General features: G+C 39.6%; 10 protein-coding genes and 1 pseudogene across 11 annotated transcripts; 7 read left to right on the top strand and 4 right to left on the bottom strand.

Moving 5' to 3' along the window:
- Window positions 1-16,619: 16,619 nt before the first annotated feature.
- LOC130140545 (uncharacterized) lies at window positions 16,620-17,696 on the top strand. Its single transcript, XM_056320178.1, has one exon. The coding sequence runs from the start codon at window positions 16,620-16,622 to the stop codon at window positions 17,694-17,696; it is 1,077 nt and encodes a 358-aa protein (XP_056176153.1).
- Window positions 17,697-30,990: 13,294 nt separating this feature from the next.
- On the bottom strand, window positions 30,991-31,396 carry LOC130140544 (uncharacterized; annotated as a pseudogene).
- Window positions 31,397-40,189: 8,793 nt separating this feature from the next.
- Window positions 40,190-40,771, bottom strand: LOC115670535 (splicing factor Cactin-like). Its single transcript, XM_030591848.2, has 2 exons — window positions 40,389-40,771; window positions 40,190-40,290 (listed from the first exon to the last, which is right to left on the bottom strand). Exons 1-2 carry the CDS (start codon window positions 40,707-40,709, stop codon window positions 40,195-40,197), a joined length of 417 nt encoding a protein of 138 aa, XP_030447708.1. The 5' UTR covers window positions 40,710-40,771; the 3' UTR covers window positions 40,190-40,194.
- Window positions 40,772-48,645: 7,874 nt separating this feature from the next.
- Window positions 48,646-56,508, top strand: LOC130134463 (DEAD-box ATP-dependent RNA helicase 38-like). Of its 2 annotated transcripts, XM_056320048.1 has the most exons (8): window positions 48,646-49,016; window positions 49,125-49,418; window positions 49,720-49,953; window positions 50,968-51,033; window positions 53,611-54,012; window positions 54,135-54,246; window positions 55,421-55,506; window positions 56,089-56,508. In XM_056320048.1, the coding sequence occupies exons 1-8, from the start codon at window positions 48,738-48,740 to the stop codon at window positions 56,149-56,151; spliced, it is 1,536 nt and encodes a 511-aa protein (XP_056176023.1). In that variant the 5' UTR covers window positions 48,646-48,737; the 3' UTR covers window positions 56,152-56,508. The 2 variants fall into 2 exon arrangements, with proteins under 2 accessions (XP_056176023.1, XP_056176022.1); XM_056320047.1 differs by lacking the exons at window positions 55,421-55,506; window positions 56,089-56,508 and adding an exon at window positions 54,785-54,963.
- Window positions 56,509-56,776: 268 nt separating this feature from the next.
- LOC115669320 (non-classical arabinogalactan protein 31-like) lies at window positions 56,777-58,326 on the top strand. The gene is made up of 2 exons (XM_030590553.2): window positions 56,777-57,320; window positions 57,945-58,326. Exons 1-2 carry the CDS (start codon window positions 57,143-57,145, stop codon window positions 58,259-58,261), a joined length of 495 nt encoding a protein of 164 aa, XP_030446413.1. The 5' UTR covers window positions 56,777-57,142; the 3' UTR covers window positions 58,262-58,326.
- A 1,880-nt stretch (window positions 58,327-60,206) lies between these two features.
- LOC130140461 (uncharacterized) lies at window positions 60,207-62,010 on the top strand. Its single transcript, XM_056319849.1, has 3 exons — window positions 60,207-60,612; window positions 61,370-61,700; window positions 61,835-62,010. Exons 1-3 carry the CDS (start codon window positions 60,323-60,325, stop codon window positions 61,922-61,924), a joined length of 711 nt encoding a protein of 236 aa, XP_056175824.1. The 5' UTR covers window positions 60,207-60,322; the 3' UTR covers window positions 61,925-62,010.
- A 667-nt stretch (window positions 62,011-62,677) lies between these two features.
- On the bottom strand, window positions 62,678-67,284 carry LOC130140543 (serine carboxypeptidase-like 51). Its single transcript, XM_056320176.1, has 12 exons — window positions 67,267-67,284; window positions 66,922-67,029; window positions 66,559-66,799; window positions 66,387-66,430; window positions 66,211-66,278; window positions 66,017-66,122; window positions 65,775-65,956; window positions 65,594-65,663; window positions 65,441-65,491; window positions 65,289-65,341; window positions 65,058-65,193; window positions 62,678-62,815 (listed from the first exon to the last, which is right to left on the bottom strand). The coding sequence occupies exons 1-12, from the start codon at window positions 67,282-67,284 to the stop codon at window positions 62,744-62,746; spliced, it is 1,149 nt and encodes a 382-aa protein (XP_056176151.1). The 3' UTR covers window positions 62,678-62,743.
- A 10,970-nt stretch (window positions 67,285-78,254) lies between these two features.
- Window positions 78,255-80,072, top strand: LOC130140556 (uncharacterized). The gene is made up of 3 exons (XM_056320199.1): window positions 78,255-78,636; window positions 79,396-79,726; window positions 79,861-80,072. The coding sequence occupies exons 1-3, from the start codon at window positions 78,353-78,355 to the stop codon at window positions 79,948-79,950; spliced, it is 705 nt and encodes a 234-aa protein (XP_056176174.1). The 5' UTR covers window positions 78,255-78,352; the 3' UTR covers window positions 79,951-80,072.
- Window positions 80,073-81,546: 1,474 nt separating this feature from the next.
- LOC115665194 (serine carboxypeptidase-like 51) lies at window positions 81,547-84,347 on the bottom strand. The gene is made up of 12 exons (XM_056320175.1): window positions 84,215-84,347; window positions 83,967-84,061; window positions 83,778-83,885; window positions 83,416-83,656; window positions 83,244-83,287; window positions 83,068-83,135; window positions 82,874-82,979; window positions 82,598-82,779; window positions 82,417-82,486; window positions 82,264-82,314; window positions 82,112-82,164; window positions 81,547-82,016 (listed from the first exon to the last, which is right to left on the bottom strand). The coding sequence occupies exons 1-12, from the start codon at window positions 84,345-84,347 to the stop codon at window positions 81,827-81,829; spliced, it is 1,341 nt and encodes a 446-aa protein (XP_056176150.1). The 3' UTR covers window positions 81,547-81,826.
- A 13,289-nt stretch (window positions 84,348-97,636) lies between these two features.
- LOC115665197 (protein APEM9-like) lies at window positions 97,637-113,107 on the top strand. Its single transcript, XM_056319846.1, has 5 exons — window positions 97,637-97,854; window positions 104,223-104,399; window positions 105,201-105,278; window positions 107,125-107,407; window positions 112,583-113,107. The coding sequence occupies exons 1-5, from the start codon at window positions 97,784-97,786 to the stop codon at window positions 112,937-112,939; spliced, it is 966 nt and encodes a 321-aa protein (XP_056175821.1). The 5' UTR covers window positions 97,637-97,783; the 3' UTR covers window positions 112,940-113,107.
- A 7,087-nt stretch (window positions 113,108-120,194) lies between these two features.
- On the top strand, window positions 120,195-121,271 carry LOC115670335 (uncharacterized). The gene has a single exon (XM_030591594.1). It carries the CDS (start codon window positions 120,195-120,197, stop codon window positions 121,269-121,271), a length of 1,077 nt encoding a protein of 358 aa, XP_030447454.1.
- Window positions 121,272-143,332: the final 22,061 nt, after the last annotated feature.

Below are 143,332 nucleotides of genomic sequence, written 5' to 3'. Positions count from 1 at the left end.
AATTTGATAGGTTAGGGATAACATCACCTTCATGTCATTTCAAGTTAGCGTAAAGATAGTTTTTCTCTCAGATAATCCGTAAGATCTCTTTTGGATAGTCTAGAGACAGGGTTGATTAGCTTCTTCAGGATTAGGCTAGATTTAAATTTCGAAAATCAAGTTCATGGAGGATCATGTCTTGGGGCTTAAAATAAAGCCATGTATATTCTCTACTTGACTTATATCAGGTGTAACATCCTGAATTTCGACCTATTTCCAGAATCAATGAAATAGATGTTATTTCTTATTTCATTTTAGTAAGTCTCGCCCGGAACTGATCATTCTCGGGATACTAACCTTTAGGGAATGGCCACCTAGGGAAATGTACGTGGACCTAAGAACTCGATCATGAGTCAACCTTCGGTGACGATCGAGGTCGCCATGACTGGAATAACCCTAGGTCGATACGCGTAATCCCTAAACAGCCGCCCATTAGTGAGAGACTCTAAAATTGAGATTGGGCGATTTTGATCGCGAAATTGGATCCGGACTTGGATGTCGATTTTCGGGATCGTGCGCGACTATTTTTACGAGGATGACGTCATTTTAGTGTGGCCAATGATATTTGGGGTTGGTATGGTCGAAAAATGGAAATTCGGCCCGGGACCGGAAAATTACGACTTTGCCCCTAGGCTTATTTTTGGGTATTCCGAATTTTAGGGGGAATTATTGAAAAATTATTTTGGGAAATTAAGAGGATAAGATCAGCCCAATAATGCAAGGATGAAAAGACTAGAATGCCCTTGGATATTTTGGCTTGGATTAATGTAGACCAAGTGAGAGAGGGGCAAAATGGGCATTTTGGAAAAGTTGGTCAAAATTTGACTATTTAAGTCAAATCTCTCTCTCTCTCTCTCTCTCTCTCTCTCTCTCTCTCTCTCTCTCTCTCCTCACTCATTTCCCCTCCCCCACGGGCAGCCCCCTCCCCACCAAATTCTTCCTCTCTCTCCCTCCCGAACTCTCCCCCACCGTGAAGCCCCCATCGCCGGACCGCCGCCGTCGCCGCTTGCCTTCGCCACCGCCAAGCCGCGCCGCCGTCCACCGCCGTCCCCGCCGTTCGCCGCCGCGCTACGTTCTAGCCGCTTTAGTCTAGAACCAAGTAAGTCGCGATCTAATCCCTATTTAGGACGTCGGGTATTTTCGGACTCGTTCGGGTATGGTTTAGAGGATTTAGAGGTTGATTAAGGTGTCGATAATGGTTTTTGGTGGTTGATCGTGGTTATTGGTGGCTAATCGTGGTTGTTGATGGCTGATCATGACTGTTAGCGGTTGTTGCGGGTTGGATTAGACGTCGAGAAATGAGTTTAGGCGGTTGGAATTCGGTAGAAATCGGTTCGGGTTTGAATCCGTGAGGTTCGGGGTGAATCGCGGATTCGCGGTTACTGTACCCGCCCGGTTTGCTATTTTTGTAGAGAATTTTGTGGGCCGAATTTGAGAAAGTTTTCTTCATGAAAGTTGTTCCGAACATCTTGAGGTATAACATAATTTAATTTGGGAATTTTTGGAAATCATTTGAGGCCATTCGGAAGTCCATCTTTGGACCGAAATGGGTCTGCCCGATTTACTGTTCACCCGACCTTCGGGTCTGTTCGAATTTTTATAAATTTTTCCAGGCCTATTTTCAAAATACTTCCTTCACAAAAATTGTTGGGGACATTTGTGGCTATAACATATAAAAATTTAAAATCTTTTCAAGGTGATTTGGATGTTGAAAGAAATGTATTTTGAGGACAAAACAGTCTGTTAGAGCGAACAGATTTTGGTCTGACTTCGAGGGACAAAAAGGCATGGTTGCAGATTGAACCGGATTTTGTGTTCTTCATAAGAAATGTTGATCAAGATGTTTTTTATGACATATCCAAAATTATTCAACAGAGGATGTCACGCCTCGAACCCCATCGAGCCTGCGACATCCCTCTCCTCGGTCGGAAGAGTGCGACGTCCCAGGAATAACGTCGCCGACCCAACGATCCATCAGAGTTAAATCGCGGCGGAAGTAATAAAAAATCGCGGACATTAAAATTGGAGAACACCAGGAAGGAACAAATCGTCAAACCACCAAGCATATATTACACTTCCAAATATTTACATCATCCACCAATACAAACCACAAAATAATTTATAAGCACACCGAACTATAAACTCCAAACCACCAAAATATCAAGATCGCTCTCTAGGTCAAGACTATCCAAAAATGGGGCGCATCCTCCTCCCGTAACTATCCCCTACGCCCTCTCGAAGGCGTCCACTCGACTCACCGTCCTCGGCATCACCACCCGAATCCTCCGCAGCCTGTCCCCGCTCACCCGACGACTCCGAGTCGACCTCAATCTCGACATTCAAAGCGGGGCTCAAATGGTTTGGTTGAAACAACCATGAGATCACATCTCAATAAGTCACAACCTAAGCCCCACCTAGGCTATCACGTAATTCCAGACACATCCAAACGCGCAACCAAACAACCACACAACCAGCAATCAAACATTCACACATACATGGACTCTCTGCATACGCACCATGCTAACGATCCCAACATACAATTCTTACACACATGCCATCACACACTTTCCGCATATCGATACACACGCCAATCATACCACAGCAATACATCACAGCCGCACGCGTGCCTCGATTATAAGGCAAAACCTACTTGGGCACGTCCCATACCATGCCTAGCAGATTTTACCCCATAATCGCGCACTGCATCACGCGATACAAACACACTCGCACACTAACTCACACCATGCATCACTTTCACAATCCTCACATGTCAAGCCAAATCCCGCTCGTTCTCAACCTTTCCACCACTACCGCGCCCGCGTAAAACGCATCAGGCCAACGGTCTTCTTATGAAGAACACAAAATCTGGTTCAATCTGCAACCATGCCTTTTTGTCCCTCGAAGTCAGACCAAAATCAGTTCGCTCTAACAGATTGTTTTGTCCTCAAAATACATTTCTTTCAACATCCAAATCACCTTGAAAAGATTTGAAATTTTTATATGTTATAGCCACAAATGTCCCCAACAATTTTTGTGAGGAAGTATTTTGAAAATAGGCCTGGAAAAATTTATAAAAATTCGAACAGACCCGAAGGTCGAGTGAACAGTAAATCGGGCAGACCCATTTCGGTCCAAAGACGGACTTCCGAATGGCCTCAAATGATTTCCAAAAATTCCCAAATTAAATTATGTTATATCTCAAGATGTTGGGAACAACTTTCATGAAGAAAACTTTCTCAAATTCGGCCCACAAAATTCTCTACAAAAATAGCAAATCGGGCGGGTACAGTAACCGCGAATCCGCGATTCACCCCGAACCTCACGGATTCAAACCCGAACCGATTTCTACCGAATTCCAACAGCCTAAACTCATTTCCCGACGTCTAATCCAACCCGCAACAACCGCTAATAGTCATGATCAGCCATCAACAACCACGATTAGCCACCAATAACCACGATCAACCACCAAAAACCATTATCGACACACCTCTAAATCCTCTAAACCATACCCGAACGAGTCCGAAAATACCCGACGTCCGAAATAGGGATTAGATCGCGACTTACTTGGTTCTAGACTAAAGAGGCTAGAACGTAGCGCGGCGGTGAACGGCGGGGACGGCGGTGGACGGCGGCGCGGCTTGGCGGTGGTGAAGGCAAGCGGCGACGGCGGCTTCACGGTGGGGGAGAGTTCGGGAGGGAGAGAGAGGAAGAGTTTGGTGGGGAGGGGGCTGCCATGGGGGAGGGGAAATGAGTGAGGAGAGAGAGAGATTTGACTTAAATAGTCAAATTTTGACCAACTTTTCGAAAATGCCCATTTTGCCCCTCTCTCACTTGGTTTACATTAATCCAAGCCAAAATATCCATGGGCATTCTAGTCTTTTCATCCTTGCATTATTGGGTTGATCTTATCCTCTTAATTTCCCAAAATAATTTTTCAATAATTCCCCCTAAAATTCGGAATACCCAAAAATAGGCCTAGGGGCAAAGTCGTAATTTTCTGGTCCCGGGCCGAATTTCCATTTTTCGACCATACCAACCCCAAATATCATTGGCCACACTAAAATGACGTCATCCTCGTAAAAATAGTCGCGCACGATCCCGAAAATCGACATCCAAGTCCGGATCCAATTTCGCGATCAAAATCGCCCAATCTTAATTTTAGGGTCTCTCACTAACGGGCGGCTGTTTAGGGATTACGCGTATCGACCTAGGGTTATTCGAGTCATGGCGACCTCGATCGTCACCAAAGGTCGACTCATGATCGAGTTCTTAGGTCCACGTACATTTCCCTAGGTAGCCATTCCCTAAAGGTTAGTATCCCGAGAATGATCAGTTCCGGGCGAGACTTACTAAAATGAAATAAGAAATAACATCTATTTCATTGATTCCGGAAATAGGTCGAAATTCAGGATGTTACATCGGGTTTACTTTCTCGCATTTCATTTTGCAATCTTTTATTACTTTCTTTCGACATATTGCGTTAGATTCTTCTTAATCGTTGGGCGCTTTGATTTCATTTGATAAGTAGATCACACCTCAGGGTCACTCTGAATGCAACAACATTTGTGGACACATAGTGGAAGATAGCTAAGGATTCATAACTTGAAAAGACCGCATGAATGGCTGTGTAGATAAATAAAATGAGTTTGCTAATTAGACAATTAGTGTAAACAAGTCCCTGAATTTAAAATCTCTGATTTATAGGAAGTGGTGTGTCCTCTCGCGTTCCACTTGGCTCTTAGTTGGCCCTAATAGGGTAGTGGCGACTCCAAATAGGATAGTGCTTAATGGTTCAAATCAATGGAAATTTCACAACGTCACTCGAGCTAAGGATTTTGGAAAACTTGTGTCAAACGAGGGTAAGCATCTCAAGTATAAAGATTGTTCGTCCCCACTCGACATTGCTTCTAAACCCGTTCCCCCACCGTAGGGAGGGTCGAGGCAAAATACAGCTGACAATCCAAGAATTTAAAATTAGCTTTAAAAAAATTGAATAACATAACTATTGACTGTGAAAAAGAAGTGTGACGCCGGAGTGGGTTATGCCGCATTGAAATGGATAATTGGGGTGAGTGGAAGATTAAATTGGTTTATAAGCAATCCATTGAGCCAATTATCAGCAAGAAATAATAAAACATAATCCGCCACAATGAACGCGCAGATCAAAATGCTATGGAGAAAATTTAGATTTGATTAACCTTAGAGAAGTTCATTTGACAACTCGACAAAATTTAAGTAGCGACTGACTATTATTTAAGAACCCAAGTGGTAATTAAACATTAGGAACTATTTTCATTCCTAAGTTTACAACGTACATGGATCTTAAATTTAAGGGATAAGTGCACTGGAAGTTTAATAATTTGTCACGAAAATGCAATTGAGTCTTAAAACATTTACAAAAGTGCAATTAAATTTTAAAACTTGTCAAATTAGTACAATCAAATCCTTCCGTTAATTCCCTCCAACTTAGGTAACGAAAAATGTTGACGTGGTTTTTTAATTATTTTCTCTCTCCTACGTGGCGTTGGTGTCACGCCCCGAACCCTACGAGCGCGCGATCATCCCTTCGTGGTCGTAATGTACGCGACATCCCAGGACTTGTCGCCGACCCAATCGAAACACTAACGAGTAACGCATGCGGAAGCAACCTCGAACTCTCCGTACAACATATAAACAACGGGATAGTAGAGAGACAAAGAATACACATCAACAAGACACTTTTATAAACAAACGTCGATTACAACACATACATTTGCAAGCCTTCTACGAGGCCACTATCTACGAACCACGCACAACAACAAGGATCGGGTGGTTGGTAAGCTTAACTCCTCTGCAAAAAGGTGCACTTAAAAGACGGGGTAACTCGACCTATCCTCAATCCCCGTAGTATCCTGGCAACGTCTCCGGATCAATCACGGTCGCTGGTCTGAAATGGTTTGGTTATACAACCATGAGAACACTTCTCAATAAGCAACTACCTAAGCCTCGCTTAGGCCAAAGCGTACTTCCGAACAATTCTAAACATGCGATTCAAACAATCGACGTGCCATAAACAATCACAGGCGTCCTTACCTCGCCTTGGCGCATACACAAGCCCTGCACGTTAGAATATCGCCATAACATGGCCAATTGCCTATCAAGCACACGCAAAGCAATTCATGGCATGATCAAGCATAACATGGTTAATAATCCAGACGTGCTCATCAATTAACTCAGGCAAAGCATTCCCCAATGCAAATCGCACTCATTAAGTCCAGATTATTAACGACCCCTCGGGCCACCGAACTCCCGCCGGTCTTCTGGCGTAACCAGGCATCGTCCCGCTACTTCGGCGACGGTAACGTCCGGAACCCCCGCCCAGACGGCATTCCACAAAGGAGCATCGATCTGGCTTCTACCGCAATCGGCAACGTCTAGAACCCCCGCCTAGACGGCATCCGAACTCCCGCCGGGCATCGTCTAGAACTCCCGCCTAGACGGAACGTGTCGTGACCATGCACACACCTCAACAATCATTACCAATTCTTATCTTTGTAAATTAGCCCAATGTCAACTAAATCCACCAAAATGTCATGGTAACACCGATCAGTTCCCGAGAGAGAGAAAAACCGAGTATGCACAGAATCGGGGCCAAACTGGGCAGTAACATAGTCACCGAATTTCCTTTAAAATAAATAGTAAATCAACTCCAAAAATTCTGAAATTTGGATATGTCGCATAAAACGTCTTGATAAACATTTTCCGTGAAGAACTCGAAACCCAGTTCCTACTGTAAACACCTCTTTTTGTCACTTGAAGTCAGACAAAATTCAACCCGTTCGGTCAGGCCGCCTGACCATCAAAATGCATTTCATCCAGTACCCAAATCATTTTGGAAAGCCTTCAAAATTTTATATGTCATAGAAACAAATGTTCTTAACAATTTTTGTGAAGGAAGTTTGTTGAAAAGAGGTCTGGAAAAATTTGTAGAAAATCGGAGAGACCAGATGGTCGGATAAACAGTAAATCCGGCAGACTGAATCCGGTCCAAAAATGGACTTACGAATGGAACTAAATGATCTCCAAAAATTCCAGATTTAATATATGTCAAACATCAAGATGTTATGAACAACTTTCATGAAGAACACTTCCTCAAATTCGGCTCACACAAGTCACAGTAAAAATAGCAAAATGCAGCGACGCAGCAGCAACCTTACCGGAAATTAACCAACAAGCACCACCAAGCAAACCAAGCACAACCAGCCACTAAACCAACTATCCACAGCCCTTAAACCATCCCTAACATGTCCATTAGTCACCCCTTAGCCTAGTCAAGGGTTAGGAAGCCACTTACAAGAGAGCCTAAGCAAGACAACCTAGCAAGGGAGCAAACAAGAGCCTTGGCACGGCAACGGCTACTCCGGCAAAGCAACGGCGAGGGCGGACAGCGGATGGCAGCTCAGGTGGTCGGTGATGGTGTGAGGGTGATTGTGGGTGGTGGTGATGGCCGAGGGGTGGTGATGGCGAGAGGGAAAAAGGGGAAGAAAGCGTCTCGGTGGGGTGTTTGGCGCGAGGAGCAAGCAGCTGCGGTCTACGGCTCCGCATGTCTCCAGCTGGCCGGGAAGGCGAGGCCGTGGTGGTTGACGAGCAGCTGGTATGGTCGACTGGAATGGGAAGCAGCAAAAGCCAGAGGAAGCGAAGCCGAAGAAGCAAGCAGCAGCAGCAACAAAACAGCAAAGAAAAGAAGAGAAGGAAGAAGAAGGCAAGCAGAAGGAAGCAAAGCCAGCCACGTGAAGCATCATGGGCAGCAAAGCATGGGTCAACAAATAAAGCAAAGCAACACGTGAAGATGCAGCAAGAAGTCATCAGCGAGAGCAGAAACAACGTGAGGGAGTCAGCGGGCGTGAAGGAAGAGAGGAAGTCACGGCAGCAAGCAAAACAGTAAGTCAAGCTAATAAGCAAGACGTGAAGAAGTCGCCAGGCGAAAGAAACAAAGTAGAACAGTAAACGTGGGGTCATCAGCTAACAAAACAGGAGCAACGTGAAGATCATCATGGGAGTGGGTGGAAGAAGACAGCAGCAGAGGGAGTCATCAGAAAGGTCAGCAACGGCGTGGGGTTCAACCGGGGAGGAGGAGAGGAGAGAGAGAAAGTCAAACGCACTTGAGTGCGATCCGACGATCCTCGTTCAATTCCGAAAACGATCCAACGGCCCACGAAATACCCTAATTATAAATTAGGAAAAAGGCCAAAAGATAATAACTAAAACACACTACGAGGGAGGTCTACTAGTCCAAATTCCCACCCGGTATTTTTTTTTTTTTTTAAAAAAAAAAAATAATTAAATTAAATAAAAAAAAAAAAAAAAAAAAAAAATTTTTTTTAAAAACATATTATAATTTTAATAAAATTTAAATATAAAAATAAAAAAATCCCGGGGAAATTTTTTTTAAAACCAAATAAACTTTTTTTAAAACCCAAAAAGGAAAATTAAAATTCAAAATTGGCATGGCTAAAACATGAAGCATAAGAAATATGATAGAGAGGGAGCGCGCACTGAAACGGCCATGCCGAAGATGCCATCAAAGATTTTCTTTGCCGTAGAACACAACAAAGTGGAGGTGATACCTGAGATTGAATGCAAGCAAAAGGGTGTAGTAGTTGTTATGTACCGAAATAAAGCAAAATGAAAGGAGATTGAATCATTGCAGTAAAAATCGTAGGTAATAGAGATTATGAACGATAATGATGATGACTCGTATATGCAGGTTTACATGAATTAGTGGATGAGACGGGATTCACATAATAACATGGCATGTTTATTAGATTCACATGCATCCGGATCTTGCAATAATATGTTACCCATACTAGATAATACTATCGATAATAATATCAGTTGCGTGCACTGCTGTTGGTTTTGCTACTACAAGTCAAATAAAAGAAAAGTTTACTGAAAAATAAATAAATAAATGAAGGAAAGTTTAGTTGAAAAATAAATGGCAAGTATATCTTAAACCGCTTTCTAGATATGAGGAGGTCAGTAAAGCATGAAACGGAACACTTTATTTGACCACGTCTCATAATTACTTTCCAAGAAGTCTTGCATCAACTAATAACGCTTTGGATTTTCTTCCATAATCACATTTTTCTTGCACTCCTAGGAGAAAACGCACGCCGTATATGACCCGCCCGTCACCGGAGTCATATCTTCACCCTTCCACACTTCGCCAGGGGAAGCGTCTGTGTCCACATCTCGATGAGTTTTCTTGGGGTGACCATCTCCACGCGATCGAGTCTGCGGTGGCTTTTTCCGTGCCCTTGCTTGAACTTGCTAGCCCTCTTTTCCTTATCCCAAGTACTGTCTGTAATAACCCATTCACCCCCTCCCTCAATCGGTCCGCTCCCTCCGACATCGCCACGGTCTCCTTCTCCAGCCCAATCACTGCCTCCCTGAACCTCCCCACCCTCTCTCCGCCACCTCCCAACGTCGCCATCTCATTGATTGCCTCAAGAACGTGCCTCCCGCACGCCTCCATGTCGTCGAGCTCCTTCAAGACTTGTGTCTTCCTGTCTCTTTCCTTGCTGCATCCTGACTCTACGATAACCACTAACTCAATTGGGTGTAGTCACCCTAGGGCGGTGAGGAAAGAGACCGGAAGATGCAAGTCTTGAAGGAGCTTGATGACATGGAGGCGCGTGTGAGTGGCGTGGTTGAAGTGATCGACGAGATGGCGGCATTGATAGGCGACGGAGAGAAGGTTGGGAGGCTGAGGGAGGCGGCAATTGGGTTGGAGAAGGCGACCGAGGGGATATCGTGGGGGTGGACCGATTTGGGGAGGGGTGAACAGGTTGTTTGTAACAGTGATTGGGATGAGGAAAAAGATAACGGGTGAGTTCAGGGCAAGGGCACAAAAAAGGTCATTAATAAAGAAGCCATCGAAGCAAGCAAGAATACATGTTCAATTTCATCCTCAACCCACGGTCCAAAGCTGAAAAGTCTTTTTCTCTCCCTCTATCTCGTCTCTCTCCATCGTCTTCTTCAACCTGCAGCCATAAGGGGAGGGTGCCCTCCCTCTCTTGTTGATTTTGTTCGCGTTTTATATTTCTTTTCTCCTGATGTAGGTCTAGGAGCTCTTTTATCTCAGTCTAGTTCTAGATTTGAGAGTTTAAACTCTTTCGATTTAGTTCTAGATATGTAAATCATCCCCTCCCAATCTAGATCTAGGAGTTTAATGAATATAATTTTAGAGATTTGATACCCCTATGCTCTGTCTGTCTACAGGTCTTCAACCTCAAGTTTCAATGGTGATCGCAGGAGCTTTGGTGTCTCACTAAACCATGACGATTTGCTCTTCCGAATGTTAGATTTGTGTTTGTTCAACTTGTTTTGGTTGTCTCCGTACGGTGATGGCGTAGAAGAAGCCGATTATAGGCGTGCACCGCTAATTGGCAACGCCATAGATATTAGAGAAGGAATTTCTGGTGTGTACACATCACTAACAAAGATACGGGATCTAATGATCAGTTGCCGATTATTTTGCTTAACAAATTCGTCCTAGTGGAATGATTGTGTACTCAACCCTGCTAGTGCTTCGTTAATCCTCCTATTTTTTGAATTTGGCTTTGTTTTGCAGTATTTTAGACTTTGCTCTGTTTCGATTTGCTTTGCCATGAAGTTTAGGTACTTCTTATTTATCATTTTGAGCAATATATACATTTTTCTTTTGAAAAAAAAAAAAACTAGGCAAGACCACCAAAGCGAATAAACACAACAATGTGAGGGTGATGCTTGTGATTTGAGCTTGAGCAAAAATATGTAGTTGTTAGAGATTATTGCACTACAATTCCTAAACCTTATGTATGGAATGCAATTGAGTCCTAAACCTTTCGATTGGTTCAATCAAGTACTACACTTATACCAAAAGTCTCAAGGGGGGCTAGGGGTGGGACGTGTAGTTTCAGATGTGGGTTTCGACTCCCACGCCCTGCAAGGAGGCAGGATAAAAGTCTGAAAGCAAGTTGAGAGTTAGAGTAGAACATACCAAAAAAAAAAAAAACAAAGCTAACTAACCATGATAATTGACACCAACAAATGGAGCAAAAGGCATGCCATATTTATTTGTCAAATAAGTGGTATCAAATGTGACTACATCTCCAAAGTATTCGTATGCGTCTCTTGATCGGGCATCAAGAAACATTGTTGGGCGGAATTAGAGTTAGCATGGGTTTCCTCTTAAAAATATGGGCCAATTATATATTTAATTTAATCATTAAAAACTGGGATATGAAAATAATCCGAGAATTTAGAGTCAGCATGAGTTTCCTCTTAAAAAAATGTGAATAACATAGTTATTAACCGGAAAATGTGAAGACGAGAGTGCGTTTTTGTAACATCCTGAATTTTGACCCGTTATCGGAACCAGTAAAGCGTATATTAATTCTCGTGTGATTTTAGTGAGTCTCGCCCGGACTTGATCAATCACGGGATACAAACCAAATGGGAAAGGCTAAATAGGAACATGTACGTGGACCGAGAAAACGATCGCGATTGGACACTGATTTCGAGAAACGTCGAGGGAATATCTTGAGCCAATATGGGCCGATCTTAGGAAGATAATGGATTTGATATAGTTAGTAACGTGCGATTGGATCGCGGGTGATTCCGCACGACCGAAAGTACGCCTGACAAACAAATCCCAAATTTTATCCGAACGATCGCGACCCCCGGTACTAGTGATAATCTCTCACCTTCTCTCGAGATTTGAGACTATCGAGACTCGGACAGTCTTAGGTCGATACACGTAACACCTAAATAGCCACCCGTTAGTGAGAGATCCTAATATTTCAAAACGAGCTATTTTGATCGCGATATTGAGCCGAACTCCGATATCAAAATTTCAAGGGTAATTATGACTATTTTGTAGGACGGACGTCATTTTATAGTGGCCAAGTAAGTTTGGGACAAGAACGGCTGAAAATACGAATTTCGACAAAAATTGGAAAAATAATATTATTTTATTCCCGGGACTTCGCAGGCGATTTTCGAAGGCGTAGAAAGTGAATTTCGCGAATCCGACACCGTATTATGTCTCCCATGAACATATAGGACCGGTATGGACAAAAATTGAAATTTCGGTCCGGGATCGGAAAATTACGAAAATGCCCCTAGGCCATTTTAATTTATTCCGAAATTTGGATAAAATTTGGGGACTAACTAAGGTTAAGTAGACCAAACCAGACCTGGTCAGCCTTGGTTAGGGGCATTTGTCCATTATACCCTTGAATTATTGGAGAGGAGTGAACCTAAGCCATTGGATTCAAGGGCAAATTGCTCCCAGGCAGCCTCACGATCGTCTTCTTCACGCCGCTCCTCGGTCCATTCGCTCCGCCGCCACTTTGTTCACGTCGGGTCAGCGCGCCGGGGGCTGCGACTCGGCCGCCGCACAAGACCCCCACCGCCCCGCCTCCGTTGTCCCTCCGCAGCCCACCCTTCGCATTGTCCGCCCCACTTCCAGTGGTATTTCAGTGAGAGAGGAGAGAAACACCGCTTGATCTTCACCTCGCCCATGGCACCGCGCCGCAGTCCACCGCTGCGCATCTCCTCGTCGACCACCTCACCCTCACCGTCTCTCTCTCACCATCCTCGGCCGTACACCCAGCGCGGCCTCCCTGTTCCGGTTGGGTGGGTGGCCGTGAATCACACCGGCGCGCCGTGACCGCGGCTTGCCCCCGAGCGCCGTCGTCGATTCTCACCGCGTGTCGGTAATCGACCGCCCGCTCCCGTCGCCTCGAGTCGATTTTAGGCGAGTATAAACCCCTAAGCCCCTAATTAGTTTAATTGTGCATTTTTAGGGGTTAATTAGGCCTAATTAAGGTGTTAATTAGGCTCATTTGAGGCTTAATTAGGTGTATTTGGTGGCTGGATGTTTAGGGTAAGTGATTAGGCCCTAATGAGATGGTTTAAAGGTGGTTTAGTACCTAAATGTGAATCTTTCCTGGTACTGTTCATGGGGCTCCGAAATTGTGTAAAATTGTCTAAGTGTGGCACTAATTAAGCTCAAGTACTAATGACTTGGAAGTGGACATTTTGGGGATTATTTAGGCTTATTTGAACCTTAATTAAGTGGATTTGGTTGTTGGGTGATTGGGGTTTGAGATTAGAGCCTAATGAGGGTGTTTAATTGTGGTTTAGTGGACAAAATGTGTCCTCCCCTGATACTGTTCATTGAGTACCGAATTTGTGCAATTTATCCAAGTTGAATACTTAGTTGAGTCATTGGTTGATGGCAAGGAATTAGGCATTTTTAGAGGTTACTTAGGACTTATATAAATCCTATCTTGTGACCCCGTACCAATGAGAATGAGGACTAAGTTTGATTTACCCAAGGCGGGCCTTAGGTGCATTACATTGAATTGTAATAAAGGTGCGAATCATTGTCGAGTGGATTGGGTGAGAACGGAAGTATATTGATTGTCTTGAGGATGAGTTGAATGCGTCTAAGTCGAGAATGAGTATGCTTGGTATATTAGTGTGGGCGATTAACCTTGAGTGCATTGGCTTGTATTCATCTCTCGTGACGTTGATTGATCAATATTGGACGCATTGATGTACATGGTTGTAGTGAGATAAATTGTGGCCTTCGGGTCGGGCCTTCGGGTCGAGATAATTTGTGGCCTTCGGGTCGGGCCTTCGGGTCGAGATAAATCGTGGCCTTCGGGTCGGGCCTTCGGGTCGAGATAAATTGTGGCCTTCGGGTCGGGCCTTCGGGTCGTGGCCTTCGGGTCGATTTAAGTGAATATGTTTTATATTGATATTAAAAGTCTAACCTGCAGGGCAGAGTAGTGAATTGGGCTGTGGGCCCGGGTGAGCTTATATTGATTGTTATACTGGTTTATTTATCTATTTAGGTGTTTTATTTACCCTCTGGAGGTGCACATTAGCCTAGTTTAGGATTAGTGGTTTTTACTTGCTGAGTTTTCTCACGGTTGTGGTAAAACCGACTTTTCGAGATCTCCGCCATGAACTTCGACGATGCACCGTTACGCTTTGGGATTCCCCACCATATAGAGCGTGCGGCGAGTGCGCACCGGTGAGGAAGGGGGAGAAGTACTATAGACACTATGCTTTAGTATGGGTAGACGTAGGCTTAGCTCACTTTGAGACTCACGAGTACCTAGCCTGGTGTTTCCGGGATCATTTTGGAGTAGAATTCGGTCCCATCAGGTCCGCCGACGTCCCGTTTGTGGGAGAGGGTCTGCTAGATATTCAATGTCTAGACGGTGATATAGCGATGTTGATATGGAGGGCAATCCCGATTCCGAGGTTGAGTACGAGATTGTGGAAGAAGAGGAAGAGCACGAGGAGCTTGGTGGATTAGCTTTCGAGCGGAGATAGTCGATCCACTCCGGAAGCGAGTGGACGCAGAAGCCCACGAGCCTATGGACATAGGCAGTACGAAGAACAAGACCACGAGCCGGAGATAGAGTTGGAGGCCATGAGTTCAAGAGGAGGATCAAGAGCGACTCGAGAGTTCTTCGGAGTCGTCGGGTTCCGATCCTGACTGGGTACCGTAGGTTAGATATCGCATAGGAGTGAGGGTCGACACTTTTTGACCGTACCCCTCCGGTAGTTAGTTTGACACCCCTAGGTCACCGATCCCTTTTGTTCGTGGCCTTTTGATGTACCTTTTGTTTATAGATGGATAATGTATTTGGGGTTTAATCAATCGTAATTTGTTTTCTCTTGCCACTCGTGGTTGCTTTTAAATTGTCACAGGTGTATATATATATATTTATTATTTATACGTTGTTTCGCATGTGGCGTGTTTTCTCGATTTGGGTTTCGGGTCGGTGCCGTAACACGGGAGCGTCGCGCTACTATTTCGACCTATAAGCGGGATGCTCATGCTTCGTGGGGTACGGGGCGTGACAGTTTTGCCACAGTAAAATCAATAATCATGGTGAATGAAGATTATATTGGGTTATAAGTTATGCATTCAGCTAAATCGCAACAAGAAATTAAAAATTAAGGCTTCGTTGATATGAGAATATTTCGCCATAATGAATCCGTAGATCAAAATGCCAACTAAGATGCTACTAAGAATTTCATAATTTAAATGGCAGTAGCTAACCTTATAATAGTGAATAGATTAGTTTGGAAAACAGTCTTTTCCATTTGCCAACTCAGACAAATTTTAAGAAGCAACCAAGCATGATATAAGGACACAAATGGTAAGTTTATTAAATAGATCGGTCTATATTCTAGATACAAGAACTTAATCTTACCAGCATTACTTGACGGAAATTTTCTCTCATTTGTAGCGTCGCGTGGATATTTCTTACTAAAGCAAAAATATCATATTAAAAAAAAAAAAGGAAAGCGTATTGACGGAAGGCTTATTTACAACAACTGCAAAAGGGCCAGAAAGAGTATATGGAGAAACCTTCCTACTTGAGCCAGCTTCTAATTGTGGAGAAATCTTCCCACTTGACCCAGCTTTTAATTACCTCCCAAATGGTAATTGGCCATTGTGATTTATTACCTAATATAACCAAAATGCCTCACTATAAAGTAAAAATATCCTTGAAAATAGTAAATAAGCACAAACTCATCTTTATCTATATCTCACTTATAGCGCTTAGTTAAATTCATCAAAATCTTTGTTGTAAACATTAAGGTTGGACGGTAGAAAAACTTCAAAAAAGGGATTAATGAACTATAACAAATGTACATCGGCTGTCAACTAAGATGCTGACTAGAATTCCATAATTTAGGGGTAGTTAACTAGTCTAAGCCAAATTAATAGATTAGTTTACAGATGGAAATCTTCCCATGCGGTTACTCGCAACTTAATAAGTTGCCAACCAAGCATATCAAGCAAGATGTAACAATCCAAATAATAAGTGCTATTTTCGTCACTTAAACTTGGTAGGCACGTCAATATAGATACTAAACAAATCGATATGCGCCGCCACGCTACTTAGTAGGCATGTCACTATTATCTCTTTTCCTAATTCGGTCATTGTTGACACCTATTTTCTCGGGGAGGGTGCGATAGTCATCAAAAAACTTTCTCTCGCTTACGCCACCAAGCCACCGCGCAAAGCGAGTGGAAATAATTGTTCCAAAAATATATAAGAAAATGTGTTTGTAGCGTCACATTCAATTACTGCATTCGTCAAAATGTAACTTATTCGGATCATTTCAATTACCGATACTTGTTATTATCCACAGTGACGCACCGCTGCAATGAACGGAAAGTTTAGAAGGAAATAAAAGGCAAGTTGGTCTTAAACCGCGCATGTAGAAATATGAGGAGGCCAGAAAAGCATGAAGAGATAAAAGGCAAGTTTGTCTTAAACCGCGTATGTAGAATATGAGGAGGCCAGAAAAGCATGAAGAGAGACTCCTTATTTGGCTGTGTCTTTAAATTACATTCCAATAAATTTTGGATTTTTTTCCATAATCACATTTTCTTGCATTCCTAGGACAAAACACGCCCTATATAATTACTGCTAGTGCTTACAGCCCGTACTCATCAGAACTTTCCGACACTTTCTCGTCTCAGTTTTCCCGGAAAAGGAGAACAAATTTCTTCCAAAATGTATTCGCGCCTCCTCTTACCCGGTGACAAGAAGGGAGCGAAGCTCACCGCCAAGGAGCTAGATCCTATCTCCGATTCCTTCGATGAGTCACTCCTCTCTCGCCTTCGGGGCCTGAACCCTGCCTCTGTCAGCTTGCCCTGGCTCTGCTCCGCCGTTGCCGTGCTCACCTTCGCTCACTGCTCCGTGAAATCCTTGATCCACGAGCTGAAAGTGAACGGTGGTGGTGATAGCCTCTCGTCATGGTATTTGGACAACAGCCTGAAGGTCCTGGATGTCTGCAACTGCATCTCCTCAGAGATCGAGCGACTGTATCTCCGCCCCCTGAACCTGAGGATCGCGATTGAGCTCCTTGGTTTGGACGGTAACCCATCGGAGGAGGAGATTCACCAAGCGAGGGGTTTGCTTGCAGATTCAGAGGGCAAGGGTGGCAGCGGGTATGTGAAGTCTGCGGGCGACATTGAGGAGCTGATCAGAGACTTGGCCGCGAGCATCGGAATGTCAACACCGTGGTGGAAGGTCTCCCCGGTTGAGAGAGTTGTTCGCCGTGCTATCCAAGCGGTCAGCTTTGTGACGGCGTTCGTTGCTGGAGTCATATCTTCGGCCTTGCGCATTACCTCGGGAGTCGTCGTTTCCTCCCGCATCCCAAAGGAGTTCTCCTGGGTCGACTCTGTTCGCGCAATCGAGTCGGCAGTTATCACGGAGTCGTCGGGATGCGGCGAGGCAAGAGCCAGGCAGACGCGGCTCTTGAAGGAGCTCGAAGATATGGAGGCACAAGCGAGGCATGCGCTTGAGGTGATGGACGAGGTGTCGACATCCGGAGGCAGCGAAGAAATCATGGGGAGGCTGAGGATTAAGGCAATTGAACTGGAGAAGGCGACCAAGGTAATGTCAGAGGGGTTGCGCCGGCTGAGTGAGGAGGTGAACGAGCTGTTCCGGACCGTGACGGGGATAAGGAAGGAGATGGCAGATGAGTTCACAACTAGCATGGGGAAACCACCATTGCCGAAAAAGCCATGGAAGCCGGGCAAGAACGACGAATCGAAGGCGTTTTTGCTGGAAACAAAGAATAAATGAGTGTATTGGCTACTATACGGAAGCTTCCTAAATTCATATTTTCGAACCATTAGCTCTATTTGTTTAGCTCTATTTGTAATGCTGGGGAATGCCTCTATGTTGCTGTACTTCATTTGATTTATAATACTTATATTTACACCAAAAAAAGTAGAAGAATAAATGAGTAGACAGATATAATATAATTGCAGAGAGATAGACATGATGACGACGATGATGTTGAATAATAATGTAATGGATTGGAAAATTATGGCATGGCCCGGATGCATATGAGTCAAGTTGAAGTCTCTTGGGAAGTCATTACTGAATAATATTCGAGCACTCTGTCAGACTATTACTGAACGTTAGGGAGTGAAAGATAGTTAAATTTCGTTCAAATTTATAGATAAGAGTTAAATGCCAAAAGATAAGTTTCAAACTTATGAAAGAATCGTTGGGCCAAACAAAATAACGCATTTGACTTGTTGTTGGGTCGGACTTACATTTCATGTAAATTTAAACTTTAAATGAGTCTGGATACCATTTTGCCAAATAACATTTGAGACAAGCATTTTGCAATAAATCACAAAACCAAATAAACATTTTTACAACCAAAATACAGCATTCCGTTTACACTTCTCTTTGCTATGTTTGAGAAAGTTCAAGACATGGGAGATTGAAAGTTTAGATACAACATGTAGAAAAATTTAAAATGTTTATGGATGAGCTGGAACATTTAATGGTATCTTCCCATTTTATCGTTACCGCTTCTCTCAAACACCACAACGTCAGCGATTTCTGGCGAAAATGACCAGATTTATTACATTGAAATTTAGCTTAAAGATTTTCTTATTCGTGGAAACATGTGGCTATTTCTTATTAGAGCAATAAATATTTTAAAATATGAAAGGAAAGTGTATTGGAGAAAGCTTGGCAAAACATCTAGTAGATAAGCAAGTTCTTCACTCATAGAGATTAGTCAGATTCATCAAAATATTTCTTCTAAGATTAAGGTTAACGGTAGATTAAAATTTAAAAAAAATTAATGAATTACAACGAAAGTGAATTGATTATTATCTAAGATGCTAACAAGAATTCTGTAAATTAAAGGTCATTGACTAACCTTGGCGGAGTTAATAGATTAGTTTAAAGATAAAATCTTCCCATGCGGTTGACTCCTCAACTTAATAAGTAGACAACCAACCATAACCTAAGATTAGACCTGTCAAACGGGTGGGTCACGCATTTGGGTTGAGTCATAAATGTTCCGATCCAAGTTGATCCATTAACCCTTTTATGACATATTTATTTGTAATGTAAAAATATCTCGACCCATACCCGACCTGACTTGATTCATATTGCTAAAACACTTCTATATTTAACGCAATTAAGGAAAACTTGTTTCTTATGATATTTTAAAAAATTATATTGCTAAAACATTTATATGCAATACAAATCTAGTGGACAATTTTTATAATTTTTTTTTAAAATTGAGGCTCCATTTATTTCGAGGAAAATGTGACATTTCAAAAAATCTTTTCCGTGATGTAGAGAAAATAACACAATTTTCCAGTATTTGGTTGAAACCTGAAAATGAAATAGAAAATATTTTTCGGCGTTTGGTATATAAAATTTGATTTAATTTTACTTCGTGCACTCATTTTAATAGTTTTTATTATTTTATTTTATTTTTTGTCCTTTATTTTTGGCCGGTGATGGTTGGCCACGACGACGGTTGGCGACCGGCCACAAGCAAGGGACGAGCTCGCCTGATTCCGGCGAGCCGAGCCTCACCCGCTTCGATGAGATCGAGCTTGCCCGAGGCCAACAAGCTCGAGTCTCGCTAGATCGGCGAGGCTGGAGCTTCATCGATCGGTCGAGCCTTGTCTAAGATCGGCGAGCTCGAGCATTGCCGACCTTTGGTGAGGTCGTCCCTCCCCTATGGTTGGTCGCCGGCTGTTGCCATGGCCGGCCATTGGCTAAAAATAAAGGAAAAAGAAAAAGAAAGAAAAGTGAAGAGAAGAAAAAAGAAAAAAAAAATTATGATTTTGATTTTAAAAAAAAATATTTTTATAAGAGTGTGTGTGGGCCTAGTGGGTTGGAAATGGGTTCTAAACTCAACCCATTTATCTTAAGTTTTAAAGTTTAAAAGCCATTTAAGCTGGGCTTTTTAATATTGAAATATAAGGGTCATATGTGGGTTTAAAACTAATTTTGATAGGTCTACCCAAGATGTAATAATTCAAATAATAATTAGCCGCTATTTTCATTGCCTAACTTACTAGGCACATCAATATAAATACTTAACACGACATATTTATCTATAAACATGTCGCTAGATCTATTTCCAATTCCCTCATCAACAATTTTTCTCTCGTTTACGCCGCCGTGCAATTGGGCAGGAGAAAATTGATCCAGAAATTTTCTCATCATCTTCTTCACTATTTGCTTGAACGCCCATCACATTATCTTCAAACTTGATATTGATGGATTCTTCCACTTCCTGCGATACTTTTTTAAAAACGTAATATGCTCTGCTGGTAATAGAGTACCTAATAAATATACCTTCATTCGATTATGGTTCAAACTTACCAATGTTGTCATTTATATTTTTGAGAATCTAACATTTGTCATTGAAGACATGAAAGCATGATATGCTTGGTTTTCTACCTTTGAATAGTTCATATGGTGTTTTCTCCAACAATCTAATAATTGTCTTGTTTATAATATAAGAAGCAGTGTATACTGCTTCAGCTTAGAAGTAAGTAGGAGTGCTGTTTTCGATCGTCATTGTTTTTTCCATCTCTTGAAGGGACCGTTTCTTCTTTTCCACAATGCCATTTTGTTGGGGAGTGTAGGTTGAGGAGATGTAATGCTCTAAACCATTTTCTTCATAGTAATTTGAGATGCTTTGGTTCTGAAACTCTCGACTGTAATATGTGTGTGTGGATGTAATGTTGTATCCGTTTTCATTTTGGACTTATTTCACAAAAGATTGGAAGGCTTCGTCCTTATGGGCTAAGAACATCACTTAAGTGAGTCTTAAGTAATCATCCACAATTACCAGATAGTTTCTCTTACCACCAAGGCTTGTACTTCTTATTGGTCCAAACAGATCCATGTGAAGTAGCTGCAATGCTCTGTTGGTGGCAACCATATTTATGGATTTGAAGATACTCTTTACTTGTTTACCTAAGCAACAGGCATTACATAGCTCAGTCTTCTTATACTTGATATCAACAAGACCACGCACCAGGTCTTTGGCTGTTAATTTCGAGATCTGCCAAGCTTGTGTGACCTAGCTTCCTATGCCAAAGCTCTTGTTTTTCTTTAATAGAGATTATGTAGCAAGCAGTGTCATAACCAATGTCAAGCAAATAACTGCTGCCATGTCTCTTACCTGTGAATGACTGGGATTAGTCTTTACATACCCCGATACATTCACCATCTTTGAAGCTAATTTTGTTACCTTTGTCACAAAGTGGTTGATGTTGATTAGATTGTGACTTAGTCCTTTGACCAATCCAATATCTTCAATGATGAAGTTTCCCAACTTGATGTTGCCTTTTTCAACGATTCTTCTGTTGTTTTTTCTTTTGAAAGTGATTGTTCCACCATATACTTGGGTTAAGGACATGAATTTGTCGGCATCACCAGTCATGTGCCGTAAGCATCTGCTGACCAAATACGATTTGCTACTCTTCTTCTTTTTCTACATTAAAGAAAATTTTCATTGTTTCTTTGGTACCTAGATAAATTTGGGTTCTTTTTTTTGTTAGTAGAATAGTGGATCTTCTTTGGTTTGGCTTGCTCATTGGACATTCATTTCTGAAATGACCATTTTCATTGCAGCCGCAATAGTTGAAGAACTTTCTACCGACAGATCCAATGAAGTTTCTAGCATAATGATTCTTGTAAACATGAACATGCAGTTTCCACCTAATACTTTCCTTTGTGGTTGGAAATGCAATTCTTTCTTCTTCATTTTCCACATATTCCAAACTTGATTTCTTATAACGAGGAATTTGAATGAATAGAATGTGCTTGAGTGTCTTCGAACCGGGAGAGAATCTTGTGGAGACTTTTGACAAGTTCTCCTCAAGAGAAGCACATTATTCTGGGAAAGTTCATATTCACTTTTGGGGAGAAGAACACTAGAAGTGTCAAAACTTATGTATGCGCTCACTTTAGTGCTAAAAGTTTTCGCCGGCTCACTTAAATGCCAAATCGGAGGAAAAACAATCACTTAAGTGCCAACAGCAAGAAATTCCGGTCAAATTAATACGTGGCTTTTATAATTAAAATTTTAATTTGAGTAGGTTTTTTTTTTTAAAAAAATCAGTCTACGTAGCATTTCCATGTGTATATTTTGATTTTTTAAATATTTTTTCCTTCTTTTCTTTTCTTTCTTCTTCTTCTACCTTTGGTCGGTGATCGGACACCGGCCACTGGCCATGGTCGGCCGCCTAGGCTTGCCCGGACGAGGCAGTCGTTGCCTGGGCAAGGGCGGGCGAGCCCCAAAGAGGGTCAGCCTCGCCTAGGCAAGGGTGAGCCCGGCGAGGGCTCCCCTCGCCCGGTCGGCGAGGCCAACCTTCGCCCGGGCCACGATGGCCTCGCGGGATCCGCGGCGAGCCTCGCTAGGGCTCTCCCTTGCCCGGCGAGGCGAGGTCGACCCTCACTGGGGCTCACCCGCCCTCGCCCAGGCGAGGGTCGGCCAGGCCTCGCCTGTGGCGAGCACAAAGGCCTTGTCTGAGCGAGGCCAGGTGGCCGGTGTTCAGTCACCGGCCAAAGGTAGAAAAAGAAGAAAGAAAAGAAAAAATGAAAAGAAGAAAAAAAATCAGAAAAATATATTTAAAAAATCGAAAAAATATTACTAAATATTGTCCCCGTCAGTGCCGACGTACCACATAGGACTGAGATATTAATAAAATATGACCACGTCAAATTTCCGGCGATCCAAATCAGAGTTGGCACTTAAGTGATCGTTTTTTTTTTAAAAAGTGGCACTTCAATGATCCGAAATTTTTTTTTTGGCACTAAAGTGAGTTTCGTATACAAGTTTTGATACTTTTAGTGTTCTTCCCCCTTCACTTTTGATAGTGTCAACTTCCCTTCGCAGAAATATGAGTTCCTCTTTTTGCTTATAGTCTTGGTCTGTGAGTTTTGAAATCTCTCTTTAACTTGGAAAATTTTCTTGAAGCCTTCTTCTGCTCCTCGAAAATCTATTTTACAATATCCTGCATTTTCTCATAAGTAAGTTTAGGAGTATTTACCTCAATTTCTTCATCGGCTTTGGAATCAGCCATAAGGCATATGTTTGCTTGCCTGGCATCTTCATCGCTAGTTTCACATTCCATATCACTTCAGGTTTCGGCATTCGGAGCGCACGTTTCTTCTTTCTACCTTTTGCTTTCTCTTCTTGAGAAGTGCACGCTCAAGTTTCACGAGACTAGGTTTTTTCCATTCATAGCAAACAATATCATTTCCTTTGTTTTCATTTTTTGCTTTGGACAATCTCTTCTCTTCCTAAGATTCTCATTTGTCATTTACCTTTGAAACTTTTCCCTTTTCTCACCAGGCTTTTAAATCTTCTTGTTAGGATTGCCATGTCTTCATAATCTTCATCTTCAGATGACGTTGGTTCACCTGCATCATTATAATCAGTTTTGAAAGCAATGACTATCTTACCTTTGTTGCTGGTTTCTTCGTTCAAGTGCTCTGCTTCATAGGATACCAGAGTTCCTATTAGCTCATCCATGGAGATGGGTTGAATTCTCATTGTTTCGTGGACTAATGCCTTCATGTGACTTTGGAATGCCCTTTGGAGCTTGTTTATCTTTTCAGCATCGGTGAAGATTTTTCCCTGATTGGCAAGACCATTCACGATTTTTGTGAATCTCGTGAACATTTGCATAATGGTCTCGTCAGATTTCATCTTGAAAATCTCATAGTTTCCAAGAAGTATGTTCATATGCTCTCTTGTACACGATCCCTTCCTTCAAATGTGACTAAGAGTCTGTCCCATATTTCTTTCGCTGTAACACATGAATTCTGTTAAATTTAGATGGAGAAAGAGCACAATACAATAAATGCGCCTCTTGTTTCCGTGATCCAATCCAATTCTTGCGTCTCACAGCCCCTCCGGCGTTCATTATCTCCTCCGGTGTTTCCGTGATCCAAATGCGCCTCTTGTTCATCACCTATCACCTATTTTCCACGATCTTTGTCCAGTTTTAGCTAGCTTGCTTCCAATTTCAGCGAGTCCTTCAAGTTTAAGGTAGGTTCTTTCATCTATTTTTGATCTCATGCGGATGACCAAAAATTCCAACTTGATTCATAGTATAAATTGAAGTTAAACTTCAATCTGCGCACCAAACATCTCGGATTGGACATGATGAGCGTGATCCGTGAATTGATTTGATTCATTAAGACTTGTGATGTTAAAAAATTGCATTAAATTAGTCATGGCCGAAAAACCTCTATCTGTGAAATTGATCCATTGTAGGTGTTAGAAATTTGTAGAATCTTGCCAGAAATTCATTGAAGCATGCTGGAAATTCGATTAGGCTTGATAGAAATTGATTATGCTAGAAATTCATTGAATTTGCTTTGATCATGCTTAGAAATTGCTGGATATATAAATTGCGTGCTATCTGTGAGTCTATATTTTAGATTTGATGTCAATTTGAGTTTAATTGGATGAGGAATTGATGATACAAACATGTATGTTGATGTGAAAGTGAATAAGTTGGATTCTATGTCATCGTTTTGCAAGTTGATCGTACCTTTGTCCATGATTGCTTAATGTTGTCAATTGTTGTAAAATTTGTGTTGAATTGAGATGTTTAACCTTGATTTAGAAGCAGATTAGTTGGATCTTGAGCTTAGGATACTCAATACTTGATGAAATGCTTGATTAGATTTTTTTTATTCGGAGTACTGGGAGCATGTTGTAGTAATTGGGAAATTCCAATTAGTAATGACTTGATTAGAGAATATCATCAACTAATGAAATGTGGAGGACATTCAGGGCTTTAATTTGATAGGTTGTGGGTCAAAATGATTAGATTGGTATAACATCTCCTTCATGTCATTTCAAGTTAGCTTAAAGATAGCTTTTCTCTCCAATAATCGATAAGATCTCTTTTGGATAGTCTACGGACAGGGTTGATTAGCCTCTTCATTGGATGAGATCGGATTCACATAATAACATTTCATGTGTATTAGATTCACATGCATTGGGATCATACAATAATATGTTACCCATACTCAAATAAATAATACCCATTGCGTTGCGTGGTTGTGCTACTACAAATAAAATGGAAGAAAAATTGACCGACCAAAAAATAAATAAATAAAAGAAAAGTTTAGTCAGGAAATAAATGACAAGTATATCTTAAACCGTGTCCTAGATACACGAAGATCGGAAAAGTATGAAACGAGACGCTTTATTTGATCGTGTCTCATAATTACTTTCCAAGAAGTCTCTCACTAATTAATAATGCTTTGGATTTTCTTCCATAGTCACATTTTTCTTGCACTCCTAGGAGAAAAACATAATCCTATATGAATACTGCCTGCCCGTCGCGGGAGTCATACCTTCGCCCTTCCACTCTTCCTCAGGGGCGGCCGTCCATGTCTGCATCCTAAAGAGTTTTCCGAGGGCGACCATCGCTATGCGATCGAGTTACGGTGGCCCTTTCCGTGCCCTTGCTTTGAACTCGCTCACCCTCTTTTCCTTATCCCAAGTACTGTTTGTAATAACCCATTCACCTCCTCGCTCAATCGGTCCACTCCCTTCGACATCACTTTGATTGCCTTCTCCAGCCCAATCGCCACCTCCTTTAGCCTCCCCACCCTCTCTCTGCCGCCTCCAAATGTCGCCATCTCATCAATCGCCGCAAGCACATGCCTCGCACACGCCTCCATGTCATCGAGCTCCTTCAAGAGTTTCATCTTCCTGTCTCTTTCCGTGCCGCGTCCCGACTCTACGATAACTGCTGACTCAATTGGATATAGTCACCCCAAGGGATGGGACGAGGAAGGAGACTGGAAGATGCAAGTCTTGAAGGAGCTCGATGACGTGGAGGCAAGCGTGAGGGGCGGGCTTGAGAAGGTTGGGAGGCGGCAATTGGGCTGGAGAAGGCAATCGAGGGGATATTGGAGGGGTAGACCGATTTGAGGAGGGGTGAATATGTTGTTTGTAACAGTGATTGGGATGAGGAAAAAGATAATGGTTGAGTTCTGAGCAAGGGCACGAAAAAGGCCATCGATAAAGATGCCATCGAAGCGAGGCAAGAACACATATTCAATTCCGTCCTCAACCCACCGTCCAAAGCCGAAAAGACTTTTTCTCTCCCTCTCTCTCTTCTCTCTCCGTTGTCTTCTTCAACCTTCAGCCATAAGGGGAGGGTGCCCTCCCTCTCTTGTTGATTTTGTTTGTGTTTCATTTTTCTTTTCTTGTTATTTCTTTTCTCCTAATTTAGATCTAAGAGCTCTCTTCTCCCATTCTAGCTCTAAATATGAGAGTTTGAATTCTTCCGATCTAGTTCTAGATTTGAGAATTATCCTCTCCTATCTGGATCTAAGAGTTTAATAAGTATGCTTTTAGGGATTTGATACCCTATGCTTTGTTTGTCTATAGGTCTTCTGCCTTTAATTTCAATGGTGATCGCAGGATCTCTGGCATCTCGCTAAACCGCGACGATTTGCTCTTCGAAATGTTAGATCTGTGTTTGTTCAACGGGTTTTGGTTGTCTCCTTACAGCTATGGTGTAGAAGAAGCTGAACCTAGGTGCGCACCGCTAACTGGCAATATCAAAGATATTTGGAGAAGGAATTTTAGGTGTGATTGGCCACCGATTATTTTGCTTAATAAATTCGTTCTTGTGGAACGAGTGTGTACTCAACCTTATTGGTGCTTTATTAGTCATCCTTGTTTTTTGGATTTAGCTTTGTTTTGCTATATTCTGGATTTTGCTCTGTTTCGATTTGTTTTGCCATGAAGTCTCTATACTTCACATGTATCATTTTGAGCAATGAATATAATTTTCTTTCGAAAAAAAAAACCAGGCAAGAACAACAATGTAACATCCTGAATTTTGACCCGTTACCGGGACCAATGAAGTGTATGTTAATGCTCGTTTGATTTTAGTAAGTCGCGCTCTAAACCCAATTTAGGACTTCGGGTATCAACGGGCGAAATCTGTATAAAGTTAGGTGCGGAATGGTATGAATTGGTAGTGGAAATTTTATGGCGGGCCTTGGGATTTAATTCGGGCATTAATTATTGGAAATTAGAAAATAACAGTGGCTGTGATCTTTTGTTCATGGGGTCGTGATGGGCCGATCAGGACACAAGTTGGGTTTTTAGAACCGGTATTTTATGGCGAGAAAGTTCCGTGAAGGATCAGAATTAATCCGACGCCGTTTGGTGGGAGAAAAATGAGAATTTACGGTTTTACCCCTCAAAATTTCCGGACTGATTTTCGAGGGCTTAAAGAATGATTTTTTTTAAGGATCCGACACCATATTATGCTGGTCATGCATATATAGGACCGGTATTGACAAAAATTGGAATTTCGGTTCGGGATCGAAAAATTACGAAAATGCCCCTAGGGCCATTTTGGCTAATTCCGAAAATTGGACAAATTTGGGGGATTAACCAAGGTTAATTAGGCTAAATCAGGTCTGGTCAGCCTTTGGTTAGGGGCAAATGACCATTCTACCCTTGAATTATTGGATGAGTATGAATCATGACCATTGGATCAAGGGCAAAAGTGTCCAAAGGCCTAGGATCTTGACATGTGGAATCCACTAGCTCAAATTTGACCCATTTTGACCAGCCCTTTCTCTCTCTCTTCAGTCACTCACGCCAGCTTTCTCTCTCTCTCCCGTCCCCCCCCTTGAATGCCGTTCTTCCTCCTCCGTTCCTCTTCCGTTTCTGCTCAGCCGGCTACTGTTCACGCCGGAGCAAGCCACACCGCCGGAGCCGCCGGCCGCCCCGACCACCACCGTCGCCCACAGTGACCACCACCGCCTCACACTTCCTTTCTCTTCCCTTTTCTCGTTCAGCCCGAGTAACATCGCTACCGCTGCCGCCGCCCGTGACCGCCGGCTTGCCCCTAACGCCGCCGTCGATTTTTACCGCGTGTTGGTGATCGACCGCCTGTTCTCGTCGTCCCGAATCGGAATTAGGCGAGTATAAACCCCTAAACCCTTAATTAGTTTATTTGTGCATTTTAGAGGGTAATTAGGGGGTTGATTAGGCTTAATCATGGTCTAATCATGTCTAATGTTGTGTGGGGTGATTAGGGGACCTAATTAGTGCCTAATGAAGTGAGTTAGAGGTGGATTATGGCCTAATTGGTGTGTCGTCCTAGTCTTGTTCACTCGTACCGAATTTGCATTAAAATGGCTTAAGTTGTACATTAAATGGGTTCATGGATTAAGGCCTTGAATTAAGCATTTTAGAGGCTAATTAGGCTTGGACAATGCTTAATTAGGTGTACTTGGCTATTGGGTGAATAGAGTGTGAGATTAGAGTCTAATGAGGTTGTCTAATTGTGGTTTAATGGGCTAAGTATGTTACCCCACATTCATACATCATCGAAATTGTGTAATTTGCCTAAGTGTTTCACTAATTGGGTTCAATTGCTAAGGACTTTGAATTGGACATTTTGGGGACTAATTAGGCTTAATTGAGGCTTAATTAGGTGTATTTGGTGGTTGGATGATTAGGGTATATGATTGGGCCCTAATGAGATTGTTTAAGTGTGGTATAGTGCCTAATGGATATTCTATTCTGGTACTGTTCACCAGAACCGAATTGCACTATATGGCTTAAATTGGGACTTAGTTGGTTCATTGACTATTGGCTTGAGTTTGGCCATTTTTAGGGGTTGATTAGGACTTGTATAAATTCCTATTGAATGACCCCGAAATAGTGAGAATGACTATCGAGATTGATTTGCCCAAGGCGGGCCTTTAGCGCATTGAGTTACTTTGGAAAGAATGCGTGGAAATGAGTGTTGAACTTATTGAACTAGAGGAGTGATAAATTGATGGTGCCGAGGGTGTGTTAAATTCATTGACTTGGTAAATAAGTGTGTTCGGCATGTTGGCTTGGGTATTGGCATGAATTTCTGAGTATATGATTTGTATGCCATGTTGTGATTGAATGGGAATTGAGTGCAACAATGTGCATACCTGAGATTTATTTAATCGGGCCTACGGGTCGTTATAATCAATTGTGGCCTTCGGGTCGGGCCTACGGGTCGATTTATCAATTGTGGCCTTCGGGTCGGGCCTACGGGTCGTTATAATCAATTGTGGCCTTCGGGTCGGGCCTACGGGTCGATTTATCAATTGTGGCCTTCGGGTCGGGCCTACGGGTTGTTATAATCAATTGTGGCCTTCGGGTCGGGCCTACGGGTCGATTTATCAATTGTGGCCTTCGGGTCGGGCCTACGGGTCGTTATAATCAATTGTGGCCTTCGGGTCGGGCCTACGGGTCGATTTATCAATTGTGGCCTTCGGGTCGGGCCTACGGGTCGATTTATCAAGCTGTTGGCCTTCGGGTCGGGCCTACGGGTCGTTTTATCAATGTGGCCTTCGGGTCGGGCCTACGGGTCGTTATCTCCAACTATGGGCCTTCGGGTCGGTATAACCTGCACGTGATTTGCGTTAATGTCAAATGCCTAACTGCGGGGCTATGAGACAATGTATTGGGTGTGAGCCGGGTGAAATTATGTTGATGTGCTGGTTCATTGGTTGATGCGTTTTATTTACCCTTCTGGAGGTGCACATTAGCCTAGTTTAGGATTAGTGGTTTGTACTTGCTGAGCTTTCTCACGGTTGTGGTAAAATCGACATTTCGATCCCCGCCATGAGTAGACCGAGCCCGAGACAGCAGTTTAAGGCTGCGAGTTCGTGAGGAGGAGTCGAGCACCCGAGAGTTCTTCCGAGACGTCCGGATCCGACCCCAACCGGATACCTAGTGGCGCACTCCCCGCTTTTAGGAGCGAGGCCGATACCTTTGACCGTAGCCCTCTAGTCTTTAGCCGATCTCCCTAAGCCACCGATCTCTTTTGGTACTCGTGGCCCTTTTGTTGTATCTCTGGTTTTAATGAATGTATATATCGTTTTAATCATTTGTACATTGTTGTTCGTTGCTATTCATGGTTGCTTTTAAATTGTCTGGGTGTATATATATATATATATATATATATATATATATATATATATATATATATATATATATATATATTATATATACGTCGTTTCCGCATGTGGCGTGTTTTCTCTGATTTGGGTTTTCGGGTCAGTGACGTAACCTGGGAGCGTCGCATCTTATTTCAACCTATACGCGGATGTTCATCCTTCGTGGGGTACGGGGCGTGACAAACAACATGAAGGAACACAAAATGTGATTCATAAACAAGCAAAAATATGTAGGAGTTGCTCGAGAAAATTTCACCACAATTACTAAACCTTATGCACGGAGTGCAATTAAGTCCTAAACCTTTCGATTGGTTCAATCAAGTATTAAACTTAAACCAAAACTGCAATCGAGTTCTAAACCTTTCGGTTGGTTCAATCATGTCCTCTATCATCTTCAAAAAGTGCAATCAAGCCCTAAAATTGTGTTGAAAAGTTCAATTCAAGGATGCCACATAATTGATTTTTTAATGTAAAATCAACAAATCTTCCTTGGTTGATGCTTTTCGATAGGGTTTTTCCAATTGGATTCTTGAATTGATTTTCTCTGGGTCGACCATGCCTTTTTCCTTGGATTGGATTCATTATTTGGATGCTTTGAGTATCATTCGGATAGAAATTGATTGGGTGCTCTACAGCCTGATCGAAGTCCGCAATCTGAATCTTTTTATTTGATTCCTCCAATACTTGCATAACAAATTTGAACTGCTCTATGGATTTTCTACCTTCTTCTACAATCTGAATAGCACGATTCAATAAGTTATCATGCCATTCGTTTGGATTATCAAAATTGACACCCTTAGATATGGAGTAAATGGTACGAATGCTTGAGATCCTTTCTTCGTCAAGACAATATGTAATTGCTCAATATCTCGTTTACCCCAATATGATGAAGAACCCAAAGTGCATGTCTACAAAGATAGTTAACTATGAAATCTAAACATTTAATTGACCACACTGTGAAATTTAGAGCAATTAATTTTTTCATCAAAATAAATAATCTCCAATTTAGTTAACTACAGTTTAATGCCTAATAAATATACGTATTCAGCGAAGATTAAATTGGACAAACGAATCCACACTTCCTATTTAATTAAGTTCACGTGTCCATAACCCACGAGTGATTCTTGTTTAACTGGATCAGCAGCCTCAGCAAGTAAGGCACGAAGCCAGCGAAGAGCAGCCATCGCAACAGCTCGGGCGACACAGGAGTGACGGCGAAGACCACCAAGCAGTACATGATGGCCATCGACACGGTGGCCACCACGACCTTAAGGAAGAACAGGACGCCTAGGTGAGGGAGATGATGAGGTTGATGGACGACAAGAGTGTGAGTGTGTTGCACATCAAGAACATGTAGAACGGTATCGTGGAGGCGCAGATGGCCTGGCCTGCGATGCTGCCGTCGGAGCTGTCCTGCCAGACGCCACTCGGGGCCTGATCCCAGCCTGGAAGCTGACGACAGCGATGAGAGTGGCGATGAGGAGGAGGAAAATGCACGGCATTAGGGGTGATCGGTTCCTGGTCCGGTCCGGTTCCAAGGTGGAACCGGGAACCGGACCGAGAGAACTGGTTCCCAATTTTGGGAACCGCGGACCGGACCGGTTGGTTCTAGGACCGGGAACCGGTCACTTAGAGTTTAGTTTTTTTTTGGTTAAACACTTAAGGTTCGGTTCACATTTTACTAATTTTTGTCAATGAATTTATGTCAATGAAGTTCACTTAGGGTTTAATTCACATTTTACTAATTTTTATCAATGAATTTATGATAATGAAGTTCACGTAGAGTTTAGTCACATTTTATTAATTTTTTTAAAGAAAAAAATAACAAAAATATATATTAAATAGTTGGTTCGGTCCGGTCCGGTCCGGTTCCCCCTTGGAATCGGGAACCAGACCGCCCGGAAACCGATTCCGCTTTTAGGAACTGAGAACCGGACTGATAGTCCCAAGAACCGGACCAAACCCGTCGGTCCAGTTCGGTCCGATCTTGATTTGGGCGGTCCAAGTTGCTCACCCCTACACGGCATGGTCTTGTTCCATCTGGGCCAAATACATCGTTTTGGTCTCGGCTAGTGAATCAGGCTCTAATGTCCTAGGCCCCAAATATTTTTGGATAAAACCACTTTTTCTATTTTTTTAAATGTCATACTTAGTTTTTCTTTAATTTTCTATTCGAAGAGACAAATTTGGATTTCTTCAAAATTTTAAAATATTTTATTGTTTTGGAGTTTTTTTAGGTTTATTTATTTTTTTATTTTAGATTTAAATTATCATTCTACATAAGTTCCCTATTTACTGAACATAATATAGTATAGTCCAAGTCAATAAGCCAAATTTCTTTTCTTATATCACAATCTTACATAACTGGCACCTAACGATATATTATGTAAAATGGATTAGTTATTAAACTATACATCGTGATTAAATAAATCGAAGGTTATTTAATTTTATGAAAAAAGCAATTGCTCTAAATTTTGCGGTGTGATTAATTGAATGTTTAGATTTCCCTCTCCAATTTGCCCTTACATGAATGGCTTTAGCTGGATCGCCATGTTCACGGCTTGATTTTGACCAAAGGATTTGGCTTAATTACAGCATGAAAAGTACATCCAACTTTGAATTTCACGTTCAAATGAAGATGCGATGAGGACAGAACAAGCGTCGAAACATAACACTTGAACGGAAAGCTCGGAAAACGTAAGAAGATAAAAAGTAACGTATCTATACATTAGAAGTTATACATTATAATGGATCTTATTCTTATATCTGTTTGTTCGCTTTTAAACTCTCAACAACTCACTCCACCGGGTCCCCCAAACAGTAAGGTATAGCCCGTGATATTTACAGCATCCCCGATGGTGGTAGCGCGGTAGCACTGTTTTGAATCTGTGTGAGCCGATGCTCGGCTATCTTCAACCGCTATCCAATCGTACGAGCCACTCATGTAATGGATTTGCCTTAAATAGCAGGCGTGTGTGAACGACTCGTCAGGAAAGTATCCGCTTTCCATTGGTGGGCTGGTCATGTTTTGGGTCGAGTAAGCGGCACCTCCGTAATACAATCTTGTGGCGCCGGGTGCGAACTGAGGGAACAAGTCAGCCGGCCAATAGCCCACGGCACCTTCTAGTTCTTCGTATACCACCAGTTCTTTGTGATTGGATCCTGATATGAAACTATTTATGTGCTCTTGAAGGACTGTTCCGGTCGTGGACAGATCAATCAATGCACTCAAAATGATTTGATTGGAAGATTGGGACCATCGTGCTTCGAAAGCCCAAAAGATTTTCTCCTCCATCACAAATATATTTAGAATAAGGATTAATATCATGAAAAACTCTAAACTGATACACATGTAATTTTTTGACAATCAAAAAACTCAAAATTAGTACATCTATGATAAATTTACTAAAAAATAATTTTTTGACAATCAAAAACCCCAAATTGGTATATTTATGACAAATGTACCTTCCGTTAAATTGAATAAATATTAGGAAAAATCACAAACCGATACACACGTGACAAATGGAGGGTAAAACTCCAAACTGGTACACCTGTCAGCTGCAACGTGTCATTCAACTTAGAAATTTGATGGTAAAATTTAACGGAGACTAATGGAGAGTAAAATTGTCACAAATGTACCAGTTTGGGGTTTTTGGTGGTCAAAAAATTAGTTTGGGGTAAATTTGTCACAGGTATATCAGTTTGGGGTTTTTCACAGTATTAACCCCTCGACTAAAAGGGGAAAATAACAATCAACTTACACTTTTTGGTCATGGGAGTTTCATACCTTTTGAAGGTGAGGTCGACTGAAATTTAATTTATTTTGGACTTTGCATTTGCTACTCATTCTCATGTCGGGCCGCTATGTGTGTCACACTGTCATGCCCCGTACCCTACGAACACGTAACATCCCGCCGCTGTCGTTAAGAATGTGACTCCCAGGATTTGTTGCCGACCCGTTACCATTGAATAAGAGAATATACGCGGAAGCCAAATGAACACTCCATTCAACAAACATTCAAACGGGATAATAGAGAGAGACAATTTAAACAAACCAACAAACCATTTTATAAACTTAACGTCACATACAATGATAACATATACAAGCCTTCCTAAAGGCCACAAACTCAGACCACGTATACTCAAAAAGGGATAGGGTGGTTGATCTGCTCCACTACTCAAAAGAGGAGCTCCAAAAAGATAGGGATTTCTAACCCTATCAAAAACCTTCACGGCATCCTGGCGGTGCTCCTGGCGAAGTCGGGTCAGATACCTCGCTATAAGAACCAGGCGACGAAGGCCCCGGTTCAGGGTCCGACTCCTCGGACCATGCCGGGGGTTCCGTAACCATCGGTTCGAATTCAAGATTAACTACAGCTACATCAGGGGGATCAATCTCCATAAGATCCCACACTCCTAAACCATCGTCAAGGGGAATATCAAATCCCCAGAGAGGACCAAAAGTCTGAGCTTCATCCCTCAGAAACCATGCCATATACTTGTGAGCTGTCAAGTACTACTCACCATCATCGACCCAAACTGTACTCTCATACTTTCGATACTCCCTATCCTCACCAACTGGGTACTCAGTCACCTAATGCTCCGTCTCTGTTGGTAACCCGAAACGTAGCGGAGGCTCAGTCATAGTCAAGGTCGAGGGACTGAATTGTTTAATAACGGGGAATGAGATAAAATCTCAATAAGTAAACTACCTAAGCCTCGACTAGGGCAATACGTACCTTCGGCACCCTAATCATGCAATTCCAACCAATAGGGTAAGTTCCTATCAAACGAACAATGGTACTACATGATGTAGCTAGCAAGGATCACCTAGAGGGGGTTGAATAGGTGATCTTAAACAATTTTTATCAGATTATGCGGAAATGAAAGGACACAGATGAGTCTGAAAAAATTTCAGATTCAAGACCGTGCTTTTGATGTGCAGAATGTAAATTAAGAGATAAGGGATAGAAAAACTGTATACAAGTTTATAGTGGTTCGGCTTATAGCAAGCCTACGTCCACTCTCCCACGTTAACAACCTACCGGCTGGATTTCACTATGTAATCAAGAGGAATTTACAGCTTCTGAGTGACAACACTCTTGTGTATGATAGGACTCTCTATCTTACACAATCACTCTTACAAAGTGTTCCTCAAGATCTTAATGTTTCGCTCAAGAAAGACAAGAGGAAGGATCAGAGTATGCTCAGACTTTGGACTTGTTGATTCTTGATTCTATTCTTCCTTCTGCTGCTCGTTGATCTCCTTAAATACTCATCTACTTCCAAACTAGACGTTGGACAGCTTTCAGAGGATCATTTTCCAATCTTCACCTTGGACAGAATTGTATAATAAGGATTGAGTAGCCTTTGGATGACAGATTCTGAATCCCGCTGATTCTGGTCGCCCATACAATCAGAATCTTGGTTTCCATAAGTAGAGCTTTGTCCGTTGTAATGCATTCTTATCGTAATGTTTGATTGTCAATCAATTTGATTGAGATTGAGACAATCATAATATTCCTTCTGCGAAATCCATGCCAGATCACTAGCTGTTGTGTTTCGTTCTGAATTCTACGTCTGAAGAAATTCTGCGTTTGAATAATTTCTGCGTCTGCGTCTGCATCTGAATAACTTCTGCGTCTGAATCTCAGAACCTAGATTATGTGGGTCTTCAAAGAACTTATTATTTTTTCAGCTTGTAAAGTCAGAAAAACTTCCTTCTGAGCTTCCAGAATGTACATACATACCTGGAATAAGATAGTTCAGAATAAGTATCAGATTTACAATAACATGAAAGGTTTTGTCAACTTCAAAATCAATAGGAGTTTTCCTCAACAATCTCCCCCTTTTTGATGGTGACAAAACTTCCTTGCAGATTGAATCAATTTGAAATTAATTTGAATTAAATAAGCATATTAAGCGCATGAATCACAGATTGAAGAGTAAACTCTATTGATATCTATGTCTTTGCTTCCTTTGTATATAACCTGTATATGATCTGCATGTTAGTGGCAAATCTGCATATAATTTCTCCCCCTTTTTGTCATCAGAAAAATAATTATAGAGAGAAGAAAGCACTCATATTAAGTAATCAATCAGTCTAACAAGAAGAATCGTTAGTGATATTATAGACCAATTGAAAGAAAGATGATTTGGAGAGAAATGTTAAAGAGCAGGCTATTTTTTAGAAGGAGTACGAATCAGTTGAAAATTTTCCAATATTAACACAGCCTCCTCAATCTTCAAACTGCATTGACCTATAGCCTTATCCATGTTGGATGAGCACATAGCAATGGCTTCCTCAAGTTCTGCTTTGTCTGCTGCTGCTTGAAGTTGTTGAGTTTTGTTGTTTTCCTCAACAATTCTCTGTAGATTCTTCATGTCTTGTTCTAGTGCAGCTTGCTTATCCTTTATCTCGAGCAGAATAGAGAGGATGTTCTGATTTTCTGAAGGCTGTTCTTGGACATTAGGTTGCTCAGACTAATTGAACCCGGTGGCTGCTTCTGGTTGAGTCTCCCCCTGAACATATGCTTGATCTTCAGAAACATGTTCTTCATGAATTGGTTCTGAAACCTTTAAAGTTGGTTCAGAAACATGTTCTGGACCATCAGTGTGTCCTGTTTCAAAGTGCTCTGCTTCTGCTTCATCACTTTCATCATGCAGAAGAATTTTTCGTTTCTTTCTATACACTTTGAGTGGGGTAGGAGAGTCAGTTTTCTTGCTGGCTAGACTAGTTCTTTTCCTTTGCCCTTTTTCTCTTTCACTTGTCTTTCCAACAGATTTTGCCTCCGACTGTTGAGCCTCTTTTCCTTTTATTCTTTCACTTACATCATCAAACTGCTTCATTTTGGAGAGCATTCTTTCTCCAACAAACATACAGGGAACAAGGTTCTTGCGCATATCATCAGGAATAGATATTTTTAAGAACATGAAGATACGAGAGATTATAGCACCATATGGCAATTGTCTCTTGTCCTTCTGCAATGCTCTGTACATATGGAAGATAATGATATGAGGAAGAGAAAAAGGTTGACCTTTCAAGATAGCTCGAATGAGCTTGATTTCTGATTTGGATAGGTCAGTTTTGGAGGCTGCCTTAGGCTTCAAGCATTTGATTATGATCTTATGCAAGATCACAGACCGTCTGGATAAGTCAAAGTAGGAAAGATGTCGCTTAGATCCTTGAGCAAAGTTTGGATTTTCAGAAGCCACCTTGGAAGCATCTTCAAGGTTTACTGCCAATGGAGTAAACTTGGAATGTTTTGCTCCAATTATTAATGCCAACTCTTCTGCTTTTAAATCGAACTTTTTGTCACCAACAGTGAATTGGATCCAGTTGGTTGACAAAATGGAGAGATTGGAATAAAAGTAGGCAGTCAATTCAGCATAAACATTTGCAGATTGAAGGCAAAATTTATAAATGCCTAACTTCTCAAACAGGTGCTTTACTGAAATGCCAGCCTTCTCTAGGTAGTCGAAATCCACAGTTCTGTGGTTCATGACCCCTCGAGCAAGCAACAACTTATAACAGACATTATGTTCTTTACTTCTGAACAATCCTCCTATACCTGGCACACCAGATGCTATTCCCACTTTCATTTCAAAAATTTCAAAAAATCGAGCATCATCATCAGGAATAACAAATTTTGAGGCACTTGTGGACTTAGGGCTTAGAGGAACAAATTTCTTTTCAGAAGGAGTGGATGTTTCTCCGACTTTTTCCTTGCCCTTTCTGGAAGAAGGCTCTTTTGGTGTAGAGTTGGCCGGAACATTTTCAGTGGTAGGACAAACCTTAGAGTAGTTTTCCGTAAGATGTTCTTCGGAGAAGAATCCATTGTCTCTTAGACAGTCACGCAGAGTCGATGCAGAGGCATTGCTTCTCTTTAACCTCTGATAAGCATTCCATACAAGCTTGATGCTCTTAAACCGAAAATTTATTTTATCAGAAGTTTTGGGTGGCGACGATCGAGGAGGTGGAGTCGCTTCAGAAAGGTCTTCATGATGGTCGGACTCTGTGTCTGAAATCTCCATATACTCCGCCGGTGCTGTAGATTTGGAGTCTTGGTTGAGAATACGTGAAGATCTTCTTTTGAACGGCATTTTGATCACTTCTGGAGCAGAAAGTTTCGATCTTTGGAGGAAAAAGAGGAGAGTCTCTGAATATCGGAAAGTTTTGGAGAGTAAAAAATCGTACTGATAGGGTTTTGAAAAGTGACGGACAGGTTTATAAATGAGAAGGACGGGTTTTGGAAAGAAAAAGTCATTTTTAGAAATTATAATAAGTGAACCCAGATAGGAAGGAAATAAACTTTTTGAAGCACAAACAATCACGACAATATATTATAACAATATTTTAAGCACAAATAATCAGATAAATTAGAATACATACCTGATTTGTTTCCAAAAGTAACAAATGTGAAAATTTTCTGCCAAAAATATTCCCGCCAAAATTTAAACTAAGTACGTACCTTTCTTTGTGAGTCTGAAAAGGATATTCAGACTCAGAACATTTGAGTCTGAAAAATTCCTGTCTATCAAACACTTCAGGAAAAAGAATAAGTAATGCACAATTTGTTTCTAATTTACTCAACTGAAGATTTATCAAGAGGTTTTGTGAATATATCAGCTAATTGATAGAATCAATTAATTGAATATTCACATCTCCATTTTGAACATGATCTCGAATAAAATGATGCTTTATTTCAATATGCTTCGCACGTGAATGAAGAATTGGATTCTTAGTCAGATTAATAGCACTTGTGTTGTCACATTTGATTACAACACTTGAATCTTCAATGGCAAAGTCTCGCAACTGCTGCTTCATCCACAGAATTTGTGCACAGCAACTTCCCAGGACTATATATTCTGCTTCTGCTGTTGAAAGTGCAACTGTATTTTGCTTCTTTGAATACCAGGATACCAACATATTCCCAAGCAGTTGACATGTACCTGTAGTACTTTTCCTGTCCACTTTACATCCAGCTAAATCATCATCAGAATACCCAGTAAGAGTAAAATCTGAATCTTTGGAATACCAAAGACCTAACATTGGATAAGTTCCAATGTATTTGATTATCCTCTTTACTGCAGAAAAATGTGATTCCCTTGGATCTGATTGAAATCTAGCGCACATACAGACACTAAAAATTATTTTAGGTCTAGATGTAGTAAGATACAAAAATGAACCATCATGCTTCTGTATATCTTATGATCTACCTTTTTACCACGTTCATCCTTGTCCAGTTTGGATGTATGGGACATTGGAGTGTCTATTTTCTTGCTCTTCTGTAATCCAAACTTCTTGACAATCTCCTTAGCATACTTCTCTTGGCAAATGAATGTACCATCTTTGGTTTGTTTCACTTGTAGGCCAAGAAAGAATGTTAGCTCGCCCATCATACTCATCTCGAATTCATTCTGCATATTCTTTGAAAATTCTTTACAAAGCAGTTCGTTAGAGGAACCAAAAATGATATCATCAACATAAATCTGAACCAGTAAAAAGTCCTTACCTTTTCTCTTAATAAATAGGGCTGTATCAACCTTACCTTTTGTGAAGTTATTTTGCAGAAGGAAGGTACTTAACCTTTCGTACCAAGCTCTGGGTGCTTGTTTCAGACCGTAAAGGGCTTTTTTGAGTCTGTAGACATAGTCAGTCTTCCTTGGTTCTTCGAAACCAGGTGGTTGTTCCACATATACTTGTTCTTTGATATATCCATTTAGGAAGGCACTTTTCACGTCCATCTGAAACAATTTAAAGTTATGGAAACAAGCATAAGCTAATAATAGCCTAATGGCTTCTAACTTGGCAACTGGTGCATATGTTTCATTATAATCTATGCCATCTTCTTGAGAATAGCCTTTCGCTATCAGTCTTGCTTTGTTTCTTGTGACTTTCCCTTTGTCATCCAGTTTATTTCTGAATACCCATTTTGTTTTAATTACTGGATGATTTTTGGGTCTCGGCACAAGCTCCCATACTTTATTGATCTGAACTGCTGAAGTTCCTCCTGCATGGTTTCGATCCAGCTTTCATTTCATCAACTTCTTTTGGTTCTATTTCTGATAAGGGCAAAATCAGCATTCACCTTCAGAAGCAGCAGCCAAATTATTCCTGCCCAGCCCTTTCCAGTGTGATATAAAGATTGAAATCAAGAAAATGGAATTGGGACATGATTTTCTCTCGGACACAATTTAGGTACGCTAGAAAATCCTATATCTTGATTATAATAAAGCATTATCTCAGAGCTACTAAGCTCGAACCGACAATAACGATCTTCAAATCAGAATCGAAAACTCACTTCTCGTTGAGGTTTGAATCACCGAAAGGATTTGAAGCATTGGAATAACCAGCGACTGATTGTGACTTCAACTTCTTCGCAACACGCATCGCCTGAATAATTACACCGAGAAAAGGCTGATGATCAATTACAGAGCAAAACAACGAAAATCGAATCGATCAAAGACCAATACTGCTCGCAAAGCACGTACCTTTTTCTGAGCCCTCTTCGCTTTGTACGCCTCGATTTCTTCCCCTGTAATAACCCTCGAGCTGCGCTTGCCCTCGCTTCCCCTGCCGCCGCTGCCATCTGAGTCATCACGACGACTAGAGCTCCTGCGGCGGCTACGGCGACTGCTCCTGCTGCTGCCGCTCCTCTCTCGGCGCTTGCCGGAGCTCCGCGACGGCGACGAGTGATCGCTTTCGGGCTGCGAGGGCTCCGAATCGTCGGATCTTGCCCTTCTTCTATTTCGATTCGGGTTCCTCTCCGCAGAAGAAGAAGATGCATCTTTCTTGCTTCTATCCGACCCCATCGCTACTTCCCGCGAACAGACCCGCGGTAGAGTTTTAGGGGTTCAGGCGTACGGCAGAGAGGCGACTAAGATTAGAATTTGGAGATGGGAAGGCGACAGAAACGTAATTTTGTATCTCTAGCTGATTTCATTTTGGGGAAAATTCCGAATAACGTATGAATTGCCTTTATTTTCTCAAATAAAGGATCTAAAGTAAATATTTTTTTAAATAAAAAATCTAAAATGCCCTCATTTTTTCCGAATAAAGGTATGAAGTGACTATAATAATTTCAAATAAGGACCTAATCTCGTTAGTCGACCAAATATTGCAGCCAGTCAAGATATTTTCGTCCAATAATAATTTTAACATAAATTTTAGTTAAATTAAATTTTAAAAAAAATTAAAAAAATAAGAAATACAAGCAACCCCCAGCCTATGTTTGCTACCCCATTGCCGATGTGGCGGTGACAATGGCTAGTAGGGTCGCCGCGCCTCAGCGGAGCAAGGGTCGTCGCCCTCTCCCAATTCTAACAACGCTCTCGCCTCTAGTGGGTGAGGATCGTTAGCTCAGTGGTCGTTAGCCCTCTCTAAGGTGCCGGCGACCCCATCGGTGATAGGGCGGCGGCCACAAGCCGAGCTTGAGTGTTTCCTTTTTGTAAGTATAGCCTTTTTATCTTTTTGGAGTTTGTTTTTTTTTATGAAAAGAAAAAAACATAAAAGGAAAAAGAAAGAAAAAATAAAAAAAATAAATGACGAAAATGCCCTTGACCCCGGTGAGGTTAGCCCTTTTTTGAGACTCAAAGTTCACTTCAAGCCCTTTTTTAAGAAAACGATAGCACTTTAGGCCTTTATTTGAAAACAAGGTCCACTTCATACACTTATTTGAGAAAATGATAACACTTCATGCCCTTATTTAGAATTTTACCTAAATATCACCAAAAAACTTTAAATTATATCCAAGGAGACACAAATATCCTAACCTTTTTTCATGTCATCAAAAACCCTAAAGTTGTTGATTATGATACGAATACCCTTAACATTTTTTGGTGTCTCGAAAAAATTCAAATTGATACATGTATGACATATATACATTCTATTACAGTTCTATCTAGAGTATTTGTCAAACTAATATAAATTCAGGATTTTTTATGATATAATTTTTTTTGGTTATTTACGTCACTATGTACAAGTTTAGGAAATTCATGGTATTTGTGACAGAAGTTAGGATATTTTGTGGGATTGACCTTGAATTACAAAATGCAAAAGGGAAAAGGATTCATTAGTGTCACAAGCGTCAACAAATTTTTCATTTTCGTTGCCCTGTCACTTTTGTCGTCCGTATATTATTATTTTTATATGGTTTTGTGAAAAATAAAATCAATTCAATTATTACACTAAAAGTGGAAAGGACCGGGGAATTGCAGAAAAAAATCATAATTCCTTTGATATAGAAATAACACCAATATAATTTATCTTAACTTACACAAGTTGAAATTATTTTATACAGAGTTAATATTATGGAAAACCCAAAAATGGTACACGTGCAACAAATTTACCCAAAATTAATTTTTTAACCACTAAAAATCCCAAATTACCATACACTAATTTTTTTACTACAAAAAATCCTAAACTGGTCAATTTGTAACAAATTTACCATTCGTTAAAATAGATTAATAAAAAAAATCCAAACTAATACATATGTGACAAACGGAGAATAAGACCTCAAACGGGTACATCCGTCAACTAACACGTGTCATTTAACCAAACAATTTGACAGTAAAATTTAACAGAAACTAACGAAAGATAAATTTGTCAAAGGTGTACCGGTTTAGGATTTTTTGTGGTAAAAAAAATTAATTTGGGGTAAATTTATCATATGTGTATCAGTTTGAGATTTTTTGTGATATTAACCATTTTATATAAATAAAATTAATAGAGCTTGTGGATCTATGAAAGATCGTGAAGTAAAGGATATAAGCCACGTAACTCCTATCCGAATGAGAGCAAAATGTTGTTCATCATGGAAAACCAATATAATTTATCATAATTCCTTTGATATAGAAATAACACCAATATAATTTATCTTAACTTACACAAGTTGAAATTATTTTATATAGAGTTAATATCACGAAAAACCCCAAAATGATACACTTGTGACAAATTTACCCCAAATTAATTTTTTAACCACTAAAAATCTCAAATTGATATACATGTGATAAATTTACCACACACTAATTTTTTTACTACCAAAAATCCTAAACTAGTACATTTGTAACAAATTTACCATCCGTTAAAATAGATTAATAAAAAAAAATCCAAACTAGTACACATGTGACAAACGGAGGATAAGACCTCAAACGAGTATATCTGTCAACTAACACGTGTCATTTAACCAAGCAATTTGACAGTAAAATTTAACAGAAACTAGCGAAAGATAAATTTGTCAAAGGTGTACTAGTTTAGGCTTTTTGTGGTAAAAAAATTAGTTTGGGGTAAATTTCACACATGTGTATTAGTTTGGGGTTTTTGATGATATTAGCCATTTTATATAAATAAAATTAATAGAGCTTGTGGATCTATGAAAGATCGTGAAGTAAAGGATATAAGCCATGTAACTCCCATCCGAATGAGAGCCAAATGTTGTTCATCATGCATCCAAGTCAATTATATATAAAATAAATTGCCGAAAGATTTTTCCATTTTCTTCCAAAAAGACACATATTCATAAAAAGCTAATAATAAGTGATCAATGGAATGGACTTACTGATTAAGAAATTTATTTTCTTTGATAAAAACTACTAAACTCATTGGAGAGTTCGCATCATTATCATTCAATTACCATTTCTTTGATATGGATCAACTTTGACTTCATATTAAGAAAAGATCGAGATATGAGAAAAGGAAGAGCGTAAGGCAAGGAGTTTGACAATTTTGTTTTGGGTTAATATCACAAAAAAAAACTCCAAATTGGTACACTCATAACAAATTTATCCGAAACTAATTTTTTGACAACAAAAAACCCCAAACTAGTACACCTGTGACAAATTTACCTAAAACTAATTTTTTAGCCAACAAAAATCAAAAAATGGTACACCCGTGATAAATTTACCTAAAACTAATTTTTTAGCCACAAAAAACCCAAAAATGGTACACCCGTGACAAATTTATCCTAAACTAATTTTTTGACCATAAAAAATCCCAAATTGGTATACATGTCACAAATTTACCAAAACTAATTTCTTTTATCATAAAAAACCCAAAACTGATAATTCTATGAGAAATTTACTCTCTGTTAGTGGACCAATTTGGGTTTTTCGTGGTATTTACCCTATGGATTTTCACGTGGACTTGCCACGTCGCCATATGTTATCGACATCTGCAAATTTAACGGTAAAAATTGAAAAAAGCTAACGCATGATAAATTTGTCATAGATGCACCAATTTGGGGCTTTTGATGGTCAGAAAATTAATTTTAGATAAAATTGTCACAGGTGTATCGATTTGAAATTTTTTATAGTCGAAAAATTAGTTTTGATAAATTTATCACATGTGTACCAGTTTGTCATTTTTCGTGGTCAAAAAATTAGTTTGGAGCAAATTTTTCATAAGTGTACAAGTTTTGGATGTTTCGTGGTATTAACCCTTTTGTTTAAGAACGAAGAAAGCTCTAAAAGGTTGTCTTCATTTTGAGAGGGAACTATAAGTCGGTGAATATCAATATGTTCGAATTTAATTTTTCCATATTGAAAAGAAAATAGTTCATGTGTTAATTTTACTTTGGGTTAATACCACGAAAAATCTAAACGATACACTTGTGACAAATTTACCCAAACAAATTTTTTAACTACAAAAAACTCAAAACTTGTACATATGTGACAAATTTACCCTCCGTTAAATTGGATTAATACAACAAAAACTATAAATTGGTAAATCTGTGACAAATAGAGAGGTAAACCCTAACCTGGTACACCTGTCAACTGCCATGTATTATTCAACTCGGCAATTTGGTAGTAAAATTTAATGAAAACTGATAGGAAGTAAATTCGTTATAAATATACCAATTTGAGATTTTTCGTGATATTAACACTTTTACTTTTAACCCACTTTCTCAACCTTTGCTCAACCTTCACCCTTTTCTTTATATTTTCTATTTTTGCCGGGTCCAGCCACTTTCTTTTCCCTTTGGTGGGCCCATCCGCCACCACCTTTTGGAGAAAAGTCACTTGTGGATACGTAGACTTAGTCTTGATGTCTCAGGGCTCGAATAATAATATTTTTTCCGAGAAATTAATTTTTGACCATTCCTTGGGCAAATTTATGAGTAAAAATACGTATTTAATAACGACACAAAATTTCTATTTTCGAAATAGAAACTCGTTTGTTAATAATACAAAATTTCTCCCTCCACGGTAGCCAGCCAGTGAGAGGTGATCGGCGTTGGGTGATAGTGGGCAAGTGAAGGGAGTGAGCGGCAGCGGAGGATGGCGTCGAGAGGCAGTTGGTGTTGGGCGGCGATAGTAGACGGTAGAGGGTGGCGGCGGAGGACGGCAGGTGGTCGATGAGCGGGGGGTGAAGAACTACGGCTGGCGGCGGGAGGCGGTCGGCAAGTTGCGAGCGGCGGGCGGCGGCAGGCGGGCGGCCAGCCAGCTAGTAGCCAGGGCAAGCGATAAGAAATTTTTTTATTTCTCATTTTTTTCTAGAAATAGAAAAGGAGAAAATTTTTATTTATCATTTCTATTCCAAATCTATTTTTGAAATGAAAATGTGTTCTAGAAATGGATTTGTGTTCCGGACCTATTTCGGAAACAAAAAAAATAAAAAAATAGAGAAATAGAATGCTTATCATACGCACCTTAAAATAATCCATAATCACTTATTTACTTCTTCTTTTTTCTTTTGGTATTTGACCGTAGTTGTTTGGGGCCGGTCGGTCTGCCTTGCACCTATGCGTAGTTTGGATAGAATGATATGTTGGTAGAGAAATGATTTAAATAATAAAGAATAACAAAATTGAAGATAAAGCAAACGAAATGAGAAAATAACAATTAAAAAAAGATGTTGTGTCAGTGCCTCCATTATATCAAAGAAGTTCAGAGAGAAAAAAAAAAACATAATTATCTCTTGAAACCACGCTAATCCTCTCCCGTTTTGAGCAATTTGGATAAGAATCGGATTCTCCTTTGTTCGACGTAAAAACTCACTAAAATTAAGCCATAGAAAGGAAAGAGACACCACTCTAGATCCACTTTTATTTCTTGTCGATAAGCAATATAACTCGACAAGATTTCTCATAAATTACTCGTTCAAATCTCTTTAAATCTCTTTGATGAAAAAAAGGTTAACCAGTAGTATGCATATAAAGAAAACGGGCAAGTTGTTTGATAAAGTAACGGAGAGTATGGAATGGGAATAGACAGTTAATTGATACTTGAGATTGGAAAGAATGGAGTAGTGTATTGTTAGGGATTACACCCACCTAAATTATAGTGAATTCTTTAATATATAATAATATTAATTCGAACAGACATAACATAATCAAAATCCATTATCATATCCGCAGAATTAGAATTTGTAAAAGTGCAATATGATCTTTTAATAATTAATGAATATTTAACGAATTTCTAAAATAAAATCCACGAGAAGAATTTAGTATGGATGAGCAAGAGCGCTAGCGAAAGGTGATTGGTGTGGCCTATCTCTTTTGTTTTCGCAAAATAATAAAATGTCCCATAAAATAAAATATTTAGCAATACGGAGGTTGACTTTGTTGACTCTCGTTTGAGAAAATTTTTAATCTAAATATTAAGGATAATTATACAAACAGTTCATAAATTTTGACCTAATATGTAACATAGCCTCTGAACTTTAACCTAATATTTAATGTGATTTATGAACTTTCAATTTATTCAATGTGGTCATGTTCAATGTAGTTTCTGAACTATATAAAAATGTTTTATTTGAATTAATGAAAGGACTATATTAAACATTTTCATATAGTTCAGAAACTAAATTGAACATGTAGCAAAAATTTAGGGACTATATTGAATAAATTAAAAATTTAGGGATCATATTATATATTGAGTTAAAGGTCAGAGATCATATTGAACACATTAGAAGTTTAGGGACCGCATTACATATTGGGTCAAAGTTCATAAATTATATTGAATAAATGGTTAATATCACGAAAAATCCTAAACTGGTACAATTGTGACAATTTTACTCCAAACTATTTTTTTGACCACAAAAAATCCCAAACTGGTACATTTATGACAAATTTACCCCGAACTATTTTTTCGACCACAAAAAACCCCGAACTGGTATACTTGTGACAATTTTACCCTAACTAATTTTTTAATATTATTTTTAGGGTTAATACCATGAAAAACTCTAAATTGGTACACTTGTGACAATTTACCCCGAACTTTTTTTTAGCATAAAAAACCCCAAACTGATATATTTGTGATAATTTTACCCCGAACTGGTACACTTGTGATAATTTTACCCCGAACATACCATAAAAAACCCCAAACTGTACACCTGTGATAATTTTACCCCGAACTATTTTTTTTTTACCACCAAAAATCCCAAACTGGTACACCCGTGACAATTTTACCCCGAACTAATTTTTTAATGTTATTTTTATTTTTTTGAAATTTTTTATTAATTTTTTATTTTATTTTATGTTTCTTTTTTTTCCTTCACCTTCAACCTCTGGCCGGTCTCCGAATCGGCGACCGGCGATTGGCCAAAGGCAGAAGCCGGCGAGGTCGGCCCTGTCGACCGCTGGCGAGGCTCGACCTCGCCGTTGTGGGGCGAGGCCAACCTCTCCAGTTGCCGGCGAGTTCAAGCCTTGCCAGATCTGAAGATGAAGATGAAGGAAAAAAAAGAATAAATAAATAAAAAATTTCGAAAAAAAAAAAATTCGAAAAAATATTAAAAAATTAGTTCGGGGTAAAATTGTCATAGATGTACCAGTTTGGGGATTTTGGTGGTAAAAAAAATAGTTTGGGGTAAATTTATCATAGGTGTACCAGTTTGGGGTTTTTTGTCATTAGTTCAGGGTAAAATTGTCACAGGTGTACCAGTTTGGGGTGAAATTATCACAGGTGTACCAGTTTGGGATTTTTTATGGTATGCTCAGGATAAAATTATCAAAGGTATACCAGTTCGAGGTTAAATTGTCACGGGTGTACCAATTTGGGATTTTTTATGGTAAAAAAGAAATTCAGGGTAAAATTGTCACTAGTGTACCAGTTTGGGGTTTTTTCTCATGTTAACCCTTATTTTTATTATTTCGAATTTTTTATTAATTTTTTTCTTTTCTTTTTTTCCTTAATATTCTTCATCTTCAACCTCTGGCCGGTCGCCGGTCCGGCGACCGGCCAGAGGCGGAAGCCGGCGAGGGCTCGTCCCCGTCGGCCACTGACGAGGTCGGCCTCGCCCAGCACCGGCGAGGTCGAGCCTTGCCAGCGGCCGGCAGGGCCGACCTCTCCGTTGGCGAGGCCGACCTCGCCGTTCTGCAGGCGAGCCCGGCCTCGCCGGCGTTAGGCGGGCCGACCTCGTAGCGGCGGCGGGGCCGACCTCGCGCAGATTGCGGCGCGGCGGCCTCACCGGCCGTCGGCGGGGCCGACCTCGCCGGCTTCCGCCTATGGCCGGTTGCCGGTTGCCGGTTCGGCGATAGGCCAGTGGTTGAAAATGAAGAATATTAAAGAAAAAAATAAAAAAAAAATTAATAAAAAATTCGAAATAATAAAAATAATATTAAAAAATTAGTTAGGGTAAAATTGTCACAAATATACCGGTTCGGGATTTTTTGTTATCAAAAAAATAATTCGAGATAAATTTATCATAAATATACCAATTTGAAGTTTTTTGTGATTAAAAAAATAATTTAGGGTAAAATTATTACAACTATACCAGTTTAGGGTTTTTCCTTATATTAACCCTATATTTAATTCCTCGCTTTTGCGGATGCCGCACGCGGAGCCCTCTCTACTGTCCCCAACTCGATACATTAACGGCCTCGACGCCGATCCCAGCTAGCTGCAATGGCCGACGCAAACTCCGTTCCTACCGCGGCGGCCGAGAGCAAGCCTCCGGCGACCGAGAGCAAGCCGCCGGCGACCGACAGCAAGCCTCCGGCAACCGAGACGAGGCGGTCGTGGGGCGACGAGGTGGACGACGAGGCGGAGGAGGAGCAGAGTGCGGCGGCCACGACATCGGCGGATAAAGCGGGAGCGGATCTGGATTTCGCCTCCCTGACCATCGACGAGAGCAAGAAGATCAACAAGTTCCTCGACGAACCCGAGGATTCCAACATCAGAGCGGTGATCTGTCCATCCTGCGCTAGGGTTTCCTAGGAGCTAGAAAATCCAAACTCGTTTTGCTGTCTCGTTAGGTTTCCATACGCTCTGAATCGATCTTAATCGGTGCAGGTTACATCTGGCGATACGCCATATACATCAGCAAGTAGTTTCGAGGATTTGAATCTGTCGCCGGAGCTCCTGAAGGGTTTATACGTTGATATGAAATTTCAGAAGCCCAGTAAAATCCAGGCTATCAGCCTGCCTATGATTTTGATCCCTCCGTACAAAAATCTCATTGCTCAGGCACATAATGGTTCCGGCAAGACCACTTGTTTCGTGCTTGGAATGTTGAGCCGAGTTGATCCAAAATTGGAAGCTCCTCAAGCTCTCTGTATTTGCCCCACGCGAGAACTGGCAATTCAGGTTAGATTGATGGGATCACCACATTTTCTGACTGGCTCTGCATATGAACTCTTAACAAATTTGACCGATCCGTCGTGAGAAAGATATTGACTATTTTTTCAGTCATTTGACCGATCTCTCAGACAAGACGTTTCTTTTACTGGCCTTTAAGAATCCGGATGATATTTTCAGTGCGTTCTATATGACTAGCATAGCAAATAGAATTTGAGGTTTCAGCCGACTTTCTGATCGCATTTTGTCAGTTCAATGAAGTTATGTATCTTTTGTATGTACTGACACAAGCTGTGATCAATTCTTGCAGAACATGGAAGTCTTGCAGAAAATGGGAAAGTACACAGGAATACTTGCAGAGGCTGCAGTGCCTGTGCTGATGGATAGCACTAACTGTATGCGGATTACCAAACGGGCACCTGTTACTGCACAAATTGTTGTAGGCACCCCTGGAACAATCAAGAGATGGATGTCATCAAAGAAACTGGGTGCACGTTACATAAAGATTCTTGTATTTGATGAGGCCGATCATATGTTGGCAGAGGTAGTCAGCCTCCAAAACTAGCTTGTTGCATTGCAGTTGGCTTCTTTTCCTTTTTATTCTTGTCTCTGGTAGCTATTCTCGCTCCCTTGGTAGCTATTCTGCTCATTTCATTTGGAGTCTACTGAACTAGTGGAGTTCCGGCGGAGTAATTGATGTATTTGTGCCCTAATGGTATTGGCCTGCATTTCTGTCATTCCTCGTTGCTGATAAATGAACAGAATTTTGTTCTCTTCTATCAGCATTAGCTGAGCGGCATAATGTTCTCTCTTTTTCCCCCCTAGTTTCTTTTCTTTTGTGTGTGTCAGCCCAAGCGTGGGGGTGGTGGTTGTGAAAGCAAGCGTTGGGAAACTAATCAGCTTGTTCCACCCCCAGCATGCGACATACGAAATCTCAAATAGAATGAAGAGAGGAGACGGCATGGCCAAACTAGGTTGGACAGAATGTATTCTATTAACAGTGCCATCTTGTGTCCTCTTAGTTTCTTGTAGGATAGAAAATCTTCTTAGGCTAATTTTATTTTTCATGCACATTTTTGTTCTCTTGTTCAAAGATTACGTTGAGCTTGATCCTGTGGTAATAACATGATGCCTTGTCTTATACTCTCTTCTAAAGCATTACGATTCCTGTACTGGAAATCTTTAATTTCACAATGCCGCATTAGATTCTTATTTCAGATCCATATTTTCCCCACAAGATTTAGTGGAAAATTTTACTCTGTGGAAAATGTCTTTTTTTATTTTATTTTCCCTGTATAGTTTTTCTTTCTGGTTTGTTGGTTTGTGATCCTGTTTTAAGCTATCATGCTCTTTCAATTTATCATTGGCTCAAAGTTCTATCCATCAGCTGCTAATCAATAAAGTCATGGCGATTCTTGTGCTAATATCATCCAACGTTTTCTTATACCTTCCCATGTAGTTTTAGCTGTAACTTTTATGAACTTATCATTTAATAGTCATGTTAGTGTTCCTCTTTTACTGGAGATCAGGTTTATATTTAATCTGTGGTTGAATGCAGGATGGGTTTAGGGATAACTCTTTGAGGATAATGAAGGACATCGAAAGGGCCAATGCCAGCTTCCAGGTATATTCCTGAGTTTAATTTGTAAAATCATTCATAGACTTTATCTAGGGGTGGTATTCCTGGAAGTTAGTTGCTAATATCATATGAAGGTGAAGTCACATATACATTTGGACGATCAGTTTGATTTTGAAGTACAAGTGTGGAATAATAGTTCCCCAAGGTTTATCAAGTTTTTCAAATTGTAGTTAGAAGCATATGAAAACATACTTGCATCAATGAGGAAATCTTTTGGCAGTTTCTGTTGTCTTATTCTCTAATGCATGTCCTTTGGGGCAACTGGGACGAAATAGATGGAAGGAAGAGCCAATGCATTATATCTGACCGTACGGCAGAGCTAATTCTCTCAGTGCTCAGTCTCAGACAGACTCGGTTATTCGTTTCTTTTTCCATTCTTGGTTTTTACTGTCTGCCATTATGAATCCATGTGGGCTCTAATTTTACTCTCTCTCTCCCTCCCTCTCTCTCCATCCCCCTAAGCAAAAACAAAAAATCTATTCTTTTGAAGATTCTATTTCCTGGTGAAGTTTTTCGGTATTAAGAACATGATGAGGCTGTTAATTAATATGTTATATCCTTTCACCAAATGACATGAAATGGAATTGCTTTTTGATAATTTAAAAAAGGGAGGATAGATATAATAGTTTTGGTAAGACTAGTGTGCAAGACACTTTTCACTGGCTTGCTTTGTAATGTCCGCTACTAGACTATGAAATAAATATGGGAACTTAAAAGACCTCTCCAAACTAGGTAAGGAAAAGCTATCATGTCTGTTTTAGTAATAATGCTACCATCCCATTTCTGATTATTCAAGCTTCAACCAGATTGTCCTCTCCTTCGATTTGAATAGGTCCCACTTCTTGTCTTCATTTCCTTTCTTCGCCAAGCTGTAAGCCTGTAATGTCAAATTCCTTTACCACTCACTTGATTTTCTCCATAGTTATAGTGTTATTTGTAATTTTACCTTATCGGATGGTAATGCGTTACTTGACTATCCATTACATACCTTGCTAAGTATGACTTGTCTACATAAAGGATAAGGATTCAAGGATCAGGTTGTTCGATACTGGTATAAAGGGCACAACATAATGCTTTAGAAGAGATGAAGGATTTCTTACAAACTTTTCTACTATCATTACAAATACAAAGCTGTGTTTTTTCCTTCATCTGTTTTCTTTTTATTGTTCTCCTATATTGTTTTGCTTGTTTTTTTGTTTTGGGGGGGGTAAGTTAATTAATTTATAGACAAAGCACAACTACAGTGAAGCGAAGCATTATTTGACTAGAACCATTACCTTCTCTTTTTCTTGTTCTGATTGATGTTTATTAGTTGTAAAGTTGTGATACCCATGCGAGTTAGGCTCTGAGAGTAGAAGAAAGGAGGGGATGGAGAAAGGTGGGTCGTCATGATACAAGGTCACATTAGTAGTCGGTTATAATAATATATAACTTCTAAAGTTATACTTCTCTAGCAATGTTTGTTGGATGCTATTTCTTGTGATCACTACTGTTACAGTGTCTTGTTTCTGTTAAAGAAATGAACTTCATGAGTTGTCTAAATGAGTTAACATGGGTGCATTTTCTAATCAACTATTAGTGCGTGAAATTTAATAGATCTGCTTCCTTGTGTTCCTAGCAATGTGAAAATATTAATGATCTTGTTTTTTGTATACAAGGATTGTAAGATTATATCCAAAAATCTGTCTGAGGAGTAGAAAGGAGTTACTTTGCTTTTTTGGGCATTATCTTTTAGTTATATTTGGACATAGTCAAGAGAATAACTGAGCTAAACAGAGAAACATAAGTCGGAGCTGAGAAAATAAAAAGTTTCATGTTTTCTGATGGTGTGGGGCTTGCTTTTCGTTGGGACAGGCGATACAGAGAAAATTGTTGAAGGAGTTGATGCGCTTTTGCATATACAATTTTCTTTTCTTTTTGTTTTTTTAGAAACCGCATCAACCTGTCCTCTGTTTTTGGGTTTCTAGACACCTGCTAATGTCAGGAAAATGCGCTACTACCTCATTTTGTACTCTGTTGCACTCATTTTGAGCTCTACATTGTAAAACACGCATTATTCATTTTTTTCAGTCTTGGTTCTTTGAAGAATAAATTAGGGGTGTCAAAAAAGCCCGAACTGCCCAACTCGAACTAAATATATTGGGTCTTTTGAGGCCGGGTCTCTTTCTGGTTTGGGTGATATGTATAGAATCGGGTAACGTAAACCGTTCGGTTCGCGAAACACATTAAAATACCCTACAGTCTCTCGGTTCCAGATCGTGAAGCTCTCTACTTTTGCTTCCAAATCCATCTAATCCAAGATCTCAAAATCTTGATCTAAGCAGAAGCAAACAACACAACTTGTTGCTCTTTCAAATTTTCCTTCCAGCTAAATCACACTCATGCCCTCAAAATCCGAATTCTATCAGAGTAGCTAAATCATAATGTTTCAATGTTATGCAGAATTGGCTTAGAAAGTAGTATGGGAAGGAATAATTTTCTCTTGAATTGCCATGCTTTTCTTCTTTTCTTTTTCTCATTCTGGTTATATTGATTACTCAAAGGTTGGTTATTTTGTTCCAGGTCCTTTTGTTTTCTGCCACATTCGATGACAAGGCGAAGAATTTTGTAACAAGAGTAGTGAAAGATTACAATCAGCTTTTCGTGAAGAAAGAAGAACTATCCTTAGAGTCAGTAAAGCAGTACAAGGTGCATTGCCCTGATGAACCTTCCAAGGTTTTAGTGATCAGAGATAGAATTTTTGAATTAGGAGAGAATCTGGGACAGACAATAATATTTGTTCGCACCAGACATAGTGCAAGAAATTTGCATGAGACACTTGTTAGTTTTGGCTATGAAGTTACCACTATCCAAGGTGCTCTTAGGCAGGAAGACAGAGACAAGATTGTCAAAGAATTTAGAGATGGTTTGACACAGGTTCTCATATCAACTGACCTTCTGGCTCGAGGCTTTGATCAACAGCAGGTACTGCTTTCATTATACTTTTCCATTATCCGAAGTTCATTGGTCTCATCTTAGCTTAAGGGAATGCTACTTTATCTTTGTTATTTTGTAATATGTAGACATGGTGTGATGGCTACCTGTAGGTCAATTTGGTGATCAATTATGATCTTCCTGTAAAGCATAATAATCCGTCGGATCCTGATTGTGAGGTATACTTGCACAGAATTGGAAGGGCGGGGCGTTTTGGGCGCAAAGGTTTGTTTCCTGATTTAAGATTTGCTCCAACTTTTACATGTTTCTTTGGTGGTTGTTTTTCTCATGAAGACTATATGTATAGTATTACGTTGAATAGATTGGTAGGCCTAGTATTTCACATTCTTATGTTGTCTATCCTCTCTAAGCCTAGTTAAGGTTGATTTCCTCTTTTCATAAAATGAGGGTTTAAGAGAAATCTTATGATTTTCTTTTCTTATCCTCATAACATACCATTTAATCCAGATTGCCACGTGGACAGTGTGTCCCTCTAATTTTGACCAAAGAAAAAGTTTTCCTCTGATCAAAACTTGGATCCCCTACTTGTTTTCCAAAACTCAATGCAGTGAAGTTGCTCTTTAACTGCATGCTATGAGCTAACTATTTAGCAAGATTTGACCCTTGAATTGGTTTGAAATCCTTTGAAACTTACTCTGTCGTAGCAGCTCTCATTGGTAAAGTGCCCATACTTTCCCGCATTGACAAGACAGTTTTCAAGTACAAAAAGAACATACTATCGACTTTGACATGGTAGATGCAGGTTGTAGGTTTTCTTACCTTTCTTGCTCATCTTGGAGCCAAACTTGCAAGGATGACTGTGGTATCGACTTCAATGTAACTTTCCTGCTCCTAATAAAGAACAAAATTGACTCAACCTTAGAAAGAGAAAGAAAGAGCAAGTCTCAGGTTCTCTTTGGGTATTGACCTTGATGGGGTAATCATCCCCTATCAATACTAAGCTTCTTATGTATCTACTTATTCATTGAGATAACACTTGCCTGAGCCAAGAGTTGTTGAAGTGGGCGAGCTTTGTCCAAATCGCACAGACAATGTGCTCTATTTCTAAATAATATCTACTGCATTCTGGACCACTTTATCCATTCTCTGTATTTCTTGAACTGAGATGTTGATATATACAGCGATGATGTTGCAAAGCAGGGTGTTTTTTCCCCTCCAACCACTGGTGTTGGTTGATGATTTCTGTTATTTGTGATATAAGTTGTGGCTGTTGGAAATCGCATTTCCTCATTATGTCTGATGCATGCATACAAATCGTTTGTACTCTGCTTTCTGTGCATGCACTCTGCTCATAAAGAGTGCTTTTGGCATATATTATTGTTGCCTAGTTCGCCATACAAAAGTGTCCTGATGACAAGTAGTGTTGCTTTATCATCAGGAGCAGTGTTCAACTTGCTATGCAGTGAAAGGGACATGGCACTCATGGCTAAGATTGAAAATCATTTTGCCTCTAGAGTTCCTGAGGTGAGTAATTTGACAAATCTTACAATCTTTACTCGTTTTATTGATCATTTTGCATTATCATTAAGGGTTATTTGTGGTGTGTTTCACAGAACTAAATTTACTCGTTTAATGGAAATTCTGCTAATCTTTTACTCATCTCTGGGTTTTTAGTTTCAGAAGGAAAATTGGTCGCTGGAAATTGTTATTATGGTCAACTAAAAATGGACAATATATCTGTGTTCATCTAAAGAAAAGGAAATGGTTTAAAGGAACTCGTTGACACTGTCTGCCACTATCATCAACCACCCTGAGTACCTCGTATTTGCCATGTTCAACCACTGTCACTACCAGTTGATCACCGCCAGCATGGCACTGCTATGACTGTTGCCGACTACCACATATTTCAGTTGTCCTGTCCATCATCACCACTGTTACGCTGTCAACTTATGGAAATCAATTGTCAAGATTGCAAAAAATTGTGTTGTGAATTTCTTTAGAAGCAATATCAGGGAAAACCTCCCTCTGACTGCAAAACCAATTTACACGAAGCGAAACAGAACTTGCATATTATTGACTGCTTCTGCTATGTTGTTTTCCTTGCAGGTTACACCATGGAATAGCGAGGAGGCATTTAAGAAGGCACTTCAGGCAGCTGGTTTGCTGTGACGATGATGCTATTTTTGTGTCGTGTGACGATGTTAAGCGAGTTCTATGAGCTGGTGTCGTCAAGGTGTCTGCTGTTCTATGAGAAGATGTAGTGTTCGGTCAGCTGCTACTATCATGGCGGTTTTTAGTTGGGATAATTACTTTGAAGAAGTTGTAGTCGGGATTAATTATTTCCAGTGAATGTGCAGCCATACGAGTCAGATTTTTTGTGGGCATCGGGGCATTTTCCGCAATGGCTCTGTGGATGCATTGTTTTGAATTTGGAGCTTGAAGCCAAGTGGAGTTTGCTGTGACCTCTATGTAAGGAGTTGGCTAAGTGAATTGCAAATGGTAAAGAAACTATCGATGTTTTAGATATGATTATAAGAGAGATTGTGTGGGACCTCGAACCTCCATGTTACCCAACGAAGCACTGAAAGTGACGGTCATTCGGATGAGTATCGTATACCGTAATAATGTTGCAAAAGCAATTCTTGTTTTGTTACACTGATTTTCGGGGTGTGGATATCGATGGTGAATATAACTTCAGAAAAGTCAAAGCTTTACCATCAGGAACTTAGAACGTCGATGTGCTGTTGTAATAAAAAAAATGTTCTTACCCATATAAATTCCCAAAAGCTGATACACCAATCTTGTTGAGAGAGTTAAATCTGCATTTATCCAAAAAGAAAGTATCGTCCGAACAATGGTTCATCTAAATGGTTGCGTTAGTTAGTATCGTTGAACGTTGGTTCTTTCTTTATGAAGACTGATGTCATTTGACTGGGTCATATGGCAGAGGGGTTTTCCCCAACGCCAATCGTCAGTAGTAATTTAAACATAAAGGAGATGAGAGAAGAATGGTTTTGTTATGTGAGAATGGAGTGCACGTTCAAGTAGTAGTGGTCCTCCATGAATTAATCGTTCTGTGGAAAATGGCCCTGTGTCTGCCATCTATATCTCTCTATGCACACTTCGAGGGTTTCATCAGGTCTCTTGCGGAGAGAGAGAGATGGGGATGGGAACGGCGGTGTTGGTGATTATGGCACTGCTTGTGGTGAGGATGGGAGGCGCCGATTCAGTTTCGGCTTGGGAGGACGGTAAGGTGATTCACGTCGGTGGAAGAGTGCTCTGCCAGGATTGCACCAAGGGCTACGATGAATGGGTTCGGGGTGGACATCCTATTAAAGGTGTGTCTCTCTCTCGATCTCGACATTGAATTAAGCTATTCGCTTGTAGCTCGAACTTTCGAGTTTGATAACTAGCTCTGCCTTTTTTCGGGTCGAGCTCGAGCTCGACAATACTCAACCCGACAAGCTTGCAAGACAAATTGAGTTTTTATATTTTTTAAAAAAATTCAATAATTGGCAAAATAGACACGAAAATCCGTAAGCTTTACTTAGTATGAACTTATAATGTTCGAGGTCGAGCTCGGCTTGAGTTTATTTACAAATTGACCGTAATCGAGTCGAGTAGAGCATCTTGATTTGGTAGTCGAGTCGAGCTCAAGCACTTGCACAGGTTAATAGTCGTTCAAGTTTCAAACCCCAAGTATGCTCGAGTCGAGCTTGAGCTTAGAAATGGGGCAGCTCGACGGGGCCAATTACACCCCTATGCACTCCTGTTCTCTATCAATTTTCTTCTTTCTTTCCCTCTTGCGGTGGAACGAGCGTATTCAATGTAATTGAAGGCACCAAAGAAGAGAATCACTTACTATGATGTCACTCTCGCACCGTCATGACAAAATGTCCAATGAGATTTAATCACATTTCAATTCAGCGATGTAAAAGGGGGGGAAGTAATGTGAATTGCAGGAGCCAAGGTCTCACTCACTTGCATGGACCAAAGGCACAGAGTGATATTCTATGGAAGCGATGACACCGATGGAGCCGGCCAATTCTACATGATCGTGAACAAGTACATCAACGGAAAGCAACTCAATGAGAAACTGTGCTCCGTGAGGCTCGTGTCGTCCCCGGACCCGACGTGCGCCGTTGCCACCGACTTTGCCGGCGGATGCCGAGGAGTCGAACTCAGCCGCCCCAGCTCCGTGTACCGCAAAGTCATTAAGTACACTGTTGGACCGCTGTATTACACATCTCCCATGTGTGAGAAACCTGAAATTGAATGAGAATGGAGTTGCCAAGTGACATCGGGCGAAGAAGTTGCCCATGTTTCTTCCTCCTCGTGTTCCGACGTCTTGTAACATCAGATCAATTGCTACTGCTTCATCTATCCTGATATTCCTGAAAACTGGTGACACTTTTTCTTTCTCGTTCATTTTCTCCTTGTACTAGCGATGGAGGAACCAACAAAGACAGAGAACACTCGAATCTCGGGTAAATTATGTCATTTGACAAAATAACACTCATTGTTATTTGACAAAATAATTATCTCTGAAATCCTTTTTTTCCTTATAAAAGTACACATAAATTCTTAAATGTCTTTGCACGAAACGCAATCAAGTTCTAAATAATTTGGAATTTGTGCAAGGGTTTGCCGCTAGCGGCAAGGATATCAGGTGATATGACTTTCGGACCATTTGAATTTCTGACTACTAATTGAAACTAAAACTCAATTTTTATGCAAAGTCGAGTAAAAATCCAATATAAATAAAAAAAACCTAAATTTTGATTTCCAATCTCAATTTGAACCAAAAAAAGAAAATCAATCAAAGCTTTTTCGCATACACCGCAATTCGTTTGAGCAATAAAAACCATGAGTTTAATTTCTACAAGATAATCACAACAATCAACAAATTTGAAATACTAATTTCTCGTTGTTGAAACCCTATAGATTCTAAATTCCAATTCTCATTAATCACAAAAAAAAATGATTGAAAAACTAAATCAAACGTTGAACAATGACACGTGCATAATTGCAAGCAGCTTTAATTGCTTAATTGTCATTTGATTGATTTAAGATGATTTAATTCACAATTTGACTGTGAGATTTAATGTTTGACTTGAAACTCGATTTCTCCTTAATTTTATATGAGGCTGTAATTCCGATGATCAGGTGACACCACCTACACACTTAAGACTTGATTGTTCATATTTTAAAATGTCTACAATCTGATTGCATCTTATAAAATTTTTAGAATTTGTTCATACAGTCAAATGGTTTCTCTAATTTGCCCTTTTCTTCTTAAGAATGTCGGTCATTGTTTGCACACTAACTACAATGACAAGTGGGTACGATAAACGTGATAAATAAAAGATGACACGGAAATATGTGAGCAAAGTATTGCACGAATTTAATCCATATATAAAATTGAATTTACAACGTTATATCCTACAAACTTAAGACCTGATTGTTCATATTTTAAAATGTTTACATTTTGATTGCATCTTTTAAAATTTTTAGAATTTGATTATATTGTCAAATGTTTTGCTATAATTTTCTCTTTTCTTCTTAAGAATGTTGTCCTCATTTGCACATTAACTACGATGACAAGTGGAAATATGTGAGCAAGTATTGCACGAATCTAATACGTATATAAAATTGAATTTGCAATAATATATTCGATTGCAATATCTATTTACGTGTCATAATTACATTTGGAAATCGCGTCAATTTGTGTTATTAGAAAATTCTATATTTTCGTTTTTTATTTTATAAGATATTCGTATATTCAATGCTTATCAATTAGTGTTACTTTGGGTTTATCACACATTCGAATTAAAACGTGTAAATTCGTCTCGAAATTACAAACCTGAATTCTCATTATTTTCGATGATCTAAATTTGTGTATATATATATATATATATATATATATATATATATATATATATATATATATTCACATAATAGTTTTTTATACAGAGCATGGTTTATGACCAGTTCGTTTCAAAATTCGACAAAATTAAAAATTACTTTCTACTAGTTTTGCCAAAATAAATTTAAAAAATTATGAAGAGATATATATATATATATATATATATATATATATATATGATTTATGTGTTAATATTTACATGTCATGAAAATCTTAAATGCTTTAAATTTTAAAAAGAATCGAAATGCGTAAGAACTAAATTAGTCTAGAGAAAAGATTGAAAAACAACACAAACACGTCGCCCATGGTGACGTGGCGTCGCTCATCTCCACCCACGTAAACTACTGTAAGATTTGACGGTGTTCCAATTTCTATAGGCTCCGACGTCGGCGGAGCTCGTGGTCCCGCTCGGATATGGCGGGTCGACTCGCGAGGAGGCTCTCGTCCTCGCCGGAACCCTCCTTCCTCGTCTATAGATGCCCGATCGTCGCTTGGTCGGGTCGCGATCCGTGTGGGCCCAGGCGGGCTGCTTCGTCGTCGTCGCCGTCGTCGTCATCGTCTTCGTCTTCGTCTTCACCTCCGTCGCCGGATGGAGCGGCCTCGAAGCCCCAGAAGAAGATTACGGACCGTCTATCGGCCGTGATCGACGCCGTCAATGACCGCAAGCTTCCTCCCGAACTCCGTGGCCGTCGCAACTCCGTCAGGTACGCACGAGATGATCTGAGCGGACGTGGGTCTTTGCGTGAGCGTGTGCAGGGGTTGCTATTAAGCTGTTCCTTTGTTGATTTTGGAGTTGTTTCATTGGGTTGTATGATTTGTATGGTGAATTTTCCGGTTTTTGGGGATGATTGCTTACTGCTTCTTCGGATTGAGCTAGCGTACAATTTCTGCTTTTCTATATCTCTCTCGAGATGTCCATGCGTGCTGGAGTTTGGGCTTTAGTTTGCACGATCTTTCTCTTTTAAGGGAGTAGAAATATGGGTTATCGGTGGCTGAGTTTGGCTGTCACCGGGCATTGCGTTCTATGCATAAGCACTCTGTTTTATCATAATGTGCCTACTCAAATAGGCTTAGTTAGATGCTGCAAAGTAAAAAGCAATTGACTCAGAAGATCAAGCACATGATTGTTCTCCTATAATAATGCTTATACTGAACGATCCGCGGGACGTAATGCTTTTAAGAGAGATTTTTCATTGTTCGTTCCTGTGATTTGGATTGTAACTGCTTATTTGTTGCTGCAGTTGAAGTAGGTAACTGTAAGGAATCCTCGGTGCAGAATTGTAGTCAGGTCGGTTTCCGGATTGGGACTTATGTTGTCTTGACGGTTGCATTGAAGAAGAGAATAGGACGTGTTCCTTGATTTTTGTTTAGCATCTTGATGCACACTCTGTTGCTTGAATAGAAAAAAATTCAAGCTTTTTTAGGGTCGGTTGATGATGTTTTGCGTTACCCTCTTGGCAGATCTGAGACTGATATTGTGAACATAGTGGAGCAAAGAATATGGCATTCGATGGAGGAAGGACATTTTGAGAACTTACCTGGAAAAGGGAAACCCCTTGACCTCAGCATAAATCCGCATGCAGATCCAGCAGAAGACACCTTGTATCGGATTCTTAATAAGAATGGCTGTGCTCCAGAGTGGGTAGAACTTAACAAGGAAATAAGGAGTGCGATGTCCGAGTGGCGGAGAGTGCTAAAGAAAGCATGGATGAGCAGAAGCAATGGGAGTCGATCCGAGTGGGACGACCGCTCGGAGGCTTTGAAAGTGCAAATGCGCGGTATTAATGACAAGGTGAGTCCTTGGGTTGGTGTATTCAATTTGATGGATGCTTTCTTCTGCTTCTAGTATACTACTACTTTTATGGAGCGGAGAAAGTTGGTTGGTGCTGATTTTGTTAACAAGATGGATTTGTTGCGGTTGTGTAGGTCTTTCGGTATAATCTCATTGTGCCCTTTGGACGCCAAATGTTTGGGATGAAGTGGGAGAAAGAATTAGATCGTTTGAACGACGAATGACCTCTCATACAGTTGTAGTATTATAACAATTTTGGAGTCGTACTTTGGAGGTGATGTTATATTTATGAAATGTTATAGTTGTAAAATGGTTTAGTGGAATGCGCTCATCGTATAATTTTGAATTGTTTCTTGATTCCCCGATACGTTTTTTCGCAATACTTGTGTTTTTATTTGGCAAGTGTGATTGTCCTTGGTTAAGCTTTTCATTAAAAGCTTTAAAAGCTGGTGCCATCTTTTGCTTCTGTGTTCTCTACTGATAGAATGGAGGAAATCAAGGAGTGGAAAGATTGGTGAGAGGTGCTTTGGAAAAAGTTTCTGAGACATTTACTTTGAGTGAGAATGAACTTTTCTCAATCCAGGGGTCATACGTTGCAAGTATGTAGCACAAGCTGTGGGAATCGATAGATTACATACACAATTGATATCCAATCAATTAATTGACACTTCTTCACTTCATTGAACAGTGCAAGCTAAAGGACCATTTCAGCTTCTAGTTTTCAGTTACATGAGAATATATTGTTTTGCAATTTTGGCATAGTTTGTAGTAAAGCCTGAGGATAGTCTCACGCTTAAACTTTGCAATGTTGGTGAAGACGCTTTTTGTTGCGGTTGTCAACCCTCATAGTCGCTTTCAGGGTCGTAACACAGTTGTGGTGTGGAATCATCTTTCTTTTTGTTAAGTTATTTCTTTGTATGCAAGAAACATGAATAGACTATTCTCTGGAGTTTGTTATCTTTTCACCATTACCATGTGTTGTTCTTGAGACGGAAAAGTCTACTATTGACGATAGACTCCTTTGAGCTTGCTTGATTTTCAAACTAAGATTTGCTTGGTGACTGGGTGATGCTGCCCACCATTTGTAAGGAAATGCACGGCTGGTCGCTGGGTACCTGCGGAAGAATGGCAAAACCAAGCTGAAAAACTACAGATATCTTCTTGCAGGTTCAGCATCTTGTGTTTTCAAATTTCCCTGTTCTGAGTTCCTATGTATCGAACTGCTTAGGTGGGGGAATGGAGTTTTTGGAAAGTGATAGAAAAAGGAAAAAAATAGTGTCGACTGTCCAGGCTTGTGGAGAACATCCTGTTACAATGCCAAAGTATGTTTTTCTTATTTTGTGGAGCTCAATGTACATCGGTGGCCACGTGGTTTGCTCAGCCCTTTCACGAGAGGTCCCGGGCTCAAACTCGCCCATCGCTGATTTAAGTGGGGACGCTTACGGCGGGATGCCGCGCTAGCCCCCTTCGAGGACTAGTCGGGCATCACCGCCGGTTTGAGCCCTAGCTCGCCGGCCGCGCGGACACCTCGATTATCAAAAAAAAAATGTACATCTAATTATCAGGTATAACTATGTATTTTCTCGCTCGAGTTGGCAGCATTTCGTTTGACGATCACGATGTCCTCGAAAATGGGAACACAGATTTTTTGGCGAAATGATTTCGATTGTTTTTTGTTTTCATAGAGAAGTAAGAAATCATTTAAAAAAAAGATTTTAGAGTTTTCTTAATTAACAAATTTTCAACAAGCTAAAAGCAACTTTAATGTTTCACTATTTTCAAACTGTATTAAGAATTACGACAAGAAAAAAGGAATACTAGAACAAGAAATTTGTGAATATTTTTTTTTATGGAATAGTGGTCTGAGCTACAGTAAGTAAAAGTAACGCTTCTGTTTCTCTATTTTTCTATTCTTCTGTTCCCTGGAACAAAAAAAGAACAAAAATCCGTTTGGTAACGCATTTTATTTTTCTATTTCCTAATAAAAAAGAATGCCAAGAAATAGATTTGGATGCAAATAAGAAGTAAAAAATATACTTCTTTGTTCCCAAAAATAGAAATAGAAATAGAAAGGTCCTGGCCCTCAAGCCGCGACCTCACCTCCTCCTCCATCCTCCATCGTCTGCAAACCGTCTCAAAGCACCGGTCCGGTCCATTCTCGGCGGAAATAAAAAAAATTAATTAAATTATAAAAAATTCAAAAATTCCAAAAATTCATAAAAATCAGAAAAATTCTCAGAAAATCCATAAAAAATCAGAAAAACTTAGAAAACCCATAAAAATTTGCAAAATTACGAAATTGAAAAAATTTAAAAAAATTCATAAAAAGCTTTCGAAAATAAAAAGAGACAATTTGGAAAGTAAAAAGTTTTAATAAACTTTTTCCCAAAAAAATCAAAAATAAAAATTCACATAATGGCTTAGAATAAATTAAAAAATTCCGAAAATTCATAAAAATTAGAAAAATTTCAGAAAAATCCCATAAAAATTAGAAAATTAAAAAATTCCCAAAATTCATATAAATCAGAAAAATTCTCAGAAAATCCATAAAAATCAGAAAAATTCAGAAAACCCTTAAATATTTGCAAAATTCCGAAATTGTAAAATTAAAAAATTTCATAAAAAATTTTCGAAAAATAAAAAGAAACAGATTTAGGGAAAGTAAAAAATTTTAATAAATTTTACCCCAAAAAATATAAAAAATTCACATAATGGCTTAAATACCCGCACCACCCACTTTGAAAATTTTAAATTTTGAGGTGCCCAAGTGGTATTTTTGAAGATTCCTTAGTTTAGGGATTAAAAGGGGTTTTAAACCCCTAAAAGGATTAGACAAACCAATAAACCATGCTTATTGATTTTTTTCACTTATAACTTGTTCTTATAGTTAAATAAAAGATATAGATTTGAATGCAAAAATTGAGAATAGAAATTTTGTGCTACTAAACGCATTTCTTCTTTTTCTATTTCGAATAAAATTTTCATAGCTACCAAACGCATTATTTCGCTTCGTAAACTCTTCCAGGAAATAGAATAGAAAACTATTTCTGAAAAAAATTGTTCCCAAATAAAACGTTACCAAACGCGCCCAGCACCGAATGCATCTTGAGTTACCAAACGTTTCCATAAATTGGAAACCCTGAATCATGCTGGTTTGCATAGATGTGAAAAATCGAGAGGGAGAATATCATTATGAGAAATTTACTTGGTGAAAACAGATTAGAAATATCCTCAGGAATCGAATGCATCTTGAGTGATCCTTTTTGTACTTTTGAAAGAATGTTTCGTAGCTTGAAGTAATCTTCACAACCCGAAAACAATTCCATTGGAGGGATGTGATTGTGAATAAGGACTCACCATGTGCCCAGCACCGAGAATCCAGTAAAAGAAGAGGTTCCTGTAGGATCTCACGAATCCTTTCGTCCCCGTAAAACCTTTTCCACAGTATAGAGGGACCCGGTCCTCACTCAGGAAATTGCTCAGACCGTCCCACCTGCATATGACAAGGCAAGCATGAGGGACCGTTTTCGAAATTAAGAATGGGAGTCAATGTCTATGGGTGTGTTCTGTTGGAAAAGGAGCCATTACTTGAGCTTGTTGACCCATGCTTCTGCTCCTTTTGTTGCACATATGAGATCTAGCTGCAGCATTAGGAAGTCGAATGAGATTATGTGGGGGCAAACTCAGTCGGCGATGGGACTGCGTGAAGCGCACGGAAAAGTTCATGGAAAAACCCTGACCTGTCCATTGTAAATGGTGATGTTTACGCCTTTGGCTAAACGCTTGTCCACCTGAGAAAAATTTTATGAGACTTCATAATCTCTGTGGTGGCAGACGACGGAAAACTAAAATCAGGCTCGTCTCTTCTCGTTTACACTGGGATTAGCTGTTACCTCTTCAATTCTTGGTTTCATGAAATCTCCATACATGGCTGGAAAAACCAGGCGAAACTGTCCTTGCCATCTACAACACAGATGAATTTTGATTGACCCGGGAAAAGATCAATATAAAGGATTGGGTCAAACTGCAAGTAGAGTTAAATCTGTCAAACATTTCTGGTCTTCTGGAACTTACGTCACGTTATCTGGGATGATCTTTAGCTTCTTTCTTATCGGTCCGTTCATCAAGCTTCTGAAGTCACTATTGGCTGCCCATGCTCCAGTTGAGGTTCTCTCTGTGTATCTTGTTGAGCTACTTCTACTCTCTTTCACCACCGCAGAGTTGCTCTCCAATTCTGACATGAAGTTGTAAAAGTCCTGCAGGTCATGCGGCTCTCAGAAACTCCCTCTACAAGAACAAGTGATAGAGAAAGATACCACGTTATTACTGTATTGCTGGATGACTTGCTCCAGGTCTCGAAATGTTGCCGTGGCATCTTCCGATTTGCCTTCTGCAAGTTGCTGCTGGATCTTCAGGGCTAAACTGGATAGCACGATAGTTAACTTGACGTTATGCTCGTCTGTCTAGTTTTTTTTGTGTAAGGTCTTAGAAGGAGAAATGCGACTTAGACCTGTTGGATTGAGTCAAGCCGTTCTCATCGATTCGCGACATGACTTTAAGAACAGGTCCATATGAGAACTTCGATGTAATGCAGATACAGCAGTAAGTCACCAAGAGTCACCAAGCAGAAATGGTTATCTTCATTATGCAAAACAAACAAATTTCTTGGTGGCTGAAATCACATACCACAAAGTCCTCAGGAGAAATCCAGCTATCCCCCAAAGCAACTCCTATATTTGGACATTACGATAAAACATCAGAAATAGCGGGTTTCTGAGCATCGAATATTGAAAGTCGGGACAAAGAGCGACTACTTCAAACAAGTGCCACAAAGTAGTTGGGAAAAAAGAATTTCTACCCCCAAGTTGGGCCTTCAGTTTTCCAGCTTCAATAGCTTCTAGAGCTATTACTCCAAGGGCAGAAGCAAATTTGCCTCCATATGATTCTGCAAAGATGTACAGAGGACTCTTTTGGAGGGTCTCGTTCCCATTGAAGAGCTCTATCAGCAAAGTGGTCAGATCAGCTGCTGCTTCATTGTCTGTTCTCACTACTAAGCTCTCATCGTCCACATAACTGAAACCTGTTGCCACTGGACTGTCCTATGTACACAGAGGATTACGAGTTACAAAAAACACTAAGCAGCGGTGCCTCCTAAATGCCAATACCTAGAAGGGCATTCTTCAGAATGACTGTATGAAATTGAAGAGACACTGCTACGTACCACGAATAAGAGATCCGCTTTTCGAAGCCACGTGAAATTCCGGGGCTGCAAATTCTCATCCAGTGGTCCGATTTCTTTGAAATTTCCAAATCCAACACCGGAGGCTCCCTAGGAAAATGAAGGAGAGAGGTAATGAAAACACATTGATTTTCATTCTGTTGGGTGTAATTTCAAAGGTAAAATTCTCACGGGGCCTCCTTGGTGCCACAGCAGTACTGGCCAGGGTTTGGAAGGTTCTTCAATGGCTCAAATGAACATACATATACACAGCAATCATTTATTTGATCACGGCCATATGTTGTTTTTTCCACCAAACTGAAGAATTTGGACACCATAACTACGTACCTGGTCGAACTTCCACATATCCCCACTGCTGGGACCCGTCACTTTTTCCTTCGGCCGAGGAAAAACGTGGATGCCCAAACGAGAACAAAAGGAGGAGAGAGAGGAAAAGGAAATGTTTCTCCATCACCGCCATCTTTGTCATTCGTTGCAGAATGAATAAGCTGGAGGGCTTGTTATATGGGGGGTGGGCTCGGACGACCATGATTTTGCCGTAAGGAGTCTCGCCTGGGTTTGTCTCCGACTAGTTGAATTCAATATGAGAAAACGAAGACAGATATAGACTTTTAAGAGACCAGATCGCCTTATTCAATTAGTTAGAGCTACAGCGACACCGTCCAAAGCAAGCTTTTTGTACTCGTCGGGTTGCGATTGGATCGCAGGGGACAACCGGAAACAAGCGAGAGCGAAGCAACATTGTTTAGAATCTGGAATGGGGAGTCTCCCAATTAACTACCAACGAGAACAAAAACGAACAAACGAGCGAGGACTTCTTGATGTGTCGACTTCAAGAACTCCATCGAATCTCGACCCCGAACAAGGGGAAGGAATTGGTTTAGGATGTATGTTGTTTGATGAGACAACATCAGTCGTCAATTCTGTTAACTCTCTCTCTCTTACGTTGGATTGTGATCGGGTCGATTGGGACAAAGGGAAAGAAAGTGCGAGCAAAGCAAACATTATGTAAAATCTGGGATGGAGGAAGTCTTCCAATCAAGCACCAACGATAACAAAACAAACAAGGCAGGCGCTCTTTGATTTGGCGTCTTCTAGAGCTCCATCGAATCTCAAAGCCAAACAAGGGGAGGAATTTGTTTTAAGGTATTTGATTTTTGGGACAAGTGCATTGGAAGTTCTAAAATTTGTTAGGAGAGTGCAACTAAGTTTTAAAACTTTCAAAAAGCGCAATTAAGTTCTTACACGAAAGTGCAATTGAGTCCTAAAAATCTCAAAAATAGCAATTAATAAAAAGACTTGATTGGACCAATTTAACAAGTTTTAGGACTCGATTGCACTTTTATGACAAGTTTTAGGACTGAATTGCATTTTTGAGATTTTTAGGACTCAATTGCACTTTTGTGACAAATTTTAATATATCCGATATAGTTATCCCTTATTTTTTTTTTTGGGAGACTGCATCAGTACTCAATTCTGAATCTCCCTTCCTTCCCGTTGGCTAACGGCGCGAATAATAACTATTATGTTCCATAAACACCTGGAACAAAATAGATTCTATTTCTGTTTCATGCAAGTTTCGAGGAAAGAAACTCATTTGATAAATGACAAAAAATTTCTATTTCTATAACAAAACTCGCTTTGATAACAACATAAAATTTCTATTTCTTGGAACATAAATCCGTTTGATAACAACACAAATTTCTATTTCCTGGAATATAAATCCATTTTTTTAGAAATGGTCTCTAAAATAAAAATTAATCAAAACACCCAAACCCTAGTAAAGCGCTAAATGCTAATTCATTCAAAGGATTGTGTTGTTTTTTTAGGGTTTTAGGGTTTTAGGGTTTTTTAGGGGTAAAGATCCCTTTTGGGGGTTAAACCCATTTTAGGGTTTTTTAGGGGTTAAAACCCATTTTAAATCCCTAAACTAAGGAGACTTCAAAAATATCATTTGGGTACCTCAACAAATTTAAATTTCTATGAATTTTTCTGGAATTTTTCAATTTTTATGGATTTTCTGAAATTTTTTTTGAGATTTTTAGGAATTTTCCGGATTTTCTAATTTTTTTTTATGAATTTTGTGAATTTTTTTTCTGATTTTTCTAAATTTTTTAGAATTTTTTATTTTCCTGGTCGGGAATGAACTGAATCGAACCGCCTCGCACCAGGGCCAAATTTAGGAAGAGATGTGTTTTGAAGAGAGAAAACAGTGTTCTTTTAAAAATGGTTTTCATTTCTCGTCCGTAAAACGTAAAACCTACTTTTTTTTTCGATTTTTAGTCCAGAATCCGCTTCTCGAACAAAAAGTTGTTCCGAAATAGAAAAATGGAATTGCGTTATCAAACGGGTTTGTTCCAAACCCGTTCGGGAACGTAAAATTAGTTCTACATGAAACATAATGGTTATTATGCGCGCTCTAAGGGCCCATTTGGTAACTTCTGCACAAATAATGAAAATTTCTCGTTCTTTTATTCCCGAATCGGTTTGGGAACAATCTATTTGTTAAATTTTTTGTGCCCGGGCACAATTTTGCAAAAAATGTTCCCGAAATCAATTTGGGAACAAAATCAAGAAGCAAAAAAAGTAACTTCTTGATTCTTGAACAATTTTTCCATTTCGATTTTTCTTGATTTTCTTCTTTTTTCTTGGTTTGTTGTTCTTCTTCTTCCTGGCCTGCCGCCCGCCTGCCGCCGCTGCCGGCCATCGGCCACAGGCCAGGGCTGGCGAGGGCTGCTCACGGCCGTGACGGCGAGACCTCGCCCAGATCTGGCGATGGCGAGGTCGGCCTCGCCCAACCAACGCGAGGCCGACCTCGCCGTCACGACCTGCGAGGTCGGCGGCAAGGCCGTGACGCCTGCCGGCCTTGGCCTCGTGGCCGATCGTTGGTGCCGCGATCGGCCATGGCCAAGGACGGGAAGGAAAAAATAAAAAAAAAAAAAAAAAAGGAAAAAAGAGAAAGAAATATTAAAAAATTCAAAAATTGTTAAAATATTATTAATAAAAGAAATTTTGTGTAGTTATCAAACACATTTCTGTTCTTTTTCTATTCTAAGAATAGAAATTTTGGGCAATTACAAAACGCCTTTAAATACTTAGAAATTGTTCCCGCATTAATAAAAAGAATCATTTCGAGCGTAACTGCTCTAGGCACAAAATGATTGCTTACGCACACCTAAATTGCGTTGCGTGCCAAGCAGCAGCCACCGGATGAGAAGCAGATATTAGCTGTGGCTAGGAGGCGCTCCTTCATTGGTGTCCCTTGTTGTGCACATGTGGGCTCAACCACACCCTAATTCCTTTTCTTTTTCCGTTTTCCCTTTGTGCCCTCGTAAGAATTAGGATTGAATCGACAACCACAGAGCTTGATACCTAAACAAAACTATCGATATTACATAGTTTTGTGTTAAGATAATTAAATATTCAAAATCACGTATTTATAACATCTTAAGCTTTTAGAGCTAGTCAATTCTTACTTGGTACTAGAGCTAGTTGGTTTTGAAGTGCACCCAAGTGCGTATCAAGAACTAATTTTGTTTCTCATCATTTCATTTCCAATAAGTCCTAAAATCCTCCGGTCAAGTTGATTTTCACATTGTTCATTTTGTCCGATAACCAACATCATCTATAGAGCCCTCGTCGACTAGAGGCGAGGCCAGCCCTCCCCCTTGTTTTATTCTTTTTTTTTTAATTTAATTTAACTAAAATTAATGTTAAAATGATTTTTAGACGAAAATACCCTTAATCGGCCGGAAAATTTGGCCGGTTGGCGAGCCAGCGGGATGAGACCTTTATTTAAAACTGTTATAGTCACTTCAGATCCTTATTTAAGATAATGTCCACTTCAGATTCTTATTTGAGAAAATAAAAACACTTGATATTTTTATTTGAAATTTTTCCTGAAAAAGTTATAGGCATCCGGGGGAGGGGGGTTCCTTAACCAGTGCTGAATAAATTCCCCTCGAATGAGCAAAAGATGACTCAATCTCCTTGTCATCTCATCCGTCCCGCGGTTCACTGTTGAGAGAGGCCCCAGATTACACGTCTCTGTTGAGGAAAACTCCTATTGATTTTGAAGCTGACAAAACCTTCCATGTTATTGTAAATCGATACTTATTCGATCTAATTTATTCCAGGAATGTATATTCTGGAAGCTTAGAAGAAATTTTTTCAAACTTTACAAGCTGGTAAATACTTTATTGAAGACCCACATAATCTTAGTTCTGAGATTCAGACGAAGAAATTTTTCAAAAGCACATCAAGGTGAAATTTTTCGGGAGGTGAACGCAGAGGCGTAGAAATCTCTTCGACGCAGACCAGAAACGAAACATAACATTTAGTGATCCGGTATGGATTTCATAGAAGGAAAGTTTTGATTATTTCAATCTAAGGCTATAATTGATTGACAATCAAATACTACGACAAGTATGCATTACAACGGATAAAGTTCTACTTATAGAAACCAAGATTCTGATTGTATGGGCGATCAGAATCAGCAGGATTCAGAATCTGTCATCCAATGGCTACTCAATCCTTATTATACAAATCTATCCAAGATGAAGATTAGAAGATGATTCTCTAAAAGCTGTCCAACGGCTAGTTTGGAAGTAGAGGAGTATTTAAGGAGATCAACTAGTAGCAGAAGGTAGCACAGATTCAAGAATCAACAAGTCCAAAGTTTGAGCATACTCCAATGATTTCTCTTGTCGTTCAGAGCCAAAAATTAAGATCTAGAGGGTTACTTTGTAAGAGTGATTGTGTGAGATAGAGAGTCCTATCATACACAAGAGTGTCATACTCAAATCAGTAAATTCCTCTTGATTACATAGTGAAATCCAGCCGGTAGGCTGTCAACGTGGGAGAGTAGACGTAGGCTTACTATAAGTCGAACCACTATAAACTTGTGTACAGTTTTTCTATCCCTTATCTCTTAATTTACATACTGCACATCAAGAGCACCGTTTATATAATCTGTTTTGAATCTGAAGTTTATTCAGACTAAGTTGTGATTATTCATTTCCGCATAATTTGACAAAAATTGTTTAAGATCACCTATTCACCCCCCTCTAGGTGATCCTTGCTAGCTACATCAATTAGTATCAAAGCAGGTTGCTCATTTATTGAAGTGTTTTACTTCTGAGTTAACGATCTACATGGCTAGCTTTGGTGCTCCAGGGCTCATTAAAGGACAGAGCAACAACAGACCACCATATTTCGATGGCAAGGAATATAGTGTCTGGAAGAATAAGATGAAGGCATTCATAAAGTCAATTGATCACATGCAATAGGATGTCATCATCAAAGGAGTCAATCCAAAATCTTCTGATTCAAAAGAAAAGGCAGATGCAAGCAAATCAGCAAATCCTCCATTATCTCAATCTGAGATATCTAAAAGAGAAAATTTAGATTCCAAAGCAATTTATTCTCTCTATTGTGCTTTATCTCCTATTGAGTATAAAAAAATCGCTGCTTGTGAATTAGCTAAGGAAATCTGGGATACTCTCCTTATTACTTATGAAGGAACAGATCAAGCCAAGGAAACTCAAATCAATCTTTTGCTTGGTCAATATGAATCCTTCAAAATGAAGCCTGGAGAATCAATTGCTGATTTGTATGACAGGTTTACTGACATAGTAAACGGTCTTGCATATCAAGGACAACCAGTCCCAAATGCAATAAAAGTCAACAAACTACTGAGAGGACTGACAAAGCAGTGGGATATATCAAAACATCTCTTCGAGAAACACAAAGGATCAAGCATCTATCAGTGAATGAATTAATTGGAACTCTTCAATCATATGAGACTAAGCAACGGAATGAGGAGAATGAATCCAGAGGTAATAAGTCAATTGCATTAAAAACTAACTTAGATTCTGATGCATATTCTGAAGATGAAGATGTTGATGATGAAGAACTAGCTCTCTTTATAAAGAAGTATAAGAAAATGAAGATCAAAGGAAGAAACCTCAAAGGTAAGAAGCCTTTTGAGAAGAAGAAGTCTTTCGATGAAACAGAGAGATCAAAGGATGTTATATGCTTTCACTGTAAGAAACGTGAACATATCAAGCCAAATTGTTCACTTCTGAAAAAGAAGACCAAATTTGAGAAAGCAAAGAAGGCCTTAAAAGCATAAACTTGGAGTGATAAAGAGTGCGAAGACAGTGATGAAGATATCTCAAATTTCTGTTTGATGGCTAAGTCAGACTCAGACTCATATTCAGATTCAAATTCTGATCCTAAAGTGGAAATTGAGGTAAAGCATTCTGATATGCTTATTGAAGTATCAAATTATATTGATGAATTATGCTTTGAATTTAAGACTGCTCTTAAAAGAATCTCTTCTTTGAAAAAGGAAAATTCATCACTGAGGCAACAGGATATTTCTCAAAAAGAAAAAATCGATTTTCTTCAAAAAGAATTTCATCAAATCAAGGAAAGTCGAGATTTTCTTTCCAAAGAAAATGCTGTTTTGAAAAAGGAAGTTTCAGAAATTACTTCCAAGTTTTCAAAAGGTTCAGAAACCTTGAAGCATATTCTTTCTATCCAAATTCCTTACTATAACAAATCTGGTCTCGGATTTGTGAAGGAAAGTGATAGCTTGATTGATTTTCCAAAAGTCAAGGAGAGATTCAGACAAAGAGCTCCTCGACAAGCTTATAAAAACCATTTCAAAAGGAATTTTGTCAAACCCGTTGGCCGAAGTGCCCTCAGGTGCTCAAAATGTGGAGATCTACAGCATTTTGAGAATGAATGTCCTAAAGTCTGGAGACCTATTCGAAGAGATTTTGTTAAGACAGCCTATACTAATGCTCAAGGATTCAAACAAATTTGGGTACCAAAGAAAACTTGAGATGTTGTGATTTTTGCAGGTTACCACAAAGAGAAAAAGAAAGTGGTACCTAGACAGTGGATGCTCTAGACATATGACAGGAGATCCAAGCATATTCGTTGATCTACACAGTCTGAATGGTGGAAAAGTTTCCTTTGGAGGAAATACCAAAGGAAAAATCGTTGGCAAATGAACGGTTGAAATTGGAGGACTTATAATCAATGATGTTTCATTAGTAAAAGGACTCAACTACAACTTGATAAGCATAAACCAGCTATGTGATACAGGTTTCAGAATCAACTTTCAAGAAGATACATGCTCAGGAACAAGTAAAGATTCTTCTCAAACTTTCACAGGAAGAAGACATGGTAATATTTATCTTCTAGATGTAAATCCAAACTCCACTCATTGCTTGATCTCAATCAAAGAAGATGAAGATCTGTGGCATAGAAGATTGGGGCATACTAGTATGAAACAAATCTCAAAGATCTCAAACAAGAAATTGGTTCGAGGTCTGCCAGATTTGAAATACAAGAAAACAGAATTATGCAATGCCTGCACTCTAGGAAAACAAGTAAGAAGCTCTTTTAAGTCTATAAATTATGTCTCCACTAATCGTGCTTTGCAGCTTCTTCATATGGATCTGTTTGGACCAACCAGAACACAAAGTATTGGTGGTAAGAAGTATTGTTTAGTTATTGTTGATGACTTCACAAGATTTACTTGGGTGTTCTTTCTTGCTCATAAAAATGAAGCATTTTCATATTTTTCAAAATTTGCAAAAAGAGTTCGAATGAAAATGGCTATACCATTTCCGCATTAAACGATCATGGGGGAGAGTTTGAAAATCAAAGTTTTTCGATCTCCGTGAGGAAAATGGCTTTCAATACAATTTTTCTACTCATTATATACCAGAACAAAATGGTGTGTGGAGAGGAAAAATCGTTCTTTGCAAGAAATGGCAAGAACTTTGTTGATTGAAAGCATGATTCCTTTTCATTTCTGGGCAGATGCAGTTTTTACAGCATGTTATATCATTAACAGAGTTTTTCTCAGACCCATTCTTGAGAAAACCCCCTATGAGCTTTACAAAGGTAGGAAGCCTAGTATCTCATATTTTCGTATGTTTGGTTGTAAATGCTTTATTCTAAAAAATCCAAATGATCGTCTTGGTAAGTTTGATAAGAAAGCAGATGAAGGATTTTTCCTTGGATATTCTACTACAAGTAAAACATACAGAGTCTTCAACAAGAACTCTTAGATTGTGGAAGAAACAATGAATGTGAGGTTTGAAGAAAATATTCAGATTTACAAAGATGAATCTGAATCATCTTCCAACATCAAGAGTTATCAGAAGCTCATCAAGAATCTCCAAAGATCGTAGAATCTGTAGAAGAAGAAAAACAAGATACAATGCAGACTCAACTAGAACCTCCAGAGTCTGCAGATATTGAGAAGGAAAGATTTGACAAAAACTGGAAACATAAATCCAGTCATCCGAGAAACCTCATCCTTGGAGAAATAGAAGATGGTATCAAGACTAGATCTAAACACAAGGAGAATATCAGCAACTTGGCGTTGATATAAAAAATAGAACCAAAAGAAGTTGGGGAAGCTTTATCAGATGATGGGGGCTATATCGGGTCGCAAAGAGCGTGTACCAACTAAAAATGGATCTAAATGGGACTTGACTCAGATCCATCCTTTAAAGCATTTGAATCAAAGGTTTGGGATGGTGGGGAAAGTGGGCCAAATGGTACCTGGTTCTTTCATCGGACGTCACTTTTACCTTCTTTTGGAAAAGAAAGTTCTAGTGGCCTAGAGTGGGGCACCTCAAGCACCCCAAGTACCCCCAAATTGGCTACTAGCATGAAAGAGAAAAAGAAAAGCATGTCAAAATCTTGAGAAAAAATGGGTTAGTATGAATTAAATAGGTCGATTTGAGTTGATCCATTTTCGACCCGTCCGGTCCCGACCCCGCTCGTTCGTACGAAAAGTCTAGACCGATATTCGAATCGCCCTTGTTATCATTCTTCCGTTCCCTCCGAATGCCCACCAACCAAGCATCCGATACAATTCTGGACCAATCGCTACGCATAAAAATCGAAGCGTTCGCGACGAATCTCGTACCGATGGTTCCGTTCGATTCCTCATCAGCATTTCCCTCCAGACTAATCGAGCAATTAATTACGTCACTTCCTATCTTGACCTTTGCTTATCAATATTTCAATTAGATCCCTCACGAGTGTTTGTCTGCAAAATAATTTGAGCCATAAACTCATTTCTTGAAGGCTCCGTTTGTTTCGAGAAAAATAAATTATTTGAAAAATATTTTCCTAAGATATAATTATATCGCTTGAAAAAATTTGCCAGTGAAAAATGTTTTCGTTATCGATAGCAATTCATGTCTAAACATTTTCATAGACGACGAAAATAATTTCCGCATATTGCTCAACAATCTCTTATCCAAGTACCAATCCATATGTGAGATGAACTTCACTTCTTCAAGTTCATCCGTCCAAGCAACTCGAAAACCATCACCATATTCAAGTGAATGAATTTGCTCCTATGCAAGCATGGCAACCAATCTTCTTCTATCTCAAAAATGCAATATCAAATGTGTTTCTAAGCATCTCATAACTTCCGAATGTCAAGCTCTTCCAAATAAGATGAAATTTCTCCAAAAAAATAATTATTCGAGAGATCCAGTATGGTCATATCTTGGAGTTGACACATTTGCGGAGGCATATAACCTTCAAAAAAATTATGTCATTTGACAAAATAACACTCATTGTTATTTGACAAAATAATTATCTCTGAAATCCTTTTTTTCCTTATAAAAGTACACATAAATTCTTAAATGTCTTTGCACGAAACGCAATCAAGTTCTAAATAATTTGGAATTTGTGCAAGGGTTCGTCGCTAGCGGCAAGGATATCAGGTGATATGACTTTCGGACCATTTGAATTTCTGACTACTAATTGAAACTAAAACTCAATTTTTATGCAAAGTCGAGTAAAAATCCAATATAAATAAAAAAAACCTAAATTTTGATTTCCAATCTCAATTTGAACCAAAAAAAGAAAATCAATCAAAGCTTTTTCGCATACACCGCAATTCGTTTGAGCAATAAAAACCATGAGTTTAATTTCTACAAGATAATCACAACAATCAACAAATTTGAAATACTAATTTCTCGTTGTTGAAACCCTACAGATTCTAAATTCCAATTCTCATTAATCACAAAAAAAAAATGATTGAAAAACTAAATCAAACGTTGAACAATGACACGTGCATAATTGCAAGCAGCTTTAATTGCTTAATTGTCATTTGATTGATTTAAGATGATTTAATTCACAATTTGACTGTGAGATTTAATGTTTGACTTGAAACTCGATTTCTCCTTAATTTTATATGAGGGTGTAATTCCGATGATCAGGTGACACCACCTACACACTTAAGACTTGATTGTTCATATTTTAAAATGTCTACAATCTGATTGCATCTTATAAAATTTTTAGAATTTGTTCATACAGTCAAATGGTTTCTCTAATTTGCCCTTTTCTTCTTAAGAATGTCAGTCATTGTTTGCACACTAACTACAATGACAAGTGGGTACGATAAACGTGATAAATAAAAGATGACACGGAAATATGTGAGCAAAGTATTGCACGAATTTAATCCATACATAAAATTGAATTTACAACGTTATATCCTACAAACTTAAGACCTGATTGTTCATATTTTAAAATGTTTACATTTTGATTGCATCTTTTAAAATTTTTAGAATTTGATTATATTGTCAAATGTTTTGCTATAATTTTCTCTTTTCTTCTTAAGAATGTTGTCCTCATTTGCACATTAACTACGATGACAAGTGGAAATATTTGAGCAAGTATTGCACGAATCTAATACGTATATAAAATTGAATTTGCAATAATATATTCGATTGCATTATTTATTTACGTGTCATAATTACATTTGGAAATCGCATCAATTCGTGTTATTAGAAAATTCTATATTTTCGTTTTTTATTTTATAAGATATTCGTATATTCAATGCTTATCAATTAGTGTTACTTTGGGTTTATCACACATTCGAATTAAAACGTGTAAATTCGTCTCAGAAATTACAAACCTGAATTCTCATTATTTTCGATGATCTAAATTTGTGTATATATATATATATATATATTCACATAATAGTTTTTTATACAGAGCATTGTTTATGATCAGTTCGTTTCAAAATTCGACAAAATTAAAAATTACTTTCTACTGGTTTTGCCAAAATAAATTAAAAAAATTATGAAGAGATATATATATATATATATATATATATATATATATATGATTTATGTGTTAATATTTACATGTCATGAAAATCTTAAATGCTTTAAATTTTAAAAAGAATCGAAATGCGTAAGAACTAAATTAGTCTAGAGAAAAGATTGAAAAACAACACAAACACGTCGCCCATGGTGACGTGGCGTCGCTCATCTCCACCCACGTAAACTACTGTAAGATTTGACGGTGTTCCAATTTCTATAGGCTCCGACGTCGGCGGAGCTCGTGGTCCCGCTCGGATATGGCGGGTCGACTCGCGAGGAGGCTCTCGTCCTCGCCGGAACCCTCCTTCCTCGTCTATAGATGCCCGATCTTCGCTTGGTCGGGTCGCGATCCGTGTGGGCCCAGGCGGGCTGCTTCGTCGTCGCCGCCGTCGTCGTCATCGTCTTCGTCTTCACCTCCGTCGCCGGATGGAGCGGCCTCGAAGCCCCAGAAGAAGATTACGGACCGTCTATCGGCCGTGATCGACGCCGTCAATGACCGCAAGCTTCCTCCCGAACTCCGTGGCCGTCGCAACTCCGTCAGGTGCGCACGAGATGATCTGAGCGGACGTGGGTCTTTGCGTGAGCGTGTGCAGGGGTTGCTATTAAGCTGTTCCTTTGTTGATTTTGGAGTTGTTTCATTGGGTTGTATGATTTGTATGGTGAATTTTCCGGTTTTTGGGGATGATTGCTTACTGCTTCTTCGGATTGAGCTAGCGTACAATTTCTGCTTTTCTATATCTCTCTCGAGATGTCCATGCGTGCTGGAGTTTGGGCTTTAGTTTGCACGATCTTTCTCTTTTAAGGGAGTAGAAATATGGGTTATCGGTGGCTGAGTTTGGCTGTCACCGGGCATTGCGTTCTATGCATAAGCACTCTGTTTTATCACAATGTGCCTACTCAAATAGGCTTAGTTAGATGCTGCAAAGTAAAAAGCAATTGACTCAGAAGATCAAGCACATGATTTTTCTCCTATAATAATGCTTATACTGAACGATCCGCGGGACGTAATGCTTTTAAGAGAGATTTTTCATTGTTCGTTCCTGTGATTTGGATTGTAACTGCTTATTTGTTGCTGCAGTTGAAGTAGGTAACTGTAAGGAATCCTCGGTGCAGAATTGTAGTCAGGTCGATTTCCGGATTGGGACTTATGTTGTCTTGACGGTTGCATTGAAGAAGAGAATAGGACGTGTTCCTTGATTTTTGTTTAGCATCTTGATGCACACTCTGTTGCTTGAATAGAAAAAAATTCGAAGCTTTTTTAGGGGTCGGTTGATGATGTTTTGCGTTACCCTCTTGGCAGATCTGAGACTGATATTGTGAACATAGTGGAGCAAAGAATATGGCATTCGATGGAGGAAGGACATTTTGAGAACTTACCTGGAAAAGGGAAACCCCTTGACCTCAGCGTAAATCCGCATGCAGATCCAGCAGAAGACACCTTGTATCGGATTCTTAATAAGAATGGCTGTGCTCCAGAGTGGGTAGAACTTAACAAGGAAATAAGGAGTGCGATGTCCGAGTGGCGGAGAGTGCTAAAGAAAGCATGGATGAGCAGAAGCAATGGGAGTCGATCCGAGTGGGACGACCGTTCGGAGGCTTTGAAAGTGCAAATGCGCGGTATTAATGACAAGGTGAGTCCTTGGGTTGGTGTATTCAATTTGATGGATGCTTTCTTCTGCTTCTAGTATACTACTACTTTTATGGAGCGGAGAAAGTTGGTTGGTGCTGATTTTGTTAACAAGATGGATTTGTTGCGGTTGTGTAGGTCTTTCGGTATAATCTCATTGTGCCCTTTGGACGCCAAATGTTTGGGATGAAGTGGGAGAAAGAATTAGATCGTTTGAACGACGAATGACCTCTCATACAGTTGTAGTATTATAACAATTTTGGAGTCGTACTTTGGAGGTGATGTTATATTTATGAAATGTTATAGTTGTAAAATGGTTTAGTGGAATGCGCTCATCGTTTAATTTTGAATTGTTTCTTGATTCCCCGATATGTTTTTTCGCAATACTTGTGTTTTTATTTGGCAAGTGTGACTGTCCTTGGTTAAGCTTTTCATTAAAAGCTTTAAAAGCTGGTGCCATCTTTTGCTTCTGTGTTCTCTACTGATAGAATGGAGGAAATCAAGGAGTGGAAAGATTGGTGAGAGGTGCTTTGGAAAAAATTTCTGAGACATTTACTTTGAGTGAGAATGAACTTTTCTCAATCCAGAGGTCATACGTTGCAAGTATGTAGCACAAGCTGTGGGAATCGATAGATTACATACACAATTGATATCCAATCAATTAATTGACACTTCTTCACTTCATTGAACAGTGCAAGCTAAAGGACCATTTCAGCTTCTAGTTTTCAGTTACATGAGAATATATTGTTTTGCAATTTTGGCATAGTTTGTAGTAAAGCCTGAGGATAGTCTCACGCTTAAACTTTGCAATGTTGGTGAAGACGCTTTTTGTTGCGGTTGTCAACCCTCATAGTCGCTTTCAGGGTCGTAACACAGTTGTGGTGTGGAATCATCTTTCTTTTTGTTAAGTTATTTCTTTGTATGCAAGAAACATGAATATACTATTCTCTGGAGTTTGTTATCTTTTCACCATTACCATGTGTTGTTCTTGAGACGGAAAAGTCTACTATTGACGATAGACTCCTTTGAGCTTGCTTGATTTTCAAACTAAGATTTGCTTGGTGACTGGGTGATGCTGCCCACCATTTGTAAGGAAATGCACGGCTGGTCGCTGGGTACCTGCGGAAGAATGGCAAAAACCAAGCTGAAAAACTACAGATATCTTCTTGCAGGTTCAGCATCTTGTGTTTTCAAATTTCCCTGTTCTGAGTTCCTATGTATCGAACTGCTTAGGTGGGGGAATGGAGTTTTTGGAAAGTGATAGAAAAAGGAAAAAAATAGTGTCGACTGTCCAGGCTTGTGGAGAACATCCTGTTACAATGCCAAAGTATGTTTTTCTTATTTTGTGGAGCTCAATGTACATCGGTGGCCGCGTTGGTTTGCGCTCAGTTCATTTCACGAGAGGTCCTGGATTCAAACTCGCCCATCGGTGATTTAAGTGGGGGGTCGTGGCGGTGGGATGCTGCGCTAGCCCCCCTCGAGGACTAGTCGGACATCACCGCTGGTTTGAGCCCTAGTTCGCCGGCCGCGTGGACACCTTGATTATCAAAAAAAAAAAATTTACATCTAATTATCAGGTATAACTATGTATCTTCACGCTCGAGTTGGCAGCATTTCGTTTGACGATCACGATGTCCTCGAAAATGGGAACGCAGATTTTTTGGCGAAATGATTTCGATTGTTTTCTGTTTTCATAGAGAAGTAAGAAATCATTTAAAAAAAAGATTTTAGAGTTTTCTTAATTAACAAATTTTCAACAAGCTAAAAGCAACTTTAATGTTTCACTATTTTCAAATTGTATTAAGAATTACGACAAGAAAAAAGGAATACTAGAACAAGAAATTTGTGAAATATTTTTTTTTTATGGAATAGTGGTCTAAGCTAGAGTAAGTAAAAGATATATGGAAAAGGGTACATTAGAGTTCCATAAATTGGAAACCCTGAATCATGCTGGTTTGCATAGATGTGAAAAATCGAGAGGGAGAATATCATTATCAGAAATTTACTTGGTGAAAACAGATTAGAAATATCCTCAGGAATCGAATGCATCTTGAGTGATCCTTTTTGTACTTTTGAAAGAATGTTTCGTAGCTTGAAGTAATCTTCACAGCCCGAAAACAATTCCATTGGAGGGATGTGATTGTGAATAAGGACTCACCATGTGCCCAGCACCGAGAATACAGTAAAAGAAGAGGTTCCTGTAGGATCTCACGAATCCTTTCGTCCCCGTAAAGCCTTTTCCACAGTATAGAGGGACCCGGTCCTCACTCAGGAAATTGCTCAGACCGTCCCACCTGCATATGACAAGGCAAGCATGAGGGACCATTTTCGAAATTAAGAATGGGAGTCAATGTCTATGGGTGTGTTCTGTTGGAAAAGGAGCCATTACTTGAGCTTGTTGACCCATGCTTCTGCTCCTTTTGTTGCACATATGAGATCTAGCTGCAGCATTAGGAAGTTGAACGAGATTATGTGGGGGCAAACTCAGTCGGCGATGGGACTGCGTGAAGCGCACGGAAAAGTTCATGGAAAAACCCTGACCTGTCCATTGTAAATGGTGATGTTTACGCCTTTGGCTAAAAGCTTGTCCACCTGAGAAAAATTTTATGAGACTTCATAATCTCTGTGGTGGCAGACGACGGAAAACTAAAATCGGGCTCGTCTCTTCTCGTTTACACTGGGATTAGCTGTTACCTCTTCAATTCTTGGTTTCATGAAATCTCCATACATGGCTGGAAAAACCAGGCGAAACTGTCCTTGCCATCTACGACACAGATGAATTTTGATTGACCCGGGAAAAGATCAATATAAAGGATTGGGTCAAACTGCAAGTAGAGTTAAATCTGTCAAACATTTCTGGTCTTCTGGAACTTACGTCACGTTATCTGGGATGATCTTTAGCTTCTTTCTTATCGGTCCGTTCATCAAGCTTCTGAAGTCACTATTGGCAGCCCATGCTCCAGTTGAGGTTCTCTCTGTGTATCTTGTTGAGCTACTTCTACTCTCTTTCACCACCGCAGAGTTGGTCTCCAATTCTGACATGAAGTTGTAAAAGTCCTGCAGGTCATGCGGCTCTCAGAAACTCCCTCTACACTCAAAGTGCACACCATCTTCTTGTGTTATGACAAGAACAAGTGATAGAGAAAGATACCACGTTATTACTGTATTGCTGGATGACTTGCTCCAGGTCTCGAAATGTTGCTGTGGCATCTTCCGATTTGCCTTCTGCAAGTTGCTGCTGGATCTTCAGGGCTAAACTGGATAGCACGATAGTTAACTTGACGTTATGCTCGTCTGTCTAGTTTTTTTTGTGTAAGGTCTTAGAAGGAGAAATGCGACTTAGACCTGTTGGATTGAGTCAAGCCGTTCTCGTCGATTTGCGACATGACTTTAAGAACAGGTCCATATGAGAACTTCGATGTAATGCAGATACAGCAGTAAGTCACCAAGAGTCACCAAGCAGAAATGGTTATCTTCATTATGCAAAACAAACAAATTTCTTGGTGGCTGAAATCACATACCACAAAGTCCTCAGGAGAAATCCAGCTATCCCCCAAAGCAACTCCTATATTTGGACATTACGATAAAACATCAGAAATAGCGGGTTTCTGAGCATCGAATATTGAAAGTCGGGACAAAGAGCGACTGCTTCAAACAAGTGCCACAAAGTAGTTGGGAAAAAAGAATTTCTACCCCCAAGTTGGGCCTTCAGTTTTCCAGCTTCAATAGCTTCTAGAGCTATTACTCCAAGGGCAGAAGCAAATTTGCCTCCATATGATTTTGCAAAGATGTACAGAGGACTCTTTTGGAGGGTCTCGTTCCCATTGGAGAGCTCTATCAGCAAAGTGCTCAGATCAGCTGCTGCTTCATTGTCTGTTCTCACTACTAAGCTCTCATCCTCCACATAACTGAAACCTGTTGCCACTGGACTGTCCTATGTACACAGAGGATTACGAGTTACAAAAAAACTAAGCAGCGGTGCCTCCTAAATGCCAATACCTAGAAGGGCATTCTTCAGAATGACTGTATGAAATTGAAGAGACACTGCTACGTACCACGAATAAGAGATCTGCTTTTCGAAGCCACGTGAAATTCCGGGGCTGCAAATTCCCATCCAGTGGTCCGATTTCTTTGAAATTTCCAAATCCAACACCGGAGGCTCCCTAGGAAAATGAAGGAGAGAGGTAATGAAAACACATTGATTTTCATTCTGTTGGGTGTAATTTCAAAGGTAAAATTCTCACGGGGCCTCCTTGGTGCCACAGCAGTACTGGCCAGGGTTTGGAAGGTTCTTCAACTCTATATGGACTTCTGTACAGCCACCAGAAGAGGTGAACGCCTACAGCCCAACAAATAAATTAAACATTAGTTAATTCCTTGAATGTAGAATGGCTCAAATGAACATACATATATACAGCAATCGTTTATTTGATCACGGCCATATGTTGTTTTTTCCACCAAACTGAAGAATTTGGACACCATAACTACGTACCTGGTCGAACTTCCACATATCCCCACTGCTGGGACCCGTCACTTTTTCCTTCGGCCGAGGAAAAACGTGGATGCCCAAACGAGAACAAAAGGAGGAGAGAGAGGAAAAGGAAATGTTTCTCCATCACCGCCATCTTTGTCATTCGTTGCAGAATGAATAAGCTGGAGGGCTTGTTATATGGGGGGGGCTCGGACGACCATGATTTTGCCGTAAGGAGTCTCGCCTGGGTTTGTCTCCGACTAGTTGAATTCAACATGAGAAAACGAAGACAGATATAGACTTCAAGAGACCAGATCGCCTTATTCAATTAGTTAGAGCTACAGCGACACCGTCCAAAGCAAGCTTTTTGTACTCATCGAGTTGCGATTGGATCGCAGGGGACAACCGGAAACAAGCGAGAGCGAAGCAACATTGTTTAGAATCTGGAATGGGGAGTCTCCCAATTAACTACCAACGAGAACAAAAACGAACAAACGAGCGAGGACTTCTTGATGTGTCGACTTCAAGAACTCCATCGAATCTCGACCCCGAACAAGGGGAAGGAATTGGTTTAGGATGTATGTTGTTTGATGAGACAACATCAGTCGTCAATTCTGTTAACTCTCTCTCTCTCACGTTGGATTGTGATCGGGTCGATTGGGACAAAGGGAAAGAAAGTGCGAGCAAAGCAAACATCATGTAAAATCTGGGATGGAGGAAGTCTTCCAATCAAGCACCAACGATAACAAAACAAACAAGGCAGGCGCTCTTTGATTTGGCGTCTTCTAGAGCTCCATCGAATCTCAAAGCCAAACAAGGGGAGGAATTTGTTTTAAGGTATTTGATTTTTGGGACAAGTGCATTGGAAGTTCTAAAATTTATTAGGAGAGTGCAACTAAGTTTTAAAACTTTCAAAAAGCACAATTAAGTTCTTACACGAAAGTGCAATTGAGTCCTAAAAATCTCAAAAAGTGCAATTAATAAAAAGACTTGATTGGACAAATTTAACAAGTTTTAGGACTCGATTGCACTTTTATGACAAGTTTTAGGACTGAATTGCATTTTTTGAAAGTTTTATGATTCAATTGTACTTTTGTGACAAATTTTAATATATCCGATATACTTATCCCTTATTTTTTTTTTGGGAGACTGCATCAGTACTCAATTCTGAATCTCCCTTCCTTCCTGTTGGCTAAGGGCGCGAATAATAACTATTATGTTCCATAAACAATTCCTGGAACAGAAATAGATTCTATTTCTGTTCTCAGGACAAGTTTCTGAGGAAAGAAACTCATTTGATAGCGACAAAAAATTTCTATTTCTATAACAGAAACTCGTTTGATAACAACATAAAATTTCTATTTCTTGGAACATAAATCCGTTTGATAACAACACAAATTTCTATTTCCTGGAATATAAATCCATTTTTTTAGAAATGGTCTCTAAAATGAAAATTAATCAAAACACCTAAACCCTAGTAAAGCGCTAAATGCTAATTCATTCAAAGGATTGTGTTGTTTTTTTAGGGTTTTAGGGTTTTTTAGGGGTAAAGATCCCTTTTGGGGGTTAAACCCATTTTAGGGTTTTTTAGGGGTTAAAACCCATTTTAAATCCCTAAACGAAGGAGACTTCAAAAATATCATTTGGGTACCTCAACAAATTTAAATTTCTATGAATTTTTCTAGAATTTTTCAATTTTAATGGATTTTCTGAATTTTTTTTTGAGATTTTTAGGAATTTTCCGGATTTTCTAATTTTTTTTTATGAATTTTGTGAATTTTGTGAATTTTTTCTGATTTTTCTAAATTTTTTTAGAATTTTTTTTATTTTCCGGTCAGGAATGAACCTGACCGAACCGGTTCGGATCGGGGCCAAATTTAGGAAGAGATGTGTTTTGAAGAGAGAAAACAGGTTCTTTTAAAAATGGTTTTCATTTCTCGTCCAGAAACAGAAAACCTACTTTTTTTTTGTTCTGATTTTTAGTCCAGAACCAGTTCTCGAACAAAAAGTTGTTCCAGAAATAGAAAAATGGAATTGCGTTATCAAACGGGTTTCTGTTCCAAACCTGTTCTCGGGAACAAAAAATTAGTTCTGGACAGAAACATAATGGTTATTATGCGCGCTCTAAGGGCCCGTTTGGTAACTTGCCAAATAGTGAAAATTTCTCTTCTTTTATTCCCAGAATCAGTTTGGGAACAGAAATCTATTTGTTAAATTTTTTGTGCCCGGGCACAATTTTGCAAAAAAATGTTCCCAGAATCAATTTGGGAACAGAATCAAGAAGCAAAAAAAAGTAACTTCTTGATTCTTGAACAATTTTTCCATTTCTGATTTTTCTTGATTTTCTTCTTTTTTCTTGGTTTGTTGTTTTTCTTCTTCCTCGCCGCCCGCCCTGCCGCCGCCGCCGGCCATCGGCCACGAGCCGTGGGCGCGCGAGGGCGCGCGCTCACGGCCGTGACGGCGAGACCTCGCCCAGATCTGGCGATGGCGAGGTCGGCCTCGCCCAACCAACGCGAGGCCGACCTCGCCGTCACGACCTGCGAGGTCGGCGGCAAGGGCCGTGACGCCCTCGCCGGCCTTGGCCTGTGGCCGATCGTTGGTGCCGGCGATTGGCCATGGCCAAGGAAGGGAAGGAAAAAAAATAAAAAAAAGAAAAAAAGGAAAAATAGAGAAAGAAATATTAAAAAATTCAAAAATTGTTAAAATATTATTAATAAAAAGAAATTTTGTGTAGTTATCAAACACATTTCTGTTCTTTTTCTATTCTAAGAATAGAAATTTTGGGCAATTACAAAACGCCTTTAAATGCTTAGAAATTGTTCCCGTGCATGGAATAAAAAAGAATCATTTCTGAGCAGAATCTGTTCCCGGGCATAAAATGATTGCCATGCACAGCCTAAATTGTGTTGCGTGCCAAGCAGCAGCCACCAGATGAGAAGCAGATATTAGCTGTGGCTAGGAGGCGCTCCTTCATTGGTGTCCCTTGTTGTGCACATGTGGGCTCAACCACACCCTAATTCCTTTTCTTTTTCCGTTTTCCCTTTGTGCCCTCGTAAGAATTAGGATTGAATCGACAACCACAGAGCTTGATACCTAAACAAAACTATCGATATTACATAGTTTTGTGTTAAGATAATTAAATATTCAAAATCACGTATTTATAACATCTTAAGCTTTTAGAGCTAGTCAATTCTTACTTGGTACTAGAGCTAGTTGGTTTTGAAGTGCACCCAAGTGCGTATCAAGAACTAATTTTGTTTCTCATCATTTCATTTCCAATAAGTCCTAAAATCCTCCGGTCAAGTTGATTTTCACATTGTTCATTTTGTCCGATAACCAACATCATCTATAGAGCCCTCGTCGACTAGAGGCGAGGCCAGCCCTCCCCCTTGTTTTATTCTTTTTTTTTTAAATTTAATTTAACTAAAATTAATGTTAAAATGATTTTTAGACGAAAATACCTTTAATCGGCCGGAAAATTTGGCCGGTTGGCGAGCCAGCGCGATGAAACCTTTATTTAAAACTGTTATAGTCACTTCAGATCCTTATTTAAGATAATGTCCACTTCAGATTCTTATTTGAGAAAATAAAAACACTTGATATTTTTATTTGAAATTTTTCCTGAAAAAGTTATAGGCATCCGGGGGAGGGGGGGTCCTTAACCAGTGCTGAATAAATTCCCCTCGAATGAGCAAAAGATGACTCAATCTCCTTGTCATCTCATCCATCCCGCGGTTCACTGTTGAGAGAGGCCCCAGATTACACGTCTCTGTTGAGGAAAACTCCTATTGATTTTGAAGTTGACAAAACCTTCCATGTTATTGTAAATCTGATACTTATTCTGATCTAATTTATTCCAGGAATGTATATTCTGGAAGCTTAGAAGAAATTTTTTCAAACTTTACAAGCTGGTAAATACCTTATTGAAGACCCACATAATCTTAGTTCTGAGATTCAGACGAAGAAATTTTTCAAAAGCAGACGCAGAAGCTGAAATTTTTCAGAAGCAGACGCAGACGCAGAAATTCTTCTGAAGCAGAATTCAGAACGAAACATAACAGCTAGTGATCTGGTATGGATTTCATAGAAGGAAAGTTTTGATTATTTCAATCTAAGGCTATAATTGATTGACAATCAAATACTACGACAAGTATGCATTACAACGGATAAAGTTCTACTTATGGAAACCAAGATTCTGATTGTATGGGCGATCAGAATCAGCAGGATTCAGAATCTGTCATCCAACGGCTACTCAATCCTTATTATACAAATCTGTCCAAGATGAAGATTGGAAGATGATCCTCTAAAAGCTGTCCAACGGCTAGTTTGGAAGTAGAGGAGTATTTAAGGAGATCAACTAGTAGCAGAAGGTAGCACAGATTCAAGAATCAACAAGTCCAAAGTCTGAGCATACTCCAATCATTTCTCTTGTCGTTCAGAGCCAAAAATTAAGATCTAGAGGGTTACTTTGTAAGAGTGATTGTGTGAGATAGAGAGTCCTATCATATACAAGAGTGCTGTTACTCAGAATCTGTAAATTCCTCTTGATTACGTAGTGAAATCCAGCTGGTAGGCTGTCAGCGTGGGAGAGTGGACGTAGGCTTACTATAAGCCGAACTACTATAAACTTGTGTGCAGTTTTTTTATCCCTTATCTCTTAATTTACATACTGCACATCAAGAGCACCATTTATATAATCTGTTTTGAATCTGAAGTTTATTCAGACTAAGTTGTGATTATTCATTTCCGCATAATTTGACAAAAATTGTTTAAGATCACCTATTCACCCCCCTCTAGGTGATCCTTGCTAGCTACATCAATTAGTATCAAAGCAGGTTGCTCATTTATTGAAGTGTTTTACTTCTGAGCTAACGATCTACATGGCTAGCTTTGGTGCTCCAGGGCTCATTGAAGGACAGAGCAACAACAGACCACCATATTTCGATGGCAAGGAATATAGTGTCTGGAAGAATAAGATGAAGGCATTCATAAAGTCAATTGATCACATACAATAGGATGTCATCATCAAAGGAGTCAATCCAAAATCTTCTGATTCAAAAGAAAAGGCAGATGCAAGCAAATCAGCAAATCCTCCATTATCTCAATCTGAGATATCTAAAAGAGAAACTTTAGATTCCAAAGTAATTTATTCTCTCTATTGTGCTTTATCTCCTATTGAGTATAAAAAAATCGCTGCTTGTGAATTAGCTAAGGAAATCTGGGATACTCTCCTTATTACTTATGAAGGAACAGATCGAGCCAAGGAAACTCAAATCAATCTTTTGCTTGGTCAATATGAATCCTTCAAAATGAAGCCTGGAGAATCAATTGCTGATTTGTATGACAGGTTTACTGACATAGTAAACGGTCTTGCATATCAAGGACAACCAGTCCCAAATGCAATGAAAGTCAACAAACTACTGAGAGAACTGACAAAGCAGTGGGATATATCAAAACATCTCTTCGAGAAACACAAAGGATCAAGCCTCTATCAGTGAATGAGTTAATTGGAACTCTTCAATCATATGAGACTAAGCAACGGAATGAGGAGAATGAATCCAGAGGTAATAAGTCAATTGCATTAAAAACTAACATAGATTCTGATGTAGATTCTGAAGATGAAGATGTTGATGATGAAGAACTAGCTCTCTTTATAAAGAAGTATAAGAAAATGAAGATCAAAGGAAGAAACCTCAAAGGTAAGAAGCCTTTTGAGAAGAAGAAGTCTTTCGATGAAACAGAGAGATCAAAGGATGTTATATGCTTTCACTGTAAGAAACGTGAACATATCAAGCCAAATTGTTCACTTCTGAAAAAGAAGACCAAATTTGAGAAAGCAAAGAAAGCCTTAAAAGCAGAAACTTGGAGTGATACAGAGTGCGAAGACAGTGATGAAGATATCTCAAATTTCTGTTTGATGGCTAAGTCAGACTCAGACTCAGATTCAGATTCAGATTCTGATCCTAAAGTGGAAATTGAGGTAAAGCATTCTGATATGCCTATTGAAGTATCAAATTATATTGATGAATTATTCTTTGAATTTAAGACTGCTCTTAAAAGAATCTCTTCTTTGAAAAAGGAAAATTCATCACTGAGGCAACGGGATATTTCTCAAAAAGAAAAAATCGATTTCCTTCAAAAAGAATTTCATCAAATCAAGGAAAGTCGAGATTTCCTTTCCAAAGAAAATGCTGTTTTGAAAAAGGAAGTTTCAGAAATTATTTCCAAGTTTTCAAAAGGTTCAGAAACCTTGAAGCATATTCTTTCTATCCAAATTCCTTACTATAACAAATCTGGTCTCGGATTTGTGAAGGAAAGTGATAGCTTGATTGATTTTCCAAAAGTCAAGGAGAGATTAAGACAAAGACCTCCTCGACAAGCTTATAAAAACCATTTGAAAAGGAATTTTGTCAAACCCGTTGGCCGAAGTGCCCTCAGGTGCTCAAAATGTGGAGATCTACAGCATTTTGAGAATGAATGTCCTAAAGTTTGGAGACCTATTCGAAGAGATTTTGTTAAGACAGCCTATACTAATGCTCAAGGATTCAAACAAATTTGGGTACCAAAGAAAACTTGAGATGTTGTGATTTTTGCAGGTTACCACAAAGAGAAAAAGAAAGTGGTACCTAGACAGTGGATGTTCTAGACATATGATAGGAGATCCAAGCATATTTGTTGATCTACACAATCTGAATGGTGGAAAAGTTTCCTTTGGAGGAAATACCAAAGGAAAAATCGTTGGCAAAGGAACGGTTGAAATTGGAGGACTTATAATCAATGATGTTTCATTAGTAAAAGGACTCAACTACAACTTGATAAGCATAAGCCAGCCATGTGATACAGGTTTCAGAATCAACTTTCAAGAAGATACATGCTCAGGAACAAGTAAAGATTCTCCTCAAACTTTCACAGGAAGAAGATATGGTAATATTTATCTTCTAGATGTAAATCCAAACTCCACTCATTGCTTGATCTCAATCAAAGAAGATGAAGATCTGTGGCACAGAAGATTGGGGCATATCAGTATGAAACAAATCTCAAAGATCTCAAACAAGAAATTGGTTTAAGGTCTGCCAAATTTGAAATACAAGAAAACAGAATTATGCAATGCCTGCACTCTAGAAAAACAAGTAAGAAGCTCTTTTAAGTCTATAAATTATGTCTCCACTAATCGTGCTTTGCAGCTTCTTCATATGGATCTGTTTGGACCAACCAGAACACAAAGTATTGGTGGTAAGAAGTATTGTTTAGTTATTGTTGATGACTTCACAAGATTTACTTGGGTGTTCTTTCTTGCTCATAAAAATGAAGCATTTTCATATTTTTCAAAATTTGCAAAAAGAGTTCAGAATGAAAATGGCTATACCATTTCCTGCATTAAAACTGATCATAGGGGAGAGTTTGAAAATCAAAGTTTTTCAGATCTCTGTGAGGAAAATGGCTTTCAACACAATTTTTCTACTTATTATATACAAGAACAAAATGGTGTTGTGGAGAGGAAAAATCGTTCTTTGCAAGAAATGGCAAGAACTTTGTTGATTGAAAGCATGATTCCTTTTCATTTCTGGGCAGATGCAGTTTTTACAGCATGTTATATCATTAACAGAGTTTTTCTCAGACCCATTCTTGAGAAAACCCTCTATGAGCTTTACAAAGGTAGGAAGCCTAGTATCTCATATTTTCGCATGTTTGGTTGTAAATGCTTTATTCTAAAAAATCCAAATAATCGTCCTGGTAAGTTTGATAAGAAAGTAGATGAAGGATTTTTCCTTGGATATTCTACTACAAGTAAAACATACAGAGTCTTCAACAAGAACTCTCAGATTGTGGAAGAAACAATGAATGTGAGGTTTGAAGAAAATATTCAGATTTACAAAGATGAATCTGAATCATCTTCCAACATCAAGAGTTATCAGAAGCTCATCAAGAATCTCCAAAGATCGTATAATCTGTAGAAGAAGAAAAACAAGATATAATGCAGACTCAACTAGAACCTCCAGAGTCTGCAGATATTCAGAAGGAAAGATTTGACAAAAACTGGAAACATAAATCCAGTCATCCGAGAAACCTCATCATTGAAGAAATAGAAGATGGTATCAAGACTAGATCTAAACACAAGGAGAATATCAGCAACTTGGCGTTAATATCAAAAATAGAACCAAAAGAAGTTGGGGAAGCTTTATCAGATGAAAGCTGGATCGAAGCTATGCAGGAGGAACTTCAGCAGTTCAGAATCAATAAAGTATGGGAGCTTGTGCCAAGACCCAAAAATCATCCAGTAATTGGAACAAAATGGGTATTCAGAAATAAACTGGATGACAAAGGGAAAGTCACAAGAAACAAAGCAAGACTGGTAGCAAAAGGCTATTCTCAAGAAGAAGGCATAGATTATGATGAAACATATGTACCAGTTGCAAGGTTAGAAGCCATTCGGCTACTATTAGCTTATGCTTATTTCCGTAACTTTAAATTGTTTCAGATGGACGTGAAAAGTGCCTTCCTAAATGGATATATAAAGAAGAAGTATATGTGGAACAACCACCTAGTTTCGAAGAACCAAGAAAGACTGACTATGTCTACAGACTCAAAAAGGCCATTTACGATCTGAAACAAGTACCCAGAGCTTGGTATGAAAGGTTAAGTAATTTCCTTCTGCAAAATGATTTCACCAAAGGTAAGGTTGATATAACTTTATTTGTTAAGAGAAAGGGTAAGGATTTTCTTCTTGTTCAAATTTATATTGATGATATTATCTTTGGATCCTTTAACGAATTTCTTTGCAAGGAATTCTCTAAGAATATGCAGAACGAGTTCGAGATGAGTATGATGGGAGAATTAACATTCTTTCTTGGCCTATAAGTAAAACAAACAAAAGATGGTACATTCATTTGCCAAGAGAAATATGCCAAGGAGATTGTCAAGAAGTTTGGATTGCAAAATTGCAAGAAGACAGACATTCCCATGTCTCAATCATCTAAGCTAGACAAAGATGAAAATGGTAAAAAGGTTGATCAGAAGGTATATAGGAGCATGATAGGTTCATTATTGTATCTTACTGCATCTAGACCTGACATACTTTTTAGTGTCTGTATGTGTGCAAGATTTCAATCAGATCCAACGGAATCACATCTTTCTGCAGTTAAGAGAATAATCAAATACATTGGAACTTATCCAATGTTAGGTCTTTGGTACTCCAAAGATTCAGATTTTACTCTTACTGGTTATTCTGATGCTGATTTAGCTGGATGTAAAGTGGACAGAAAAAGTACTACAGGTACATGTCAACTGCTTGGAAATATGTTGGTATCATGGTACTCAAAGAAACAAAATACAGTTGCACTTTGCACAGCAGAAGCAGAATATGTAGCTTTGGGAAGTTGCTGTGCACAGATTCTGTGGATGAAGCAATAGTTACAAGACTTTGCTATTGAAGAATCAAGTATTGCAATCAAATGTGACAACACAAGTGCAATCAATCTGACAAAGAACCTCATTCTTCATTCTCGAGCTAAGCATATTGAAATCAAGCATCATTTTATTCGAGATTATGTTCAAAATGGTGATGTGAATATTCAATTCATTGATTCTAAGAATTAATTAGCTAATATATTTACAAAACCTCTTGATAAATCTTCATTTGAGTTCATAAGAAACAAACTGTGCATCACTTATCCATTTTCTTGAAGTGTTTGATAGACAGAAATTTTTCAGACTCAAATGTTCTCAGTCTGAACATTTTTCAGACTCACAAAGAACGGTACGTCCTTTATTCAAATTTTGGCGGGTATATTTTTGGCAATTTTTAGCAGGATATTTTCATAATCGTTACTTTAGGAAGCAAATCAGGTATGTATTCTAATTTATTTGATAATTTGTGCTTAATATATTGTTATCATGATTGTTTGTGCTTCAAAAAGTATATTTCCTTAATACTTGTTTGGGATCTCTTTTTATTTTCTAAAAGTAATCTTTTCCTTCCAAAACCTGTTCTCCTCGTTATAAACCTGTCTTTCTCTTTTTCAAAACTCTATCGTACGAACCTTTTCTCTCCAAAACCTCTCGATACTCAGAGTCGTCTACTCTTCCTCCTTCTCCAAGATCAAATCTTTCCGCTCCAAAGTGATCAAAATGCCTTTCAAGAGAAGATCTTCACGTATTCTCAACCAAGACTCCAACTCTACAGCACCGGCGGAGTATATGGAAATTTTAGACACAGAGTCAGACCATCATGAAGACCCTTCTGAAGCAACAACACCTTCTCGATCGTCGCCACCCAAAACTTCTGGTAAAATAAATTTTCGATTTAAGAGCATCAAGCTTGTATGGAATGCTTATCAGAGGTTGAAGAGAAGCAATGTCTCTACATCGACTTTGCGTGACTGTCTAAGAGACAATGGGTTCTTCTTTGAAGAGCATCTTACGGAAAACTACTCTAAGGTTTGTCCTAACACTGAAAATGTTCCGGCCAGCTTTACACCAAAAGAGCCCTCTTCCAAAAAGGGCAAAGAAAATGTTGGAGAATCATCAACGCCATCTGACAAGAAATTTGCTCAAATCAGCCCTAAAACAACCAGTGCAACCAAGTTTGTTATTCCTGATGATGATGGTAAATTCTTTGATAGTTTTCAAATAAAAGTTGGGATTGCATCTGGTATGCCAGGAACTAGAGGCTTATTTAGAAGCAATGAGCACAATACCTTCTATAAGTTGCTGCTTGCTAGAGGGATCATGAATCATCGGATCGTAGATTTTGATTATCTTGAAAATGCTGGTATTTCAGTGAAGCATTTGTTTGCGAAATTGGGCATTTATGAGTTTTGTTTGCAATCTGCAAATGTCTATGCTGAACTGACTGCATACTTTTACTCTAATCTTTCTATTTTGTCACCCAACTGGATTCAATTCACTCTTGGTGACAAAAAGTTTGACTTGAAAGCGACGGAATTGGCATTAATAATTGGAGCAAAACATTCCAAATTTACTCCACTGGAAGTGAGCCTCGAAGATGCTTCCAGGGTGGCCTCAGAGAATGTAAACTTTGCTCAGGACTCTAAAAGGCATCTTTCATATTCTGATCTGTCCAAAAGATCCGTGATTTTACACAAGATCATTATCAACTGTCTGAAGCCCAAAGCAGCATCCAAGACTGACTTATCCAAGTCAGAAATTAAGCTTATCTGGGCAATCCTGAAAGGTCAATCTTTTTCTCTTCCCCATATCATCATTTTCCATATGTATAGAACGTTACAGAAGGACAAGGGATAACTTCCATATGGTGCTCTTATCTCACGAATTTTTATGTTCCTCAAGATATCCATTCCTGATGAGATGAGCAAAACCCTTATACCTTGTATGTATGTTGGAGAAAGAATGCTTTAAAAAATGAAGCAATTTGATGATTTAAGGGAAAGAGTAAAAGGAAAGGATGCTCAATTTTCTGAAGCAAAATCTATTGAAAAGACTAGTGTCAAAAAGACAGGGCAGAGAAAAGGGGCAGGATCAGCAAGCAAGCAGACTGACTCTTCAACCCCACTAAAGGTGTACAGAAAGAAACGAAAAATTCTTCTGCATGATGAAAGTGATGAAGCAGAAGCAGAGCACCTTGGTACAGGCCATACTGATGGTCCAGAACATGTTTCTGAACCAACTCCAAAGGGTTCCAAACCAATTCTTAGAGAAAATATTTCTAAAGATCAAGCACCTGTTCAGGGGGAGATTCCAGAAGCAGCAACAGCAATAGGGTTCAATCAGTTTGAACAAGAAAATATCAAGGAACAGCCTTCAGATAATGAGACCATTCTCTCTCTTCTGCTTGAGATCAAGGACAAGCAAGCTGCACTTGAACAAGATATGAAGAATCTACACAAAATTGTTGAGGAAAACAACAAAACTCAACATCTTTAGGCAGCTAAAGATAAAGCAGAACTTGAAGAGGCTATTGCTCTGTGTTCAACCAACATGGACAAAGTTGTGGGAGAATGCAATTTGAAGATTGGGGAAGCTGTTTCCATTCTGGAAAATTTTCAACTAATTCGAACCCCTTCCAAAAGATAGCCTGTTTTTCAATTTTTTCCCAAAATTTTTTTGGTCTGTAATATTTCTAACAATGCTTGTTAGACTGTTTGATTGCTTAATATCAATGATTTATTCTCTCTATTATTTGCTGTTGACAAAAAGGGGGAGAAATTATATGCAGATCATATGCAGGTTATATACAAAGGAAGAAAAAGACACAGATATGAATAGAGTTTGCTCTTTAAATCTGTGCTTCATGAGCTTAATATGTTTATTTACTTTCAAATCAATTCAATCTGCAGAAAAGTTTTGTCACCATAAAAAAGGGGGAGATTGTTGAGAAAAACTCCTATTGATTTTGAAGTTGACAAAACCTTCCATGTTATTGTAAATCTAATACTTATTCTGATCTAATTTATTCCAGGAATGTATATTCAGGAAGCTCAGAAGAAAGTTTTTCAAACTTTACAAGTTGGTAAATACCTTATTGAAGACCCACGTAATCTTAGTTCTGAGATTCAGACGAAGAAATTTTTCAGAAGCAGACCCAAAAGCTGAAATTTTTCAGAAGCAGACGCAGACGCAGAAATTCTTCAGAGACAGAATTCATAATGAAACATAACAACTAGTGATCTGGTATGGATTTCACAGAAGGAAAGTTTTGATTGTTTCAATCTAAGGCTATAATTGATTGACAACCAAATATTACGACAAGTATGCATTACAACGGATAAAGTTCTACTTATGGAAACCAAGATTCTGATTGTATGGGCGACCAGAATCAGCGGGATTTAGAATCTGTCATCCAACGGCTACTCAATCCTTATTATACAAATCTGTCCAAGATGAAGATTGGAAGATGATCCTCCGAAAGCTGTCCAACGGCTAGTTTGGAAGTAGAGGAGTATTTAAGGAGATCAACTAGCAGCAGAAGGTAGCACAGATTCAAGAATCAACAAGTCCAAAGTCTGAGCATACTCCAATCATTTCTCTTGTCATTCAGAGCCAAAAATTAAGATCTAGAGGGTTACTTTGTAAGAGTGATTGTGTGAGATAGAGAGTCCTATCATACACAAGAGTGCTGTTACTCAGAATCTATAAATTCCTCTTGATTACATAGTGAAATCCAGCCGGTAGGCTGTCAGCGTGAGAGAGTGGACGTAGGCTTACTATAAGCCGAACCACTATAAACTTATGTGCAGTTTTTCTATCCCTTATCTCTTAATTTACATACTGCATATCAAGAGCACCGTCTATATAATCTGTCTTGAATCTGAAGTTTATTCAGACTAAGTTGTGATTATTCATTTCCGCATAATTTGACAAAAATTATTTACCTATTCACCCCCTCTAGGTGATCCTTGCTAGCTACATCAGTCTCGACAGGAGCCCACGCTTGATCGGCCACAGCTCGCAGCCTCCCAACCACCGAGAGAGATCTCACCGCCACGTTCCGTCTCTCTCCATACCTCCCCGCTCGCTCCCTCCCTCCCTCGCCCAATTTCTCGGTGACCTCACCTTAACCGCTTTTCCGGCCAGGCATCATTGGTTGCCTCGAGAAGATAACATTGGGACATGGCGGCAGTGGGGAGGACGGGGACTTCGTCGGAAACTTCTATCTGGGGAGACATCGACATCTGCGAGAGGTAAAGGGTGTTGTAAAATTTGAATGGCTTCGAATCAAAGAGCAATCAAGTCGGACTTTGAGGCGTGATATCACTTTCCTTAAGGATTTATTTGCCCCACAATTGTTGCTAATGGTCACCGGCAAAAATCCTCCAGGATACAACAAAGTCTCAAAATGAGAATACTAGATAGCAATTCTAGTATTTCTCCAGGATCTCTCTAGGAAACAATTGAAAATGATGGCTGTAGTTTTTCGAAAGAAGACTTGAAAAATTGATTGATTTTTCTTCTTGCCAAAAACTGACATATATAGAAATCGGTCTTCATAGGCAACTCTTCACGAAAAGTTGCAAAGCTAACAAAGATATTCCTTCGGAAGAAGTTGCAAACTGAACAAATGCAACCCTTCGGAAAAGGTTAAAAACTGAACAAGTATAATCTCCAAAAGTTGTCTTGAAAAGACACATGTACAATTCGGAATAAAATAAAAATAAAAAAATATAAATAAAATTCCGAATTTTCATAATTTCGAAAATTATTTAATAAACAAAAAACAACCTTTCAACTAATAAAGATTAAGGAGATAACCTTACGAAATAAAATAAAAAATAAAGGGATTAGAGCTAATTAAACCGCGGCCGCGCAAGCGTGCAAAGTACTAAGTGCGCCTAATAATCGCGCCAAAATCACGCACCCGCACGCGAGTATTGTGTGGACTAGCACACACCCCATTGTCTTCACTCTAAGGAGTAAGAAGACACTCACAGTTATAAAATGGCCCACTTACCCAAAACTTTCCTATGTGGGACAAAGGAAAAAGCATTGTTTTGTTTGTTTTACAAACAAACATCCAACAATCCCCCACTTTGTTTGTAAAACAAAGATTTTAAAAAAATTTAAAAATTTTAAAAACCATACAGCCAAGATTTCGGTGAGATTAATATACATGCATAAAGGTCTCTTTCGAGTTAAACCTTTACTTAGTGCAAGTATCTCAAAACTCTATCAAAGTGACAAGTAGCTCGGCTTTAAACTTGTACTTTTAAATAATAGAATCGGACATACCGCACATATACTAACCTCTTGTTTCAGCGAGAACTTCTATATTACTCCGCACTATTATGGCCTTGTGCTTGATCCTATTTCATAAGCTCTCTAGAAAGTAACCCAAACTTTCGTAAGAAGCGGCACCACTCCTAAGCTCATATAGGTGAAGTATCTATCATGTGTTTCTGTTACTATTAACACATTACAAGTTTGTACTATACTTCATTAAGAATTCAATTCTTCCTCTAAAACGTAACAGACGATACTAACTTCTCATATTAGGGCTAGAGTCAGTATCAAACAATCACATTCAGTAACTTGTTCTTACCCATTAAACCTTCTAACTAGTGATGTTCTAGAAAAAGGTTGGGTTACCATTACTGGTGATTTTAATTAAAGGGTTTTAGCCCCATTTCTTGTGAGGTCATTTTTACCATATCTCTTGGTAATGCCTTTGTCAAAGGATCAGCCAAATTATTACTTGACCTCACGTAGACAATTGTTATGGTACCATCTTTAATCAATTGTCTCACAAACTCATGCCTTAGGCTAATATGTCTAGACTTCCCATTATAGGTACTACTATAAGCTCTTGCCAAAGTAGCCTGACTATCACAATGGATAGAAATAGGAGGCATAGGACTAGGCCATAATTTGATATCCAACAACAAATTCCTAATCCACTCAGCCTCTTTCCCAATTGCCGCTAAAGCAACAAATTCTGACTCCATAGTTGAGTGAGTTATACATGTCTGTTTCTTGCTCGCCCAAGAAACAGCACCTCCACCTAGAGTGAAACCCATCCTGAAGTGGAATATTTATCACCCACACTTGTAATCCAACTAGCATCGGTGTATCCTTCTAATACAGCTGGATAATTATTATAGAACAAGCCTAAATTTTTAGTTCTCTTAAGATAACCAAAAATTCTAGTAATAGCTTTCCAATGTTCCATATTTGGATTACTAGTGTACCTACTCAACTTGCACACAGAATAAGCAACATCAGGTCTAGTACAATGCATCGCATACATTAAAGACCCTATAGTACTCGCATATTCAAGTTGTGCTACTGCCCTACCAGTATTATAATTTAATTTAATACTGGAATCAAATGGAGTACTTATGTCCTTGAAACCAAGATGTTGAAATTTATTTAACATTTTTTCAATGTAATCGCATTGGCTCAAAGAATAACCCCCACCATATTTTTTAACTTTAATACCTAAGATAGTATCTACTTCACCCAAGTCTTTCATTTTAAACATGGAAGTTAGATACTTCTTAGTCTCAATAATTCCAGTCATATTTGTTCCAAAGATAAGCGTATCATCAACATATAAGCACACTAAGACACCATAGTCTTTAGTGAATTTAGAGTATATACACTTATCAGCACTATTGTGAATGAAACCATTAGATAATATGACTGAATCAAATTTTTCATGCCACTGCTTAGGAGCTTGCTTAAGTCCGTAAAGAGACTTAGTCAATTTACATACTTTACTTTCATTTCCAGGAAGAACGAAACCCTCTGGTTGTTCCATGTAAATTTCCTCATTTAAGTCTCCATTCAAGAAAGCAGTTTTGACATCCATTTGATGAACACAAAGATCATAAATGGAAGCTATAGCAAAAAGAATTCGAATAGAAGTTATACGTGCAACAGGAGCATACGTATCAAAATAATCTATTCCTTCCTTTTGTCTATACCCCTTGGCCACCAATCTAGCCTTAAAAGTTTGGATAGAACCATCAGAATTGTATTTCCTCCTAAAGACCCATTTACATCCAATAGGCTTGGATCCTTTCGGTAAATCAACTAACACCCAAGTATTGTTGGACATAATCGAGTCCATTTCATCATTTACAGCTTCTTTCCAAAAAGAAGCATCTCTAGAAGACATAGCATTACTAAAACATTTAGGATCGTCTTCTAAATTTAATACTATGGGGTATTTATTTACCACGTTATTTTCTCTATCTCCTTCAACAAGGAAAACGTGAGTAATATAATCTGGACCTAAATCCTTAGATTTTCTTGCTCTAGAGCTTCTCCTCAATTCGGTCATGTCTCTAGAATCATTTGTTCCTTTCTCTTGAGAATCTACATGAGTTTCTATAGGTCTTGAATTATTTTCAATAATTTCAGAACCTGTAGAACATTTGTTCTCAAAGAATTCAACATCTCTTGATTCTACAATGACATTGGATTCTAAGTCAAGAAGCCTATAAGCTTTACTGTTTTCAGCATATCCAATAAAGACACTTTTGATAGCTCTAGGACCAAGTTTAGTTCTCTTGGGGTCCGGTACTCGGTAGTATGCCAAACACCCCCACACTTTAAAATATGACAAGTTTGGTTTTCTACCCTTCCATATTTCATAAGGACTTATGTCATTTCTCTTGGATGGTATTCTATTATGAAAATGACATGCAGTAAGCAATGCTTCTCCCCAAAGATTAATTGGTAGCTTTGAATTCGAAAGCATACAATTAACCATTTCTCCGAGGGAACGATTTTTCCTTTCGGCCAAACCATTTTGTTGTGGAGTGTATGGTGCCAAAACTTGATGAATGATACCATGTTCTTCACAGAATGAAGAAAATTCATTCAAGAAATATTCTCCACCTCTATCTGAACGTAGAACTTTGATTTTCCTTTCCAATTGATTTTCTACTTCAGCCTTATATTTCTTGAACATGGTAAAAGCTTCATCTTTCGTCCTCATGAGATAAACGTATAAATATCTACTGCAGTCGTCCACAAAGGTAATAAAATACCTTTTACCACCTCGAGTTAACATGCCATTGAATTCACATATATCACTATGCACCAATTCCAATAAATTCGAATTTCTTTTGACACTAGGAAATGGTTTCTTAGTTAATTTAGACTTAGCACATATTTCGCATTTATCGATGTCACCATTGAAATTTATCAAGTCTAACTTTTTCATATTCTTTAAATAACGAATATTTATATGTGCCAACCTACTATGCCATAAAGATAGAGACTCAACAATATAAATAGAAGTAGTGATATTATTATTGATACTCAATTGATACATGCCATCATTGGCATAGCCCTTTCCAACAAATAGCCCATTCTTCGACAGGATAACCTTGTCAGATTCAAACAAAACCCGAAACCCCCTTTTACAAAGTAAATCAATAGAAACTAGGTTTTTCCTAATTTCAGGTACAAACAACACATTAAGAAGAGTTATCTTCTTTCCAGAAGTGAAATCTATCTCCACTGTGCCTTTGCCAGCAACCTTTGCAAGAGCATTATTCGCCATCAGGACCTCTTGAGCATTTGTGTCGACAGTCTCTTCAAATTGCTTGAACAAATATTTGTCCTTGCACACATGAACTGTCGCTCCAGAATCTAACCACCAACCGGATTGGACAAGTGGCGAAATTGATCTCGAAATCATAGCCATCGAACCATTGATTTCAGCAATGTTCATATTTGAAAACTTGGTTGAAATCATGGCCACATAGTTCTCTTCAACCAAATTTGCATCTGCCTTCACCGTTGGAATGTTCTTGTCCTTTGATATGCTCTTGCGATGAATGCAGTCCTTGGCATAATGTCCCTGTTTGCCACAAACAAAACAACAACCCTTCTTCTTCTTGTGTGTCTTCTTAAATGTATGCCCATTCTTTACTTTAAAGTTCTGGCCGAATTTTCTTTTTCTCTCCACAGCATTTACCTTGGAATTATACAAAACAGAATTATCACGTGTACGTGACTCTTCCTCAATACGAAGATGTTTCTGTATTTGCTCCAAGGTGAAGTCCTCCGACTTATGCATCAGCCTTTTTCCGTAGTCTTTCCAAGTTGAAGGCAATTTTGCAATAATTGCTCCAACTTGAAAGGTTTCTGGAATTTCAATTTTGAGGGCACGAATTTTGTTAACGAGCACTTGTAATTCGTGGACTTGTTCCAGCAAGGGCTTAGTATCAATAAACTTGAAATCAAAATACTTTGCGATTAAATACTTATTGGTACCTTGCTCCTCCGCTTTGTACTTGAATTCCAGTGCGTTCCAAATTTCTCTGGCCGACTTCATCTCAGTGAATAAGTCATACAATCTATCAGACAGTGTATTCAGAATGTGTCCACGACACAGTAATTCATCCTCCTCACGTTTCCTCTTATCCTTGTTAACCCTTTCAACGGCTTCCGCACTTGGTTGTTCTCCTCAACGAGGGCTTCGGATCTTCAATAGGCGCCAATTTTGGATCCGAATATAGGATATCTTCGGGCGGTGAGTAGGAACATCATCTTGTCCCTCCAGCGAGCATAGTTGTTCCCATCGAACCGATCCAGTTTGACCATGTCTTGGTTCATGATTTTGATTGTCTCCGACTCCATTGTTGAACGAAATAAATCCTTAAGATTGTTGTAAAATTTGAATGGCTTCGAATCAAAGAGCAATCAAGTCGGACTTTGAGGCGTGATATCACTTTCCTTAAGGATTTATTTGCCCCACAATTGTTGCTAATGGTCACCGGCAAAAATCCTCCAGGATACAACAAAGTCTCAAAATGAGAATACTAGATAGCAATTCTAGTATTTCTCCAGGATCTCTTTAGGAAACAATTGAAAATGATGGCTGTAGTTTTTCGAAAGAAGACTTGAAAAATTGATTGATTTTTCTTCTTGCCAAAAACTGACATATATAGAAATCGGTCTTCATAGGCAACTCTTCACGAAAAGTTACAAAGCTAACAAAGATATTCCTTCGGAAGAAGTTGCAAACTGAACAAATGCAACCCTTCGGAAAAGGTTAAAAACTGAACAAGTATAATCTCCAAAAGTTGTCTTGAAAAGACACATGTACAATTCGGAATAAAATAAAAATAAAAAAATATAAATAAAATTCCGAATTTTCATAATTTCGAAAATTATTTAATAAACAAAAAACAACCTTTCAACTAATAAAGATTAAGGAGATAACCTTACGAAATAAAATAAAAAATAAAGGGATTAGAGCTAATTAAACTGCGGCCGCGCAAGCGTGCTAAGTGCGCCTAATAATCGCGCCAAAATCGCGCACCCGCACGCGGGTATTGTGTGGACTAGCACACACCCCATTGTCTTCACTCTAAGGAGTAAGAAGACACTCACAGTTATAAAATGGCCCACTTACCCAAAACTTTCTTATGTGGGACAAAGGAAAAAGCATTGTTTTGTTTGTTTTACAAACAAACATCCAACAAAGGGTTCCACCGATTTCTTCTCATCTTGTCCTCTTTCTTTCTTATTTTTTTTATTTTTTTTATTTTTGTTTTGCTCATGTTTCTTTCTTCTCTTTTCTGGAATTTTGCAGTTACCTGGTGTGCTCTTTGTACGAGGAGGCGGCTTCGTTGGCCTCCTCTGTTCTGGAGCGTCTCTGTCGGAGCAAGAGCGATCTCCTTGGAGAAGCAGGACATGGTCTTTCGCTGCTGCATGACATGATGGAATCAGCTGGGATGGTGTTCGTGCAGTCTTTGAAAGAAATGGGGAGGTCCCGCTTTTATTTTTTTTTCCTTCTTGATTTCGTTAATTAGCTATGAGTTCCCATCTGATGAGTGCGTACTTGTGCTTTACATGTTCTCTTAGTTTGATTGATACATGCATTTTGCAGCCTTCCCTGTGTGTAGTTCACATCATGGGGATTTCGTATCTCAAGCCGTTGACAAAACTTTCTTGTAATCTTTGGAAGCATATTTGCTTTTTTTCAGTCTTTAGTTTAAAAACCTGTGCATCAACCTGCTCATGAGAAGATGTTTCGGGTGTTTAACCGTGAAGCTTTTCGATACATCACTAGATCTTAAGGACAATGTGGGTCTTCAACTATACTTAATTTGAAATATTTCAATTACAAAGCACTGATCGTGCAAAACATGAGGACATGTAGTGCATTGGAAAGTATAAAGTTTCCTTAATCAGTTGCCACCCTTTAACACAATCCTTACAATATCAACAAGATCCTTACCAGTACTGATCCTTCTGTTGAGATTTTTAGTCCCCCTATTTTAGATTATAACTCCTTGAAAGAACCATCAAGGCACATGGCCCGGTGGAAGGGGGAAAAGGGGAGGAGGTGAGGGGGTTAGGAACAAGTTCTGAATTTGATTTTGGACGAAGGTGCTCTGGACCTACAGAGCACTTCAACTAGCAAAAAAGATCTTTAAGGAAGCTTCATAGTGGACAATTTATTGAGTGCACAATAGATAAGATGACTTAATTATGCAAAGTCTCACGCTCGCTTTAGTTTTAGGGGGAAAGTTAAAATTGTACTGTAACTGGTAGTAATTTCTTGCAGGACTGCAGAAATTCTGCATAAGCTAACGGAATTGTTCGGTTCTGTTGCTGCCATCCCCATTGAAGTTCTCCAAATTGGGTAATTTAGTGTCTTCTTGCATTATCGCGTTTTAAATTCTACATGTCGAATGCCTTTTCGTGGAATGGTTTTCATGGTTATGTTGAGAGCAAAAGTGCAAAAGAAAGAATAGATCATTGGTTAAATATTTTGAGTGTTTGCATTTGTTAAGTTGACATTGGCCAATTGAAGTCCTTATTGAAGGTAGTGTAGCTACATTTCTCAACCTTTAATTTTCTACCATTGTGGTTTAAGGAACACATACATGATATGACACTGATTTATGATCATCTTATTGTATGTTAAGCTCTTTGTCTTTGGTGATGACCCCAGACAAGCCATTAGGCTATTTGCCTATTATGCAGTGGTTTTGATTCAATGTTTTACATGACTATGTTAGATCCATATTTGGCCTGCTCCATTTAGCAATTGTTATAAATGAAGCCCAAAGATCTTAAGAGGATTTAGGTAGATTGTCTGTGACGTTGATGGGTTTATTGCATTTGTTCCTTCAGGCTTAAACCAAGAGTTACATGTGATTTGGGTCTTTAAGTTTGTTTGATTATTATGTCTTCCAAAAACATCTCCTAACCTTTAAGGGCATATCTCCGGGCTAAAAAAAGGATTTTACATAACCCACCCTGAACTTTCCCTTACAGAAACTTTGCGTACTTTTGTTTCAAAATTATCCACTTTGCACTGTGAGCTTTTAAGAAAACCTGCAGTCTATGCCTTGGTCTTTAACGTTATGAGGAAATTGTTAGCAAATGTTATAGGAATTAGAACGTGTGAATTTGAAACTAGAGGATGCAAAAGGCTAATAAGGATAAAGCTGAGGATTTGTTTTTTGTGAATTGCTTATCATTTGTACAAAATTGACTTTAGGTTGAATACCCAGTCCAAAAGAGTTATAGAAAAGCATTACAGTATATTGACATTGCTTTAAGTAAGTACCTTGAAGTTTGTATATACTCTTGACTGCCGACGACTTGACATGGTTTAATAATTGGGCGCTTTGGTGCCATCGATATAAGTAATGGTTATGAGTATAGCTCACTTAGATTGACCAAAACCGATTGAATAATGTACTTAAGTTTCCAAAACAATGAATTATATCACAACGTTAGTTATGGTGTGTTTGTATTTGTTTTATAGAAGCAAAAAGTTTTTTTTTTCATTGCATTTTGCCAAAATTTAGAATTTTGTTCAAATTTCCAAATTCATGAAAGAGCTCTGTGAATTCATGTGTCAACATCAGTATGTTGTTAAAGTTTCAGGTATTTTGGGTTTAAATAAAGTCAAAGTGCTTTAGCCACAAGTCATTTCAATCCGTAGTCATTATTAACTTCGAAATGCCATTGTGGCTCCAATGTGTGAGAGAGAGAGAGGGGGGGGGGGGGGCGCGGCGAGAGAGGGAAAGAGAGAGAGTCTTGTGTCTTTTGTTGCCATGATCTGTGTCGAGTTTGATAGAAGTAAAATAGGACAAACTTGACAAGTCCTGAGCTGGAATATGTTGATTGAAGTTGTACATATCATGTATTGATTTTGTGTATGCTACAAACAATGCTTTTTCCAGATGTGGTAACTGCCCTACCCACTTCCGCCACACCCAGAATGCAACTTGATGATATAGTCTTTTAGGTATTTAATGTCATCTCATGCACTATACATGCCTTAACTCTATTGCAGAATAAGACCTATGTTATGCTTGGTCTGTACAGTCCACTTTTAAACAGTTGTTGGTGTGTTATCACTATACATCCTTTAGTCTCTAAGAAGAGCATCTTTGGTTATCGTGTTGAATGCAAGTTAGATGACCTCTTTACATACAACATGAACTTCGCTTACTGGTACTGTTTCCTTTCAGGGCCTGTTTGCAGATTTCAAAAGGTTTTCCAGGGGTTCGAGAACTTCTAGAGGAGTTCCTTAGCAACTGGAGCTATGTGGATGAGAAATATTACATTCCTGTCAATGCAGAGGCAAATGTTAATTGCACGGAAATTTGTGACGGACATTTTGTTTTGGGAGTTGATAAGTATTTGGAAGTTGTTGACATTTATGCTCTGACTTTACTGGCTAGAATTTTGGGTGAATTTGAACTGGCCATAAGTTGGGTTGAGAAAGCTGCATTGCCCAAGGATAAGAGGCAGGTAAGAGAGATTTTGCGATCATATTCTTTGAGGACCATTCATTTATTGAATTATGTTATCATTGATAATTGTTCAACATGCTTGCAATTTGATGATCAGTGAGCCTGGAGTATGCAATTTGCTTCCCATGTTTTCTTAACTTATTTGATTGCTGAAATCGCTAGCGAGGAATAGTGAAATAGGTGGAATTGATTGCTTTATAGATTGTTTTGAGATACAGTTTTAGATATCGTCCAAATTAATGGAAAAGGTGCATGTTAATAGAAATATTTCAGGTTTTTTTTCCTCGCTTACTATTCTCACCCAGCTCCTCACATGGTCATGACTACCGCATTGCAGGTTCAGTTTGGGCCATTTTTCATTAGTTCTTGTTGTTATGATGATGGGACAGTAATGTGCTTGACATTAATATGGATGTTAAAGTGGAATAAGGTCCACTTTTTTCCTGTAATATGCCAAAAGGGACTAAGAATACAGTGCATCAGGGGAACAATATTCTTTGAGAGGGTCTAGTTTTCTCCTGTATCAGTTTTGCCTTGACTAAGATTGGTAGCCTTCTGGCTTTAATCTCAATCTGTCTTAGGACACTAAGATATATCAAGTATCATGGAATAATGACATTTAACTGGGCTTGTCTTGTCTGATATGGATCCCATACCACCCTCTCTCTCTCTCTCTCTCTCTTCTTCGCATGCGCATGCACATACACACACCCGCACCCGCACCCGCACCCGCACACAACACAATACACACACAAACAGTCGCGCAAAATCTTAAAAATTTATCACCATTGTTACATCTTAAGTTGTTCGCAAAAATCATATATATTGACGATGCAAAAGCATAGGGTAGACTTAATTTTGGACCTGACCCTGTGGGTCTGCTCAACTACTCGGACACAGTTCATGCTTGGGCAAACCTAGGTCCTGAAAGGACCTGATCTAGGTACTTACTGTCACGCCCCGTACCCCACGAAGCATGAACATCCGCGTATAGGTCGAAATAAGGTGCGAAGCTCCCAGGTTACGTCACCGACCCGAAAACCCAAATCGGAGAAAACACGCCACATGCGGAAACGACGTATATATATTATATATATACACCTGAGACAATTTAAAAGCAACCATGAGTAGCACAAGCCAACAAAATTCAAACGATTAAAAACAACATATACATTCATTATAACACTTATATATACAATATCCATTAAAACCAGAGCTACAACAAAGGGCTACGAGTACAAAAAGGGATCGGTGGCCTAGGGGGATCGATTAACCACTAGAGGCTACAACAAAAGTATCGGCCCTCGCCCCTAAAACCGAGGTCCGCCCTAGGATATCCGGTTGGGGTCGACCCGGACGTCTCGGAAAATTTCTCGGATCTGCTCCGGTTCCTCCTCCGAACTCATAGCCTCAAACTCTATCTCGGGCTCGGGTCCCGCTCCTCGGCATTCTATGGACGGGGTCGAAAATGTCGGTTTTACCACAACCGTGAGAAAACTCAGCAAGTACAAACCACTAATCCTAAACTAGGCTAATGTGCACCTCCGTAAGGTAAATAAAACGCATCAAAATATGAACCAGAATACAACATTAATTCACCCGAGCTCACAGCCCAATATAATGTCTCATAGCCCTGCAGTTAGGCATTTGGCATCACTATAAGTCAAGTGCAATTATACCGACCCGAAGGCCCACAGCTTGGATATAACGACCCGTAGGCCCGACCCGAAGGCCACAGCTTGATAAACGACCCGTAGGCCCGACCCGAAGGCCAACAGCTTGATAAATCGACCCGTAGGCCCGACTCGAAGGCCACAATTGATAATCGACCCGTAGGCCCGACCGAAGGCCACAGCTTGATAAACGACCCGTAGGCCCGACCCGAAGGCCACAATTGATTATAACTTAGGCAAGTACATCGTTTCACTCAATTTCAACCAATCACCACTTGATATGCAAAACATATGCTCGGGAATTTAAGGTTAAATATCGATGCCAAAACACCAAGCATAACCATGCTCAAATTAGACATGTTCATCTCATTCTTGGCATACCCAAGCATTTCCACTCTAATCCAATCCATTTCAAGTTCATTCCGCGCATTCATTTCACACCTCAATCTAATGCGCCTAAGGCCCGCCTTGGGCAATTCAATCTCAATATTCGTTTTCACCACTTCGGGGTCATACGATAGGATTCATACAAGTCCTACTCAACCCCTAAAAATGCCTAAACTCAAGTCAATAGCCAAAGAACCAATTAAGTCTCCAATTAAGCCCAATGGTACAATTCGGTTCTGGTGAACAGTACCAGAACCGAATGTCCATTTTGCACCAAACTACCCCTAAACAATTCCATTAGGCCTCAATCAAATACTATAATCACCCAAACATCAAATACACATAATCAAGCCTCAATTAAGCTTAATTAAGCCCTATAATGACCAATTCAAGGTCACCAACAATTGAACCCAATTAGTACAAACTTAGACAAATTAAAACAATTTCGGAGCCCCATGAACAGTACCAGGAAAAATGCACATTTAGGCACTAATTCACCTTTAAACCATCTCATTAAGCCCTAATCACCTACCCTAAACATCCAACCACCAAATACACATAATTAAGCCTCAAATAAGCTTAATTAGTCTACCAAATGCCTAATTTTAAGTCATTAACCATTGAACTCAATTAGTACAAAACTTGAACAAAATTTAGCATTTTCGGTACTCATGAACAGTACCAGACCAGATCACAATTTAGGCCATTAAACCACCATTAAATCATCTCATTAGGTCCTAATGACCCATACAAAACATCCCACACACCATTAAGCCTAATTAACCCTCAATTAGGCCTAATTAACCCCTAAAAATGCACAATTAGACTAATTAGGGGTTTAGGGGTTTATACTCGCCTATTAACGATTCGGGACGACGGGAACGGGCGGTCGATCACCGACGAACGGTAAGGATCGACGGCGGCGCTCCGGTGCAAGCCGGCGGTCCGCAGCGACACCGGCGAAGACAATTAGCTGCTGTTTCTGTTCTGTTTAGGCTGAAACCGGGGCTGTGGTGGCTTGTCTTGAGCAGAAAGGGCTGCTGGTGGTGCTGGCTTGGCGGGGACAGCTCCGGCTGGTACTGTTCCGGCGTGAACAGTACCAGAATGGACAGAACCGTGCACGCCGAAAATGTAAACGGGAAAAGAAATTCACGGGAAGGGGAGGAGGAGAATGGCTCGGCAGATCGAGAACAGAATGGGAGAGAGAGAGAGAGAAATGTCTGGTCAAATATGGGTCAACAAGTGTGAGTGGATTCCATGTGTCTCAATCTAGGCCAATTGGACAATTTTGCCCTTGATCCAATGGCTATCTTTCCTTCTCATCCAATAATTTAGGGGTAAAATGGTCATTTGTCACTAACCCAAGGCTGACCAGACCTGGTTAGTCCCATTTAACCTTGGTTAAACCCCTAATTAAATTCAATTTTCGGAATTAATTAAAATTGGCCTAGGGGCATTTTCGTAATTTTTTTCGATCCCGAACCGAAATTTCAATTTTTGTCCATACCGGTCCTATATATTCATGGTAGACATAATCCGGTGTCGGATCCTTAAAATTCATCCTTTAAGCCCTCAAAACCGGTCCAAAAGTCTCGAGGGGTAAAACCGTAATTTTTCGTTCCGGGTCGAAATTCCAATTTTGACCGTATGCACTCCAGACGTGCATGGTTGCCCCAAAATGGCATCGATTCCGAAAAATAATTTCGTTTGGCCTCGAAACGAGCATCGAGGTCCCCAGGGGCAAAATTGTAATTTTCCCCAATTTCGTGAAATTTCTATATTCAGCTGTTCTTGTCCCAAACTTATTTGGCCACTATAAAATGACGTCCGTCTTACCAAATAGTCGTAATTACCCTTGAAATTTTGATATCGAAGTTTGGGCTCAATATTGCGATCAAAATAACTCGTTTCGAAGTCTTAGGGCCTCTCACTAACGGTCGGCGTTTAGGTGGTACGCGTATCGACCTAGGATTGTCAGTCATGATGGTCTCAAATTTCGAGAGAACGAGAGGAATTATCACTAGTACCGGGGTCGCGATCGTTTGGATTAAAATCGGGGTTCGTTAGTCGCGTACTTTCGGTCGTGCGGAATCACCCGCGATCCGATCGTACGTATCGACTATATCAATCCGTCATTTTCCTAAGATCGGCCCATATTGGTCCAAAATATTCCCTCGATGCTTCTCGAACTCGGCACTCAATCGCGATCGGGTCCTTGGTCCACGTACCTGATCCTATTTAGCCTTTCCCATTTGGTTAGTATCCCGTGATTGATCAAGTCCGGGCGAGACTTACTAAAATCAAACGAGAATTAATATACACTTTATTGATCCCGATAACAGGTCAAAATTCAGGATGTTACACTTACAGCCCGGTGGACCTTCTAGTGTGTTTCTTATTATCCATTTATTGATATATAGGATTTTGTACTGATAAAATGGTGTTTATACGTGTGATGTTGGAGCAAATGTTTAGGTATATTTGGATACTGCATGCCAGTTATTGATTCAAATAAAAAGAAGAAAGGAAACTCTGCAGCGTATGCTTCAAAGTTTTTTTACTTAAGATGTTCCGGGTTCTAGGTTGTAGGCCGGTTTCTGATGTGAAAGGTGGTAGCTAGTCTCTGCGGGGTTGAGCTTAGGGCATGGGCATCTTATCCTCAATACACATGCAAGGAATTTATCATGTGTACCGGGGTTTTTAAGATGCATTCTCTAGTTAGGCTGATCCAGAAAGTAGGCTCCTAATTTTACTGTTAATTTTCATTTTAGCAGTGATATAGATTTCATTAATCATCTCCTTCCCATTTGATGTTATAGTATCTGAATAATTGATTGTAAGGTGATTCTAATATCACTGATGCTTACAAATTGTTTAGCATCTTTGCCATAAAACTATAGAGCATCAGCCGACTTGGCTCGTTTATCAGTTCAATGTGTAAAGTATTGCATTGTTTGGCTACTAAAATCATTTCTGTGATGGCTTTCAATCAAAGAATGATGCTTCACTTTTGCACAAACTTGATTGAAATCAATTTTGGTTTAATAACCATATGGTACTGTCCTTGATGCATAATATGTTAACAATTTGTCATTTCAACTTGCAATTTGTAGGACTTGCTCAGAAGGTTGCATTCGCTATATGCTATCAAGGCCACTAGCTTATCACAAGGTCCCCTGTCATGTATGCTAAATGAGCATGAAGTTCCTTTAATAGGAGAAGCGAATGCATCAGAAGAATATATTAGATCCATAGAACAGAAAAGCATGCCAAACAGAGAAGATGATCGGAAATTAGCAATTCTGAAGTTGTATGCACAAGGCAAGCCTTGTTTCTGGTTATTTCGGTCAATCAATGTGAGATTTGGCAATTTTCGGTTAGTCCTATCTAATGGGAAGATCTTGCTGGGATGCCTGATGCTGCTCGCATATTTCATTGTGCGAAGAAAGCGATCTGCCTTGAATAGGTAACTTGTCTTGGCTCTAATGCATATTCGTGGTACCACTTCCTGTTTAAACTTGATGATTTGCTGAGCCATCACAGAACGTATTTATGCATAACTAGCAAGTACCACCTTCTTGTGAAGTTAATGGCCATATATACCTCTGTCCTGCATCAATATCGATTATTATGGATCTTTGCATGTAGTTGTGGTACTGGTGGTCCCCTCTAAGATGGACCTTAGGCAGGGATATATCTCCTTAAAGAATTACATGGATCTTTGCATGTAGTTGTGGTATTGGTATTGGTATTGATGATTAGCTAGTGAAATTCTGCGTCATCAATACCAAGGTGATGTGGGTCTTCAAAGAACTTATTATTTTTTCAGCTTGTAAAGTCAGAAAAACTTCATTCTGAGCGTCCAGAATATACATACATACCTGGAATAAGATAGTTCAGAATAAGTATCAGATTTACAATAACATGGAAGGTTTTGTCAACTTCAAAATCAATAGGAGTTTTCCTCAACACTACATACTATGCAAAGTCTCGAATTGCATCATAACCACGGCATACTATCAATATGCATAATAGTAATAATAATAATCCAGACATACTCAATCATTCACACAAGTCTTGATTATAAGATGAAATCACTTCGGCCCGTCCCATACCATGCTTCACGATTTTATCCCATAATCAAGCGCAAAGTATGCCATATACACATAACACTCGAAGTTGTCCAGATTATTAACGACCCACCATAGGTCACACCGAACTCCCGCCGGTCTTCTAGCATAGCCAGGCATCACCCCACTACTTTGGGCGCGGCAATGTCCAGGATCGAACCCCCCCCCGCGACAAGTCGAGTACCGGACGGCATTCCATTTAGGAGCATCGATCCGGTCTCCACCACGATCGCCAATGTCTAGGATCGAACACCCCCCCCCCCCCCCGCGACAAGTCGGGTACCAAACAGCATCCGAACTTCCGCCGGGCACCGTCTAGTGCTTGTCTTAGACGGAACTCATGATGGCCATACACGTAAATAACCACGCATTGCCAATTTTAATCTTCCTTAATTAGCTAATGCAAGTGTTTATGACGTGCAATTTACTACAAATAAATATGCCATGAATCGTACTCGTTTTCGTATCAAACATCAATATATGATCACGATATGCCATGCTAAGCCACAATAGCCATAATTAACCACACGATCCACTTTTAAAATCCTACGATTATTCATCAAGTGCAAGATCAACCATGAAACATCAATTTCAACCACACGATCTTCGCTCTAGGCCACGAAATCATCATCATTCCAACCACACGATCAAGCCACAGTCAACTACTCAGCCATGATTAAATAAATTAACCATACGATTAAACCATTTAATCATGCGATCAGCATTAAACAACTAATCCACCACACGATCGTCATTAAATCTTTAATCGGTATATAATCGACTAATTAGCCATGCGATTGTCAATCAAAGCCACACGATCAACTTCAAATCTCTAATAAGCCATATGATTAACTTTTCTCACATCCTAATTTATTCTAAACCGTATGATCAAAATTAGCACATAATCATGATAATTAAGCCCTAAAAGTAACCTTAACCAATCTAGAATCAATGGGGGCCATATGATCAATATCCAAATCATCCAATTCAGCCACTACCACATGATTATTGTAGCCACAAGACCAATCCACGAATTTAATTAAAACAACCAATAAACAATCATAATTAGTCAAATTAAGCATAATTAGCAACATTAAACATATGCTCAAGCTCAAGTCACATAATCTACCTATCTTATCATTCACATCATCCATATAATCATCAAATCCAGCCACCAACAAATCCTTAATTCTGCATCTACCATAACCCATAAATTACCCTAACAACCCATAAATACTATTCATTGATAACCTACTAACCTAATCAAGGTTTAGGGAGTTACTTACCACTAATTTAAGCTAAGAACCAAGCCAAAACCAGCAGCACCAGTCCCGGCCAAGCCAAGAGCTCCGGTGAACGGCGTTGGCCCAAATGGCGATCCGGCGAACGGCGGCTACTCCGGGTGTGAACGGCGGCTTGGGGACGGCTCACAGTGGTCCATGGCGGTCCAAGGTGGTGGCGTGATGTGCAAGGGTGGTGGACGGCAATGGTGAGTGAGTCTCGGCCAAGGGGGAGGGAGAGAGAAAGAAAATGAAGAGAGAGAAAGAGCAAGGGAGAAGTGAGGAGAGAGAGAGAGAGGGCTGAACATATCTCTCAAAATGGAGGGCTAGGATGTGTCTTTGGTGCCAAAGTATTGATCTAAGGGCTAGGAATGCATCTAGCAAAAAGGTTTCTAGAAGGGCAATTATGTAAATAACCAAAAAAATGTTGACGTGGCGCTGACGTGTCTTGTTCTAAGAACCCAAGTGGTAATTAAACATTAGGAACTATTTTCATTCCTAGGTTTTGCAATATACGTGGATCTTCTTCTATAAATTTAAGGCATAAGCGCACCGAAAGTTTTAAAATTTATCACGAAAATGCAATTGAGTCTTAAAACATTCAAAAAGTGCAATTAAATTTTAAAACTTGTCAAATTGATGCAATCAAATCCTTCTGTTAATTCCCTCCAACTTAGGTAACGAAAAATGTTGACTTGGTTTTTAAATTATTTTCTCTCTCTTATGTGGCGTTGGTATGGCTAAAACATAAACCATAAGAAATATGATAGAGAGGGAGCGCACTGAAACGGCCATGCCGAAGATACCATCAAAGATTTTCTTTGCCGTAGAACACAACAAAGTGGAGGTGATACCTGAGATTGAATGCAAGCAAAAGGGTGTAGTAGTTGTTATGTACCGAAATAAAGCAAAATGAAAGGAGATTGAGTCATTGCAGAAACAATCGTAGGGAATAGAGATGATGAACGATGATGATGATGACTCATATATGCAGGTTTACATGAATTAGTGGATGAGACGGGATTCACATAATAACATGGCATGTTCATTAGATTCACATGCATCTGGATCTTGCAATAATATGTTACCCATACTAGATAATACTATCGATAATAATATCAGTTGCGTGCACTGCCGTTGGTTTTGCTACTACAAGCCAAATAAAAGAAAAGTTTAATGACAAAAAAATAAATAAATAAAGGAAAGTTTAGTTGAAAAATAAATGACAACTATATCTTAAACCGCGTTCTAGATATGAGGAGGTCAGTAAAGCATGAAACGGAACACTTTATTTGACCACGTCTCATAATTACTTTCCAAGAAGTCTTGCATCAACTAATAACGCTTTGGATTTTCTTCCATAATCACATTTTTCTTGCACTCCTAGGAGAAAACACACGCCGTATATGACCCGCCCGTCACCGGAGTCATATCTTCACCCTTCCGCACTTCGCCAGGGGAAGCGTCTGTGTCCACATCTCGATGAGTTTTCTTGGGGTGACCATCTCCACGCGATCGAGTCTGCGGTGGCTTTTTCCGTGCCCTTGCTTGAACTTGCTCGCCCTCTTTTTCTTATCCCAAGTACTGTCTGTAATAACCCATTCACCCCCTCCCTCAATCGGTCCGCTCCCTCCGACATCGCCACGGTCTCCTTCTCCAGCCCAATCACTGCCTCCCTGAACCTCCCCACCCTCTCTCTGCCACCTCCCAAAGTCGCCATCTCATCGATTGCCTCAAGAACGTGCCTCCGTACGCCTCCATGTCGTCGAGCTCCTTCAAGACTTTGTGTCTTCCTGTCTCTTTCCTTGCCGCATCCTGACTCTACGATAACCACTAACTCAATTGGGTGTAGACACCCTAGGGCGGTGAGGAAAGAGACCGGAAGATGCAAGTCTTGAAGGAGCTTGATGACATGGAGGCGCGCGTGAGTGGCGTGGTTGAAGCCATCGACGAGATGGCAACATTGATAGGCGACGGAGAGAAGGTTGGGAGGCTGAGGGAGGCGGCAATTGGGTTGGAGAAGGCGACCGAGGGGATATCGTGGGGGTGGACCGATTTGGGGAGGGGCGAACAGGTTGTTTGTAACAGTGATTAGGATGAGGAAAAAGATAACGGGTGAGTTTTGAGCAAGGGCACGAAAAAGGTCATTAACAAAGAAGCCATCGAAGCCAGCAAGAATACATATTCAATTTCGTCCTCAACCCACGGTCCAAAGCTGTAAAGTCTCTTTCTCTCCCTCTATCTCTTCTCCCTCCATCGTCTTCTTCAACCTGCAGCCATAAGGGGAGGGTGCCCTCCCTCTCTTGTTGATTTTGTTTGTGTTTTATATTTCTTTTCTCCAGATTTAGATTTAGATTTAGGAGCTCTTTTCTCTCAGTCTAGTTCTACATCTGAGAGTTTAATCTCTCCCGATTTAGTCTAGATATGTAAACCATCCCCTCCCAATTTAGATCCAGGAGTTTAATGAATAAACTTCTAGAGATTTGATACCCCTGTGCTCTGTCCGTCTACAGGTCTTAAACCTCAAGTTTTAATGGTGATCGCAGAAGCTTTGGTGTCTCACTAAACCATGACGATTTGCTCTTCCAAATGTTAGATTTGTATTTGTTCAACTTGTTTTGGTTGTCTCCGTATACGGTGATGGCGTAGAAGAAGCCGATTATAGGCATGCACCGCTAATTGGCAACGCCATAGATATTAGAGAAGGAATTTCCAACGTGTACTCATCACTAACAAAGATACGCGATCTAATGATCAATTGCCGATTATTTTGCTTAACAATCCGTCCTGGTGGAATGATTGTGTACTCAACCTTGCTAGTGCTTCGTTAATCCTCCTAGTTTTTGAATTTGGCTTTGTTTTGCAGTATTTTGGACTTTGCTCTATTTCGATTTGCTTTGCCATGAAGTTTATGTACTTCTTATTTATCATTTTGAGCAATATATACAATTTTCTTTCTAAAAAAAAAAAACTAGGCAAGACCAACAAAGCGAATAAACACAACAATGTGAGGGTGATGCTTGTGATTTGAGCTTGAGCAAAAATATGTAGTTGTTAGAGAAAATTGCACTACAAATCCTAAAACTTATGTATGGAATGCAATTGAGTCCTAAACCTTTCGATTGGTTCAATCAAGTACTACACTTATACCAAAAGTCTTAAGGGGAGCTAGGGGTGGGGACGTGTAGTTTCAGACGTGAGTTTCGACTTCCACGCCCTGCGAGGAGGCATGATAAAAGTCTGAGAGTGAGTTGAAAGTTAGAGTGGGACATACCAAGAACAAAAAACAAAAGCTAACTAACCATGATAATTGACACCAACAAATGGAGCAATAGGCATGCCATATTTATTTGTCAAATAAGCGGTATCAAATGTGACTACATCTCCAAAGTATTCGTATGCGTCTCTTGATCGGGCATCCGCTCAAGAAACATTGTTGGGCGGAATTAGAGTTAGCATGGGTTTCCTCTTAAAAATATGGGCCAATTATATATTTAATTTAATCATTAAAAACTGGGATATCAAAATAATCGGAGAATTTTGAGTTAGCATAAGTATCCTCTTAAAAAAATATGAATAACATAGTTATTAACCGGAAAAATGTGAAGACGAGAGCGCGTTTTGCCACAGTAAAATCAATAATCATGGTGAATGAAGATTATATTGGGTTATAAGTTATCCATTCAGCTAAATCGCAACAAGAAATTAAAAATTAAGGCTTTGTTGATATGAGAATATTTCGCCATAATGAATCCGCAGATCAAAATGCCAACTAAGATGCTACTAAGAATTTCATAATTTAAATGTCATTAGCTAACCTTATAATAGTGAATAGATTAGTTTGGAAAACAGTCTTTTCCATTTGCCAACTCAGACAAATTTTAAGAAACAACCAAGCATGATATAAGGACACAAATGGTAAGTTTATTAAATAGATCGGTATATATTCTAGATACAAGAACTTAATCTTACCAACATTTTTTAGTTGACGGAAATTTTATCTCATTTGTAGCGTCGCCTGGATATTTCTTACTAAAGCAAAAATATCATATTAAAAAAAAAAAGGAAAGCGTATTGACGGAAAGCTTACTTACAACAACTACAAAAGGGCCAGAAAGAGTATATGGAGAAACCTTCCTACTTGAGCCAGCTTCTAATTATGGAGAAATCTTCCTACTTGACCCAGCTTTTAATTACCTCCCAAATGGTAATTGGCCATTGTGATTTATTACCTAATATAACCAAAATGCCTCACTATAAAGTAAAAATATCCATGAAAATAGTAAATAAGCACAAACTCATCTTTATCTATATCTCACTTATAGCGCTTAGTTAAATTCATCAAAATCTTTGTTGTAAACATTAAGGTTGACGGTAGAAAAACTTCAAAAAAGTGATTAATGAACTATAACAAATGTACATCGGCTGTCAACTAAGATGCTGACTAGAATTCCGTAATTTAGGGGTAGTTAACTAGTCTAAGCCAAATTAATAGATTAGTTTACAGATGGAAATCTTCCCATGCGGTTACTCGCAACTTAATAAGTTGCCAACCAAGCATATCAAGCAAGATGTAACAATCCAAATAATAAGTGCTATTTTCATCACTTAAACTTGGTAGGCACGTCAATATAGATACTAAACAAATCGATATGCGCCGCCACGCCACTTAGTAGGCATGTCACTATTATCTCTTTTCCTAATTCGGTCATTGTTGACACCTATTTTCTCGGGGAGGTCGCGATAGTCGTAAAAAAACGTTCTCTCGCTTACGCCGCCAAGCCACCATGCAAAGCGAGTGGAAATAATTGTTCCAAAAATATACAAAGAAAATGTGTTTTTAGCGCCACATTCAATTACTACATTCGTCAAAATGTAACTTGTTCGGATCATTTCAATCACCGATACTTGTTATTATCCACAGTGACGCACCGCTGCAATGAAGGGAAAGTTTAGAACGAAATAAAAGGCAAGTTGGTCTTAAACCGCGTATGTAGAATAAGAGGAGGCCAGAAAAGCATGGAGAGATAAAAGGCAAGTTTGTCTTAAACCGCGTATGTAGAATATGAGGAGGCCAGAAAAGCACGAAGAGAGACTCCTTATTTGGCCGTGTCTTTAAATTACATTCCAATAACTTTTGGATTTTTTTTCATAATCACATTTTCTTGCATTCCTAGGACAAAACACGCCCTTTATAAATACTGCTAGTGCTCACAGAGCCCGTACTCATCAAAACTTTCCGACACTTTCTCGTCGTCTCAGTTTTCCCGGAAAAGGAGAACAAATTTCTTCCATTTTCCATATTTGTTGAGAAAATGTATTCGCGACTCCTCTTACCCGGTGACAAGAAGGGAGCGAAGCACGCTGCCAAGGAGCTAGATTCCATCTCCAATTCCTTCGACGAGTCGCTCCTCTCTCGCCTTCGGGGCCTAAGCCCTGCCTCTGTCAGCTTGCCCTGGCTCTCCTCCGCCGTTGGCGTGCTCACCTTCGCTCACTGCTCCGTGAAATCCTTGATCCACGAGCTGAAAGTGAACGGTGGTGGTGATAGCCTCTCGTCATGGTATTTGGACAACAGCCTGAAGGTCCTGGATGTCTGCAACTGCATCTCCTCAGAGATCGAGCGACTGTACCTCCGCCCCCTGAACCTGAGGATCGCGATTGAGCTCCTTGGTTTGGACGGTAACCCATCGGAGGAGGAGATTCACCAAGCGAGGGATTTGCTTGCAGATTCAGAGGGCAAGGGTGGCAGCGGGTATGTGAAGTCTGCGGGCAACATTGAGGAGCTGATCAGAGACTTGGCCGCGAGCATCGGAATGTCAACACCGTGGTGGAAGGTCTCCCCGATCGAGAGAGTTGTTCGCCGTGCTATCCAAGCGGTCAGCTTTGTGACGGCGTTCGTTGCTGGAGTCATATCTTCGGCCTTGCGCATTACCTCAGGGGTCGTCGTTTCCATCCGCATCCCGAAGGAGTTCCCCTGGGTCGACTCTGTTCGGGCAATCGAGTCGGCAGTTATCATCGAGTCGTCGGGATGCGGCGAGGCAAGAGCCAGGAAGACGCGGCTCTTGAAGGAGCTCGAAGATATGGAGGCACAAGCGAGGCACGTGCTTGAGGTGATGGACGAGGTGTCGGCATCCGGAGGCAGCGAAGAAATCGTGGGGAGGCTGAGGATTAAGGCAATTGAACTGGAGACGGCGACCAAGGTAATGTCAGAGGGGTTGCGCCGGCTGAGTGAGGAGGTGAACGAGCTGTTCCGGACAGTGACGCGGATAAGGAAGGAAATGGCAGATGAGTTCACAGCTAGCATGCGGAAACCACCATTGCCAAAGAAGCCACCGAAGCCAGGCAACAACGATGAATCTAAGGCGTTTTTGCTGGGAACAAAGAATGAATGAGTAGACAGATATAGTGTAATTGCGAAAAGATAGACATGATGATGACGATGATGTTGAATGATAGTTTTAATGGATTGGAAAATTATGGCATGACCCGGATGCATACGAGTCAAGTTGAAATCTCTTGGCAAGTTATTACGCCCGTATTCGAGCACTCTGCCAGACTATTGCTGAACGTTAGAGAGTGAAAGAAAGCTAAATTTCGTTCAAATTTGAAGGATTAGAGTTAAATGCTAAGAGACAAGTTTTAAACTTATAAAAGAATCGTTGGGCCAAACAAAGAACCAAATAGCGCATACGACCTGTTGTTAGGTCGGACTTACATTTCATGTAAATTTAAACTTTAAATGAGTGTCGATACCATTTTGCAAAATAACATTTGAGACAAGCATTTTGCAATAAATCACAAAACCAAATAAATATTTTTACAACCAAAATATGGCATTCAGTTTCCACTTCTCTTTGCTATGTTTGAGAAAGTTAAAGAAATGGGAGATTGAAAGTTTAGACACAACATGTAGAAAAATTTAAAATATTTATGGATGAGCTGGAAAATTTAATGGTATCTTCCCATTTTATTGTTACCCCTTCTCTCAAACACCGCAACATCAGCGATTTTTGGCGAAAATAAACAGATTGATTACATTAAAATTTCTCTTAAAGATTTTCTTATTCATGGAAACACGTGGCAATTTCTTATTAAAGCAATAAATCTTTTAAAATAGGAAAAGAAAGTGTATTGGAGAAAGCTTAGCAAAACATCTAGTAGATAAGCAAATTCTTCACTCATAGAGATTAGTCGGATCCATCAAAATATTTCTTCTAAGCATTAACGTTAACGGAAGATCAAACTTTTAAAAAAACATAAATGAATTACAACGAAAGTAAACTGATTATTATCTAAGATGCCAACAAGAATTCTGTAAATTAAAGGTCATTGACTATCCTTGGCGGAGTTAATAGATTGGTTTAAAGATAAAATCTTCCCGTGCGGTTGACTCCTCAACTTAATAAGTAGACAACCAAGCATAACCTATGATTAGACCTGTCAAATGGGTGAGTCGGGTCGGATTTGGGTCGAGTCATAAATGGTCCGACCCAAAGTGACCCATTAACCTTTTTATGACCCATTTATTTGTAATGTAAAAATATCTCGACTCATACCCGACCTGACTTGAACCATATTTGTCACGCCCCAACCCTCGAGCGCGCTAATATCCCACCACGGTCGTTATAAATGCGACGTCCTAGGACACATCGCCGACCCAATCGAATCATTATCCATTAAACGCATGCGGAAGCGAACTTAATTCACCCAACAACAATAAATAAACGGGATAGTAAGGAAAACACATGGATTCAGAAAACAGTGAAGCTACTTTATAAACATAACGTTAACCCAAGGAAGGGGCAAATATACAAGCCTATCATAATGCTACTTCCTATCAAACCACATACAACAAAAAGGAATCAGCAATCGAGTTAACTTAACTTCGCTACAAAAAGGGGGTGGTTCCAAAAAGATGGGGTATCCTAACCTATCACAACAGATCGCCAAAACCGGGAGGAAGCTCCGCCTCACTATCTACGGAGTCTGGGTCCGTCACTTCCCCATCCGGCGGATCGAGGTCCATCGGATCCCAGACCACCTCCCCGATACCGCCAACCGGGGGTCCATTAAAACCACGAAGTGGACCAATCAACTCGTTCCCTTCTTTGCTAAATCACGCCACAAAACGATGGGCCGTCAACCCAAGTACTCCCTCATCCACCCAGACAATGGACTCATGCTTTTGATATTCTCTGCCAGGACCTATAGGGTACGCAGAATAACCCATGTCTATCTCCATAGGCATGCCGAAACGTTCAGGAGGGAGGCTCACGGTCGGGGGGTCTGAAAAACAGTTTATAATAACAAATGAGATAAAATCTCAGCGAGTTCACAACCTAAGCCTCGACTAGGAGATCAACTCCTCTCAGATGTACCTAACACATGCGATGATATAACGAAGGCAGGTATCTCAACATAATACTCACGACATTTCTCCACACAATCACAAGCAACCTTACCTTGCCCTGGGCACATGCGCACGTTCTATACGTTATAATTCACCGTATGCCATAATAATGCAATAAGCATATAATACAATCAGCATACGTATCAACTTTCTCAATCACAATGCATTCACACGTGTCCTGATTATAAGGTGAAATCGCTTTGGCCCGTCCCATACTGTGCGTAGCAATTTCATCCTATAATCAAGCGCAATGCCACCACAATCTTTTACGCGTATTCCAATTACTACAGCCACACCAGGGGCTACGGCACAACCCCCGATATTCGCCTCAGGTTGGCAGTCTTCCGGTATATCCCATTTATTTATAATGTAAAAATATCTCGACCCATACTCGACCTGACTTGACCCATATTGCTAAAACACTTCTATATTTAACGCAATCAAGAAAACTTATTTCTTACGATTTAAAAAAAAATTATATTGTTAAAATATTTCCATGCGATACAAATCTGGTGGACAATTTTTATAATTTTTTTTTGAAAATTTAGGCTCCATTTGTTTCGAGGAAAATGTGACATTTTTAGAAAATGTTTTCCATGATGTCATTTTCTCCAAGAAATTGACACAATTTTTTAGTGTTTGGTTTAAACCTGAAAATGAACTAGAAAATATTTTCCAGCGTTTGGTATATAAAATCTGATTTAATTTTACTTCGAGCACTCATTTTAATAGTTTTTATTATTTTATTTTATTTCTTTTTCCTTTATTTTTGGCTGGTGGCTGGCCACAGCGACGGTTGGCGACCGGCCACAAGTAAGGGACGAGCTCGCTCGATTCTAGCGAGTCGAGCCTCACCCGCTTCGATGAGGTTGAGCTTGCCCGAGGCCAACGAGCTCGAGTTTCGCTACATGGGCGAGGCTGGAGCCTCGCCGATCGGTCGAGCCTCGTCTAAGGTCGGCGGGCTCGAGCATTGCCGGCCTTCGGTGAGGTCATCCCTCACCTATGGTCAGTTGCCGGCTATCACTGTGGTCGGCCATCGGTTGAAAATAAAGGAAAAAGAAAGAGAAAGAAAAGTGAAGAGAAGAAAAAACAAAAAAAGAATTATGATTTTGATTTTTTTAAAAAAATATTTTTATAAAGAGGGAGAGAGTGTGTGTGGGCCTAGTGGGTTGGAAATGGGTTCTAAACTCAATCCATTTATCTTAAGCTTTAAAGTTTAAAACCCACTTAAGCTGGGCTTTTTAATATTGAAATATATATGGGTCATATGGGTTTAAAATCAATTTTGACAGATCTACCCAAAATGTAATAATTCAAATAATAATTAGCCGCTATTTTCATTGCCTAACTTACAAAGCACATTGATATAAATACTTAATACGACATATTTATCTGTAAACATGTCGCTAGATATATTTCTAATTCGCTCATCAACAATTTTTCTCTCGTTTACGCCGCGTCGCAAAGGGAAAGGAGAAAATTGATCCAGAAATTTTCTCTTCATCTTCTTCACTATTTGCTCGAACGCCCATCACATTATATCTTCAAACTTGATATTGATGGATTCTTCCACTTTCTGCGATACTTTGTTAAAAACGTACTATGCTGTGCTGGTAATAGAGTATCTAATAAATATACCTTCATTCGATTGTGGTTCAAACTTACCAATGTTGTCGTTTATATTTTTGAGAATCTAACATTTGTAATTGAAGATATGAAAGCATGATATGCTTGGTTTTCTACCTTTGAATAGTTCATATGGTGTTTTCTCCAACAATCTAATAATTATCTTGTTTATAATATAAGAAGCAGTGTCAACTGCTTTAGCTTAGAAGTAAGTAGGAGTGCTGCTTTCGATCGTCATTGTTTTTTCCATCTCTTGAAGGGACCGTTTCTTCTTTTGCACAATGCCATTTTGTTGGGGAGTGTAGGTTGAGGAGATGTAATGCTCGAAACCATTTTCTTCATACTAATTTGAGATGCTTTGATTCTGAAACTCTCGACGGTAATATGTGTGTCTGGATGTAATGTTGTATCCGTTTCCATTTTTGACTTATTTCACAAAAGATTGGAAGGCTTCGTCCTTATGGGCTAAGAACATCACTTAAGTGAGTCTTAAGTAATCATCCACAATCACCAGATAGTTTCTCTTACCACCAAGGCTTGTACTTCTTATTGGTCCAAACAAATCCATGTGAAATAGCTGCAATGCTCTGTTGGTGGCAACCATATTTATGGATTTGAAGATACTCTTTACTTGCTTACCTAAGCAACAAGCATTACATAGCTCAGTCTTCTTATACTTGATATTAATAAGACCACGCACCAGGTCATTGGCTGCTAATTTCGAGATCTGTTCCAAGCTTATGTGACCTAGCTTCCTGTGCCAAAGCTCTTGTTTTACTTTGATGGAGATTATGTAGCAAGCAGCGTCAGAACCAATGTCAAGCAAATGAGTATTGCCATGTCTCTTGCCTGTGAATGACTGGGATTAGTCTTTACATACGCCGATACATTCACCATCTTTGAAGCTAATTTCGTTACCTTTGTTACAAAGTGGTTGATGTTGATTAGTTTGTGACTTAGTCCTTTGACCAATCCAATAACTTCAACGATCAAGTTTCCCAACTTGATGTTGCCTTTTCCAACGATTCTTCTTTTGTTTTTTCCTTCGAAAATGATTGTTCCACCATCAACTTGGGTTAAGGTACATGAATTTGTCAGCATCACCAGTCATGTGCCGTAGGCATCCGTTGTCCAAATACGATTTGCTACTCTTCTTCTTTTTCTACATTAAAGAAAATTTTCATTGTTTCTTTGGTAACTAGATAAATTTGGGTTCTTTTTTTTGTTAGTAGAATAGTGTATCTTCTTTGGCATGGCTTGCTCATTGGACATTCATTTCTGAAATGACAATTTTCATCAGCCGCAATAGTTGAAGAACATTCTACCGACAGATCCAATGAATTTTCTGGCATAATGATTCTTGTAAACATGAACATGCAGTTTCCACCTAATACTTTCCTTTGTGGTTGCATGGAAATGCAATTCTTTCTTCTTCAATTTCCACATATTCCAAACTTGATTTCTTATAATGAGGAATTTGAATGAAAAGAACGTGCTTGAGTATCTTCGGACCGGGAGAGAATCTTGTGGAGACTTTTGACAAGTTCTCCTCAAGAGAAGCACGTTATTCTAGGGAAGTTCATATTCACTTTTGATAGTGTCAACTTCCTTTATATATGAGTTCCTCTTTTTGCTTATAGTCTTGGTATGTGAGTTTTGAAATCTCTCTTTAACTTGGAAAATTTTCTTGAAGGCTTCTTCAGCTCCTCGAAAATCTCTTTTACAATATCCTGCATTTCCTCATAAGTAAGTATAGGAGTATTTACCTCAATTTCTTCATCGGCTTTGGAATCAGCCATAAGGCATATGTTTGCTTGCCTGGTATCTTCATCGCTAGTTTCGCATTCCATATTACTTCAGGTTTCGGCATTCAGAGTGCACGTTTCTTCTTTTCTACCTTTTGCTTGCTCTTCTTGAGAAGTGGACACTCAAGTTTCCCGAGACCAGGCTTTTGCCATTCATAGCAAACAATATCATTTCCTTTGTTTTCATTTTTTGCTTTGGGCAATCTCTTCTCTTCCTAAGATTCTCATTTGTCATTTTCCTTTGAAACTTTTCCCTTTTCTCACCAGGCTTTTAAATCTTCTTGTTAGGATTGCCATGTCTTCATCATCTTCATCTTCAGATGACGTTGGTTCACCTGCATCAATATAATCAGTTTTGAAAGCAATGACTATCTTACCTTTGTTGCTGGTTTCTTCGTTCAAGTGCTCTGCTTCATAGGATACCAGAGTTCCTATTAGCTCATCCATGGAGATGGGTTGAATTCTCATTGTTTCATGGACTAATGCCTTCATGTGACTTTGGAATGCCCTTTGGAGCTTGTTTATCTTTTCAGCATCGGTGAGGATTTTCCCTGATTGGCAAGACCATTCACGATTTTTGTGAATCTTGTGAACATTTGCATAATGGTCTCGTCAGATTTCATCTTGAAAATCTCATAGTTTCCAAGAAGTATGATCATATGCTCTCTTGTACACGATCCCTTCCTTCAAATGCGACTAAGAGTCTGTCCCGTATTTCTTTCGCTGTAACACATGAATTCTGTTAAATTGAGATGGAGAAAGAGCACGATACAATAAATGCGCCTCTTGTTTCCGTGATCCAATCCAATTCTTGCGTCTCACAGCCCCTCCGGCATTCATTATCTCCTCCGGTGTTTCCGTGATCCAAATGCGCCTCTTGTTCATCACCTATCACCTATTTTCCACGATCTTTATCCAGTTTTAGCTAGCTTGCTTCCAATTTCAGCGAGTCCTTCAAGTTTAAGGTAGGTTCTTTCATCTATTTTTGATCTCATGCGGATGGCCAAAAATTCCAACTTGATTCATAGTATAAATTGAAGTTAAACTTCAATCTGCGCACCAAACATCTCGGATTGGACATGACGAGTGTGATCCGCAAATTGATTTGATTCATTAAGACTTTTGGTGTTAAAAAATTGCATTAAATTAGTCATGGCCGAAAAACCTCTATCCATGAAATTGATCCGATCTTAGAAAATTCAGGATGAACTTCCTAGATATGTTGTGTGATACTCAATGTGTCTCAAGCCTTGCCTCGATCATGCCTTGTAGGTGTTAGAAATTTGTAGAATCTTGCCAGAAATTCATTGAAGCATGCTGGAAATTCGATTAGGCTTGATAGAAATTGATTATGCTAGAAATTCATTGAATTTGCTTTGATCATGCTTAGAAATCGCTGGATATGTAAATTGCGTGCTATCTGTGAGTCTATATTTTAGATTTGATGTCAATTTGAGCTTAATTGGATGAGGAATTGATGATACAAACATGTATGTTGATGTGAAAGTGAATAAGTTGGATTCTATGTCATCGTTTTGCAAGTTGATCGTACCTTTGTCCATGATTGCTTAATGTTGTCAATTGTTGTAAAATTTGTGTGAATTGAGAAGTTTAACCTTGATTTAGAAGTAGATTAGTTGGATCTTGAGCTTAGGATACTCAATACTTGACGAAATGCTTGATTGAATTTTTTTGATTCAGAGTACTGGGAGCATGTTGTAGTAATTGGGAAATTCCAATTAGTAATGACTTGATTAGAGAATATCATCAACTAATGAAATGTGGAGGACATTCAGGGGTTTAATTTGATAGGTTGTGGGTCAAAATGATTTTTTTTTGGTCAACCAAAGTAGATTTTTATTTATATCATAAACGTGATAGAGTAGCTGAGCCCAGACGCGGGGCATCTTTACAAAGCAAGGCCTAGAGGGCCGGGGGTGGGGAAGACAGCCAGTTCAGTGGAAGAAGTTGGTTTCGGTGGTTTTTCGCTGCCCAGTCTGCAATCGAATTTGAACTCCTTGGACAATACTCCAACTGCAACAAAGGGAGGTCCACAAGAAGGTCCATGCATTCTTTAATGAGCACTTGAATCTCCCAATTGACTTGATCTGCACCCGACAATGTACGAATCAGTTCAAGTCTATCTGACTGAACTATAACTTCCTTCAAACTTCGCTGTTTTGCAAATCTCATTGCCTCCAGTACAGCTAGTGTTTCAACTTAAGCCATCGAGGATTCCTTGACAGATTTTGTGAGTCCATCGACAAGAGCCCTGGTGTGATCCCGGCAAATGCACGCTATCGCACCGTCGGTTGATCCCTCCACAAGCAAGCCATCAACATTGATTTTCAGCCTCCCTCTCTCCGGCGCAATCCAGGTTGGTGAAGCTGCCCCTTCTCTTCCGTTCCCTATTTTTGCCATATGAATCCCCCATTTTTCATAATTTTCTTCCATCACTTGCGCAGCTTCTACAGTTTCCTCCGCATTTGGATTTTGGCCTCTAAAGATCGAGTTGTTCCGGGATTTCTAGATATGCCACAGAGTAGTCGCCACCATTTCCAGAGATGGTAATCCATTCTGTTTCTTTGTAAACTTCATTAACCATGCTTCAATTCGAGTTATCCCCTGCTTTGAAACAGATAATTTGAGTTTTGGGTTAGACCATACCTGTTGGATCCAGGGACAGAGCAACAAAGTGTGTTCTATTGTTTCCACTTCGCTTCGACATAGAGTGCACAATGGATCAGGTATTATTTTCCTTTTCCACAAATTTCCTTTGTTGGTAATGCGTTCTGACATGTACTCCACAGAAAAATTTTCGCTTTTGTGCATACCTTTAGATTCCATATAGAGTTCCACAGTGCTCTGGGTGTTTGAGTAGAGGATGAGGGTTGTTCTGCTAATTTCTTGCTCAATTCTTGCCTGATTATATTATACCCATTTTTTACTGTGTAGCATCCAGATTTTGTTCCCTTCCAGAATAATTCATCATTTGTTTCCTGTGGTTGAATTGGAATAGACAGAATTTCTTGCTTTGTTTGTTCATCGAAGAGTTCTTCAAGCTTTTGCTCATTCCATTGGCCCTCTGCAACATCTATCAATTCTGCTACCTTCTTAGGTTCATTAACATTTGCTGGCCCTCCAATCACTCCCCTCTTCAACCATTTATCTTCCCTGATATTTACTCTCTGCCCGTTTCCAATAGACCACATTGTTGAATTTGCAATGGCATCCCTCCCCACTAGCAGACTTTGCCATCCCCAAGATGGTCTTGTTCCTTTTTCAGCATGCCAGAATTCCTTTTGGCTAAAATAAATTCCCTTCAGTATTCTGCTCCATAAAGTAGCTGGGTTTGTGATTAACCTCCAAGCTTGTTTACCCAGCATAGCTTTGTTGAACGTGAGCAAGTCTCTAAAGCCCATGCCTCCCTCATATTTCCTAGTCTTGAGAATTTCCCACTTTTTCCAGTGCATTCCAACTCTTGAGGTGCTGTTTTTCAACCAAAAATTAGCTATTTTATGCTCTATGGCTTTACAAACAGAGACAGGGATTTTAAATATGGACATGGCATATTGTGGCAATACTTGGACCACAGTTTTCAGCAAAATTTCTTTCCCAGCCTTTGATATCAATTGTTCCTTCCAACCCTCCAGTGTAGAATTTACTCTCCCCAAAATCCAATCAAACATATCTTTTTTAGAAGCACCCCAATCAGATGGAATTCTAAGATATTTTCCTGTATGGCTAATCTCTGGAATCCTCAATTCCCTTACCATGTTATCCCTCAATGACTGCGGGCATCCTTTACTGAAAAAAATCTCTGACTTGTTCAAGTTTATTGCTTGTCTAGAAGCATAACAATATTGATTTAGGACTGCTGAAATATTCTGGCATTCTAATACTGTTCCATTCAAGAAAAAGATGGAATCATCCGCAAATAACAAGTGGGATAAGGTTGGACAATACCTGTTTAACTTAATCCCCTTGATGCTTTCATTTTCCACAGCTTCTTTCATCAGAAAAGATAAACAATTTGTGACCAGAATGAAGGGGTAGGGTGATAAGGGGTCTCCTTGCCGAATACCTCTAGTTGGCTTGAAAAAAGGGGGAGGTTCTCCATTAAGCCACACACTAAAAGTTACAGTAGATACACATTGCATCACCCATCCAACCCATTTAGTGCAAAATCCCATTTTCAACAGGCTAGCTTCCAAGAAGTCCCATTCCACTCTATCATACGCCTTTTGCATATCTAGTTTGAGGATAACTTGGAATTTTCTCTTTCGATTGCGGATCCTCAATTGATGTAGGACATCTTGTACAATCATTATATTGTCTTGTATTTGTCTTCCTTTAACAAAAGCACTCTGTTCCTCAGAAATCAGTTCAGGCAACAAAGTTTTTAACCTATTAGCTAGAATTTTTGAGATAATCTTGTATGCGAAATTGCACAAGCTGATGGGTCGGAATTACTCTAGTTTTTCTGGATTAGGCTTTTTTGGAACCAAGGAAATAGAAGTTCTATTCAGTATTGGTTCCATGATTCCAGACATGAAAAAAATTTTAACTGCCAAGACTACATCCTGCTTAATAACACCCCAATGGCCTTGAAAGAACATACCATTTAATCCGTCTGGTCCAGGGGCTTTAGACGCTCCTAGCTGAAATACTGCTGTTTTAACCTCCGCCATTGTTATCTCTGTCACCAAAGTTTCATTTACTTCATCTGTTACCTGCCTGGAAATCTGGTTCAGTGTGGGTAATATGTTTCTTGGGTCAAAATGATTAGATAGGTATAACATCTCCTTCATGTCATTTCAAGTTAGCTTAAAGATAGCTTTTCTCTCGAATAATCGATGAGATCTCCTTTGGATAGTCTACGACAGGGTTGATTAGCCTCTTTATCTGATGAGACGGGATTCCAATAATAACTTTTCATGTGTATTAGATTCACATGCATTGCGATCATACAATAATATGTTACCCATACTCAAATAAATAATATCCACTGCGTCGCGTGGTTTTGCTACTACAAATAAAATGAAAGAAAAATTTACCGACCAAAAAATAAATAAATAAAAGAAAAGTTTAGTCAGGAAATAATGACAAGTATATCTTAAACCGTGTCCTAGATACACGAAGATCAGAAAAGTATGAAAGGAGACGCTTTATTTGATCGTGTCTCATAATTACTTCCAAGAAGTCTCTCACTAATTAATAATGCTTTGGATTTTCTTCCATAGTCACATTTTTCTTGCACTCCTAGGAGAAAAACATATCCTATATGAATACTACCTGCCCGTCGCCGGAGTCATACCTTCGCCCTTTCACTCTTCCTCAGGGGTGGCCGTCCATGTCCGCATCCCAAAGAGTTTTCCGAGGGCGACCATCGCTATGCGATCGAGTTACGGTGGCCCTTTCCGTGCCCTTGCTTTGAACTCGCTCACCCTCTTTTCCTTATCCCAAGTACTGTTTGTAATAACCCATTCACCTCCTCGCTCAATCGGTCCACTCCCTTCGATCACTTTGATTGCCTTCTCCATCCCAATCGCCACCTCCTTTAGCCTCCCCAACCTCTCTCTGCCGCCTCCAAATGTCGCCACCTTGTCAATCGGCGCAAGCACATGCCTCGCGCACGCCTCCATGTCATCGAGCTCCTTCAAGACTTGCATCTTCCAGTCTCCTTCCTCGTCCCATCCCTTGGGGTGACTACATCCAATTGAGTCAGCAGTTATCGTAGAGTTGGTATCGTAGAGTCGGGACGTGGCACGGAAAGAGACCGGAAGATGCAAGTCTTGAAGGAGCTCGATGACGTGGAGGCAAGCGTGAGGGGCGTGCTTGAGAAGGTTGGGAGGCTAAGGGAGGCGGCAATTGGGCTGGAGAAGGCAATCGAGGGGATATTGGAGGGGTAGACCGATTTGAGGAGGGGTGAATATGTTGTTTGTAACAGTGATTGGGATGAGGAAAAAGATAATGGGTGAGTTCCGAGCAGGGGCACGAAAAAGGCCATTGATAAAGATGCCATCAAAGCGAGGCAAGAACACATATTCAATTCCATCCTCAACCCACCATCCAAAGCCGAAAAAGACTTTTTCTCTCCCTCTCTCTCTTCTCTCCCCACTGTCTTCTTCAACCTTCAGCCATAAGGGGAGGGTGCCTTCCCTCTCTTGTTGATTTTGTTTGTGTTTCATTTTTCTTTTCTTGTTATTTCTTTTCTCCTGATTTAGATCTGAGGTCGCTCTTCTCCCATTCTAGCTCTAAATATGAGAGTTTGAATTCTTCCGATCTAGTTCTAGATTTGGGAATTACCCCCTCCAATCTGGATCTAGGAGTTTAATAAGTATGCTTTTAGGGATTTGATACCCTATGCTTTGTCTGTCTACAGGTCTTTTACCTCTAGTTTCAATGGTGATCGCAGGATCTCTGGCGTCTCGCTAAACTGCGACGATTTACTCTTCAAAATGTTAGATCTGTGTTTGTTCAACTGGTTTTGGTTATCTCTTTACGGCTATGGTGTAGAAGAAGTTGAACCTAGGCGCGCACCGTGATGATGTGTATATTTGACTTATATTTTGATTATATTAGGCGGTATTTTGGGCAAATATTCGAATAAATAGAGTGGAATTTATTTGTTTTTATGCATTGTGATTAGGTGATGGTGAATGATGCAATCGCGAAGATTTTGGATGCTTTTGATATGTTTTTGAGCTGTTGGTTGGGATTCTGCATATAAAAGATCCATTTTCCAGAGATCCGTACTCACGGCTTAAGATCGCGCGGATGTAAAGCTGGCGTAGAATTTGGGGACGTGATTTGGCCATTAATTTCCATATTTTCCAGATCTGATTGAGGAGGATTTTTGTACTTAAATAGAACTCTTAATTAGGGACATTAGGGAGAAGTTTTTGCCTTTTATTTTCTCTTTCCATGTTGGATAAATTTTCTTTTTCTAGACTTTCTCTTTTTTTATTTAAGAGGTTGAACGCAAGAGAGGAGGAGAGACTTGACTCCAGAAAATTCAGAAACATATTATTTTGCGCATTTTGTAGCCATGTGTAGCTAACTCCTTTTTAATCTAGCAAAGGATTATCAAAGTTCAAGTTCATTCAAGTTGTGAGATCTAAACTTAATCTTCCTTCTTAATTTCTGCAGTATTTATATGTTCTCTGTTTTATTGTTTACCATTGCTTTGTTGGTTGTTACAATAAGAGCTCGTTGTGCAATTGACAGGGTGATAGTTTGCCAATTGAAATACCCAAACCCGTAATTGTTTAGGTGTTTTAATAATAATGGCAAATAATATGACTTGATTAAAACCAGATTTTCAAGTTGTATTATGAGGATATATGATCTAGCTTGAATAAGTTACGCGTGTGATTTATTGGCTAGGGTTGGATTTTTCTCGTTTTTCATGCTATTAGCGAATTGAATCCTTGGCGCGTGTCGGGGTTATTCGTTAATAAGGGATTAATCACAGGCGCGTGTCCAGTTAATCTAATATTAAGGAAAGATTAGGTTGTTAGAAGCGTTTCAACAACCATAACCAGTCTATTGCAGTGTTTGAGATTAATCATTTGACTCAATGATCAACTTTCGAACTTGAATGAGATTACCTTTGCTAGATGTTGCGTAATCTGATTTTCTTTCATTTATGTTTGCTTATTTTATTTAAGTATAATTTGCATAAACCCCCCTTTTTAATTTTGCTTTTATTGTTTACTTGGTTTTCAAATGATTAAAAAATTTGTCAGTCTCTGTGGATTCGACTCTACTCACCCTAAGTACAATTTATTTGTGATTTAGATAGTAGGAATTATTTTTGGTGAATTCGACCACCACCACACCGCTAACTGGCAACATCAAAGATATCTGGAGAAGGAATTTTAGGCGTGATTGGCCACCGACTAGTTTGTTTAACAAATTCGTTCTGGTGGAACTAGTGTGTACTCAACCCTATTAGTGCTTTATTAATTATCTTTGTTTTTTGGATTTAGCTTTGTTTTATCTTTGAAGTATCATTTTGAGCAATGAATATAATTTTCTTTCAACAAAAAAAAAAAACCAGGCAAGAACAACAACGCGAAGGAACACAAAATGTGATTCATAAACAACCAAAAATATGTAGGAGTTGTTCGAGAAAATTACACTACAATTACGGCAAAAGGACACTACAAGTGCCATAGGTTATGTACGGAGATCATTTTAGTGCCATAACATTTTTTTGGATCACTTTGGTGCCAAGTCGGAGGAAAAGAGATCACTTAAGTGCCAACTCTGATAAGTTTGGCCAGAAATCTGACGTGGCTCGCCGGAGGATGAGTCAGCGTGTACAGTCAGTATTTTTTATTTTAAATAATTTTTTCCTTTTTTTCTTTTCTTTTTTCCTCTTCTTTCCTTTTTCCTTTCTCTTCTTTTTTTTTTCTTTTCTCCCCTCGCCGGCCGGCGAAGCCTGGGAAGGGCTGGGCGAGGGCAGCCTTGCCCATGGCCGGCGAGGGGCGGCCTCGCTAGATCCGGGCGAGGTGACCCTCGCCGGCGACAGGCGAGGCTGCCCCTTGCCGGCCATGGGCGAGGGGCGCCCTCACCAGATCTGGATGAGGGGTGGCCTCGCTAGATCTGGGCGAGGCGACCCTCGCCGGCGACAGGCAAGGCCGCCCCTCAGCCATGGCCGGCGAGGGGCGGCCTTGCCAGATCTAGCTGATGCGACCCTCGCCGGCAACTGGCGAGGGGCGGCCTCGCCAGATCTGGGCGAGGCAACCCTCGCCGGCGACTGGCGAGGCGATCCTCGCCGGCGACAGGCGAGGCCACCCCTCACCCATGGCCGGAGAGGGGCGGCCTCGCCAGATCTGGACGAGGCGACCCTCGCCGGCGACAGGCGAGGTCGCCCCTCGCCGGCCCTTCCCGGGCTTCACCGGTGGTCGGCCTAGCCGGCAACTGGCCGGCGCGGGGAGAAAAGAAAAAAAAGAAAAGAAAGGAAAAAGGAAAGAAGAGGAAAAAAAAAGAAAAAAAAAAGAAAAAAATTATTTAAAATAAAAATGCTGACTGTACACACTGACTCATCCTCCGGCAAGCCACGTCGGCGTCATAAATTAATAAAAAAATGCCACGTCGGATTTCCGGCCAAACTTACCGGAGTTGGCACTTAAGTGATCTCTTTTCTTCCGACTTGGCAACAAAGTGATCCGAAAAAATTTATGGTACCAAAGTGATCTCCGTACACAACTTATGGCACTTGTAGTGTACTTTTGCCGTATAATTACTAAACCTTATGTACGGAATGCAATTAAGTCCTAAACCTTTCGATTGGTTCAATCAAGTATTAAACTTAAACCAAAACTGCAATCGTGTTCTAAACCTTTTGATTGGTTCAATCATGTCCTATGTCATCTTAAAAAAGTACAATCAAGCCCTAAAATTATGTTGAAAAGTTCAATTCAAGGATGCCACATAATTGATTTTTTAATGTAAAATCAACAAATCTTCCTTGGTTGATGCTTTTCGATAGGGTTTTTCCAATTGGATTCTTAAATTGATTTTCTCTGGGTCGACCAGGTCTTTTTCCATGGATTGGATTCATTATTTGGATGCTTTGAGTATCATTCGGATCGAAATTGATTGGGTGCTCTACAGCCTGATCGAAGGCCGCAATCTGAATCTTTTTATTTGATTCCTCCAATACTTGCATAACAAATTTGAAATGCTCTATGGATTTTCTACCTTCTTCTACAATCTGAATAGCACGATTAAATAAGTTATCATACCATTCGTTTGGATTATCACAATTGACACCCTTAGATATGGAGTAAATGGTACGAATGCTTGAGATCCTTTCCCCCTTATGACAATATGTAATTGTTCAATATCCAGTTTACCCCAATATGATGAAGAACCCAAGTGCATGTCTACAAAGATAGTTAACTATGAAATCTAAACATTTAATTGACCACACTGTCAAATTTAGAGCAACTATTTTTTTCATCAAAATAAATAACCTCCAATTTAGTTAACTACAGTTTAATGCCTAATAAATATAGGTATTCAGCGAAGATTAAATTGGACAAACGAATCCACACTTCCTATTTAATTAAGTTCACTTGTCCATAACCCACGAGCGATTCTTGTTTAACTGGATCAGCAGCCTCAGCAAGGCACGAAGATCGCAATAGCTCGGGCGACATAGGAGCGACAGCGAAGACCACCAAGCAGTACATGATGGCCATCGACACGGTGGCCACCACGACCTTAAGGAAGAACAGGAAGCCTAGGTGAGGGAGATGATGAGGTTGATGGACGACGAGAGTGTGAGTGTGTTGCGCATCAAGAACATGCAGAACGGTATTGTGGAGGCGCAGTTGGCCTGGCTTGTGACGCTGCCGTCGGAGTTGTCCTGCCAGACGCCGCTCGGGGGCTGATCCCAGCCTGGAAGGTGACGACAGCGATGAGAGTGGCGATGAGGAGGAGGAAAATGCACGGTATGGTCTTGTTCCATCTGGGTTAGATACATCGTTTTGGTCCCGGCTAGTGAATCGGGCTCTTATGTCCTAGGCCCCAAATATTTTTGGATAAAACCATTTTTTCTACTTTTTTTAAATTTTCATACTTACTTTTTCTTTAATTTTCTATTCGAAGAGACAAATTTGGATTTCTTCAAAAATTTAAAATATTTTTTGTTTTGGAGTTTTTTTAGGTCTATTTATTTTTTAAATCTTATAAAAAAATTTAGTTTGAAATTATCATTCTACATATGTTCCCTATTTACTGAAGATAATATAGTATAGCGCAAGTCAATAAGCCAAATTTCTTTTCTTATATCACAATCTTACATAACTGGCACCTAACGATATATTATATAAAATGGATTGGTTATCAAACTATACATCGTGATTAAATAAATCAAAGGTTATTTAATTTTATGAAAAAAGCAATTGCTCTAAATTTTGCGGTTTGATTAATTGAATGTTTAGATTTCCCTCTCCAATTTGTCCTTACATGAATGGCTTTAGTTGGATCGCCATGTTCACAGCTTGATTTTGACCAAAGGATTTGGCTTAATTACAGCATGAAAAGTACATCCAACTTTGAATTTCACGTTCAAATGAAGATGCGATGAGGATAGAACAAGCCTCGAAACATAACACTTGAACGGAAAGCTCGGAAAACGTAAGAAGATAAAAAGTAACGTATCTATACATTAGAAGTTATACATTATAATGGATCTTATTCTTAAATCTGTTTGTTCGCTTTTAAACCCAACAACTCTCTCCACCGGGTCCCCCAAACAATAAGGTATAGCCCATGATATCGCTGGCATCCCCGATGGTGGTAGCGCGGTAGCACTGTTTCGAATCTGCGTGAGCCGATGCTCGGCTATTGTCAACTGCTATCCAATCGTGCGAGCCACTCATGTAATGGATTTGCCTTAAATAGCAGGCGTGTGTGAACAACTCGTCGGGAAAGTATCCGCTTCCAACCGGCGGGCTGGTCATGTCTTGGGTCGAGTAGGCGGCACCTCCGTAATACAATCTTGTGGCGCCGGGTGCGAACTGAGGGAACAAGTCAGCCGGCCAATAGCCCACGGCACCTTCAAGTTCTTCGTATACTAACCACCAGTTCTTTGTGATTGGATCCTGATATGAAGTCAATCGTTAAATAATCGCTAGAACTATTTATGTGCTCTTCAAGCAGGACTGTTCTGGTCGTGGACAGATCAATCAATGCACTCAAAATGATTTGATTGGACGATTGGGACCATTGTGCGTCGAAAGCGCAAAAGATTTTCTGCTCCATCACAAATATATTTAGAATAAAGGTTAATGCTACGAAAAATTCTAAACTGATATACCTATGGCAAATTTATTTTAGGATTAATACCACGAAAAACCTTAAACTGGTACACTTGTGACAATTTTACCCCAAACTATTTTTTTGACCATAAAAAACCCCAAACTGGTACACTTGTGACAAATTTACCCTGAACTATTTTTTTTACCACCAAAAACCCTAAACTGGTATATATGTGACAATTTTATCCCGAACTAATTTTTTAATATTATTTTTTATTTTTCGAATTTTTTTTATAAATTTTTTTATTTTTTCTTTCTCTTCAACCTTTGGCCGGTCGCCGGACCGGCGACTGGCCAGAGACAGAAGCCGACGAGGTCAACCCCGCTAGCCACTGGCGAGGCTCGACCTCGCCGGGCGTTGGGCGAGGTCGGCCTCGCCACGCAGCGGCGAGGTCGAGCCTCGCCCGGATCTCGGCAAGGGCTTGGCCTGCCGTTGCGAGGCGAGGCCGACCTCGCCCAACGCCGGCGAGGTCGGCCTCGCCTTGCAATGGCCAGCGGCCGATGGGGCAGGGCCCTTGCCAGATCCGGCGAGGCTCGACCTCGCCGTTGCAGGACGAGGCCAACCTCGCCCAACACCGGCGAGGTTGGCCTCGCCTTGCAACGGCCAACGGCCGGCGGGGCAGGGCCCTCGCCAGATCCGGCGAGGCTCGACCTCGCCGTTGGAGGGCGAGGCCGACCTCGCCCAATGCCGGCGAGGTCGAGCCTCGCCAGTGGCCGGCAGGGCTGACCTCGCCGGCTTCCGCCTCTAGCCGGTCGCCGGTCTGGCGATCGGCCAGAGGTGGAAGAGAAAGAAAAAAAAAGTAAAGAAAAAATATAAAAAAATTAATAAAAAAATTCGAAAAATAAAAATAATATTAAAAAATTAGTTCGGGGTAAAATTGTCACATGTATATCAGTTTGGGGTTTTTTGTGGTTAAAAAAATAGTTCGGGGTAGATTTGTCACAAGTGTACCAGTTTGGGGTTTTTAATGGTAAAAAAAATAGTTTGGGGTAAAATTATCATAAGTGTACCAGTTTAGGATTTTCGTGGTATTAACCCTTTATTTTAAATAAATTTTTTGACCGCGGAAAATACAAAACTGGTACACCTATGATAAATTTACCAAAAACTAATTTTTTGAATATCAAAAATCCTAAACTGGTCTTTACCAAAAAAAAAATCCTAAACTGGTACATTTATGACAAATTTATTTTTCGTTAAGTTGAATTAATACCACGAAAAATTACAAACTGGTATACCTATGATAAATGGAGGGTAAAACCCTAAACTGGTATATTTGTCAGCTGTCACGTGTCTTCCAACTCAGAAATTTAATGGTAAAATTTAATGGAAACTAACGGAGAGTAAAATGATCACAGATATACCAGTTTGGGGGTTTTTGGTGATCAAAAAATTAGTTTGGGGTAAATTTATACAGGTGTATCGGCTTGGGGTTTTTCGTGGTATTAACCCCTAGAATAAAAGGGGAAAATAACAATGAACTTACACTTTTTAGTCATGGGAGTTTCATACCTTTTGAAGGTGAGGGGGACTGAAATTAAATTTATTTTGGACTTTGCATTTGCTATTCATTCTCATGTCGGGCCGCTATGTGTGTCACACTATACACTAATACCGAAGAAATCACGACATAAAGGGCTCGCAATTTCTAACATGAATTAACATGTCTTACCACGATTATTGAGCTTCAACATGCATAAATTCCATTAGCACAATCAACAAATATACAATGTTCTTCAATAAGACAGATTTGACAAGATTGTAAAACAAAAAAGTTAATTACCAGGAAGATTTGAAGATGAATCTCGCTCTGTGCCCCGTCATAGATAGATGAATTTACGATAGCTCCTCCGATAGTAACCGATTTACCAACTTGCACAAAGCCTGGACGATACAAATCAAAGCACCCCGTGTTGCGAGTTCCATCCGCCTGTCCTTTCAACCTGTATTAGAATAGTTTCCCAAGTTCTAAATAAAATAAATTCGACAAAATGGTAATGTTTTTGCTTACAGTCCAATAAATAAAGAAATGACTAAGGTCGTCGTTGTATAGATCCGGATCCACACCTACCAACACAAGTTCCGTTAGATCCATAGTTCTATGACGAGAAAACCATAAGAAAGATGTTAATTGGTTGGTGCATTGGGGAAAACATACCCTTCATCCAGCTTGTAGACTGTTTGCTTGATCAGCAGGGCCTCCGTTGACCCACATTTGAGCGGTGCTATGTTGGCCCTTTTCACACCTTGGTCTGTAAACATTGATGAATGCTTTTGCTCCAAAAAGCGGCTGATTTGGGATGGAATCCACCTCCATATAAGCATACTATAAAGTCGAGAACAACATCATTAGTAAATAAAAGTTTTTTTTGGCCAAAATCAGATGCATTCAATATTATTTTAGTCGAAAGAAAAGTAGGAAAAAAGGGTATTCATTCCTTATTGACACAAATGGAAGGAAAGACAGCTAAAGACATCAGATACTTTTAAAGTTTAAGTTGAGAACAAATTCAAGAAATTAGTTAAATAAGTAGAAGAGACGACAAAAGCCCTGAACTTAGCTCTACCCTTAGGGGAAGAACTTACATGAAAACCTGGGGAATTAGTAGTTTGAGGATGATAGATCTGTGGACGTGTACGCCCAAGAGATTTTGCTCTCATCATATCTTCTTTTTAGGCTCTACGAATCGGAACGGTTCCATCAGGACAGCCTTCCAAAAGATGTGATCTCTCCGGTTGTTGCGTAACTTGTGCTGCCTGTCCGTGCTCGGTTGCCTTTTGCAAAAACCTAGGCTTTCTCTATCCAAAATTTAGTACATAATTGATTGAATAAAGGCAATATGATGAGTAACAGCATATCAATAAGCAGGGGAATAGGTATGAAACTAAGATGATTTACTTAATATTCGGTCTAGATGTTAATTTAAGAAAAAAAAAGGGGATATGTTCACTAGAAGTCCTAAAACTTGTTACAAAAGTGTAATTAAGTCCTAAAACTAACAAATTATGCAATCGAGTTCTAAACTTGTCAAATTAGTTTAATCGAGTCCAAAAGTTAACACCGTCTAATTTACTAACGGAAAATGCTGACGTGGCGTTGACGTGTCTTGTTTTATTAATTTTCTTGATACATGTGACATCCAACAAGCGTCACGTCAGAAAAAATGAAAAATACAAATTAAATTAGAAAAGGCTATAAAAAATAAAAAGAAAAAAAAGGAAAAGAAGACCCACAACCAGCAGCCATGGCGGTGGCCAAGCCCTCATCGGTGGTCGATGCCACAACCACCGGGAAGGGTCGGTGAAGGTTGGCTGGGCTTTCCTGAAGCCTAGCGACCCTCGCCGGCCCCAAGCGAGAGCCTGTAGCCCTCGATTTGGGGGAGGGTGCAACCCTTGCCCCAAATCTGAGCGACGGTTGTCGGCCCTTGCTTAGGGCTGGTGAGGCCTTGCCTGGGGTGGGCAACTTTGGGAGAGCCCTTGCCGGCCCCGAGCGAGGGTCACGCCCTCCCCTAGATCGGGGCCGACATGCCCTCGCCGGGGATCGACGAGGCCTCACCCGAGGCTAGCGAGAGTCTCCGGACTTCGGGAAGGCCTAGGTGACTTCCGCCGGACCTTCTCAGTGGTTGTGGCGGCAGCCACCGGCGAGGGCTTGGCCACCGCCACAGCCACTAGTTGTGGCTCCTCTATGTTTTCTTTTTCTTTTTTTAGCTTTTTCCAATTTATTTTATATTTTTTTAACTTTTTCTGACGTGGCGCTTGTTAGACGCCACATATCTCAAGAAAATTAATAAAATAAGACACATCAGCATCACGTTAGCATTTTCCATTAGCAAATTAGACGATGTTAATTGTAAGACTCAATTGAACTAATTTGACAAGTTTTAGGATTTGATTACACATTTTGCAAGTTTTAGGATTCAATTGTAATTTTATAATAAGTTTTAAGACTTCTAGTGCACATATTCCAAAAAAAATCACGTGATTTCATGTAATTTCAATCAATGGTTTTTCTCTAAAGTATTTAACTCAATGACTTGCCAAAGAGGTCGAAATATGAAAGACCCTTCGATCTCCATTATAGAGTTGGTAACACAAAAAAATTAAATACAATCAAGAAAAGTACATACTTTTCAAAAAAACTTGACACACGGTACAAGGAAAGATTGTCAAATAAGTCCTAAATCTATTATATGATGGCTTATTCTGTCCTAAACCTTTCAATTTTGCCAATTTAGTCCTAAACCTTTTGACAATTTGCCAATTTAGTTCTAAACCTTTTAACGAATTGCCAATGTAGTCCTTCTGGCGAATTTTGACTAAAAACATTGACATGGCGGTCCAATCAGCATCAGCTATCCTACGTGGCGCGGCCGACATTGATGAGGATAATTTTTATTTAAAAAAATTCAAATTTTTTTTGTATGTTTTTCTTTTCTTCTTCATTGAGCCGGCAAGGCCGCTGACCACTTCCGAGGGCCGGCGACCCTCGCTTGTCCTTGATGTTGCTGGCGAGGGCTTTGCTACCCTACCGGCTAAATGAAGAAGAAAAGAAAAAAAATCAGATTTTTTTTTAAAAATAGAAAATTATCTGTGTCAATACCGGTTGCACCACATAGGATGGCCGGTGACGACTGTACCACCATATCAGCGATTTCCGGCCATAATTAACGAAAAGGACTACATTAGGAATAAATTCGTACAATTTAAAAATTTAGGACTGAATTGGCAAGTTATCAAAAGGTTTAGGACTAAATGGGCAAGATTGAAAGCT

The sequence above is a fragment of the Syzygium oleosum genome, unplaced genomic scaffold (genome assembly GCF_021117445.2).
Source record: "Syzygium oleosum isolate NSW1041296 unplaced genomic scaffold, Sole_v2.1 Sole_v2.19, whole genome shotgun sequence".
In the NCBI taxonomy this organism is placed as follows: Eukaryota; Viridiplantae; Streptophyta; class Magnoliopsida; order Myrtales; family Myrtaceae; genus Syzygium; species Syzygium oleosum.
The sequence above is the reverse complement of the archived record's forward strand: the minus strand, read 5'-3'. Positions and strand labels throughout refer to the sequence as shown.

Bases quoted from the DNA above. Each gene is read 5' to 3' on its own strand.
- LOC130134463 (XM_056320047.1), top strand. From the start codon at position 48,738: ATGGCCGACGCAAACTCCGTTCCTACCGCGGCGGCCGAGAGCAAGCCT. The intron at 49,954-50,967 runs GTAGTCAGCCTC...GGTTGAATGCAG, and splicing joins CCGATCATATGTTGGCAGAG to GATGGGTTTAGGGATAACTC. The intron at 54,013-54,134 runs GTACTGCTTTCA...GGCTACCTGTAG, and splicing joins GAGGCTTTGATCAACAGCAG to GTCAATTTGGTGATCAATTA.
- LOC115665194 (XM_056320175.1), bottom strand. From the start codon at position 84,347: ATGGCGGTGATGGAGAAACATTTCCTTTTCCTCTCTCTCCTCCTTTTG. The intron at 83,136-83,243 runs GTATGTGATTTC...ATTACATCGAAG, and splicing joins TTTCTCCTGAGGACTTTGTG to TTCTCATATGGACCTGTTCT. The intron at 82,980-83,067 runs GTCTAAGTCGCA...CGTGCTATCCAG, and splicing joins GGCTTGACTCAATCCAACAG to TTTAGCCCTGAAGATCCAGC.
- LOC130140545 (XM_056320178.1), top strand. From the start codon at position 16,620: ATGTATTCGCGCCTCCTCTTACCCGGTGACAAGAAGGGAGCGAAGCTC.
- LOC115670535 (XM_030591848.2), bottom strand. From the start codon at position 40,709: ATGGGGTCGGATAGAAGCAAGAAAGATGCATCTTCTTCTTCTGCGGAG. The intron at 40,291-40,388 runs GTACGTGCTTTG...GTAATTATTCAG, and splicing joins CGAAGAGGGCTCAGAAAAAG to GCGATGCGTGTTGCGAAGAA.
- LOC130140461 (XM_056319849.1), top strand. From the start codon at position 60,323: ATGGCGGGTCGACTCGCGAGGAGGCTCTCGTCCTCGCCGGAACCCTCC. The intron at 60,613-61,369 runs GTACGCACGAGA...CCCTCTTGGCAG, and splicing joins GGCCGTCGCAACTCCGTCAG to ATCTGAGACTGATATTGTGA. The intron at 61,701-61,834 runs GTGAGTCCTTGG...GCGGTTGTGTAG, and splicing joins TGCGCGGTATTAATGACAAG to GTCTTTCGGTATAATCTCAT.
- LOC115669320 (XM_030590553.2), top strand. From the start codon at position 57,143: ATGGGGATGGGAACGGCGGTGTTGGTGATTATGGCACTGCTTGTGGTG. The intron at 57,321-57,944 runs GTGTGTCTCTCT...TGTGAATTGCAG, and splicing joins GGGTGGACATCCTATTAAAG to GAGCCAAGGTCTCACTCACT.
- LOC130140556 (XM_056320199.1), top strand. From the start codon at position 78,353: ATGGCGGGTCGACTCGCGAGGAGGCTCTCGTCCTCGCCGGAACCCTCC. The intron at 78,637-79,395 runs GTGCGCACGAGA...CCCTCTTGGCAG, and splicing joins GGCCGTCGCAACTCCGTCAG to ATCTGAGACTGATATTGTGA. The intron at 79,727-79,860 runs GTGAGTCCTTGG...GCGGTTGTGTAG, and splicing joins TGCGCGGTATTAATGACAAG to GTCTTTCGGTATAATCTCAT.
- LOC130140543 (XM_056320176.1), bottom strand. The intron at 66,123-66,210 runs GTCTAAGTCGCA...CGTGCTATCCAG, and splicing joins GGCTTGACTCAATCCAACAG to TTTAGCCCTGAAGATCCAGC. The intron at 65,194-65,288 runs GTAATGGCTCCT...TGTCATATGCAG, and splicing joins GCATGGGTCAACAAGCTCAA to GTGGGACGGTCTGAGCAATT.
- LOC115665197 (XM_056319846.1), top strand. From the start codon at position 97,784: ATGGCGGCAGTGGGGAGGACGGGGACTTCGTCGGAAACTTCTATCTGG. The intron at 104,400-105,200 runs GTCCCGCTTTTA...AATTTCTTGCAG, and splicing joins TCTTTGAAAGAAATGGGGAG to GACTGCAGAAATTCTGCATA. The intron at 107,408-112,582 runs GTAAGAGAGATT...TGCAATTTGTAG, and splicing joins TGCCCAAGGATAAGAGGCAG to GACTTGCTCAGAAGGTTGCA.
- LOC115670335 (XM_030591594.1), top strand. From the start codon at position 120,195: ATGTATTCGCGACTCCTCTTACCCGGTGACAAGAAGGGAGCGAAGCAC.